Raw genomic sequence first — 121,896 nt, forward strand, 5'->3', positions numbered from 1 at the left:
TCTGGAATTTGAAATAGGCTCTAAAAATAACCACCATTATGGTGCTATGCCAAGAAACAGGAAAAACCCATTTAGCTCATCCAGTAAATGCTGTCTTGTTGCCCGTGAAGCGCTCCCTGCTGAGAGACTGTTGTGTTGTGTCTGCGGTCTGACCGTTGTGTTGGAGGAAGTGCAATCATAGGAACTGATCGATTTTGCAGAACAAAGATGGAAATGAACATGACAAAATCAGGGATTTTTCTCTGATCGTCAGTGGCATGGTACGATTGTTGACATTGTGTAGTCTAATACAAATATTTTTAGTATGTCACAAAAGCAGATGACGTATAAATACCATTTCTCATTCTTTTGTGCAGCCATTGATAACTTTATTCACATACAGTACAACTGTGAATCCTTAAGATGTTATCTTCTTTAACAAAAATCACAATTGCACACGTCAAAAAATCCCAGAATTCACAAACGTTCATTGCGCATGAGGTGGCAATGCAAAATATTAGGAAACAAAGGGTGTGTAAACTTAAAAAAGATCATTTGTGTAAAATATTGTCTTGTGAGATATGTATCATCGCATTGCATGGATTATTATATAAATAGATCTGAGAAGTGTGTATGGAGCATCTTTTTGTTTTAAATGGTGGTCTCAGTGTTTCCTATCCAGCAGGTGGTGGCATTGCCATCCTTTTCCCCTTCAATCTAACATTCACCTTTCCTGCAACATCAGAGGATTGCTCAGAAAAAAGGAAGAGGGATTTGCTTGAAATAATATACACTGATAAATCGGATGCATTAAGTAAATGGGGTCAGTTTTGATTTCACGTCGACTAATGTTGGTTTTCTATTATAATAATCATAATTAATAAAAGAGGTGGTGGACTGTAGCGTAATTGTTACAGACTTATAGATTTGAGCTGCGGTAAATTCAAATCCTGTATGGATTGATGTCCACACTGTAAAAAATATTGTTGTTTTAACTTAAAAAAATAAGTAACCTGGTTGCCTTACAATTTTAAGTTGATTGAAATGGAAAAATTGAGTTAATACAATGAAGGAGAAACTCAAAATAATATGTTATCTGAACTAAATAAATTAAGTTGATTTGACAAAAGAAAAAACGTTGTGATAACAAATCTTGAAAATATTTTTTTTTTTACAGTGCAGGCCTATTTTTCTCCAAGCAGGACACACAGATGTTTTTTTCCCCCACTGTTCATTTCTTACTGCCAATAAACGAATTGGACTTTTGAAAACTAAATAGATGTACATTTCTGTTTGGTTATATTTCTTTGAAAGAAGTCTCTTATGCTCTCCAAGTGTGCATTTATTTGCATTAAATTACATTTGTAAGTACAATCAACTTGGATGTTTAAGTCATTTCAACTTAAATGACATTAGACTGATTTTTTTTTTAAATGTTTAAAAAATGTATAAAAAAATTGCTTGACTTATTTTGAGTGAAAGCAATATAAAAACACGTTTTTAATCATGTATTTTTGAACAGTGTTTTCTATTTTAATATAATTTAAAATGTAATTTATTGTGATCAAGTCTTCTTCAGTGTCAAATGATCCTTCAGAAATACTTCTAATGTGATGATTTGCTGCTCGGGAAACGTCTTATTATTATTTGATGAATAGAAAGTTCAAAAGAACATAATTTATTTGAAATTTATGACAATAAAATATCTTTACTGTTACCTTTGATCAATTTAATGCATCGTTGCTAAATGGAAGAAAAAAAAATCTTACTGACCTCAAACATTTAAATAGGCTACTAGTATACTAGAGGACATAGAATAAAAGATTACGAGGACAAACTTGATGTGATTGTCATTGATTCACACATTAAGAAAATGTTGTAAATGGGTTCAAATTTGATATCATGTTGACTTTAACCACAGCGTGTTCCCTAGAATAATTTGTTTTGTAATAAAATGTCAATTAAGCTGAGGTGGGCTTCTATATCAAGTGAAGTTCACAGTGACTAAGGGACAGCTAAGCAGGTTTGGTTGCCATGAAGTCCCACTCCATGGTAACAGCCAGCAGATCTCTCACCTTCATCACTTAAAAGACAGTAATTACTTCCACACCGATTCGCCAGCTCTGTGAGCATCCTTCACGCACAGAAGTGCGCCCAAGAACATGAACACAATCAAGTGGCTCGTGTTGACACTCAGTGTTTAAAGTAAGACAGATAGTAAACGAACCCCCTGCGTAACAAAACTGCGATGTTTGTTATACGTTGTCGAATTGATATTCAAGCGCATTCACCGGTGTTCTCTCGCGGTGATCCATAATGCAACAGCACACGGGCCTTGAAATGGAAATGACACTCATTGTGCTTATGGGGTGGAGTGGCATCGCCGTGTCGATTTGAATAGACACAAGGTGTCCTCACTAAAGCCATCATCTTTATGATTAGCTTTACAATGGTTAAAAAAACCCGACATGTTGTTTAAACCTGATTGCGTTCTCGTGGGTTAAACCTCACAGCTGTGGATTTTGCATGTCGCGGGTTGTTTTACGCCAGAATTAGTGTTATGTCCTCTTTTTCTTAAGCGATATTCATAACAGTCTGTTTAAAAGCGGAAGCAGCTTTGCAAAATGTTCATGAGGGAGATAATTATCATGAAACCATTCATTGTTTTCCTGTAATGCACCTGGCGTCTGCCCCACATGTGCCAACGTGATCTAGGAAGTGATGGTGGCAGTTTGTGCTCGTGTACGTCTTGAACAAACTCCCAGGGTTAAGCTGATAATTAGTCATTATTTTAAACCGGAGGCTTCGTTGCACCCTGCATTCCCTCCTACCGGCTACCTCCTGCCTATAGTCGATGGCTCTTTCCTACGTGATGTGTGCTGCTGCTTCCCAGTGAGCCGTGTTGTTGTTTGTGGGTGGATGTGTGTTCTCTTCCTGTAGGCTTGAGCTGTGTTGTTCATCTCTGTCTGTGTGCTGTGTTGTGTGTGTGTGTGTGTTGGGGGAGGCTGTCTCACCTGTTCATCTCTTGGACTTTCTCTGTCAGTTCACTGTGAGGAGACGGTCAGAGAAGGAGACAGGAGCAAAACTCTCAGGTCGTATAATATCTTTGTTGTTGTTGTTGTTGTTGTTGGATGTTGACTAATACCTGGAGAGAAATGCAAAGTTAAGCTTGAACTTAGTGTTTAGAGAGGTTTGTACTCTATGTGGACATTTAGCAGTGAGTTTTGGACCAGTTGTTCTTACATAGAGTATGTTTACATAGGCTTTGTGTATTATAAAATCAATATAAATGTAGCAGGTTTAATAACAAATGATATGGGCAGCTTAGTAGTGCAAATTCTTAATTATTTAGAAATATTATCATTTTACAAATTGAATATTTATTTTATTATGTTAAGAAAAAGTAATAGAAAAATAATAATGTAATTTAATAGAATAATGTTAATAAAACAAAAATAGTAATTTTATATTATTTTATAATATTATATTGGGAAATAATATTATATTTGAATTATTATTATTATTATTAAAATGAATTATTATTATTATTATTATGTATAATGACCATGCAATATATACGTGTATATATATATATATATATATATATATATATATAAAGAATGATATAAATTGTGTATAATGACCATACAATATATATATATATATATATATATATATATATATATATATATATATATATAATGTATTCCATTGTGTTAAAGTAATTTAAAATTATTATTAGAAATATTTAAAATAGTCTAAGGCTGTTTTTAATTAAATCTGTCTCGATGTAAACAAAAAATAGTAATTTTATATTATTTTTATATTGGAAAATAATATTATATTTTAAAAATGAATTATTATTATTATTATTATTATTATTAAATGTAATATAATGGCCATACAATATATACATATATATATAAAAGAATGATACAATTATGTATAATGACAATACAATAAGAATATATATATATATTATTCCATTGTGTTAAAGTAATTTAAAATTATTAAAAATTAAATTAAATTATTAGAAATATTTGAAATAGTCTAAGGCTGCTTTTAATTGAATATGTCTTGATGTAAACAAACAGAACCACTTATCATTATGTAATCAGTGACAAACAATCATGATATAATTGTTTCACAAGCTAATCAAACTCAAACTAAAAAAAACCCACTTCATTAATTACACACCATTGCTAGATATGACCCTGACCGTAATTAGTCTTGATTGAGTCTCACTTCCATACTCTGCGTGATGTTTGGTGCAGACACACATTCTTTTTAGGACAATTGTCAGTCATTTTTCAATGCAATGTACAGTCACTCCTACTGTAATGCAATACCACGTTTAGTGTAAATAAGAGTAGCTATACAATACTTAAAAAATCATCAATAAGTATCATTCCTTACACTGAGAGTTTTGTCTAGGTCATGCCCATCACTTAATGAGATGAGACTAGTTACGTTACTATAATTAGTACAGGCAGTCACTACAGAAAGCTCTGATAATCTGTCCCGGACAGCCCCGTGTGACAATCAGGACGTTAGCCCAGCAGAGCTTCATTTCCTTGAGTGCCGTTTACGTCATGATGGCATGATGTCATCACCTGTGGATTCACAATGTGCCTTTGTAGGCAACTGGCTTTGCTAGTATTAACACGATTTGTAAGGCAAATTGTCCTGACGTAACCCCTGGAAAATCTGTGCTAGGACAGGCGGAGTTTGCTTTCTGCATTCATAAGAATGTTAATGACCAGTATGAACTCTCATCTCTAGTTTTTCTTTCTGAAAGTACCAGCATACTGTATGTTGTGTTGTTGAGTCCCCATCAAGCTTACCAAAAGACATTCTTGGTAGACCAGATTCACTAGCTGCCATTCATGCTAGTCAGTTGTTGACGAGGTGTTTTCGTAAAATAATTTCCTAAATTTGATGATGGCTTGTGTTGGGATGATCTAGATTGGAGGTCAGTGTGACAAGCTTTCAGTAGTTTCTGAACGTAGAGCTAAAATGCAAAATACATGCTGACAGGATCAATTTTCAATCAACAGCCTCAGGGGGAACATTAGAAAGGGAACTCTATCCTTCCAGCCATCATGGACACTTTTTTCAGACGACATTTTAAGAGGAAGGAGGCAGGAGAAGCCGTGCTCGACGGCCCTGTACCTGAACCCTGTCGACACAGACGGCCGAGCATTGCGGTGCCAACCAGCCGTGCCCGTCGGCGCTCCAGCGTTGGCCTTCCGTCCACGGCATTGGCCCAGCGACGCCGATCCAGCGTCCAACTACAGGCGTTACCCCGAATCACTGGCAGTCAACCGGTACAGAGAAGCAGTGGAAGACGGCGGTCCAGCACCACCACCCCGAAAGCCAATCCTCGCTTTGCCGTACGCCGGAAGAAGGTAGGCAAGCTCCGCAATATAGACACACACCTCCTGGGCCCTTCCATGCTGCTGGCCAGCCTGATTCAGATGACCGAAGAGGAGGAAGAGGACGAGGAGGGCCGTAGTCCATTGCCAGGGCAGGTGGAACTTAAGGGAAGCTGCCCGAAGTTCAGGAGTCCCACGGATGTGCTGTTTTTAGAGGGCGAGAGTGACAGCGATGAGTCCAGCGGGCACTCGGATGAGAGTAGTCACTTAGGGCTGCGCAAGGAGCACATGGAGGAGGCCAGTGTGTCAGACTGGGAAATCAAAGAGTCCTCTGTCTTATGCCAGCCGGACTGCCTTCCTCTGGCTGTGGTGGCAGAGCGTGTCCAGGCCCACCCGTTGATCAGAGTTCCCCGCTGCCTCAGGAGGAACTCGTCCCATTATGGCCACATGGAGACGGGGACGCACGTCCGCTTCTGCCGCGGGAGCCAGAGGAGGCGCCGTCGCCGGGTATCCACCATCTCAAAAGTGGGAAGCCCCTGGCCAGGAAGAGGCATGCCGCTACCAAACCGAAGAAGCTCCACCTGCAACAGGGCTCAGGCGACTTTCAATCCTCTCCTGGGTGCTTATTACGATCCCAGTCTGGAGTCCTGGACTGGATTCTTGTCGTATGTAAAATCTTTTCTGTTGTTGGGTCTAATTGTCATTATATTATATCATGTTGTGCTCAAAATTCAGAGGATTTCGTAGGATTTCCTAAAATGATCTTGAAAACATCCATAAAACACAAAGGCCTAAAAAGGATGGCCTTGCTGCCCTATCTGTCAAATGACTTTGCAGGCAGGCGTGCTTCACAAAATGGATTTCGGACTGGCTCCGGGCCTCCGCCATAATGGTGCTCTACAACAAAAGCGGCTGAACTGTGAATTTTTAATTACTAAAATACTCATTTCTCACTACACTCTAAATAAAAATCCGGAAAATTTTGACAAAACTCAAAAATAGTTAGGTGATCAATTACATCAAATTTCTTAAGTTAGAAATTCAAAGTTTTAAGTAAGCACAACTGGAACAGATTTTGTATATTGTACTCATACATTTTAATTGCCCTCTTGACCTATTTGAGTAGTTCATACATTTAACTTAAAATTACAATGTAATCTCAATTTAAATATTTTTAGTAGTGGAAATTTGGCTAGCTTTAACTAGCTAATTCAGTAAATGCTGGCTTGCTAGTTGGGAACACAATGCTTTGATAGCATTAGCGTAGTATTGATGAATAAGTACAGAACATTTAACATGTATCCGTTCTCAAACCAAACTCATGCTCCACTTATCACCATGATGATAAACCCCCCAAAACCCAACATAACAGAAACTCTTCTAAATTAGCATAGCAAAACATTAGGCCTACACAATACAAAATCTCCCACTTAAAGGGTTAGTTCACAAATGAAAATTCTGTCAGTATTTACTCACCCTCATGTTGTTCAACCCCGTAAGACCTTCGTTCATCTTCGGAACACAAATTAAGTTATTTTTGATGAAATCTGAGAGCTGGATCACTCCTCCATACTAGTCCATAGGCTTCTTGAGGGATTGAAACTTGCCAGCCCCGAAAAGTTATTAAAGACATCGTTAAAATAATCCAAGTGACTACAGTGGCTCAATCTTAACTTTATCAAGCAACGAGAACACTTTTTGTGCGCAAAAACAAACATAAATAACAACTTTATTTCAACTATTCATTTACTTTTCTCTCTGCCTCTAGTCAGGTTACTAGTTTAATAGCGTAAGCTTGTGTTATTGTACGTCACACGCATCACACACATGACCAGTGTCGGCCAATAGTGAGCCTACGTGTGACGTAGCTCTACGCTATCGTACTACGTTAACTGACTAGAGGCCAAGAGAGAAGGAAGTGAATAGTTGAAATAAAGTCGTTATTTTTGTTTGTTTTTGCGCACAAAAAGTATTCTTGTCGCTTTATAAAGTTAATTTTGAGCCACTGTAGTCACTTGGACTATTTTAACGATGTCTTTAATAACTTTTCGAGGCCGGCAAGTTTCAATCCCTCAAGAAGCCTATGGACTAGTATGGAGGAGTGATCCAGCTCTCAGATTTCATCAAAAATATCTTAATTCGTGTTCCGAAGATGAACGAAAGTCGGGTTGGAGCAACATGAGGGTGAGTAAATACTGACAGAATTTTTGGGTGAACTAACCCTTTAACATTAATCTTACACAAAACAAATATATAACACTTACTCTCCCTTTCAAGTGTCATAGCAAAGCATGCTGGGAAATAGAAATTCTTTGTAGTTTATAGAACTCAAAACAATAATTTCAGATTACTCAAATTGCTTAAGTTTTCTAAACTCAAAAGAAAATAAAGTTCTAATTAAACATTAATTTGAAGTCATTTGTTTAATTTAAGTTTACCCAACTCAAACCAATTAAATATTTTGAGCATTTGCATTGAAGAAATTATACAAAAAGTTGAAAAAGTTGGTCAAAAATATACATTTACACAATCTGCCAAACACAAACTTTATATGCTATCTTTATTTTTTAGCTCAACTTTCATGGAATTGAATGCACTATATAGTGAAATATCATCAGTCAGATGAAGCTATCTCAGTAGACAGGGTGTGACGAGGTCATTGGATTAAAATGTGCCTTTTTGCCTGAACACCTCTACATGCTGCCTGTGGAGGCAGCGTTTTTCAGCTTTTGACCATAGTAACCTAATGTGATCCTAAAGTGATCAAAGTTTAAGCTAAACCCTGCAGGGCAGTGGCCATCCAAGCTGGAACCCAGGTGAATGCTTTGTTAAGGTGCATTATGAGAAGATTTAAAAATCTTTCTGTTAAAAAGGTTAGTTTAGGCTTGTAAAATTAAAGGTGCATTCACAATGACTGTCACTGACTATATCGCTGAAGGTCACGAACTTACTCGACAGTTGCTGCATCATGCAATTGCACTCTCCTCAACTTTCTTTTTGCACTCATAATAGAGATGAAGGACATCAGGCCAGTTTGCCACTGCAAATTGCTGTCAGTGTGAATGCACCTAGTAAATGAGAGAACACCACTTGTTGATTAGATACATTTAAATCTCCACTTACTTTGAAAGCATTCAAACTTTTAGATTGAATGCATGCAAGAACAGGTAGTTCCAATGCTTTCATTGCATTGACCTTTTCATTCTCCGTCCTGTGGATACCAGCTCCATGGTGCTCACTCATTAGCACAGCTACTACCATAGCGAGGTAATGTGACTCATCATCACTACTGATCACCCAGTGGGCTTCTAATCAACAGGTTGCTAAGCTTCACTGAATCGCTCTGTAGGGATTAGGACACAAAGGTCAGGGCAAGCAAGGTTTTGATTACAAAAGGATTACAAAAAACCTTGGAAATGCCCCACCTAAAGCTAATGGTGGATATTTGCCTTAACAAATGCATTTCCTGTTTCCTTTGCATAAACGTTCTTGAAAACTTTCTTAGCCATACTACTTGCATCACAGTTCCTACAAAGAGAGGCAACTGTTTTTCTGCTGTGTCTGTTGTGTTAGCATTTAGCATGTTGATGTTTCTGCTCTTTTCTATTGTGAGCATTTAGCATAAACGTTAATGATAGCATTCTCAGATTCAATGTGTATAAAACAGTCACATTGAGTTTTAATAGTATAAAATTGCATCTTGCAAATTTGGTGAGCTAAATAATGTAGGCTTTGCATTATGTATCCATGGTCGTACACAGATTGGAGGCAGAAAACACCCTATAGCTTTCCTAGCCATGCTCCATAATGCTCTTTGTGGGTGGCTGGTGAAAATAGTCTTATTGATTGATACAGAATTAAACAGATGCAATTTAAAGAGACGCCCAAGGCTTTATGGGTGGAACGCAGCATAAAATAAAATGCCAGCTTTTCAGGGTAAATGCTTCTGGTTTTATTGTTTTTGATCAGTGCTTTAATTGACTTGGTTAAGATGTGATGGACACAGTGTGTTTAGTCTTTAATGTCACTGTCATGGTGTTTTTCTCAGGAAAGCCATCGCCAAGGCTGGTGTGCAGGATAACGCAGCTCAATCTGGCTCCATACCTGCCAAATGTGAACCCAACAAAGAGATCTGCAACACCGTGGATTGGACTGTGAGTTACTCATCTGTATTTTAACGGACAAGGTCCTGTAGAAGGCAATCCGTTTGCATTCTCATTCATCTGTGTGGCAGTAAACTCCCATCTCATATCAGTTATCATTCAATAACTTCTTATTAATTGACTTCCACAGGAAAATGCCCAGTTTGGCCAACATGTGTGGTTTGAAACCAGTCCATCTGGAGATTTCTGTTACGTGGGGGAGACATATTGTTTTGCAAAGTCTCTGGTATGACCTATCTTTTTATAAAACACTTACAGTAGCTTGCCTCTATTTACATTTTTTTTTTTTTTTGCACAAGAGCTCTCTCTACTGGTCAGATGTTGCATGCACACATATTCAGATGCATTACTAATGACTGTTTCACTCGGGTTGCATTAGCGGATGCTAATTGTTTAATTTTCTTTTGTCAGCAAAAATCTCTTCCTCGCCACAAATGTGCATCCTGCAAAATAGCTGTTCACACTGTATGCATGGATCAGCTGGAGAAGGTTAGACATTTAGGTTGAACTGAAAACTGAATAGAAATTAGGATGTCATTCTGAAACAAATGAAATTCTTTTTAACAGATTAACTTCAGGTGTAAGGCTTCTTTTAAAGACCCAGGGATGAAAAATGTCAGAGAGGTAAGACTATTGTCCCTTAAAAACAAGCTTTACTGTATGATTATTTTAAACAACTGAGATTATTTGTGTTTCAGACTCCAAACATGAGACATCACTGGGTCCATAGGAGACGGCAAGAAGGAAAATGCCGGCAATGCGGAAAGGTCAGTGCATCACTCATAAAATATGAAATGTGTAATCACCCAGAAAGCATTTATGGGATAATTTTACTCTCCTTCCTCAGGGTTTCCAGCAGAAATTCTCCTTCCACAGTAAAGATATTGTGGCCATCAGCTGCTCATGGTGTAAGCAGGCAGTAAGTGTTGCACATCTGATCTGAAATCAGTTTTCTACAATGGTTGCTACCGTTGAATAGTTTGGTGTCAGTAAGATTTATTTTAAAGGAATTAAAGGTTCTCAAAGCGATCCTGGGTGTTGACGTTCGAATATTTTCAAACAAATCGGAGCTAGACCCTCCCTCCGCCGCATCTCATCTCCTCCCCCTCCCTTCCGTGCTTCCTGAAATAATTGTGAACGTGCATAGTTCTAGCTAATTATATCCTTGTGTGGGTTTGGCGAACATAAGCGTCAATTTAGAAAAAAAAAAAAAAAAAACAATTTAACGTTACCCACCTGTCAAGGAAAAACAGAGCAACCTGAATGTCGGACTGGAAGCCCTTCTCCCGCCGGAGTTCTCGCCATCGTTCAAAAGCTTTGCTACCGATGTAAATTCGGAACTTCGCACGTTCTTTATCCGCCTCCTCCTTCTTTTTAATTTGTTCTTCAGAACGACGTCTCTTTGGTCGTGTGTCGGTAATTTTTCAAACCTCCCTCTGATGCTTCGCTGCTCTCCTTCACACACACACACACACCCTTCATGTGCACGCGCACTAACCCCCCAGACCCACCCTCAAATACTTCTTGCCAGTGATTGGCTGGAACACTGTTTGTTAGGTTTCGTGGTCCGGGTGAGACATGATTGTTTTTGTTGCCGTTTGCGGAGCCTGTGGTGTCTACAGAGACGCGTTTTTTTTACAGTGTGTTTAGGGGACAGGCAGCTAGCCGATAGTGAGGAGACGTTTGATGTATGTGACAAAAAATGTTTTGGCCCAGCATCGCTTAGAGAACCTTTAATAGTTTAATTCAGCAAGGATGCATTAAATCAAACGTGACAGTAAAAACCTTTCATATTTTTTTTTCAAATTGTTTTAATCAAAAAATTCTGGGAAAATATTAAGCTAACTGTTTTCAACATTGATAATAATAAGAAAATGTTTCTTGAGCACCAAAATCAGCATATTAGAATGATTTTTGATTGGCCATGTGACAATGAAGACTAGAATTGCTCGCAACACAGGAATAAATTACATTTAGAAATTCAAATAGAAAACAGTTATTTTAAATTGTAAAAATATTTCACAATATTACTTTTTCACTATATTTTTCATTGATTGAATGATCAACTCCTTCCATTTACATTTAAGTGTCTTGCTCTGGGACACATTGGTGTCTCACAGTGGATTCGAACCCGGGTCTCTCACACCAAACTCATGTGTCTAATCCACTGCGCCATCACCTTCCGAAACCATTAAAAATCTTACAACCCAAACGTTTGAAACGTGTATTATAGTGTATAATAAAATGTATATGAATGCACTTTGATGTGTGTCTTACAGTATCACAACAAGGTTACCTGCTTCATGCTGCAGAAAATCGATGAGACGTGTTCCCTCGGCGCTCACGCGGCTGTCATCATCCCTCCAACCTGGATCATCAGAGTCCGCAGACAGCAGGTACCATCTGACCCAAAGACAGCTGGCTTTATTTGACCTGTTCACTGGACACATGAAGTTCTGGTTGTTATATGCTGGGACTGTCTACTTTTTTCGATATTTAAAACATTAAGTTTATCGTTCCAGTTTTTTTGCTATGTTAACATATATTGTCTGTAATTTTGTCAGAAGCAATAAAAAGTCCACGTAAACTTCCATTCAAAGGTTTAGTGTGAACGTTAATGGAGTAGTTCACTTTAAAAAAAAAAACTTTTGCTGATAATTTGATAATCAGTCGAAAAGAAATTTTTGATGAAAACATTCCAGGATTTTTCTCAACGAACGAAATGACTTGAAAAAAGATTTGTTAATTTTGATGAACGAGTTTGAACAGGAGAGTGACGAATGCGCATCACAGAACAGAGCAAGGCGACCATTTGAGCTTATAAAACTTAAACTTTTTTATTTATTTTTTAAATGAGCAATCATTTCACTTGATAAGACCCTTATTCATCGTCTGGAATCGTTTAAAGCCCTTTGAACAGTTTGCAGTTTGCACTGAATCTGTCTTTTGGACCTTGAACCATTCGGTACCCAATGAAGTCCATTATATGGAGAAAAATCCTGGAATGTTTTCATCAAAACCTTAATTTCTTTTCGACTGAAGAAAGAATGACATTCACATCTTGGATGACATATGGGGGGGGGGGGAGTAAATTATCAGCAAAAGTTTTTTGAAAAGTGAACTACTCCTTTAAGGGGTGTTTTTCCTGTAAGGTTACATTAGATTGGTCAAAAGTGACAGCAAAGAAACACTCGAAAATGCTGGGTTGTTTTAACCCAATTTTGGGTCAAATATGGACAAACTCAGCCATTGGGTTATGTTTTTAAATTTCATTTGTAACCCAATGTTTGAATTTGTCCATATTTGACCCAAAATTGGGTTAAAACAACACAGTATTTTTTAGAATGAATGCTGTTCATCTTTTAAACTTCCTATTCATCAAAGAATCCTGAAAAGTATTATCACAGTTTTCACAAAAATATTAAGCAGCTTGACTCTCTCAAAATAGATAATCATAAGAAATGTTGCCTAAGCAGCAAATCATCATATTAGAAAGATTTCTAAAGGACCACGTGACACTGAAGACTGGAGTAATGATGCTGAAAATTCAGCTTTGATCATGGGAATAAATTACATTTTAAAACGTATTCATAGAAAACATCATAATAATATTTCACAATATTACTGTTTTTAAAAAAACAGTATAAAAATGACCAACCACAAACTTTTGAACGTTATATATGTATATCCTTCAAATAAAGACCCAAAGCACTAATAGTGATGTAAGATTAAGATGCATCGACTGACAAAGTCTTTCAGACAGTGTTTATAACTAGAAAAAGAGTTCACCTGCATCTCAAATGTAAACCCATAAAATGAATATATGCCTATAAACCTGTATAATCTGTCTCCATCCTCCTGTTTACAGGCATCATTAAAGAGCAGTAAAAGAAAGAAGAAAACCTCTCTGAAGGCCAAACCCAGCAAGAAAGCCACAGAGGTAGCAAACACCTTTGAACTACTTTGAATTAAAGTGACACGTATATGTCATATAAGTAATATTTTAATATTCATCTCTCAGCAGGATGGCAAATGGAAGCACTTTGTCGTGAGACCGATTCCTTCTCAGCTCATGAAGCCTCTGCTGGTGTTTGTCAACCCGAAGAGTGGCGGAAATCAGGTCAGAACCGGCACAGAGTTTTTAGTAGATAGAAATGTTACTTTACAGCCACATAACAGCACTTTATCTGTAGGGAACCAAAATCATCCGCTCTTTCATGTGGTACCTGAACCCACGGCAAGTGTTTGACCTGACTCAGGGAGGTCCGAGAGAGGGGTAAGAGATCATACATCATCCTTTCTTTATTTCTTCGCTCTGAGCTTGTCTTCTTACAGTTTCTCGTCTTCTTTTTAAGGTTAGAAATGTACAGCAAAGTGCCCAACCTGCGAATCCTAGTTTGTGGCGGAGATGGAACGGTTAGTCAAATATCTGTGCTCTTATCTAGAGAAAACTGGACTGTGGGTTAATTATTGCCGCTCACACTGTTTATGTGCACAGAATGCAAATTTTTCAAAAATGCAACGTTATCGACATGGCCTTTACATATCAAATAAATGCTGCCTTGACTCGACTCAAAGTCACATTGCACTAAAGAGTACCTTCAATGTCCAATGTGACTAATGAAGCAGACGTACTATCAGACACGATTCATGAATAGTGCCTTTGTTGAATAATGCCTTTCAATTTAACTTCGCCTGCACTTTATCCAAGACAATCCTTCAAATATTGGCTTGACTGACACTTCTGTTGAATTGAAATGTATTTGATCAGGAAGCTCATGGGGTCCATCACGTGTTGTGTTCTCTATATGCTCTGTTTGGACAGGTTGGCTGGATTCTCTCAGTGCTGGATGAACTCCAGTTGAACCCTCAACCCGCCGTGGCCGTGCTGCCCCTCGGGACGGGAAACGACCTGGCCAGGACTCTCAACTGGGGCGGGGTATGAACCTGAATCCTCTTGGTTGTAATGTTCTCTCATTAATGTATAGTTATTTTGAAGTATTGGAAGCTTAAAGGAGTAGTTCACTTTTAAAAAAACTTTTGCTGATAATTTACTCACCCCCATGTCATCCAAGATGTCCATGTCATTCTTTCTTCAGTCGAAAAGAAATTAAGGTTTTTGATGAAAACATTCCAGGATTTTTCTCCATATAATGGAGTTCAATGGGAACCAAACGGTTCAAGGTCCAAAAGACAGTTTCAGTGCAAACTGTTCAAAGGGCTTTAAATGATTCCAGACGATGAAATAAGGGTGTTATCAAGCGAAATGATTGGCCATTTAATGAATAAATAACAAAGTTTAAGTTTTATTCTCAAATTCTCGCCTTGCTCTGTTCTGTGATGCATGTTCATGACTATCCTGTTCGAACTCGTTCATCTAAATGAACTAATCTTTTTCCGAGTCAATTCGTTCATTTTGTTGGTTGAATGAACCAAATGACTCGAAAAAAGATTCGTTCATTTTGATGAACGAGTTCAAACAGGAGAGTCACACAGAACAGAGCAAGGCGAGCATTTGAGCTTATAAAACTTACATTGTTATTTTTTTTTTAAATGAGCGATCGTTTTGCTTGATAAGACCCTTATTCATCGCCTGGAATCATTTAAAGCCCTTTGAACAGTTGCACTGAAATTGTCTTTTGGACATTGAACTGTTTAGTTACCAGTAAAGTGTATTATATGGAGAAAAATGCTGGAATGTTTTCATCAAAAACCTTAATTTCTTTCCGATTGAAGAAAGAAAGACATGGATATCTTGGATGACAAGATCCAAGTTTATTAAACACATAAACTTGGTAATACTGACAGATTAAAGTGGTAGAACAAGAGAAAATTACCTCACTGTCCATTAAGTTTTTATTGTTTTCTGAAAATGTGTGTACTTGTGGACTTCCAGGGCTACACAGATGAACCGGTGACCAAGATCTTGTCCCATGTGGAAGACGGCAACATCGTCCAGCTGGACCGATGGAACCTGAGCGTGGAGCCCAATTTAGAGGCCAGTGATGAGGAGAGAGATGAACACCAGACCGACAAGGTCAGCTGACACCAGTAGAGGGCGCTAGGCTTCAGCAGAAGAACACCATCCTCCCAGCTTTTCCACTACACATCCAGTTTTGTGTTGAAATGAATGGTAAGGTAGAGCTAATGACTACTCCACGTCTATTTCAGCTTCCCATTGACGTCTTCAACAATTATTTCAGCCTCGGATTTGACGCGCACGTGACATTGGAGTTTCACGAATCCCGAGGTGTGTCCACTCACTCGTGTAATTTGAACATGGTTTATAAAACCAAAGTTTGCATATATAAAATCAGTGGTTTGTGAAAGGATTCAAAGAGACATTGTTTTGTTTTTCTCAGAGGCTAAACCAGAACGGTTCAACAGTCGACTTCGCAATAAAATGTTTTATGCAGGGGTGAGTGTGTGTTCATTAAATCATGTAGATATTTAATTTGATTCTTTGTGTGACACATTTGTTCAAATGCATACTCTCCTCTGCAGACAGCCTTCTCAGACTTCCTAATGGGCAGCTCTAAAGATCTGTCCAAACACATCAGGGTCGTGGTGAGTTGAGTTAATTTATATGTACACTTTAGGGATAATATGTCCGGATGGGCTTGAAACCGACTCAATCTGTTTGGTACCAAGACTATTTGTCAAAACGTTTGTAATATATATGCATACTCAAAATATACAATGTTCCCTCCCTCATAGGCTAATGGTTTGTTTTTCATTTTGTGTCCAGTGTGATGGTACTGACCTAACCAGTAAAGTGCAGGATATGAAACTGCAGTGCCTCCTGTTCCTCAACATCCCCAGGTAAACTGACCTATTATGTAACTATAAGAGAACATATGAACATCCTGGTATTAATTCATGTGCTATTTGATATAGATCCTCTTTATTTTGGCATGTTTGGTCTTGAAATGTAATCTGATGTCAAATTTCAGGGAACTTGGCCTGAAAACCTCATTATAAAAGAGATTCCAAGTTCCAAATTATGTTTATTCCAGGATAAAACATAATCTAGAAATGAGAAACTAGACTAGAGTTCGTTAAAATGAGATCATCCCGACTGAGCTCGGCATTATGTCCTGTAGATATTGTGCTGGTACGATGCCATGGGGGAACCCGAGCGAGCACAATGACTTCGGGCCACAGAAACACGACGACGGGCTTATCGAGGTCATCGGCTTCACCATGACCTCTCTGGTGAGTTTCACTGCATCTGTCCTGCATGAATCCACGAATCCATCCTAAATGTTGCTGCTCTGTCTGTAGGCGACCCTGCAGGTCGGAGGGCACGGCGAGAGGCTTCACCAGTGTCAGGAGGTGATCCTGACCACCTTCAAACCCATTCCGGTGCAGGTGGATGGAGAACCCTGTAGACTGGCTCCATCCGTCATACACATCACTCTCAGGAACCAGGCCAACATGGTGCAGAAGACCAAGAGAAGAATCTCTCTACCACAACTGTATGAGTCAGTACAGTCCAACCACAGATCTATCTATCTATCTATCTATCTATCTATCTATCTATCTATCTATCTATCTATCTATCTATCTATCTATCTATCTATCTATCTATCTATCTATCTATCTATCTATCTATCTATCTATCTATCTATCTATCTGTCTATCTATCTGTCTATCTATCTGTCTATCTATCTGTCTGTCTGTCTGTCTGTCTATCCATCCATCCATCCAATAATTCTAAACTATCCATCCAATATCCATCCATCCATCCATCCATCCATCCATCCAATATCTATCTATCTATCTATCTATCTATCTATCTATCTATCTATCTATCTATCTATCTATCTATCTATCTATCTATCTATCTATCTATCTATCTATCTATCTATCTATCTGTCCGTCCGTCCGTCCGTCTGTTTATCTTTCTATCTGTCTGTCTGCATTTAGTAAATCTGACTGTTGTTTTCTCCTCACAGTCAGCAGCCCATGCCAGAGAAAGTGCAGATCCAGGTGAACCGCATCAGCATGTGTGATTATGAAGCTCTTCATTATGATAAGGAGCAGCTCAGGGAGGCCTGTGAGTATCTCTTCTTGTCATCCTCTCTCTTTTTCACAGCTCTAAAAACAACCTTCTCATGCACTCCTGAAAAAACCCCCTCTGCTTTCAAAATACGACTTAATTTAAATGAGTCCTAACTTATCTTTCCTCTTTTCTTTCACCTTGTCAGCGATTCCTATGGGGATAATTACAGTTCCCGGGAACAGTGATTTGGAGACATGTCGGCAGCATATCGAGAAGCTACATGAGGTGCTTTTCAGCTTGTTGAATGCTGGTTAGAATATGTGCCAACAGGCAGATTTGGCAACAACCTCCTTCCTTATTTGCAAAAGTAAAGGGGAGGATCAGAACTCTCAAAGTTTGGCTTCAAGTCAAAATGAAATCAAAACGGAGTCCATTTACTTTCAAATATAATACTCGCTCCACCTCTAAAAGGACTTTGCTGTTCCACTTTGGCATTCAACAGCCTTTTTTTCTTTCATGATTCAAATCCTGTCCTCCAGTTTTTTTGTTCCTGAAAATACTTCTTCAGTTAGAAAATAAATAAGTCTAAGTATAACAAAGTCAAATAAGAACACGTCTGTGTTGATGCCTCTCCTTGAAAAGAAAATGAATATTTATTTAATTTAGCTTGAAAGCTGTCTCTGAAACACAAACGATGTGTTTTACCTTTAAGAGTCGCTAGTATCCATTTTAATTACAGCCATTCAGGCCATGTGATATTGTGCATGTGAAACCCATGGCACGTTGACTTCCTGTTCGATTACAGTCAGAAAAACACATTGTGACTAATTGAACTCACACAGTGAGGCCGTTTTGGACGGGATCCATTTTTCACTCGCACTTTCTGTGTTTTTTCTCTTTAGGAGGGGGATGGTATAAATACAGACACACTGCACATGCCAAAACTTTCACCAAAATGGTGCTTCCTTGACTGTAAGTAGTGCAATTCGAGCTTTTCGAAAAAGTGTGATTATGACATATAACTTAGGCTTTCTATGTTAAATCATATTTGTGAGAATCACTGATAATCACGTTTTCCCCTCTGGCTTGATTACAGCTACGACTGCAGACCGTTTCTACAGAATAGACCGCGGTCAGGTACCTACGAAAGGAAACTTTGACGTTTTACATGCGTGTTGCATGTCACACTGTGCCTTTTTACCCTACAGCATTGCATTTCTCTGCAGGAGCATCTAAACTATGTGACGGAGATCTCCCAGGATGAGCTTTTCATCCTGGACCCGGAGCTGGTCACCAAGGAGACGGTGGGCACGTCGCCCGGTATGCCGGGAGCGATGGAAACTGTTGGGGGATGTTCCAACAGCTCGGACCAGTTTGCTTTCCCTGCCTGCTCTCCCGGGCCTTCTCCTCTGTGCAGGTAGATTGGGAACGAGACTCTTCGGATGACAAAATGTGTGGTTAAACCTGATCAATTCGTGTCGTTAGGGCTGCAAACAGCTTTTGCACTGCCTCAAGATGCAATTTGATGTCGCTTTTTACTTTGATTGATCGTTTTAACACTGTAGTCTGGCACAGTACATGCGTGGGCGAGTTTTTCTTCGCCTGTGGGCATGACAATTCTGAAAATGGCCCCAGAAGAACAGCAAAAGCTCACTAAACCCCTGGTGAAGACATGCTCGCAAAAGCAAATCTTCATTAAAGAACTAAAAAAAAAGTGTCTTGCTGTGAATTTCTTTTTAATTTTGCCAAAAAAGTCTCACTTACAAAAAAGTACCAGAAAGTATGATGGTATTATTACGTCGTTGTTTTTTGGACTTGTAATATGGAAATGAGAAAAGCATGGTATATGAATATACAGTAATATGACATATAGTGGGATCTAAAGAGACCAATAGAAAAAGAATAATTAATTTGCCATTTATTTATAATTTCATACACTTTTAATGTAATACATTTTAATTATAATTAAATACTTATTTATTAGAAAATGTTTAATATGAGTACTATAAGAATTAATCATTGTAATAACATATATTCAAATATTAAACTATACTTTATTATATATATTTTATATATATATATTAGAAAAAAATGATAAATTATATTTTCAAATATAATAGTTTATTTTTAATTCTTTACATATGAAAATATATTTTGTTATCTATTTTATATGTAAAATATTTTTAGCATAACAATTTGAGTAAACCTTTGATCTGACATTTTACAGAATATACTTGAGTTATAATTGTATATTTGTTATAGTTTGTGTGTATAAATATATATGTTAATATTAATACAGTAAACTATTATAAATATAAAAAAATAATAAATTACCTTAAATTATTTAAACTAACATATATTTTATTATATTGTTTTATATGATATATTTTTTAATATATAATAATATTAGTACAACAATTTAAGTAAACAGTTGAACTGAACTTTTATTGAAATAAAAACCTATGTTCATATTATTACTACTATTAATATTAAAAAAAGTATAATTATAATAAGTCATTTAAACATTAAAATATATTTTATTATATTTTTAGCTTTACAAAATAACATTAGTATAGCAATTTTGAGTAATATGTTTAACTGGCATGATATTCAGAATGTTTTACTCCTTGATACATCCCTAAATACATACATATAGAGAAGCTCGAGTGTTTGTGGTAAATGTGTAACACTAGACTGAACCGAACGCGTTCCTTCCTGTTTGAAAACGAAAAATGACAGTTGCTCTTCAGCTCGAGTCTATTCCCTCAGGGGAAGTATTTTTTTGTCTGCGTATTTGCGTGCGCATCTGATGGCGAGACCGAGAGAGTGAGAGACGGTGACAGTGTTTTTGTGCCAAAGTCTACTGTGAACACTAAAATGAGTCCATCCAAGACAGGACAGCCCCTCATAAAGGCCCCTGCTATTAAACACTCATTTATCCGTGTTTACATTCCCCCTCCCCCTGCCTGACGCACAGCAGATCGCTGAAAAAACACACCCCATCTGTCAGACCTCATTGCAGCGCTTGTTCTGTTACTGTAAATTATACACATCTCACAAACAATGAGTTTTCCCGCCCCCCACGCGGGAGGACGGCATTGTAAACACATCGACCTCTCTGTTGTCTGTCCATCCCATCATGCTCTCGCAGGGTTCATCAGACGCATGCTGAAGGCCAAATGGAAAGTGTGAGCCCGGATAGTGACCCACACATGCAAAGCGATCCAGAGAGCCCCTCAAAGCAAGGCCTGTGCAGGTACAGCTCAAACCCAGGGCTTTGGGCTTTAATTCAGTTTGGATTGTTTCCATGGACACTATGTTTTATATTATGCCATGGTCTTTTTATAGCAAACATTATTACTAGGCTAACCATGTGATTCGTTGAGACTCTCTAATGCCCATCTGCACCAGCCCTTACGGAAAAGCACTGTGGCGGTACAATGATACCATGGTACTTTGATATGTACTATGGCACTGAATGACTACCATATTCATGTCTGCATTGCACCATAATAGTGTCATTTTTTTGTTAGTGAGAGAGCAGAAGATATCCATTTTTAAATGAATATCTTACATAAGCTTGTCTTTGCCCGATGTCTTTCATTTTGAAGGAGAGGAGCAAAAATGATGTATATCAGTCGTTCAAACACATTTGATGAGGACTCAGTGAATGTGCCAAGGAGGTACATACAATATTTGAGCATTATGATCGCTGGTGAGACACACAAATGTAGTCGGTTTTGTTCATTAATCGTGGTATTAATGCTCATTTTTAATTTTACAGGCTAGAATCCGCATGGAATGACAGTGATCAAGGTACACACACACATAGAATATATATATATATATACATACAAAGTATAATCTGTAATTAACTAGACTATATTAACTAGAACTAGAGTATATAGTTAAATGTATTCAATTTTTTTATTAATAATATAATAAAAGTAATTGTTTAATAGTACTGATATTAATATTAATAATATATTTATATATATAATATAATTAACACATACTCATACATTTTCTATAATTAGATTTTCTATAGATATACTATAATTTTAGATTTTTTTATTGGAAAAATACAGTAAAATGCTAAAAATGTGTACATTTTCTATAATTAATTTAGTTAAATTTTCCCCCATTTCTTAACTAGAACTACAGTATATAGTTTTTTTTTTTAAATTTTTATTTATTAAAGGGATAAGTTAGTTCACTTTGAAATACATTTTTTGGTATGTTTTAGCTTACCTCAAGGGCATCCAAGATGTAGGTGTCTGTTTCCACAGCATTTTCAATTTTGATATTTTTTGGTCAAACCGTTGTTGTCTGTCAGTCCTATAATGCAGTTTTAGGGGGTCCACCTCAAAGAGCATGCACAGAGAAGTCAAAATTAAACATGATTTAATGACTCGTAAATAAGTACACACTGTAAGTAAGTAAGTACACACTGATGACTGACTAAGACACGAAACGAGCGGTTTGTGTGAGAAAACGAACAGTATTTATATAATTTTTACCTCTAACAGCCGTCGAACTGATCTGAATCCTCTGAATCAGATGTCCAACTGAACCGAACTGAACCGTCTCCAGACGTTACGCCGGAAGTGATCTCTCGCGACTACGTCACGCATTGTTTACACGGAGATTTCGGAAGTTTTACCTTTCACTAAACATATTTAGATATATCGAAATCGTATTTCATTGCGATTTCCTGTATATCTAAATATGTTTAGTGAAAGGTAAAACTTCCGAAATCTCCGTGTATAAACAACGCGTGACATAGACGCGCGAGAGATCACTTCTGGCGTAACGTCTGGAGACGGTTCAGTTGGACATCTGATTCAGATCAGTTCGACGGCTGTTAACAAGAGGTACATTTTCTATAGATATATTATAATTTTTGTTTTTTATTAATACAGTAAAATGTGATAGATAGATAGAATAATTATAATAGTTTAATAATACTCATACATTTTCTATAATTACATTTTCTATAGATATACTATAATTGTATTTATTAGATTTTTTTATTAATACCGTAAATGCTAAAAAATGTCTACATTTTCAATAATTTTTTTAAAAAAAATTCCCCATTTCTTTCAGAATCAATAAATTTGCTGTTTGATGCCGTGAAGTGTGACGACATTGAAAAGGTAATGAAAATATAAGCGATTCAGGCAATATGATGCATTAGTGCTGTGCATGGCCAGAGCCGATGGACTGTTTCTCTGCTCGGGATGTTCTCAGCTGGTCCAGGTGCATGAAGAAGGGGTCAGTCTCTTGGTCCAGGACCGTTTCGGCTGCACCCTCCTCCATCACGCCGTCGTCTCAGGCAGCAAAAACATTGTGAAGTATCTCACTGATAATGGTGAGTTGGTTGGACTTCATTCTTTGACTTTGACTCTGGTCACGTTTCTAATCGTCTTTGACTGTTTTTGGGGAACAGCTCCAGCCTGCATCCTGGATGTGACGGAGAAATCAACGTGAGTAGTGCTGGAGCGTCTCAGGCTTCTTTTTCTCGATTTCATTTGTGGTTTGAATTTGAAACAGCCAAAGGTCACGATCTGTGTGTGTGTTGTCGTCGTCAGAGGAGAGACGGCTCTACACAAGGCTGCTGCTCTGTGTCAGAGGACGATCTGCTGTTATCTGGTGGAGGCTGGAGCGTCCCTCATGAAGACTGATCTACAGGTGACCTCATGCATACCTCACTAGATTTACTTTCATTTCCTTCGATTATTTTTAAATACTCCAGATACTGCAAAGGGGGAGGCCATTCTCCACTGCAAAACAGTACATATATTATTGGATTTGTTTTTTTATCTATAATTGCAAAATTTTCATTGTGATCCATTCATTTATCTATAAATCCATCCATTCATCTATTTATTTATATCCATCCATCCATTTAACTATATCCATCCATGTATCTATATCATCCATTCATCCATCCATATATCTACATCCATCCTTCCATCTATCTATCCATCCATGCATCTATATTCATCTATCAATATCATCCATCCACCCATCTATCCATTCATGTATCTATATCATCCATCCATCTATCCATCCATGTATCTATATCATCCATCCATCCATCTATCCATCCATGCATCTATATCCATCCATGTATCTACATCCATCCATCCATGCATCTACATCCATCCATCCATGCATCTATATCCATCCATCTATCTATAACATCCATCCATCCATGTATCTATATCCATCCGTTCATCCATCCATGTTTCTATATCTATCCTTCCATTTAACTACATATCCATCCATTTATTTATATCCATCCATCCATCCGTTCATCCATCCATGTATCTATATCCATCCGTTCATCCATCCATGTATCTATGTCCATCCATTCATGTGTCTATGTCCATCCGTTCATCCATCCATGTTTTTCTATATCCATCCGTTCATCCATCCATGTTTCTATATCCATCCTTCCATTTAACTACATATCCATCCATCCATCCATCCATTTACAGTATATATATCCATCCATCCATCCATCCATCTATATCCATATATCCATCCATCCATCCATTCATTTATTTATATCCATCTGTCCATCCATCCATGTATCTATATATCATCCATCCGTTCATCTATATCCATCCATCTATATCCATCCCAGCAAGAATTTAAATAAACAAAAAGTGGGAAAATGTTAGAAAAAATAAACAAATGCAGTATTATTTATATTATAAAAACGGTCTTTCCTTCATCCTGCAGGGTGACACTCCAAAGATGTACGCGGAGAGAGCCCAAGACCTCGAGTTGGCCGAGTACCTGGAAAACCGACAGCACCACCAGATGATCCAGAGGGATGACCATGAAACGGCTGTGTGACCGCCACCAAACAGAGGCGTATCCCGTCTCTCCCGTGGCCGGTTAATCCGGGACGGCCACATGTTAGCGACGCTTTGAGGCAGCATGTGTGCGGAAATTAGTTTGTTCGCTCTCTGTATTGATTGTAATGCCAAAAAGACAGTGTTTCGTGTCATGTTCCAGAATGCATGGGTTTGCTACGTCGCGTCCAGCTTTCAGGCCGTGCAAAGCTGCACCGTTCTGCTCCTTAAGACACAATGTGCAACGTTTTGGGAATTTCAGGGCTGAAGTACCATGTCATGTATAAAAGTGGCTTTCACTGAACTACTTTAAATGAAAACCAGATGAACCTCATGTAAGATTAACTGCAGAGGTTTTTTTTTTGCTGCTTCTGAATTTTAAAATTCTGATCGCATATCTAATAGTTTTACAGAGTTTATGTGACCGTAGTCCACTGGAAACTTCCTTTAGCTTGGCTTCCACTTCACATGTTTGTTCTGATCGGAGATAGACGTTGTTTTCATTGCCTCCTGTGTTTAAGAATGCTTCCTCAGCTGTTGCTTACGGACAGTTTCTCTCTTTGTGGTAAATGCTTTAATTTCCTAAAAACATTCCATTAATTACTACTTTAGATTGCATCAAATCAATTCTGCATTCTCCATATATATTCTAAATTGTAATCATTTGTTAGTCAATAGATTTGCCTTTGGCTATTTTAATGCCATAAATGTGCGCCTAAATGAAAGAAGTTGGGATCATATCTTTTAGCGTGGATTGTTTGCACTGACTGCTATACTTTTGAATTCCATGTGATTTTAGTTCACGCAGCAACTTGAACTTGTTAGTTTTGGTTTCCAGCCAAACGGAGCATGTTAGTTACACAGAAACATAGGTTTAAGGCTTAATCCTGAGATATAAATCACATTTTCAGTGACGAAAGGAGGAAACTAAATACGAGTTGTCATGGGTTTTGCATTGGTGCGTTACAGAGTTCTATATATTTATGTCATCGTCTGCAGTTACAAGGTTTAAACTCCTTTGTATTAAACCGGGTCACTTTATGTCCATGTAAAATTGACTAAAAGCTTGAATAATAAGACAGGAAAGCTGGTCTTTTTTTACAAAGCAGCCATTTGACAACATTACGTTGTCGGCATTGCCAATGTGTGTTTGTGGTGAGATGTCATTATGATAGAATGTGTATTTTGTCAGTGCTTTGTATGAGTTGCTATGCAATTCCAAATAGATGATACATGTATATAATCTGTCAAACATTTTAAAAATGTGTGAACAATCTGTTCCTACATAAAGGTCTTTAATTTGTATGTGATATGAATTTAGATAATGCTTTATTTATAAGAGTAGATAAGAGTTTTGTTTGAGGAATAGTGATCTATTTGTTCTTGGGTCTGGTTTGTTATTGTCAACTTGGGGGAAAAAACGAATAAAGTCTTTAAAAATAAGTTTGTGTATTTACTGAATGTACTTTTAATATGGGGTTTAATTGACTGGGGATATTTACATATGCAGTCTGAATACACATCCGTCATCCTCATTACTCTCTCATTCTCTTATCGCACAGCAATGGCTCTGTTCAGGGTTTGGAGCACCGGGTGGTAAGCAGTGTATAATGTTGAACTGTGCCTCTCCATAGGAGGGTCTTTATGTCTGGATGAGTTACCGGCAATGATGGATGTGTTGACATTTGTGACTCATTTATCATTTCGGTGATAAGGTTATTGTTTTCTCTCTCCTGCTCCAGCTCTATTTCTGGAGTAGGGAAAGGACGTAAATCAGTTTAACCTCAGCTCAAACTGCTTATTCTAAATCTGGGAGAGAGTGTGTTAAGTCAAAGAAACATTCACACAAGCTCATCTGAACAGAGAAACATTGGAGATATATATAGGTTTATATAGCACATTTCATACACAATATAGTAATTCAAAAGGCTTTAAACGACACACAGGGACAGAATAGAAAGATAACTGAATTAAAATAAGGGACAAAAAGGGAAAAAATAATTTGATAAAGGTATTAGATTAAATAGAGGACATTTAAATTTTACGCTCGAAAACGATGAGTATCAAAACTATATATTATCCTTGACAATTAAATTAAAACATTAAAAATAGTAACAATTTAGATTAACTAACAATGAGCAATACATTTGTAATATTTCATCTTTGTAATAACATTAGTTAATAATACAGCTGTTCTTTGTTTGTTCGTGTAAATAATTTTTGAAAAAAATGTTCTGGTACTAATGTGGTTAACGAATGAAACCTTATTGTAAAATGTTATCAATAAAATACTGAGGGGAAAAAATGGTGTGTTTGTTTACCTTGAAACAATAATAAATATTAAAGAAACTGCAGATAGACAGATAGATAGAACAGAGAACGCTCCATTACCACATAATTTTATCTCAAATATTAATAGATCCTTCGTAGACTTACACGTAGAGAGAGAGAGAGAGAGAGAGAGAGAGAGAGAGAGAGAGAGGGGGTGAGTGTAAGTGCACAGCTATGCGAGTGTGACCAGCTCAAACTAGTTCGGAGAAACACAAAGAGCAGCAGAGATCATAGAGAGCTGAACGCAAGACACGCTCACAGCACATCATCATATTCACAGCAATAAGGCAAGTACATCCTCATCATCCTCATTATAACCCAGCAACGGCTATTATTAACCAGCAGTGATGTTTCACGACGCTCCGCGTTTGAATAATAGCTAACGTGTGATAAATAATGCAAATATCTACCTGCGATTGACCCTGATATTTTTCTATAGGATTCTATTATCGTTATTTATTTCGTTTTATTTGTATACGTTTTGCTGCGATACTATTCCGTATTGATATTTTTATTTATGTTTTTGGCGTATTTATGATGTGACATGATAAAAGGGGGCGTATGGTCCGTATCACAATAACAAACGCGTCAATCGCGTTTCCGTTTTTTAGATCATAAAATAGATAATTTGTGTTCTATATGAGAATATTTCCTGAGTTTAGTATTAAAGCGACGATATTAGGTTTAACTTAACACCGTCACCATCGCTGTGTATTCTAGTTGAATTTAATGGCGGATGTCTCTTTAAATAGTTGTTTTCATTCTGTAATAAATAGAGCCGTGGAGTTTTTGTTTTCGTGTGCAAAAAGGCTCTTTAATGCTGTCAGGGAAAATGATGCACTGTGAAGAGCCAAAGAGGTGACCAGCTGCCAGCAAACTGCTGACCCACTTCTCCAAACCAGAACCAAATGGATACGCCAGGCCTCGCACTTTCATTCTGATGGGGGACGAAAAGCTCCAGATGCGGTTGAACTTTGTGCTCCTTGAGGAAGTTCTCAAAATGTCCGGTTCTGCATTTATCAAAGGCAGCATCCCACGTCCCTTCTTTCATCAACAGAGCGGGGTTTGTCCTCCAATGCAAATAGGCTTATATTCAAAGGAGTGAGGGGAGGCCCACCCCCCTCCTCAAGACACAGCATGGGATCTGTGTTCGGCCTCTTTCAGAGAGGGAAGCAAAACGGGCGAGCTCCTGCTTTGTTCGGAGCCAGTGAATCAGGCTCCTCTAAGGCCCAGCTGAAGGTCTTTGAGTGCTTGGCCTCTCTCTCTCCCCTGAGGAGGAGGAGGAAGAGGAGGAGGGGGGGACCCCTGCTGACCGCTCCGCTGTTTCTCCTCACACAAAAGTCCGACCCCGAGGAGCCCTTCACATTTATGACTGACTGAAGAATGGAGCCGTGCCGCTGGGCTGCGCCTTGAAAGGAGCCTGTTTTAATGGAGGCAGGAAAAGAATGAAAAGGAGAAGTGCTGCGTGCTTTTTTTTTCCCTTCAAGAAAAGAGGAAAATATATTGAGGCCGAGGCTCTTTTATGGAGTCGCACTCAGCGAGCTGCTAGGATGGCGTAGTAGGACATTGTGTACACAGTGTCTTTAATTCAGAGTCAGACAGTACAAACGAAAACTCAAGTCACAAGACTATAGCCACGTTCAGGGTTGTCGTTGTTAAATAAAACTAAACTGTTTAAAACGTATCTTTTGTTAATTGAAATGAAGCTAAAATACCATGTAAATATTAGATGGAAAATTTCAACAAAAAAAAACCTCTTGAAAACAGGTTTCAAGGTGCAAGTTTTTGTCCGTGTAAACTACAAAAACTTGAATTTGTTAAAAAGACAGTGACGTCAAGCGTATTATTATGTGTTCAGTCTATAGACCTTATGAAGCCCCGCCCCTTTTCAGCTCTGCGCTCGTTGTCTTTTGACTTCCGGTCTGTATTTTCACAGCGATCTTGCATAGGTATGAATGAACTGCTCGTAAAAAAATTTCCTGGTCGACATTTGTTAAGACATCTACTTTACAATGCTTATGATAAACATTACAATGCTCATGATAACTTTTGTTAACTCTACAATAAGTAAATCCACTTCACCAGCTAATTACTCCTCGACAGCGACGCCATAGAAATATAAAGAGCGACCGAAAAAAAAAAGTTGAAAGACAATATTCTAAAGATGACGGCGCCCACGTTTCTCTGGTGAATAAGGTCTATAGGCGAGTATTGTTTCTTTACAAAATCCAAAATCAAATACTTCCCAACTATGTAGTATGCAAAAAAAAAAAAAAAAACATGTCGTAATACACATATTATTCGAAAAACAGTAGGCGAAACGTTTCTGGATGACCTACTACTTCCAGCGAGATTCTGAAGTGCGTATTCGATGGACACTTTACTATCCCATGATGCCACGGGAGAGGATTTACGAATGGGAGTGAAGCGAAGTAACTGACGCTGGTAGTTTACGTGACAGAAACAACATGGCGGATGTAGTACGTCCAAATTCATACTTCCCACATTTATACTATATAGAACGTCCTTAACAGTTGCAATGTAAATTAAAATTCAATAAGTAGTACATATGGTGCGTTCTATTATAGCCAACGAACCGACTCGGACCTCGGATATGACTTCACGCCCATGCTTCAAGCATTCTATTATGTTTTGCGTGTCGGAGAAAAAAAATGGACGCCACCCGGAAAGCTGTTGTAATGTTAGCACTGGCCGAGTACCAGGCACTTACATTAAAAAAATATATTATGACTTCACCTTATCAAAACGCAAGCCATTTGAACTTGAAAATGTTCACTTTATTTCATGTTTTTCATGTTAATCTTCTGTTAGCAATGCTAGCAACGTTAGCAATTGCACTCACAACAACCGATTCCCATACCTACAGGGGACGCAGTAATACGAGTGATTATACTCGTCATTCAAAATACCAAAGCAGTTCAAAAACAACGAAAACAATTCATACATGTCGCAGGGGGCGCAGTCATCTTGAATTCCGAAATGGAATTCTTGCTCGGTGTCCTCACGGTTGTCCGATGTAGGGGCGAGGAAAGGGGGCGTGTTGCTAGGCAACGTCTGTCGTCCGATTCGGATCTCCGAGACGGATGAATAATAGAACGCACCATTAGTCAGTATGCGATTTTGAACCTAGCGAAAATGACATCGCCATCTACTGGCCTGGATGTATGATACAGTGTTCGCGGATCCGTGTGTATGTGGACTGTTTTGACAACATTGTACGTGAAACTTTTCAAAATCACAATTAAATAGTAAAAGTATATAAATAATACTAAATTAATATTCATAAAAAAGTTTCAAGGTTTCATCTGAACGTAATGTCTGCTGTATTCACAGAATGCGGAGTTTATTCTCTATAGCGCTTGTGCTGCTGGTGGTGTTGATGATCACCGTGGAAGCCAGTATGAAGAAAAAAGGTTCTTATCTTTTACAAAATGATGCAATGCATATTCTTTTTGTGTGATATCATTACTAACGGTTTTCTATTTCGCGACAGAAAAGGGCAAAGAGGCCAAAGCAGATGCTGAGTGCAGCGAATGGCAGTATGGGAAATGTGTTCCCAACAGCGGCGACTGCGGCGCTGGCATTCGGGAGGCGACCTGCAACGAACAGACAAAGAAAACCAAGTGCAAAGTCCCATGCAACTGGAAGAAGGACTTTGGCGGTAAGAAGTTTTACATGTCCAGATATGAATCAAACATAAATGCATTTCTACAGTCTAATTTGCGCTTTGTTTTAAGCTGACTGCAAGTACAAGTTTGGTCGTTGGGCCGAATGCGACACTACCACAGGAACCAGAAGCAGGTCGGGGCAATTGAAGAAGGCACTGTTCAACGCTGAATGCCAGACCACCATTAAAGTGTCCAAACCTTGCACCCCAAAGACCCCCAAACCCAAGGGGGGCGAGAAGAAGAAAGGAAAAGGGAAAGAAAACTAACTTGAAGACCACCCCAACTGCCCCATTGCCCACTCAGTGGTACATTCCTATGTGACACTCCCAAATCCTCCAAAAGTTGAATGCTGAGAGGAAAAAAAACTGTAGCCCTACCTGTTGTTTTTATTTCCACTTTCTTCGTTTTGTAATTAGTACATGTATGTGTCTATGCTGTTGTAATTTGATCACTGTAGCAAATTTTTAATTGTAATTGACTTTGCATGTAAAAAAATAGGCCGCAGCAAATCTGTCGTCTAACAAATTGTCTTTACTAAAAGAGAAAACCCCTAATTACATCCCTAAAAGAAAGTATTTGTAAATTACAACAAATCGAATTGAAGACGATTTCTGTACGTTATAATGCTTAAACGAACAGTTCCGGGAAGTAACGGCCTATATAAAGTATCTATGTTTATAAATGTTTATGGTTTTAGATTTGATGGATGTACAATCAAATTTACAACACTAACTTCTACAGGTTGTGAATAAATGAAAGTGTATTTTCAATAATATTTTCTGGTGCCTTTTTAAAAAGATTTTTTTGTTCAACTTGGGAATTAACATTTAACATGCAATTTTAAATATTGTTACGATTGAGGACATGATTTACACAAATGTGTTTGGTTTTTGTTTCATGAATGAGAACCAAAGTGTTTTTACTCATTTATTGTGCAAACAGTAACAGTCTTACAAACTTAAAAATGTATTTGCGATATATCAGGAAGAAGAACTATGGAAGCTTGTTTCCAACACAGAATAAAAAATATAAAAGGTAATTGCGATACTGACTTTATCTCAGAACTGCATGATATAAACTCACAATTACTCCGACTTTATAACTCAATAAGTGTTTGTTTTTTTTCCCGTCAGAATTGGACTTTATAACTTGAAATTGCGAGTTTATATTTAAAAATTCAGAGAAAAGTCATCAGAATTGTGAGTTACAAAGTCAAAATTGCGATTCTGACTATAAACTAATAACTAATTCTGACTAATAACTGAAGATGAAAACTCGCAAAAAAGTCGCAATTGGAGGAAATAAACTTCCATACAAAACAAATGCAATTTCAGTGACATGATAAATATCAAATAACTGAACCAACATGTTTATTTTCACTTTAGTAAACCACCATCAAAACAAGAATCAGGGTCTTCTCTAATTTGTTGCATTGATTTACATATTTACATAAGAATGCACTTGCGAACAACTTTACGATACAAATCCATGCAATATCAGCAACATGCAAAACAGTGCATACCTCAACTTATTTACACTTTTGGTTCTAGTAAACTAACATTGCACTCATAAAAATAAAAATGCACTCACACACAGCTTAAAAATGACTTTAAGATACTTCATAAAGTTGTACAAGTAATGTTTGCGACATCAGCACGATAAACATCCACAACCTCAACCAACGCATTTATTTTCCCTTTTGGCTCTGGTAAAACTGTTTCACAGTCACGAAGACGATTTTAGCGAATCAGGTTCCTCATTGCTTGGTCAGGAATCGTTGATGAGACACTGAAGATTTGATGAAGTCCAGCTCATTTTAACGTCAGATTACTGAACTTGCACATCAACAGTCGTTTAAAGGTTCTTTTGAAGGTGGCGTTACAGAGCGCGTAGCATACTGGATTAACCGTGCTGTTGACGTAACACAGGAAGTAGCCCACCATCCAAAGAACTTCAGGGACACACCAGCGGCAGAAGGTACCAATCAGAACCATAACACTATAGGGCGTCCAGGTGACGATGAAGGCTAGAAGAACGGCAAGGACTGTCTTGGTCACCTTCCTCTCTCTCAGAGCCTTCCGTCTGGCATTATTGGAGATGGCCTTGGACGTTTGCCGTTGAACCTGAACGGTAGTAGGGTTTGGAAAACAGTGAGGTTGCGTTGTCCCGCTAGTTTCCGTACACCCGGTCAAGCTTTTTGGTCTCACAGTTTCTCCAGCCAGCCCTCGGTCTTCCGCAGAGGCATCATGGCTTGAATCCAAGGAGTAGTCCATTTTGCTGAACTCTACGGAAGGCATGCTGCAGAGTCGTTTGCTTCTCACAAGGTCTGAATCTTGTTTGAATGAACACGTTTCATCTGGTTTGATGTCATTCACTAGGTCAGGGTTTGCGCTAGATGTTCCTTCACTTGTCTTGGATGGTTTAAGCAAGTTTGCAGATTCGGACTTCAACTTACAAACCCGTCTCTGACTGGCTAGGGATATCCGTGAGTACAGAACCGTCATTATTACAACAGGAATGTAGAATGCTGGGATGGTGGTTGCCAGGGTCACAGCAGGGTTAGCGAGTAGCAGGATGTAACATTGTCCCTCCGGGACCTTGCTTTTGTCCCTTCCAGACTGCCAAAGTAGGATAGCAGGAGCCCATAGAAGCAAAGACAGCAACCACGCCGCAGCGATCATCATCCCGGCCCACTTTGCGGTACGTTTGGTTGGGTAACTCAAAGGCCGGGTTACACAGAAGTACCGGTCAAAGCAAATCAGAAGGAGGTTCATCACCGAGGCGTTACTGACCACGTAATCCACAACCAACCACAAGTTGCACATCTGTGGCCCCAAAGGCCAGTATCCCTTTACGGCGTAAACAAGGTAGAGATTCATGGAGAAGGCACCGACGACAAGGTCTGAGCAAGCAAGACTAAAAAGGAAGTAGTTGTTGATGGTTCGGAGATTGCGGTTGACTTTGATTGAAAGCAGAACCAGGACGTTGCCTAGGACTGTTAGAAGGTTGATGCAGCTAGTGATAAGTATGATGACGACCACCCCTACAGTCCCAAGAGCACGACGTGATCTTCCCGACAACAAGTGCGAATCTTCGGGCAAGGGACTGTGCGTGCTGCTGTTGAGCATGCTGGAGGAACTCGTGGAGGAGCCTGCGACAAGAAAACGACCGATAATCATAAACCAAGTGGCACAGAGGCATTTAACTTGACATGAGCAAAACTGAACACTAGTATATACACTACTCTTCAAATGTTAATATACCAAAAACAAATCTAATACATAGAATTTAAGATATAAAAACAAATTTATAACTCTAACATGGTCCCTTCAGCAAACTTACCGTTGAAAGCGAACCATTCCAAGTTCCTTGACCAAACGTCAGATCCAGTCTCCATGATCTCCTGCTCAGTCTGATCGAGAGAACAACTGGGAGGACTTTTAATTCCTCAAACAGTAACACCCATCCTCACCTTCTGAACACATAACCAGGAGGAAGTTATCCAACCTCTTTGAGCTGTATCAATATTACACTGAATTTACGGGAAGATGATCAAAGTGGAACGATAGTATTACAGCCGAATTCCTCCTAGTTTTGTGCTGCCTCTTTAGAGCATGTACGCCTAATACAGTTCCCGTCCTCTGAAGAGGAAGGCAGCACTTGCATAACAGATGGAATCTAATTACCTGACCAGTAATGCAGCTCCACAGCTGTGTCACATATTTTATTAATTATAATTCTATTAGAATATTTTATTACCTTTTCTCATGTTCATATCAAACGTACTACAACAAATCACAGATGTTTCCAAATGTAAAGTTAAGGGCTGTCAAACGATTAATCACATCCAAAATAAAAGTGTGTTTACATAATATACACTACCGGTCAAAAGCTTTAGATCAGTAAGATTTTTTATGTTTTTAAATGAAGTCTCTTCTGCTCACCAAGGCTGCTTTATTTGATGAAAAAAAAATGACAGTAATATTGTGAAATATTATGACAATTTAAAATGACTGTTTTCTATTTTAATATATTTAAAAATGTAATTTGAAAGCTGAATTTTCAACATTATTACTGTTGCTGATTACACATCAGTTTTCAGTGTCACATGATCCTTCAGAAATCATTCTAATATGCTGATTTTATGCTCAAAAAACAAATTATTATTTTCAATGTTGAAAACAGTCGTGTACCATTTTCCTAACATTTTTCTAACATTATAAATGTCTTTACTGTAACTTTTGATCAATTTAACTCATCCTTGATGATTAAAAGTATTTTCTAATTTATTTCCCCCCAAAATAAAAAATAAATTCTTACTGACCCCAAACTTTTGAATGATGGTAGTGATTAATGTTACAAAAGCTTTCCATTTCAGATCAATTCTGTTCTTTTGAACTTTCTATTCATCAAAGAATCCTGAAATAAAAAACTGTTTTCAACATGGATAATAATCATTAATGTTTCTTGAGCATCATATTATATAATAATTTCTGTAGGATCATGTGATACTGAAGACTGGAGTAATGATGCTGTAAATTCAGCTTTGATCACAGGAATAAATTACACATCACTATATAATATTCACATAGAAAACCGCTGTTTTAAATTGTAATAATATTTCACAATATTACTGTTTTTTTGTTGTTGTTTTTTGAATAGAAGAGACTTCTTTTAAAAACATAAAAAATCTTACCGATCTAAAACTTTTGACTGGATATACTATATTATGCAAACACAAACTTTTATTTTGGATGCGATTAATCGCGATTAATCGTTTGATAGCCCTAGTAAAGCTGTAATGAGGATGCTGGGATTTGGGCAGAGGCCCATTGATTCACACCAAGGACAAAAACTATAATGAATGATTATAATAATACTTTTAAATATAAATGAATAGCAGAGCCCACATCACAACTACAACAATATCGTGGATGCTAATTGTTGTTATAGTTATCGTTCTTGGTGTGTGAACAGGCTTTATGTTTCATGTAAACATTGAAACTAGTTTGCATAAAGACAATTAAGCATGAGCATATAGGGTGATTAAAAATTGTGAATAAACAACAATAAATATATAAAATATAGTATTATAAAAATAAGAAATTGTTAATACCAATTACAGTAAAGAGAATTTGGAGGAAATGTGCATAATTGTCATTACTGTAATTGGTCTTTTACTATGAAATTTTTATTGTAATTTCCACTATTTTCGGCGATTATCATTGCTGTCGTAGAGTTTTATTTTATTTTATTACATTACAGTAAAAAAATATGGCGCAAATCATACTTTTATAGATATTTTAGAAAAGTAATATGGATAGGTTCTCAAAAGGTTTCATGAGTTAATAATATCTAATAAATAAATGTCAAAAACAACTGAATTAATTTCCATATCCCCATTTTATTAAAACTCTCATAATCCTCATTACCACAGGATCTTTGGTGTCCCACGAAATTCTTTTACAACACCTCATCCTCATTTTCACTAAATAAAGAACCAACTACACATTTATGTTAAGTCATAACAACACATCCCTCTTGTCTGGGCAAGAGTAGGAAGTCGAATTCTGGTCTTTTCCACTATCATGACTTAAGCTAAGGTACCGATCCAGCAGTGAAAGCATATACACAACCACACATCCAACAAGAACACAGTTACAGTTTTTAAAATGTCACACTTTCGGTCGCCGTCAGCTATTCTCATCCGAACACATGAATTGTCCTAAAAGTCTAAAACAAACCCTGCATAAAGCAACTTCATAAAAATAATGGTGTGCATATGGTCAAAAATGAGGTGTCCTTAAATGATGGTACAAGATATTTAGTATGTTCTCAATGGAGTTTAAAGTAAAAAGGTCCTTCTTTCTTATCATAGGATTGCATTTGTCATTCACACAAAGAGTAAAATAAATAATCGAAATGACAGCCAACACAACCAGACTTTTACCAATTTTTCTACCAATTACTAAAACACTGAACATTCAAAAGGCTTATGAAGAAGGAGCTATTCCTGTATTGTCAGCTTTTTTGTGGTTCAGTAAGGAGAAGACTCCCCAAGGCACTGAACACATTGAAAAACACCAAAGGGTATGTGGTTTCTGAGAGGTTCCTCAGCTGCCATTGCTTGCAATGAGATCACATCCACAAACTTTCAAAAAACAAACCCTTCCTATCGGGGACCGTTTTTTTTTAATACAAAAAAGCTAATTCAAGCCAAGCAGCTAAAAAAAAAAAATCTTTTTGCACAAATAATAATTTTATAAATGCTTGTTAATGAAAGGCCTGTGACAACTGGCAACTCATCGCTAGAGTTGACCAATCGAACACAAGAATCTAAACGAGCACAACAGAACGTACAAGGCAAGTGTCATTTAAAAAAAAAAAAAACATCCCGAAATATGGATTTAAGTTTTTTCTTCTTGATTTATCATCTCTACATTTACAATGCTACATTTATGTATAATAAAACTCTGTAGGTTCAGTGGCAGAAACTCACAGACATAGACATCCACGCATACAAACAGTGTCCGTCCTCAGTGACTCTGCAGTGTGCGCGTATAGGGCCGCCACTGTCCTAAGTGTCCAAAAAAATGCTCTTTTATGGGTTATTCAAGTGTTTATTGCACGTAAGCCAGATCTAAAATAGAGATACGTCTGGTTTATCGTCTGTAACATTATTCTCGGTGAAATGGTGCTTAAGTGCAATCGCTTGCCATTTGCGCAAGTTGCTTGTTGCGTTTGGTAGAGTGGAATGAAACCCTCGGCCAATCGGTTGACTCAAGGAGAATTGACAATCAGTAGCTGAATTGCGCAAGAATTGTAACGTCTTACATTTCGGTTCTGACTCTGAGATATCACATCAGTAGGATTCGTACAAACGCATCAGGGATTTAAATCGCATAAACTGACCCATACACATAGGTTAGCGGTCACAAATGTATAAAAGCCCAATAAAAACTGCTCAGCGTACCAAAATTTCACTTATTGTGCATGTGCGCTGGACAGCCAACATGCTAATTCGCCTAAGCCTCGTCTCCTCGTTTATAAGCTCTGGAACTGGACACACATGCAGATATGAGAGATCTGAACCAGCATGAGGGTTCTTGAACTGATTTTTCCATCCAATGGACAATCACAGACAACATGCTTCCAAAAGTGTATTTTTCAATCGACAGATAAATAAATTCTAATTAAAACCATCATAAAATTCGACATCTGGAAGTTTAGTGGGACACGTTCACGCACAGTCTGAGAACAAAGCAGATGTTGTTCTAGACACTGATCAACCGGATGACTGGAAATCACATTATCGCAAACAAAAAAAAAAACAATCACGTCAAGCATAATCTCTGAATTTGAACACAAAAAAAAAACGTTTTTTTGAGAGTTAGTGTTAAGTCTTTACTGCGTTACAGTTCCTCAGACAACGGACCCCACTGGATCCAAATGAATCGGTAAGGACACGCCCCCAGACACAACTGGCACTTTGATTGGCTGATGATTATTCTCGGAGCTTGAAAGGGTGGTTAACTACGACCGTGTAATTCCGTAAGGATTCAAGTATGATGCCCTTTCTCGCATGGAATGATGTAATGTCAGACTCGACCTTGAAAGGAAGAAAAATTAAAACTTAAGTGCAACACGCAAGTGCAATAATGATGCTTCCCCAAAGCGAGAATCTATCGTTTTGTCGGAAAGGGTGAGGTTGACGCCTCCCAGTTAAGGAGACGGCATTAAAAACTTGGCACTCATTAATTCCCAAATAAGGCCAGAGTGAGAGGAGTCAGAACCGAGGCGGGAAGTTCAGTCGCTCCGCCCCCAAACATTATGTCCCGTCATTGTAACAAAGGCTCCACCACGAAAAGCAGACCAGTTTTGAGACGTTCGTCTCAATGACAACCAGACGCTAGACTATCTGCCATACAGGTCATCAGGATAATCTCGGCTCCGGCTTTCACTGTAGCTGTTATGGTCATTGTTATTGTTGTTGCTATGGTTAGACATATTCAAACCGCTCGGGGATGGGTGATCGCCTTGATGATCGGCAAACAAGTCTGGCTCAACCATAGGAGACACCCTCGCGACCTCAGAGCGAGTTGTAAACTGTGGCGGAAGCGGGGCGCCGCTGGACCCTGATGGTCCAGGAAGTTCTAGAGAGTCTACCATGGGTTCAGTGCGAAAAAGAGATGGGACAGTGAGTCCAGGAGGCGTTTCCGCGGTTGGGTTTCCCACCTGAGTCGTCCTGACCGAGGTCTGCGAGCCACGGTGAATCCGATGGCTGACCACGATGTTGTTTCCGAAGCCACCCATCGAGGCCATAGTAGTGCTGCGTTCCCGCTGGACCACGGCCGTCATCCCTCCTTCAGCCATTAGGCGGCGGATGCGAGACAGCGCGTCTTCTCCCGGACCCGGCTCGGCTGCGGAGTCCGCTAAGATCAACCAGACACAACAGTGAGACGCTCATATCAGATAACGACAAAAACAAACTTAACCAAACTGGATTCATTTCAGAACATGGGAAATTAGAGGGCAGAGCAAACAGAATTAAGATGAGTAATTTATTTATGTTAATTATGTTTTATCTGAATAGCACACACACATATCTTGGTCTTAGTTGACTAAAGTAAAAAAAACAAAAAACAGCCCAGCAACAATTAGGTCTTAGCGAGTTATCCATTATCTCTCCATGTGTGCACACTGGGGCCCATTAAACCGAGAAAACGAGGGTGCAAATGAAATTAGACCAGCTAACAGCAGGTAATAAAGCACTTGAAACAGTAATAACAGTGTAAAGCCCTCGGTAGGACACAACACAGATCTCAGAGAGGTCAGACGACAGAGGAAGAGACAGGATGAGAAAGAGTGAGACAAAGCAGTTACCGTGATATGTGGGGGGCAAGTTTGTCCGGTTCAGCGACCCCTCTGAAACCGAAGCCTGAATCGGTGTGTGTAACAGTGTGTGTGTCGTCTCTGGGTGTGTGTGTCTCTCAGTGCTGGTGCTGGCCACCTGAACCGCTGTAAGAGGAACACATTTGGCAGCTATGAGTGGACAATCAATATTACTGAACTTGGTTACAAAAAAAAATTTAACTGGAGCGTTATAGATATCCGTTACAATCACTATGGCCTTGAGCAAGACACTCAGCGCAGGTCTGTCATTAGTGGCATTACAACTCAGCGACATATACATGTATATATATATATATATATATATATATATATACACACACAAATACTTTTTTCTTCCACTAGTGGCCTTTTAGATACCACTGAATACTTTAGTTTTTATGTATGTATAAAAATATATGTATGTCAAATGATTAAAATATTTAATCGCGATTAATCGCATTAATGTCATAGTTAACTAGCGATTAATAGCATATTTTTATCTATTCTAAATGTCTCTTGATTTCTTTTTGTCCCATTATTTTTTTTTCTCATTTTAATGCTCTTATCAACATGGAAAAGTGGATCGGCTTGCTTTGTGCAAATGTTTTTTTTATTGACAACAACATTATCATATACTGTGTTCAAATTCACAATAAAAAAAATCTCACTTGGAGCAAATAATCTCTCACACAATGTAACACTATCCATCAATAAAAGGGTGAAAGAAATACTGACGAGGTCCTGATATTGACAAGGGGGCGGAGAATTCGCATCAGCATCAAGAGGTATTTCAGACTGAACGTGCTGCGATGATAATAGCTCAGTTCACAACGACAAAACACACAGATCACTTTGGTCTTGTCAATGGAACCATTTTGGCAACTTTTTAGTAAAGTAAAGTTTCCATTCAGAATCTTATTGGCATCCATTTCGGCGTCTCGCACTCGTCATCCACTCAAAACGTAACGTTAGCCTAATATTTAGCCGGCTAGCAAGCCCAAAGGTTTGTGTGCGGCGTGCCTGTTGCTTTGTTTCCGGTCTAGCTAGATCTGCTTGCGCTTTGGTCGGCGAAGCAACAAAACGTCCTCGCGCGGCACAACAAGCCATTGAAATGAATGGGTTTCATAGCGCAGCGCCGCACATGCCGCGTCCTGTTGCAAAAGCAAGTGAAAGAAAACTACAAAGTTTGCTAGGCCAAAAATACCGCTAATCGCAAAATCAAAAAATTAACACCATTAAAATGGGTTTGCGTTAACGCCGTTAATAACGTGTTTAACTGACACCCCTAAAATTAAATAAAATGTTATATCATAACCCCATATTTTTTCACTGTATATTCATTCCTGGATTAGTGGATTAAAAAAAAAGTGGATTTAGTGCAAATTACATTCATGCAAAAGTCTTACTGTGTCTGGATGTGTATGCGTTCTGGAAGGTACTAGCTGGAGGATGTTCTCTCTCCGTCTGGGTCTCGGCATTCTGCAGTCGCACCACTGGTGTCTGTGTGCCCTGTGAGGTCACAGAAGGCGCGGCCTGACGTGGCTGCAGGCCAATAGCGTTCATGAGGCCCATGTCCCGGTCAAATCGCCAGCCGGACCTGCTTGTCCTGTAAGAAATATACAACAAATGATCATTTTCAGGATTTATGAATAATCACTGGATTAAGATATAACAAGCTATGAGTTATGAATTCAGATTCAGTTCGTTTCTGACCCTGGGCGCTCCACTCCACGGGTTCGGCTGCTGCTGTTGACAGTAAACAAAGAATCCGAGTTCAGATCCGACGGACTGTCTCCATCACTGCGGAAATCACTGACAACAAAACAGATATTTTTGACATCGTTATCTTGTTTACACATACTTCACTTCAGGTTATCTATCACCTCGAAGGTATTCTCAGCCTCAGACGTCACACTAGATTGGTTGAATTCTACAGGATTTCCGGCAGACGTGTCTCACATTTTTAATGGTCAGACTGGAAACAAAGCGATCGTGACGCAAAAATCGCCTCAAAGAAGAAGAAATCTGTCGTGTTTACAACTGTGATTAAGCACTTATGATCAACTAAACACTATAAATTTGCACAATGTTCTTGAATTTATTAGATGCACGCCGTTCTGTCAAAGTAAGGGACTTTATATTTCCACAGCCCTAAACGCGACGTGTAACAACACTAACTGTGATTGGTTGCTTTACATGTCGGTCAGATGTCCTCTTGGGCAGTCCTTGGACAAAAGTCACGATAAAGTCCAGACCTTCTGCCATCACTCTGAAGGTCTGGCTACATAAGACTAACGACCCTAAACACGACGATGAGCAAAAACAAACTATGATTGGTTGCTTTACATGCAAGTCAGATGGCCTCTGGGTGGTCCTTGGCCAGTATAAGCAGCTTTGGATTCAAGACGTTCTGCTATCCGTCTGAAGGTCTGGTTACACGAGACTACCCCTAAGGGATTCATTTTGTGATCATGACTGGCTGATCACAGCTAAGCTAATCACCAAATTTTTAAGTGAATAAACGGACATTAAATATATTTTATCATGTGAGTGATACAAGATACACACTACTACGTAGGGTATTGGTTGTTGAAGGTAGAACGGCCAATCAGAAACAAGTATTCCTGCAGATCTCGCAGTATGCTTTTAAAACCAGTAATATACACAAGATTTGACCAAATTACAAAATTTAACAAGCGAACGGCAAAGCACCAATGGAATTATTGTGACATACTCCATCTGTCCGCGTGGGCCGTGATCGGATTATAAACCCATCAGTTTGGGGGAGAATTCCTTGAAAGCGATGAGCTGCAAAAGTCATGGGGCACAGGGGTAATGTGGCCTGTAACCTTGTTAAAAAACAATAATGGCTTTTTTCCATTTGAACACCCGAGTTTCCTGCCACTAATGAAGAAGGTAATCTAATGAAAGGCGGCTTCAGGTAACACTGATTTATTAAAAGTCCTCATATAGTCCACATTTGAAAACTGACACTGATCTGGGATCAGGAACTTGACTATGTAATTGTTAAAGATGAAGATGATTTATAATGAATCAACTCTCTGGGTATTTGGCATTTTTAATCAATATTGACATGTGCTCTGGAACGGGTTTATGAAAATTACTGGTTGTAAAAACGCAGCTTTTATTGCGCTGTTAAACTGGGTTTGGCGTTCTCTGTAATTTCCATGGCTCCTGTGCTTCACAGTGGCACTTGTTTTGTTTTTCTTTGATGGATGGTGGTGTGGCGTACTGGTTAAAGCCAAAAAGTTAACTATCACTATCATTTGCAAAAGCTAGCATTTCTCTACAGAGGAAGTATTTTAAACAGGGCTGTTGACTTAACATGTTAATCTAATTAATTAGTTATTAGGTATAATTTAGGCATTTAATGCACACACCAGACGTACAAAGGTCATCTTGCATTTCATTAGAAAATGCCCCTGTATGAGTTCTCATATTTATATGACATAGTTAAGCAATATCACACAAGTGCCGTTTCTGTCCAGAATAACATAAGCGCAACTGTGATATTAATTTAAATTCATTTTGTTATATTGTAGACTCAATTTTCAAAATTACCTATTAGAATTTGACACTATTAGCTTAACAACATGCTAACTCATGTAAAACTTGTAGACAGTACCCAGCAAGGCATCTCAATAGGTTTTAGATTTATTGTTGCCATAAGCATAACACTTAGTCTTTATAATAATGGATCAAAACATTTGGTAAATTAATTTTACGATTTGATAAGGACATTCAAATTTGCTAAGGACTAAAGATATGCATGTGGAGCAGATGGTGTACTGGGTGATGTGATGGTTGTTTTAGCTGGGTGTTTACTTACACTGGCCTGCAGATAACCAGATCGCCCTTATTGGTTCCGTAAGCCAATCCCATGCCTGGCTCTGGAAGCCACCGGGCTGAGTTAATACTGACGTGTCTCCTTTGGTCTGGAGCCATGGGGTACACCACATTAAACATCATCTGCAGGATGCCAAGAGAAAACGGACCATTAAAAAAAACACGGAAGGCAGATCTTAATCGATCTTTATGGCTTTGTTGGGTCTATGAATAAAAAATCAGCATAAATACCAGTTTAAACCTAATAATAGAGTTTCTTTTATCATTTCCTGTCCAGGTTTGTATTTATTGAAAAATAAGTGGTATTTTCAGGCTCTTACTCTAATGGAGGTCTCTCCTCCGTGTGGCTGCTGCAGACGGAACACTTGCGCCACCATGTGGTCAGTGGTGGGATGGAGCAGGATCCGTCTGGAGGCCAGTCCTACCATTACGTAGCAGCCCATGGGTGAAAGACTCACTGAGATTGCATTTGGACCTGAGATGCAAGTTTAAAAACAAAACAAAAAATCACTATTTTTTTTAAACTAAGCCAGAATTGTCACACGGTTACTGCCAAACCTATGGAAGGCCTGAACCGCAACATAAAATCTTCGCATTTCGAGATTCAAGTCGAACTGTTTCAGGATTAAAGTCATAAAAAAGCCACAGAAGTGTGTGCATTCATGACAGTGCGTTTGTGTAAAGAAATGCACTTGTGAAGTCGAACTGCCATGGATTAACACAAAACAGTAGCATTTTTTGTGAACTGCTCGTCTAGTCAACACTATCTGGGTCGAGAACACAACACCGTCTCTTCACCGTAAATACGTTCTGGATACATCTTAAGTGCATCATTCTGTATCCAATCATTTGGCCGGATCCTGTGATTTCCTAAGATTTAATAACCACTAATGGTTGAGGAGAGATTCCCTGATATGATTGTAAAGCGCTTTGAGTGTAGGCCTAGCAGATATATGAAAGCGCTATATAAATGCCCCATTCATTCATAAAGCTGGATTTCTCCATCCAGTCTGAAAAGTGTTTCCGTGTTGGTTTTTCTATAGGCTAAAGTCTATTCCGGCGCAGTATATTTTATAACGTCCTATGATGGTAACGTGGTAGATTGGCGTCTGTTGAATTTCCTTTGATGAACCAAAACACACACACAGACAGTGTGAAACTCGCTATTGGCCATTATGAATGCCTGTGAGTGTGTGCGGCAATGTGAGACAATGGAGCTTCTACGTAAGACTGTATTCTCGTACTCTCGTCTCTCTCTGAATATTTCGACTATAATCTCGACATTTTTCGACTTTAATCTCGAAATGCTAGATGATTTTTTTGTAGGTCAAACCCAAAAGTTATTGGTTAATTTAAATAGTTTGGTGAACTGTTTCTTAACACCGACCGAATCTCTTGGTGTAGAGCATTTCTCCAAGATTATGGGGAGCAAGGGAGTAGACGGCCAGGATGCCCTCATCTGCAAAACCCCGCTGGCTGCTGGGAATGAACACGGCCAGCAGCTGCCCGTCAGCTGAAATATCACAGCTGGCATCGTTGTAGATCTTACAGTGAGGAACCAACACATTCACAGTGGCTAAAATAAAATAAAAAAATAAAAAAGAGAGACAAATATGATGAAATAAGATAAACAAACGTTAAAAGTAAAACTTTCTAGCTACCACTTCAGAGAATGTCAAGCAAAAATTGATGTATCAGCTCAAAACCAGTAGAATTTGGAAGAACGCACCATTGCTGATCTCCGGAAGGTCAAACTTGGTGAAATCCCACCACTGCAGCCTATAAGTGGTGTTGGCAATGTTACTGGCCACAGCTGACTGGCCGTCACCTATAGATGCTCCTGCAACAGAGCATTATGGGTAGATCTATTTAATTCTCTTTAGCTTGTTCAATACCACTAGTTGTATAGAGTTTCTGACCTTATGGGCTAAAAATGATTCAGAATGCTTCATAAAATAAACAGAATAAGAAAGTCAAAATAAAAAGAAACTTCCTGTTGTACCTGCTAATACTCTGTTGATAGAGGAGTGAGTGGCCAGGCCTGACTGACCCCTTTCATGGAAGAGTCCAGCATAAGGCAAGTACTCCGGTAACAGAAACCTCCTTCAAACAAAAACATGAATCAAATATATTAGCATAAACATATCAAATTGGTACAATACATTACATTTTTTTCAAAGAATTGTATATTTTCACTCAGCAAGGATGCCCTCAATTGATCAAAAGTGACAGTAAAGACATTTAAAAAAAATAAATGCTAATAATTTTTATTTAAATAAATGAACTTTCTATTTATTAAAGTATTAGGCTAAAGAACGGCTTTCAACATTGATGATAAGAACGGTTTCTTGAACAGCAAATCATCAAATTTTAGAATGATATCTGAAGGATCATGTGACCGAAGACTGGAGTAATAATACCAGAAAAATAAAATTTAAAATATATTAAAATAAAAACTTTTTACTCAAATAAAATGCAACATCAGTGAGTAAAAGAGACTTCTTTTTAAAAAAACAAAAACATTTAAATGGCAGTATATGACACTGACCTTGGAACAAAGCGGCCGAGTGAGGGGGCCGACATTCGAGCATTGCGGGGCATTCTGTGTCTTGTCCTGTCTCCAGGATCTCTGTGACAACAGGAGAAAAGAAATATTAACCACTTTCCTTTTTAATACAACATTAAAATAGATTCACATAACGATAAATGTAAAGTAATATATATGCGTTTAATCGTGAGTATTATCTGACTCACTCGATGTCCTCATAATCTCCATCACTGGCTTCCGGTGGCGTGGAGGATGGGTTGTTGGACTGGCTTTCCGCTTGAGAGTTTGAGAGAGTCCGTAGGCGATTCTGCAGTGAACGCTGGCGTATGCTTTCTCTCCGAGACAGATATTGGATCATCCTTTGAGCATAGTAAGCAGCTGGAGACAGCCTGAGGAGATGTGGAAGAGGGAAAGAGGGGGTCAAACTCTGAAATCACAGCCCAACAATCAGCCTTGACTTTGTACATACGGGTTTGTACTGGAGAGTAACTGTTTCCAAACGGGTACCTGGCAGGATCTGGGTATATCGGATGATCTCTGGAGCCAGACATATCATATCGAGAGAATGGAAACAGCGACGATTCCAATAACCTCCTAATGCAAAAGATGAGAAATATATAAGTAACAGCAAAGACACTGTGAAGGTTAGATCACATTTACCGTTGTTTTACGGGCGAAATCCAGTTGTTTTAATAGGAATACACACAACCTGGAATTTTAAGTAAGGGCAAAAGATTTCCCAATTGAATCAAGTTGGTCAAGCAAGTTCCCCATGTTGACCATCAGAAAAGAAAATTTCACTAACGTGATCGCACCTTAAAGCTACACTGTGTGATTTTTACCCCCATCTAGGGGTGAAAAGGTATATGACCATCCAGTGAATATTAGTTTCTGTTCCTCTCAATTCCGATTTCGTTTTAACTCCTACGGTGGCCAAAGTAGTCCAAGATTATCATGGCTTCCAGTTCGACCTCGTCCATGAGCGTTAACTCAAACGTAAACGCGAAAGCCGAAGCTTGAATTAACGGTTATGTCCCTCTTTGGCTAATGTACAATCAAGATGGAGGGGCAACATGGCGACCGACCTTACCTGTATATATTTTCACTGGCATAATATACACTCACGAAGAACGAAGTAAATACACATTAACGAACACATATATTTTTGAAATAACTAAGTGTTTTTAGCAAAGAATAAACTAAAAGAGTTACACAGTGTAGCTTTAATAACCAAATTTGCATGTGTATATATTTTCTTCCTCACCTCCTGAGTGAGTCCTCGTCCGGATTATCAACAGGCACCTCTGGGTTTAAGGCGTCTTGCGCTGCCTCAGAAGAAGCGCTGGCCGTTGGTTGCCGGTACACACTTTCCCACTGTCCTGTCTCCTGATTGTACACCAGACCCATGGGCTGCTGCTCCTGTAGCCCAGATGAGGCCTCGCTCAACTCCATAGGCCTCATCTCAGGGGCTCGGGATTCCACTCGCGCACCCTGACCCGGGTCCTCAAACGGAGGAACCGAAAGCGGCCAGGATGGTCCGTCTTGAGAAGAAGAAGAGGTCTGTCCAGAACGTTCCCATCTCTGGGTGTCATGGTTGAAGGTGAGGAGGTTGTGGCACGAACGGCAGCGATTGGGGTGGTTTTGTGAGGGGCCTGCGACCGTGTCTCCATTTCCAGTGTGGGAAGAGCCGTTATGCGAAGGACCGGGTCGATCCGTGTCCATGCTACTGTTGAGCAGCTCCTGCATGGGTCCTGGTCCACCTGCCACCTCTCGGCTGCCACCAGGTCGCTCTAATTCCTGCATGCGCTCATATTCCATGAAGTAACGGCTCAGGTTGCACTGCAGGACATTGCGTATGGAGGCGGGATTGTTGCGTTGAGTGTTGTCGTAGAAAGGGTGATGGCCGCTACTTGTGCCATCATTGGCTCGTCCCCGGTTGGGATCCATGCCAGGTAGGACTAGCCCCCGCCCTTCCGTAGCAGATGTGTATATGGGTGATGAAGAGGAACCATCGGGGAACCTGCGGAGGGAGAGGAGATCCATTGACGAGGAGCTCGTCCTAGGAGGGGGCACCACACCCCTTCCGCCAATGCTTTCCACCCCAATCGCACCTAACCCATGTTCATGTCCCGTGCTCAGCAGACTACCAGACCAATCAGCCCCAGGGAGAGGCCCGGGCACCTGGGACCCCAAGGGATCAATAGTCCTAAGAGGCAAGAGACCCCGATGGGTAGAGTTCCCTGCAGTCCCGCTGAACACACTGCTAAAAGCAGAAGGTCGATCCGTGGAGGTGCGGGTCTGGCTGGGGGCGGGCGAGAAGGCGGAGAGGCCCGACTGAGTCTGCGTTTGAGGCGAATCCATAGGCTGGAGGCCTGCCGGATTCTGTGTGAATAAGTTCCGCGTGGCGGCGCAGCGATTGCAAAGGCAGCCCAGACCCAAATGCTGAGTGCAGCCCTGTGAGGCCGAGCGGTCACTCGGTTCCGTCCGCACCGGGTACTGGAACCGAGGTATGCTGGGAGGCTCACGGGGCTCCGGGGCGGGACGGGACTGATCGCCGGCCTGTGCCCCAGAAGAGCGAGAGGACAAAATGTGCAGGAAATTGTGCAGGATGGGCGTGCGGCGTACAGGTGGGGAGCGTAGAAGAGACCGTTGGCGGAACAAAGCCATCTCCATACTGTCCATGGGACCTTCAGAGTCATCTTCATTCTACACAAATATAGTAAAAACACTTATGAAATTACATTCATCACTTTCTGTAAAGGGACATGCACCTGTAAAGGGACATTACAGCTATTTTGACAGTCAAAAGTGTCATTTCTAACCTGCTGGTTGGATGGGTTCACAATAGCTGTCAAGAGATTATGACCTAGAGGATCAAATCTCACCAACCTGGCCAAAATAAAAGAAAATTGAGGATGAACAATTTTGAAAAATCATTAATTCATAAAGTCAACATCAGTTGGCATTAACAACCCATTTCACTTGTACAATGTGAAATTTTAAACTAGTAAAGGAGAGAAAAAAAACACATTACACATTAATGATTATGAAAATAAACAGGAAATATGGTCAATTCATGTTAACCACTATGACATAAACAGGATTGCTTCCCCACCGGACACGTTCTGTCTCGCTGGCGGTCTTGACCACAGCAAAAGGTTCGGGTCGGCTCCAGTCCCAGAAGTGAAGTTCGTTGTTAGTGGCGATGAGGAGGAGCTGAGCTGTGGGGTGGAACGCTAGAGAAGCGATGGCAACATTACTCTCTGTGAACCAGCTCTCGCTACCACCCTGGGAATGGGAAAAAACATCCACAACGTTTATTTAAACAGCAATTTCTAAGCCAGGTATACATGTTGATGACTTGCAAATGGATCAGACCAGAAAAACTGCTTTGAGCTGCTACTGAACAGTATGAAAATCAAACACAAATTTACACGCAAGATAAGAATGTTTGCGTAAGAGGAAGGTCCACACATCTTAGGAACAAGTAAACCATTAAACAAAGACTGATTCTCACATGCAGGTCCCAAATGCGGACTTCTCCATCAAGGCACCCAGAGGCAACCAGGCCAGGGATGGTGGGGTGAAAGGTCACACACCAAGGTGTGCGTCGATGGCCCACCAAAGAGTGCAGGCACTTTCCTGTTTTCACATCTGTGATGTAGATGTTGTGGTTGACGTGGGTTGAGGCCACAAGGTTCCTTAAAACAAAAGTAAACACAACATCAGAAAATGAGGCAAATCACAAGTAATTTAACGCAGAAACACCCCAATGCAGAACATGAGATCCACGGGGAGGAGTCGGATCACGATCCAAGGGGTGGGTTTAGGGATCAGGGGGCGGAGTTGCTTAGGTTTAGGTGTATGTAAGGTGGGAGGAGTTGGATCTGGATCCGACTCCTCCCCATGGATTTCATGTTCCGCAGTGAGGACCATCTTATTTAACATCCAGTGTTTTTTTGTTGTAAATTTTGTTACCTATCTGGACTGAAGGCCAGCAGGAAGGTTGAACGTGGATTATCCGGCAACTCTACTTTCTGTAGAAATCAATGAGATAATATTACACACATTACCCTCAGTGAACTCTCAGGGCCAAATAAAGACTATTAAAATAATAAAATAATAGAATTCATAATAAATTAGAATAATAACAAAGAAATATTAAAATTGGTAATTGTATTAATATTATTTATATTCAATCTAACAATTAAAATGCAAAATTTGCTAAAAATGCAGGCATTATTTCTACAGTAAAACAGGAACATGCATATTACTATGATTACCAAATTGTTATCAGATATGGATGCCACCAATCCTAATTTTCTAAATGTTTTGTATATTCATCCTTTTTAAAAAGCAACTACCAGTATACACAATATACACTGGAACCTAAGGATCTAAAATTTCATTAACTACTCTCATTGAAAAACACACACATATATATATATATATATATATATATATATAATGATTTGACCATCATGAATTACCAGAGGAAAGCCTGTATTGAGGAGGAGGGTCTTTTTTCAATATTCTCTGCTGCAAAAATTGAGTCTTCATTCTGATTCTCTAAAATCTTGAACTGGTCTTTATAGTAACATCTGCTGAGTGTAGGTCAGAAAGAACCATTAGAGACATTAAGGTTGATATCCTACCTGGCTCTGCCATTTCATCCAGCGCGTTCGGTCTTCCACCAGCTGCTGCAGGAGCCGCTGGGTGCCCAGCATGCGAGCTCCTCGCTCTCGACCCGACAGGATCAGCACAGAGTTCCTGTTCTGCAAAGCCATTTTTCCTCTCTAGTGCTCCACGGCCCGGGCGGCCTTCCTCGCACACGGGCCGGACACTAACTCAGCAGCACGCCGGCCATGCAGACTGGTGGATGGATACAAAGCTTAAATCAACACACAGCAATCTATTGGTCTGCAAAAATCATAATAATCACCGGAGAGTGACCAAGAGCAAGTTCAGTGTTTATCTCCTGTATTTCAACACACAGAGACATGAAACAATAAATGACAGCTTAACTACAGACAGATATCTGTACAGAACTGACTGATCATCCAACAAAACCCTTTATTTCAAAGTAAATGGCAAAACAATACCTACTGAGTACAGCTGTTTTGCAGATCTGTTGTGGCTCCAAAGGGCCCAACAATCAAACCCATCAAGCATCACTCTACCATCTTTTACATGACATATCAGCAAAAGGAAAACCTTATGGGTTTTTAGCCATGATATTACACAAAAACTTTACTTTTGATGCGGTCATATTACGTATGTACGTTGTGGGGACAATTAAAGCCCTATCAGCTGTGCTGAACCATGTAAACAAACAAGCCATTTAAATCCACACCATGCCTGTGAAATTTTCATTCACATTTGTTCAACAGCAAAACAGACACAACAAAATATGCCCATAAACAGCATAAATAAAGGAATCAAATATGTTTTCTTGTCGTGTGACTAACAATAACTCACTGCCGTGCCCGCCCAAATATGGAAACTGAACAGAAGCTAACTTACAGTGTTAGCCACCGTTTATTCGCTATAAACATTATTTTGTTTTAACATATTTTAATTATAAAAGTACCACATATACACACATAACCGCAAACACGCTCTAGATGTTTTGAAACACAGATTAAACCGTGAATCGATATTTTACATACCTGTTCTGTTGTGTTTGTCAGTGAAATGTCATCGAAGGCGCTGTTAGCCTCTTAGCCTGTTAGCCGAGCTAGATCGTTGTTAACTGACCTGGAATGACAACCGACCGATCCGAAGCGGTGAGCAGATTGCATTCATGTCATTTAGGAGTATCTCAAACAAACCGTTCGGATTGACGTGACATTGAGAGGATGTTTTGGGGTAGCTATAGATGAAATGATGCTAGCTAACTGGTTTGTGTGTAGCTCGGCGTAAGCAGGCATACTAATCAAGAGAAGACTGCATTGAGCTACTTTAGGTCGGTTAATCGATTGCAGAGAGGATTGCACCTCCATGACAGGTGAATTCGGATTGTGCTATTATAAGTTATAACTTATTATGGTAATTGGTTTAAATTTATTTAATATATATTAATTTACATGTATTCATATATTAAAAAGAAGTGTATTATAAGGTTCTAAAAAATAAGTAACGTTAGCCTACATAAAGGAACAAATTAAAAGTCCTGACAAAAATAGTAGCTACTGTGGCATTACTATGTGCAGTTAATGTGTCTGATTATAACACCATGGCAGTTTGTTACAGTAAGTAATGATGACCATATTGAGGTTTTATACAGGGTCCAAGGTACTTCATAGAACACCGCAGTGTTACTATATGTGCCTCTTTCTTGGTAGCAATGATTTCTCACAAAAACATTTAGATTTAAAATAGCACATTTATTTAAGCTTTAAATAATTACATACTTAAAAACAATTCAAAGTGTGCACTGTGCAACTGTATCAAATCTTGATGACCTATGATAGGATTGTGCTTTAAAATACAAAGAGCAAATAATTCTAAAACATTTCTAATGTATTTTACTATAACTTTTCTATTCATAGATGAATTAACACACAATCCTTAGTGCAACTACTCACATTTACCAACTGTATGCATTGATTAAGATAAAGTCATTTTTAAAGCAAATCTTCTGTGCTTCCTTCAAAGGTGAGTAAATAACTGTGCATTGCTTCTTACATTCAAATATACTATGATATTTTGGAAATAAATATTCTCAAAGCCCATACAACAACTCAAGCGCTTCAGCATGACACTTTAAAGCAATCAAGTCGGATACAATATGCACCCTTTTCTGTGAAAAGTAAAAACGCTTGTTCTCAGTTTACTACATTCTCAAACAATAGCTCAGATCTTTATATAAAACTGCCCTCTGAGCATGTCTAGTTGTGCTTGGCCCGGCCTCCTTTCAGGTAAGTCTTCCAGCGTTTCACATATTCCCTGAAAATGGGGGCGCTGTCGATTGATGTGAGCAGTTGCAACTGGTTGATGTGAGTAGTGTGGTAGTCCCAGCGTGCTAAATTAGGGGCAACGCCAAGGGTAAAGTGTCTCAGGTCATAAACCGTTCCAGAGCCTGTGTCAAACAATGGCAACATGGACTTGAGTGACTCCAGTCCTTGACTGAAGAGTATGCCCGCTTCTCGACCAAGCTTGTTGCCTGCCGTCTCCGCCACATCGTACAGCCCGATCAGAGAGTAGATAAAGCCGTTAAGAACAAACGAACTGGGCGTTGTGGGGTATTCCTCATACCAGTCGTACTTGTTCATGAATGTAGCCTTGACGCCACGTTGTTCTGAAGTCCTCTTGAAGGGGGATGTCGCTCGGATTGCGGCGCCGAGGTATGCAGGGTTATGAGTTGCCAGGTACGCCCTCACTAACGTCGACATGGCTTGGCCTTGGGCCATGGCGGAGTACCATCCGGGCTCTAAGCTCTTGAAGCCCTCTCCGAGCTTACGGGTCACCTTGATCGGCCACCCTCCGTGCTCATCCTGGTTATAAAGAAGCCAATCACTGGCAGCAAAGAAGGCAGCCATGTGTGCGGTGGAAGACACGGTGATATTGCTGATGAATCCAGACCCTCGAAGAACCAGCTGGACCACACGGCGAGGCATGATTTTGGTCGCCTTCACCACTTTAGTGTTGGACAAACCAACGCCTTTACGCAAATCCGTCACTAAGTCACGACTGACGGAGCTCCAGGTGGCTCTGGGGCCGATGCCATATGTGACCTCTCGGGCTTTAAAGGAAAGAAGGAGTGGGCTAGTTATGTAATGGATAATGTAAGGAGGTCCCTTTTCCGTGGTCTCCAGAACAACAGAGACACTACCGTTGGAGATAAACTTCACATCAAAGGTCAGGACGAAATCTTTCGCGTTGTCCAAGACCAAAGACACACCATCGGAGTTCTCTATGGAAATACCACAAAGTAATCATCCATCTATGATAATTAACAGCCAATACAACAACTACAACTTCAAACGTAAGAAAATTCACAAGGAGTTCATACCCGCTGTGACAAAATGGTGCGCAAGCCCAGAGCGACCTTGATCCTGGAGCTTGGAGAGCGTGCAACCCTTAGGGACGACCCACGGACTTGAGCCCTCTTTTTCCTCTGACGTGCCATAGATCTTTACGTCAGGTGGCTTCTCTGTGAGGTTCTTGCTGTAGTGGCTCAGCCCATACTGGGCTATTTGGATGGGGTAGAAGTACCCCTGAGGACCCCACTGGGTAGATATTGGTACACCTGTGAACATAACACAAAAGTTTGATTCCAGGAATAGGATAATGAAACCATTTATGCAAGTCTTGCTCAAGAAGAGCTACCTTTCTTCAGACTTCAGCTCCAACCCTGCTTCAACACACCTGCCTGTAATATTCAAGTAACCTTATGGCGCTTTTCCATTACCAGTACCGACTCGACTCGACTTGACTCTGCTCGACTCAGCTCACTTTTCATTCTGTTTTCCATTGCAGACTGTACCGCCACAAATAGTACCCGGTCGTCACGCCTTTCGTTCCTCGTTGCCCTATTAATATCTCGCAAGATCCTCCCTTCGGCAACCAAACAAAGGAATGTCTGCACCTCCTCGTTTGACCACGGCGTATTCTTCCGAGTTGCCCTAATAAAAGTTAGGTAACTATCTCTGGCCAAACTATTTAAAAATAGCGGGGTTATTCTGGATACTCCATCTGGCGCTTGTAATGATGACCCAGAGAATGGTGACGATTCTCTCTGCCCAATCAGCAGTCGGCATTGTTTTCATGTGACATTTTAGGTGGTACAAAAAAAGTACCCGAAAGCAGGTACAGGTACAACTTTTACACAGTGGAAAACCGAGCCGAGTTGAGTCGAGTCAAGTCGAGCTGGTACTGTGTAGTGGAAAAGCGCCACACAATGGCTTGATCAGCTTTCTAGTTTGGGATTGGAACCAGAAGGATTACTGGGGCACAAGCGCTCTATCAAATGTGTTCCCAAATTGTGATTTTTATATACAGTATATACTGTTATGGAAATAGTCTATAAATTGTCTTTATCCCCAATAAAGTCGTTCACAAGGTGCATGAGCAATAGATCTGCTTTATCGCTGACAAACTATAAAGCATTTCCAAATTTTGTTTCCTAAAATGGATTGAATGTCATCCAGAATTCTTTTTGTTTTCTGTTTTATAAAGTATCCTGTTACTATTTCGATGAGAGAAACCAGTGCAACGATTTAGTGCAACTGTCCGAAAAAATCAAACTGAACCTCAAACAATTTCAGAAAAGATACTCATTAGCTATTCAGGAATTGTAGTATATTTTATAATCATTTAATATTATACTGGGGCACAGCAGTATTTTGGTTGGGCTTGTGTCCCAGTAAACTTTGCAGGACGATAGCTCTCCGCAAGCAGGGTTGGCTTCCTCTGATTTAAGGAAACTACCTTCCACACCACTGATGCATTTCACCCGATCCCGCACCTCCACGTTGTAGCCTTCAAAAGACATGAAGACACCATCTGGGTGGTAAGGCTCCCTCTGGGCGTACACCCGGGAGTAACTGTGGGAGAACTCAAACCGTTCCGTCCCATCATACTGCACGAGACGTCCATAGACGTCAAAGTACCGTTCCACCCAGCTGAAGGGTAGATACACCTCGCCCCCTTCCCTACGGCCTTTTATGATCACATCTTCATTGATGAGGCAGTCGATCTGCTCATAAATGACTTCTCTGGATCCAGGTGGGGCTTCGGGGGCCTGCCCGTTGTCCTCCTCTTCATCCTCCTCCTTTTCCGGGGTGGGCGCAAACTCCAGCTGAGGTCTGATCTGTGTGGTCAGTTCCTTGTCACTCGAGCACTTGTTCCACAGCAGTATAGTGATGAGGGCAAATACAGCACAGATGACTATCAGAGTCTTGTGATTGATTCGAGACACCAGACAGCGCATTGTCACATTACAGCCATGCGGTGTTAGTGGAACTGACACCAGAACACATCAGGAAATCTTTATGATTCAGGTGCTGCATCTGCAGACAAAGGTAAAGATGGTGAATATGGGTCCACCATTTTGTCATATTCTAAGTATGACCACACAAAACAAATGACAATGTCAAATATTACAAATCACTGGCATGATGAATGTTATGGTGAAGCTTGTCAGTCATATTACCAGGACATTTAATGCAACGTTAATGTACAGTTACATAGTAGCCTATCTGGATTCAACTTGCATGGTCAAATTATGAATGAGAAATCTTTCCCGTTACTGAGCAGTGAGCACTAATCCTTCAGCACATACACGGACGGACAGGCGATGATTAAAATCTAATCGCATCACTCTAAGTCTAAATTGAAACTGCGAGGGCTCATGTGATTTTGCATGCGAATGAAGGCGCTGAACAACATGCAGAGCTGAAAAACGGAATGAAACCATACTTACGATCACCTGAAAACCGCACGACGTCTGCGCGAGGGTCTATGAACGCATAACATAGTCAGACAAAGAAAAATAAATGCGAAAGATTCCTCTCGCCTCAAATCTGCAATATAGTAGATGCTTCCACTGTACTGAAATGCTGCACTGACCAATCAGAGGCGAGTGTCCTCCGTGCCAGCCAATCACCAATCTAATGTCAGATAGGTGTGACATAAGGTGAATTTTTATTAATCATTTTACGAGTAGCCTATGTATTTATTCGATAATGATTATTACATATTACATATTTTTAGAATAATATTGAGGTTAAAGGGAATAAGTAAACGTCTATAGGCTTAATATTCTGTGCAGAATCGTTTTAGTTCTGCTTGTGTTCTTGCTGCACATAATCGCAAGATGTCTCTATAAACCAAGCGAATGCATGTCTGGGTTTGACTTTTATTTAGGAAATCCGAGAATTTCCACAATCTGTAAAGAAAAGAAAGGGGAACAAGTTGCTACAGGTATGAGAAATACGTTTGTACGTATCGGTTACAATATCTAACGATTTAAACACTGAGAAGCATGTCCATATACAATATATTCATCAAAAGCTGATCGTACATGCTTTGAATATAGTTCAAACTTCATACTTAGACACGAACCCTCCCACACACACTCATATAAATCATCAAAATTTTGAATATTGAACATCTTTCTTTTACAAGTAACTGTTTTTCATTATTTATATGTGTCAGTAATATTTCCTATTTTATATTATACGGTAAATTACTTCATACTACGTTTAAGACAATTTACATGACATGTAGTGTCTATTTTTTATACTGGGGCTAAAACAAAATCGAACAATTTACATGATGCATAATGAATAAAAACATACATAAGTTGATTAAAAGAGTTACTTACAAAACAACATGAGCTTTACAGAATGTACAACATCAGACATTAGCAAAAGCAGATTATCAGACGATTAGCCAAAGTAAGATTTCTGAAATTATTGTAAATTGCTCAAAAATTTTCTTTGTAGAACTTGAAGCCAAAATGCTCACACTGGGCCTTGATGACTTTGGCCAGAGCATGAGCACCGCAGTAAAACACATGAACCCTTCCTTTCTTTTCCTCGGACAGTTTCTGGAAAACCTGAAAATGCACAAACATCTTAGAGACACAAAGATAGAAGAACAGAACAAATAGAATAGAATACAATAAAATAGAATAGAATAGAATAGAATAAAATAGAATAGAATAGAATAGGCTTTTCATACCTTGGCCCAATCTGGCCTGCCTGGCTGGGTACGTGTGCGGAGCCCCGTGATGGAATCTTTTTTTTCTTTCTTGGCTAGCAGATCCAGAGCCATCTGCAGACCTATGGCCTTCATATCATTCTTACTGAGGGCTGATGTCATGTACATGTGCATCTCCAAAAAACGTCCTGAAAGCATAAAAACTAACATGATTGGCCATATCTGTGCCAAGCTCATCTCTCTCTCTCTCTCTCTCTCTTCTGTTCTCTCTTACCCTCTGGCTCTTCATCTGCCTGGTCCATCTCCAGTTTGGTCAAGAGACTCACAAACCATTCAAAGGATTTCTGATCTCGGTTGATCCAAATAAAGTCCACCTGCAGGAAATAAGATATTTTAACCCTCATCAAATCAAAATGATTTATGTCTATTAGCTTTGAATCTATCTATATGCTAGTGGATTGCTAAATGTTTAAAGGGTAACTAAACCCCTGGTTAGAGTCTGACTCCACCCACTGGCAATATTTGAAAAATGCTGAAAAAGTGGACAGACCCCCACGGAGATAGAGGGGACGAATTAGATGCTGATACACTATCCTGATCGTTTTTAATACTCGCAATTCCAATTCCTGACTCCCTACAGTGGTTTTGACGAAACAAGCTGGTTTTTATACTGCCAAGGGCGTAGCTCGTGCCAAGAGCGTGGTGAGCTGAAACCTGCGTACGTCACGAAGAACTGCTAACATCCAATAGGAAAATTCAACTGCAGTAGCCATCGCTCAACCTGAAGAGGGCAGCACTGAGACGTTTTTACACATATATTGTAGAAATAAAACACTTTATACTCAAATGTCAAAAAAGTTGAACTCGAAACAATGACTGATATTAATAAAGATCCATTCTTACAGAACATTAACTAAAAAAAGTTGGTTTAGGGTTTAGTTACTCTTTAAAAAAATGTTTTGTTTTTTTGTTTTGTTTGAAAGCGTTTAAAGATTGTCTGAAAACATGTCTCAGATTTGTTGAAAACAAATCTTACAAAGCTTTTTGTGTAAATGTTTTGATTGTGTAAATCAGCTGTTTTGGTAAGACAAATAAACGTAAGACAGATTGTCTGAAAACATGTCTCAATGAGTTGAAAACAAATCTTTCAAAGCTTTTTTTAAGATTTGAAAACAAATCTTATCGTGTTAAAAAATATTTGCTTTTTTTGTGTAAATTTCTCTTTTCCTCCCCAAACTTTCTAAATGTAAAAGATGTTTACCATATATATGCATTTAAACATTATACCCTCTTTCAGGAAAATAAGAGTGTAAAACAAAAAATGTCAATGATTCATATTGTTTGAAAGAGCTCTTTACCATTTTTTTTGCACAATCAAAATGCTCTTTAGGATCAAAATGTAACAAACCATGATTTTGCTAGAAGGTGACATAAACCTGGCCAATTTAAGAAAAAAGGGTTTAAATGGTTTTTGCCCCTAATGTTCATTTTCTCCTAAATCTATTCCAGTTTTCATTTGTCTGATTGCCCCTTTTACCTTCCTCAGCTTCATTTCGTTGTCTTTGATGGTTTCACACCAGGAGTAGTTGCAACTAGGGCAGTTCTGCTTTCTCATGCGATAACTAAAAAAAAAAGGCGAAATTTTTTTTTTTTTTACTTAAAAGTTTCTAAAGGGTTTGCATGTGCTATTGTTATGGAAAAAAATCTGTAATTTTGTGAATGGAGATGTTGCATGTGTCTTACCGGCATATGATGCTCTGCAAAATGGACGCGAAGGGAGTGATGCCGATTCCAGCGCCGATAAGCACCGCATGCTCAGATGTAAAGATCTGTCGGGTCGGGGTGCCAAAAGGTCCATCCACATAGCACTAAAACACACACAAAAAAAAGGCATAGCCAAATGTGTACAGTTTCCTTAGAAGACAATCACTTTAAATGAATTAAATCAGTGGTGCGTGATTAAAGATCTAGTTCCAGGGCAAAAGAGACTGTAACAAATTATGGTTGGTAACACTTTATTTTACAGTGACCTTGTTACACGTTACATATTTACTACAAACTAATCCACACCCTATTCCTAACTATATAGAATGTACATGTACTTAATTATTATTACTCAGTACTGAAATGTATTATTATAATGCACCCAAATTACTTACCTTAATGTTGCAGTATCTGTGATTTTCACTTAATTTTGCTGTCAGCTGGAAGACAACAGAAAATAAGTCTTCCAGTTGTGTATCTCACATACAATAGAATATATATTGTGCTTTGTTCAGACAGAAACTCACTTCTCTGGGGACCGTAGGGGCTTCTCCCGGGTCTACCTGTGCTTCTGGGTCACTGACGGGCTTCTGGGAAGAGCTTGTGCGGGTTACGCTTGACCGGTACAGGGTCAGTTTAACAGCATCATCCTTATTAGACGCCACAGTCCCGTTGTAGCTTGCAGACTTGAAAATGTCATCCTACATGGAGAAGAAGTGCAAATGTCTATTGTGTTAAACTTGTTTGGAATTGATAGTTCGGTAAAACTTTACACTATGTGACTGCATTAGTTAACATGAACTAACAATGTAAAATACTTAAACTTTTTTGTTAATATTAATTTCAACTTGCATTACTTACATTTCAATACATTATTAAAATCAAAAGTTGTACACCAACAATGAACCATTGTATTTTTATTAACTAACATTAAAAAATAAAATAAAAACTGTCGCTTATTGTAGTTGATGTTAGTTAACTTGCGTTAATTAATGGGATTGTAAAGTGTTATTGATGGTTCTAATGTCAACGATGTGATTACAAAATGACCCCACCTTCATAGAATTGCATCAATAAAACAGCCTAATGAACTTCTATTGCTATGTGTTTAGATTCTGACACTGATCCGAGACCTGTGCTCTGCTCTGGTGCCGTCTGTTCCTCAGGCTGGCGGTGAGCCTCTTGCTGCTGATGGTTTGACTCTCCGGCTGTCTAAAATACTCATACAGGCGGTTTGTCCACTGGCCCATCGAACGAATATGGAGCCACAGCACATCTGTTTGAAGAAATGTGATTGAGCAGGGAACCTTTCATCACTTCAAACAGTCATAAACAGTTTTTTTTGTTTGTTTATTTAAAATAGTTGATTGTTTGAAGAATTTGTTTGTCTGAAAACAACTCTAAGATTCGTTCGAAAACAAATCTTATTGTGTTAAACATTGCTTTTTTGTGTAAATATTGTAAATTAGATTTTGTTAGAACATTTTTATTTTGTTTTGGTACGAAAAATAAACTTAAAGTGCCTCTATTATGGAATTTAAATGTTCCTAATTTTGTTTTGGAGTCTCCAAGTAAAAAAAAATGTTTTTAGAAGACACTTTAATGTTATCATTTCCAGATTGGCCAAAAGTTTAGTTTGAAAAGTTTAGGCGTGAAATTACATTTCTTTTAGCTCAAAGCTTATTCATTTCACATTTGGTGTGAAAAGGCTTTTACATATGCTATTAAAAAGCAGACAAACAAGCAAGCCCAGACCAGGTGCGAAAAAGTAGTAATGCAAAACAATAACTTTACTCTATACTAATTAAAGTTTATTACTTTCCATAAACAGTAACTGAGTAATGCAATATTGTAACGCGTTACTGTGTATTCAACACACTACTTGAAAGGTAATATTGGAAAAAACATATAGGGGAATTTCAAGTCAAGACACTTTGTGTTAAAACAAGATTGTAAGCAACTAATCTTATTGTTTAAAACATATTTGCTTTTTGTCTAAATTCATTTTTTCCCTAATTTTGTAAATGTATTTTTTTTTCAAAATATTGACAAAACATGAGTATGATTTTTCTACTACTGAAATATAAACTACTAAAATATAAACAAATCAAGGCAATACATAACAATAGCGAAAGACTAACATAATTTAATATTTCTATTTGCTTTACCTTGCTGCTCAGGAGCGCTGCTGATAGTAAACGGATGCCATTCATACTTGGCGATAGCAGGGATGTTGATAAACACATAATCTCCAGGTTTGAAGTGAAAGAATGGAGGCCTCTTGATTACCAAATGTGTTACCTTCAAACACACACACACACACACACACACACACACACACACACAAACAAAAAACAGAGGAGGTGAGGCTTAGCTCATGGATGACTAACTTAAATGTTCCATGGATGGCTAACTAAATGTTCCAGAAAACAAAATACACCAAAATATGTACATTGGCTTAGACTGTACCTTTGAGGGCAATAAGTTGACTTCAACTATGTACAGCCCACCCATACGGGACACTGCCATTCCAACTATTTTCTCAATTAGGAACATGACCCCTGGCACCACGAACCATTTCCAAAAGTTTGCACAGTGAACGACCAGCAAGGCCCAAACCCAGATGTAGGAAAGATGAGACCAGTAGAACACCTACACAAAAACAATACATATTATGCTGAATCACAGCTCTATTGACAAAAGTGTTACTTCTCATGAATTCAATATGAAAGGCATCACCTCAAAATGACCACTGCGTCTGACGAATGTGCTGGAACACACCGCCATCAAGCAGATGAGAACTTGCAGAACAACACCCGTAATGGAGGCGGTGCCATTGACCCAGCCAATACCAGGACGGGTGGTGAAAAGATACTCCCACAGCTGGTACGTGCCATCATTCTGAGACATTCGGACTATGAACAGAGAGAACTTATAAATTCATCTGATATTTGGGATTTTGTTTTTGAATATATTGCTTTTGTTATGTTATTAGCCCTGGTTATGTTACAATGTCATATACTTTATATACTCAATTTAAAGAGATAGTAGATCCCAAAAATGAAAATTCTATCATTATTGACTTTTTTGTTCATACAACGAACGTTAATGTTTTCAGGACCCCATTGACTTTCAAAATATTATCTTTTGTCAATGTGACTTAAGTAAATGATGACAGATTGTGGAGTGAACTATCCCTTCAACCCTCATCCTTCCCTCGGGTCATTTTGACCCAGAAATCTTTTTTTTTTTTTTGGTCATCTGAGAGGTCCAAGACTTTTTGTTGCACTTGAACCACGAATACACAAAGAAATTTGAATTATTCGAGAAGTTTAGTGGTTGAAATAAAAAAAGTAACAAATCCTTCCCTCGCGGGTCAATTTGACCCCCATAGGAATGAATGGAATGCCAGGACACATAGAAAAACCTAAAAATGCTCAAAATTCAAACTAAAAATGCTAAAAGTTATTTTTATTAATTAATTTATAATGTCTACATGTGTATCTGAATGCATACTAAACAAAAATGGACTTTAGGGCCCAGTGGAACAACTTATTTTCTCCAAATAGAGCTATAAAGTCATCTAGTGGCAAGGTCATGAAATATCATGTAGTATTTTTTTTTTCCACAAGAGGTCAGCAAACACACCCAATTTAAGATATTTTTATGCATGCAACTGTTATTTTGAATTTAAGTTGAAAGTAACTACTTAAAATACTAATGATTTATAATTTATTGATCAAATCTAGAAATTTAAAAGGAAATAAAATATAAAACAACAAAAAAATCTCACAAAAAGTTAATAAAAAAACCCCAAAGTTTTCTGGAAAAAAAAAATCACATATTGACCACGAGGAAGAATTTGTTCCAGAACGCGAGGGAAGGTTAAATTTCATCATGTTTATAAAAAAAATGTATTACAGGTTACCAAGTTCATATTTACTTCATGTTTAGTTTAGGTTAACTTTCTTATCCGTAGAATGAATGCCAGGGGAGTCCATTGTTGTTTAGATCCTCTGACTTTCAAAATATTCCTAAAAAAAATGAATTATTATTTTTAACATGTTACCAAAGTTCCCGACGTGAGCGGCAGTGTGCACAACGGAGAAGATTAGGATGGCGTAACCCACGAGCTGATGCAGTAAAATGTTCTGATCCAAAGGTAAGATCCTCACCACCCAGGTGGCACGTAGCCACGTCAGACTACGCCTTAACATCAGCACCTGTAGTTTTGGGCAAGACAAAACCTACTGTCACTTCAGGAAACGATGTATTAGATGAATCCACAAGCCCAACTCACCATAACAAACGTGCAGTTGAGGTTGAGACACTGTCCGCAGCCCCTAGCCACCATGAACCAGGGGCCTCCGTGCGCATTCTTCTGCATCGCCACGATGAAGAGGAGCACGTTCAGGAGGGCGTACAGACACAGAAAGAAGAGTTTGCGGCTGTTGTTGTGCCAGTATGCCCGCGTCAGGTATCGGGGAGTCTTACGTTTCTTCTGCTCCAGATTAGGAGGTTTCAGCCAGTTGGCAGCACTGGGCGGAAACACAAAAAGTGGAAATTTCAGCAAATAATTACTTAAATGTTGGTCTGCTCACTCCTCGTTACACCAAAGGCTAAGAATATAATGTACAAGTCATGGTGAATAACATGTTTTTTGGTCATTTTTCTGTTCTGGTCCCCATGTGTGATTGACTGATCGTTACTTAAGCGCTTTAACAGATTGCAACAATTCTAACTTTTAACAGTTTCAACAAAAGCATATACCATCAATTAACAACCTTGTACCTCATGATAAGTGTATCTTCTCAAAAATGTTTCCAAGTCATTGTTATTGTGTACAGTAATTTTTACACCCAGAACCAGACTGTTGCACTCATAGATGCCAGTGACTTTGAAGTCTTTGAATCGCTTATTCAACCGATTTGTTCAACTGATTCATTTTGAAACCAAAAAAGCTCATGCTAACAACAATAGATTAAAATACTATTACGAACCATTAGCAGTTTAACCTTTGAAACCGTTACAAATTATGAGATCTTCTATTGTGTTTCTTTTGAGCATGGGTTGTCTTTATGAGCGAGTCATTGATTCATTCACTAAATTGATTCGTTGATTCATTGAGGAACTAAACAGGTGACGAATCAACTGATTCGAAAATAATTAAGGAATATGACTTAAATATTTAACTTCTTCAGTACTACTACTTCGTCTTTATGTAAAGAAAAATACTTAAAGTGACTGGTCATATTGTGTCTAAAATAACGCGATAATACTTCTTTATCTTGCTTACTGAACTGTTGTATAAAAACTTCACAGTCACGGTTGAATATCAGCACTCTACTGATTAGCATAATTATGTCCCACCTGATGGTGAGGTTCTCCATAACCTCAGGAAAGTTCTCGAGCTCTGCCTTCAGCTCTTCAAACGTGATGGAGCCGCTGTTGTCTTTATCCGCAGATTCGAACAGCGCCAGCGTCAGGTCATCCAGCTTTTCCTCAGGGAGTGAGATCGCACTTTCACGCAGACAGGACTTCAGAACCGTACGTAACTCATCTGGGTCTATGGAACCACTGCCTACATGATTATATTCAATTAATGATTAAATTAACGCATCATATCATGTTTTGCATATTTCTGGATTTACAACATTCTTTGTTGTTCCTGGCACAACATTTCAGTCAGTCATTTTTGGTCATGATGATGACAATGGTCCGTGTACATCTTACCATCCACATCGTAGACCTGGAATAGGAAGCGTAGTTTGTCAGTCTCATTGCCATGGATCAGAAGATCTAAAGCCTTGAGAAGTTCATCCAGACTGATGGAGCTGCTCCCATCAGAGTCAAACAGGGCGAAAAACCTCTCCGCAAAAAATGACTACAACAACATAAGAGAGAGAAAAAAAGTAATGTTCTCTAGTGGACCAATATTCATCTATCATCTCAGGGGGGACAATAAAAGGTTTTGATGATCAGTAAACTTACCTCCTTTACTTTCAGAGCCGTTTTAAACTCATCCAGGTCGATCTCTTTGTCGTCTCCTGCAATGCTCTCGAACTGCTTGGTGACCCATTCCAGCCAGCGCGCGTCTTCATCTAGACTCATGTCTCCGCTTCACACACACATGTAGGAGCAGTTTCATTAATGTGTCACATTCTCCTGTCAGCATTTTGCTGGAAACTAATGCAGACAGTTGCAATGTAAAGCATCATGGCTGTGGCTGAACAAAAAAAGTATTTTTAAAAAATAAATCCGTTACCAATCAACTAATATTTGTTCTTACAGTATGTGCCCAGATTTTAAATCAATTAGCCTATTAAATAGTGGAAAGCAATATTTATCTAGATCAAATTCGTTTTTAGCAACAGATTCTGAATCTTGATTTGTAGCACTGTAACTTGCATTACTCACATAATTAGTCATTATTTAAACACGCTATATATTTTAAAATATATAATGCATTAAAATAGAAAGTATACTTAAATAAACATAATTAATACACACATATATAATTGTTGACTATTTTTAATATTGAAATATTATACATTTTAAAATACATAAACCATTGAAGTAGAATCCATATATTACCATATCTTAGATAGTAATTACATTTTTATACTTTAAAATTCACAATTCATTTCATGCAATTTTGTTTAGATTTTAACATGCATACATATGTGTGCTCAAATACATTAACAATAACGGTTTCCTGGGTGTAAATATAAAGTTTACACAATTTTGCATTTAAAATAAGAGAAAATATTTTGATATTATGTGTTTTATATTATATATAATTCATATTTGTATATAACCTCATATACATAATTAATACACACGCACACAATATGGTAATGCTGCTGCATTACCATAAATATAATTATCTTACCATATCTCACATCTCACCAGTCATAAAGTATTATATTTTTTCCAGTATACATACAGTATTATGTGTTCAGAGACATTAACAATAACTGTTTCCAGGCTGTAACTACACTATTTACACAATTTTGCATTCAAACCAAGAGAAAACGTTACCTTTAGGTAAAAAATCCTCTCAGTCAATTCCCTTTTGGCTTTTCATGAAAATGTTCTCAGACAAAAATGAAAATATAGGGAGAGATGTTATTGCAGTAAGATGTTGCTCTGTTGCAGTTTATCTAGTTGAATCACCTTTCAGAGGAAAAGAGAGAGCGAGATGGAGGCTGGCCGGTATTGTAATGGACATTGAATATCTCACACACACAGCAGCAGCTGCCTCTGACATCCCTACATCCCATAAACACGAATATTAAGCTTCAATCTGTCTATTATCTAATACACAACTACTCATTTCGATGGTAAAGCACTATATAAGTGGTCCATGAGACTTTTTGCTGTCAAATCGATTAATTGTGATTCATCGCATCTAACATAAAAATTATATATATATATATATATATATATGCGATGAATCATGACAGCACTTTTATATAAGTCATACCTTATGATAGCTCTATGAGGAACAGAAGGAAATTTAGAATTTTATTTACTAAAAACTTCTCAAAACTGACAAATGTGTAAAAAAAAAATCACAAAAGCATTATTTATAACCTATTTTTTCCTCAAAATGAACCAACACGGCAAAAAATTATTTCTTTACTCAGTATTTTGTCTTGTTTTCCAGTATAAATATCTAAATATTCTTACCTAAATCAAGAAGCAAAACGACAGTCATTTAATAAAAATCATCAAAATCAAGCAAGTTTATGGTTAAAACAAGAAAAATATATCTGTCCATGCGGTAAAAAAAAAATACAAATAATTTTTTTTAATAAAATTTAATTAGTCCTGTTTTAAGAATTTTTCTTACCACATAAGTGTCATGGACAGATATTTTTATTTTTTACTTATTTCAAGCATAAACTCACTTGATTCTGATGATTTAAAAAAATATGAAGTCATATTACTTCTCAAGTAAATGTATTTAAGAATTTTTGGATATTTTTAATGAAAAACAAAGCAAAAATACGAAGCAAAAAACAATTTTTGTAGTGAATGAACTTGCTAGCAACACTCATGTCATCTGTTTCCTATTGAAAACACAATGACTAATAAAATGAACATTACAAATTACAAAGGGAATTCGCTATAATACACTAAAAGCAGTGTCTGAGAATTGAAAAGTCTAGATATATTTCACATGGCGATGAGCCACAGAACAAAGACCAAGATCCCTCCATCTGTCAAAATACCTCTGTGTCATGAGGTCAAAGACACTTCCTTTAAGACCAATGAAATCATTTAATAGACATTTCAATACGTCTATTGTTTCCGAATGAAAACCTGGCACAGAGACCCATCCTGCTGTCAATGTGTGCTGCCTTCTGGAAAGTTGAAGAAAAACAAAAGAAAACAAATACTCATATCACAAGACATTTATTCACCAACACACTCAGAAACTGAAGAACTGCATAAGGACCAACAGATGGCAAGATACAGCAGAACCAGAACATTTCACATCTTATAATGAACTCACATGCTGAAATATGGACACATTTTAAATGCTTGGTAATGCGAGACAGCAGGATGCCATCCCTGTCACTCCAGCCTGACCCGTTTCCGTGGTGATGGGGGCGGGTCCAAAGCAAAGGCTGTGGGGGAAGAGGGGCGGGATTCTGGGATGTATTCCATACAATATTTCTCAATGTATGGCCCAGCAATGTCCCACACCTGAATGCAACAGGCAAGAAACAACATGGCGTGAGAATGTCATCAGTGCAAAATTCGTCATTACAATGCTAGAAATTTGTGGGTGTCGCTTAAGGTTAGTTAGGGTTTTCTCTGATGTTTTATGTGTTTTTAATGTCTATATGATGTTTTGGTCTGGATTTCTTCAGTAATTGTAATTGTAAGTCTGATTGTTTAGAAAAAAAATAGCATAACTCTTCCCAGAAAGACTCAACTTGTGAGCTACCATTCATGTCTGTTAGCATTACACACCAAAGGTTAATAACTCTGAGGTTTCAATAGTGATGCCAAGAATAAGAAGCAGTGAGTCTTACCTTCTGGTCCACGAGAAGCCGATGTACAGCTTCAATGTCTGGAGCCATGAACCTGTCTTTAAACCAAGGCCTGAGAACAAGAGAGAAAAAAAGACAAACATAAGTAGGAAGAGACCGATGAAAGAAGGTTTGCCAATTATTAACCTGAATGTTCAATATTTTGGAGGTTTTGGGGTTAGTGTATCATTGTTCAACCTACTTTACTGTAGAACGCACAAGGTCGTACACTTTCTCCAATGGGGTCGTTGTACGTAGGGGGCGTAGAAACTCAATACCCTGACAGGCAGCTAACAACTCAATGGCTAGCACTGTAAGGAAACATAAAACGGACATAACCAGGTTTAATTTCTCCCAAAAATACATATTCTGCTCTGTATTTGCAGATCAGTGGTCAATAAACAAAATGTAAAAAGGTTTTGCGTCCATGGATAAAAGATTTAAGATGGTGCAAATTTACCAGTGAACAACCGAAAGCTGCTTTGTACATAAATTATACGTAACTCTTTCCCAGCCACTGACGTCATTGACATCGTTCTGAATCCGATCCAAACATAGTCTTTGACAAAAATAGGATTTTCCCAGCGTTTTGCTGAAAATTTGAGCAACATTTGAACTCAAAAAAGTGTTTTGCTTTTTTATGAAACGTGCTCACATAATATAAAAAAGTAAATGTATTAAATAATTTTTTTTTTTATTATTTCAAAAATATATTTTAATCTGCAATGTATGAACTGCAATGAGATTGTGTAAGTATTATTACAATTTGTGCTGTTGTGCTTTCGTGCTCCAGTAGGGGGCGCTATTATAGTAACAATTTTATCTAAATTGATTAGTGGATGATGTCAGTGGGTATAAGGGAGGTTAATATCCGGTTTTGGACCTTGCTCGACGTGCTCGACCACTCTGAGGGCTTTGCGTGCGGCCCAGCCACCCATGGACACATGGTCCTCCGTGGCCGCGCTGGTGGATAGGGAGTCGATAGAGGAGGGGTGGCAAAGCACTTTGTTCTCTGAAACTGCAGAAGGAAATGTATCTGTTTTAGTTAATGGTCAACATGACTTATGTTGTACAGCAGTCAAAATTAAACTTTCCACTGTTTGGTTAAGTAGAGTTATAGGCTGTGTCTGAAATCTCCCACTCCTCACTATATAGTGGACTATATAGTGAGCTCGCCATTTGTATAGTGATGATTATTATACCCTATAGTCCACCAAATGTATCCCAGAATGCATTTTGAAAAGTAGTCTACAACCGATGGTCACTAACCCAAGCCCTACATACCATCATGCATTGCGCTGATCGTAAAAATGGCGGACGAACGACAAGAGGAGCAGCGCGACAATACAAATTTGTCATACAAATATAAGTTATGTTCTGTCTCGTTTAACTTATGATATGTAGTAGTTTTACAATCCTGTCAGACATGTATAAATTGTTAGTAAGCACGCACGTGTTTAAATAGCGCGACAGCAATGGCGTAATAGAGTGCCGAAGTTACGACGTCACTCAGTAGGCCAAAACGCGGAAGTGAGTTAGCATTTTAGCACTACCGGTTCCCTCGCTCTAAAGTCAATGGGATTTTTGAATGGGTTTTTGCTAAATCGCCTGAAATAAGGTCTGTGGTGAACAAAGCCTCTAAATATTTTCACGTTTTGATCTATGACAACGAACACACAGTTATAACCTGCTTGTGTTTTTTTAAACTTTATTGTGTCTGCTTGTGTTTTTTTAAACTTTATTGTGTCTGCTTGTGTTTTTTAAAAACTTTATATAGGCTTCAAAATGTATACATTTTGGATTAACTTTTTTAAAGATTATCTTGATAGACAAAACGTGTAAGGGTCACAAGATTTGCGATTTTCCAAAAGTCTATGGAGAAAATGCATAGCTTTTCGATCGAGGGAACCCATGCGCCGCTAGCTTATGAGTTGTCCTACAAAGTGACGTCATCACTTCGGCACTCTATTTACGGCGCCAAGAGACGATAGAGTAGTGTCCGAAAGTGGTGTTTTTATTATGCTGGTGAGCTCACTATATAGTGCTCTACTTCCTACCCCCTACATAGGGGGGTAGTGGTTTGAGTGGAGATTTCGGACACAGCCGTAGTCTTCTGAACTTTGTGATGCTAACCGAGAGACGCGGCAGTGCAGTGCGCGATCATAAACCCAGAGTTTAGGCCTCCCTCATTGACCAGGAAGGCCGGCAGCTCGCTGAGAGAGGGATTGCAGAGACGTTCAATGCGCCTCTCGCTGATGGAGGCCAACTCGTGCACTCCGATCGCCAAATAGTCAAGAGCCTAAGAATGAAAGAAGAGAATGTGCAGAAACGTCGTCGAAACACTTTGCTAAATAAACGCTACTGTGGTGAGATGAAATACCTTTGCTGGATATTCTCCATGGAAGTTTCCTCCGGATATTGTCTCACCTCTCTCTGCAAACACCATCTAACTCACAGTCAAGGGCAAATGTACATATCTGAGGAAGAGGCTGGTGTAGTTAGGGCACTGACCAGCTAACCAGACAAACCTTAACAGAAGAAGTGTCCGGAAAACATTTTCAGTTGGCGATTTGAAGAGACATAAGCAACACTGAAAGACAAGTGTCAGTGTTCAGGTTTCTAATTTATATATACAGATTAAAAAAGGATACAGGATTATCTGTGGCACTGTTGATTTCTGTATTGATGATTTTCTTGACAAACTCAATTGTGTCATTGACGATTCCATGGACCTGCAAAATGTAAGGAAAACTGAATAATATCGTTCAAGTGTGTGAACCAGTGTTATTTTATGGGATGTTAACACGATAGTGTTAACTAAAATGTGAAAATGCGTTTTGGCCGTTCATTTACACATCAATATCGCTTTGGTGGCCTCAAAATGTAAAAATCGAGTCAAGTCAAAGTCTTTTATATGTCCATTTTATATTTTTGTATGTGAGTTTGTCTTTTTTATTATTATTTAGGAGTATTTTGTTTTTTAGTTTTAATTTTTATTTATTTCCAGTTCATCATTTTAGTGGTTCAACTTAAACTTGTTTGAATTAGTTGCCATTTCTATTTGTCCTTTAAAGTTTTTCATGTAATATTTATGTCATTTTAGCTTTATTTCAAAATATTTTAATAGTTTCAGTTAAAAATATACCCCTTAAAATGTATTTAGGGTGACCCAGAATGGGCTCTGTATGTTACCTGTGGACAACAGCGCATAGTGTAGGCATCTTGAACTCTGTCGCAAAACCGATGGCTCTCTGCAATTAGAAAAAAGCAAGACAGGTTACCACCAAATGGCTAAATATGAGCTTTAAAGGAGTAGCTCACTTTAAAAGAAAAACTCACTGGTAATTTACTCACCACCATGTCATCCAAGATGTCCATGTCTTTCTTTCTTCAGTCGAAAAGAAATTAAGGTTTTTGATGAAAGCATTCCAGGATTTTCTCCATATAATGGACTTCATTGGGAACCAAACGGTTCAAGGTCCAAATGAGAGTTTCAGTGCAGCTTCAAAGGGCTTTAAACGACACCAGACGATGAATAAGGGTCTTATCTAGCGAAATGATCGGTAATTTAAAAAATGACTAGAAAAAAGATTTGCTCATTTGATGAACAAGTTCGAACAGGAGAGTCACGAACGCGCATCACAGAATAGAGCAAGGTGAGCATTTGTGCTTATAAAAACTTTTTCATTTATTTATTAAATGACCGATCATTTCGCTTGATAAGACCCTTATTCATTGTCTGGTGTCGTTTAAAGCCCTTTGAAGCTGCAATAAAACTGTCATGTGGACCTTGAACCATTCGGTACCCAATGAAGTCCATTATATGGAGAAAAATGCTGGAATGTTTTCATCAAAAACCTTAATTTCTTTTCGACTGAAGAAAGAAAGACATGGACATCTTGGATGACATGGGGGTGAGTAAATTATCAGCAAAAGTTTTTTTTTTTAAAGTGAACTACTCCTTTAATGGAGCATATTAAACGGCGGCATTCACCTGCAATTTCAGACGGGTGGTGATCAGAGTCCAACAGAGAACGGAAGCGCAGGGCCACTTCCTTCTGTCCCGGATGAGGTCGCAGTTCATGAATATCTGTAAGGAAATTGGTTTGCATTGCATTATTCAGAAAAAGTCAGGGGCGTGACTTTATATGTAAGGCAGTGATTATGATCCACAAATATGTTTTGTCTCCCTTGTAATGTTTTGTCTGAGAAGTCTTGCAGTGTTTACAGTTTCTGTCTGCAGAACTGAGAATCAGTGTGTAAATATGTCTGCTTACACAACCCTTGTTTTTGTCCTCACCACTATCAAAGGCTTTGGTGGTCCCCTTGAGGACTTCCAGGGTCAGGGCAGCGATGATGTCAGCCTGCCGGGCGATGGCCTCAGCTCTCTCCACGGCCTCTGCTCCCAAAGAAGTGATCATTTGTGTACCATTGATCAGAGCCAGCCCCTGTGGACAGAGATAAACATAACACACACTCTTATCACAGAATAAAACTAGCACCTAGAAAACACTTCCAAACATCCTAGGACCTGCTGAGCAACCACACAGAATACTCTAGAAGCCACATAACAATTGCCCTAACTTCCCAGGATACTACAGAGTCCAACAGTGCCCGCCCACTTTTTCAGCAGCATCAGTTCCGGAAGTATTTTTTCACTTAAAGGTACAATATGCAGGATTATTGCAGTAAAATATCCAAAAACCACAAGGCCAACGTTATATATTTTGTTTAGTTGATTACTTACAATATCCCACATGTCTCCAACTATTTGTAAATCGTGAGCAAATTGCGATTTTAACCAAGGAAACGGGACGTGTGAGCAGCGGTCGCCAGTCAATGGCGTCATATCCGTGTTACCCGCCAGGTTTGACCTTGTACTGCAATAGTAACCATGGCGATTGTCGTTGACAAGTGGGTTATGCCAGTTATTCCTAGAAGGACGATGTTGTTGTTTTGTTCAAACATTATGGACCATGGCAAGCAGACTTTGAGACAAAAAGAGGACTAGAACGAAGATCAACATCTTTCGAGATGCTGAGAGCTCCACGTCCGCGACTAACTTTGACTAGACAGAGGCGCAAGTGTTGCGTGTACTTTATTAGACAGGTGAGCAAATGTACATAAAACTAATCAATGTTATGTAGTTCAACATGATGAAAAGAAAGAATATGATCTGTATGTTATTCTCTATACAGCCAACAAACAACCTAAGTAAAAACATTCAACACACTCAAATCCCGTTTAGTGTGATAGTATAACTGTTACCTCGAGTTTAATTAGTCTAATAAACTGACCTGTGCGAGTATTAATCCAGCACTTGCGTGTAGTTCGGTAGAATGAATGTGGCAAGGCAGAATGGGAAAACCCAGACTAACTAACGGCTTCAATAGAAGCTAATATCCTCGACTAACACCCCTGTTGCTCACAGTTTGGCTGTCTTTAAATGTTTAGAAGTTATCATTAAAAAAAAAATCAATTTCCTTATGGAGAAAATTAATTGAGTGTTTACCATAGATATACGTATTCAGCCTATCTAGACAGTTGGCGCATCCGCCATCTTGGAACAGGTGACATGACACTGTTCATCACTCAATGAAGTTTCATTGAAAATGTTAATTATCACATTAATGATAAACTAAATGCTGTAAATGAAAATCATCTGCTAATGTCTATTGCACATCTGCAGTCAACTTGCTCTTAAATGGTAATGGACTTGATTTGACTGTTCCAATATGGCGGATGGAGAACAGACACTAATGAGGAATCTACATATATATCTATGGTTTTCACTCCATCCATACTGTTGCACTCTATAGGAAAAACATAGCAATGCCCTAGAAACCACTCAGAACACGTTAGTAACCACATAGCTATCAATCAAAACATGCTTGACGTAGCATAAACAGGAGGCCAAGAGGAAAATCAGCTTTAATAAAAACTTCTGGGGGAGAAACTTTTATAAAAGTTTTCATAAAAGTATTCTTTGGAATGGCACTCCATGTTTCATATGCTGTGCCAAAGAAGCAAAAATACCCAACAATACTCAACAATACCCAAAAAAAACTTTTTTCCAGACTTGTTTTGTTGGGTTTCCACTGTTATAAGTCACAAACCAGGGAGGTAAAGGACACACATTTCTGCCCCAGAAAATAGCTCTAAGTCAACATAGATAAACATGTTGACTGCACAATGGGGGGATTAACCGTACCTCCTTTGGCTTCAGAGATATGGGCTTCAGACCATGTGCTTCCAATACCTGCAGGCAATACAAAGGTCAAATGTGACTTTAAAGGCTAAAAGAAAAGTAAATATGTTTATATTTCATTATCATATAGGACAAATATTTGCAACCACATCCTCTCTAAAGAAAATACGCTCACGTATTTGGCATCTGCCCAGCCGCTCTTGGGTGACCACATCTTGCCTTCCCCCATCAGGCCGAGGGCGAGGTGAGAAAGAGGGGCGAGATCCCCGCTCGCACCTACCGTACCCTTCTCCGGGACGTAGGATAAACAGGAGGCTGAGACGAGAGAAGAAAGGAAATGGTAAAAATATCAGTTTGAGTACAAACTCCTGAGGGAGAAGTTCAAAGAAACTTTTTCAAAGACGCAGCAACTACCATAAAAGTATTCTTTGAAACGGCACACCGTGTTTCATATGCTGTGCCAAAGAAACAAAAATCCCCAACAATACTCTCTTCATGCAGCTAAAATAACGAGGAATCCATTATGTACCATTGAAGGCCTGTATCATGCGGTGCAACGTCTCCGGTGAAACCCCGCTGTACCCTTTGGCCAAAACATTGATCCTCAGTGCCAGCAGCATTCGAGTTCTTTCAGGACTTAAAGGACTTCCCAGACCTATAATCAAAAATAATATAATCATATGGTAGACAGAATTAAAGTTTCAATTCATGACAGATATTTCAATGTATTTCTATGAATATTTGTATGACTTGTCATACAAAAACATATGCAGACTTATATTTATTTCAACTAAAATATGTCACCTGATGAGTGTGAGCGTAGAAGGTTTTCCTGAAGCTCTCTGAAAGAGAGAAATATGTGAGATGCTGTTAACACTTCACAATAAGCTTTCATTTGTTAATATACCATTAACTAACTAAATAAATAATAGTTATCAGTATAACAACAGTATATCAATAAACAATAATAGTTTTAAAATGTACTAATACTTTGTAAAAATATAAATTTATATCTGTTAACATCAGTGAACTAACATGAACAAACAATGAACTATTGTTTTATTAATTATTTTATTAACAGACTAATACATGCTGTAAAATATATTGCTCATTGCTAAATATTTCACTTTAGCTATTAGTCTTTTTTAAATAAACTTAGTTAAACACGAAAGGTTTCAAGAGTAAGAAAACATTTGGTTACACGTTATTTTGTTGTCCATGTCACAGAATAATTATACATTAAAGTACCGAGTAATATACTAAATGTTGGGGTTAGGAATAGGGGGCAGTTTAGGGTTGGTTGCATATGCATCATTTATATTTATTACTACAGTAACTACATGTAACGTGTAACAAGAACACTGCAAAATAATGTGTTACCAAACATTATATTTAAAAAAAAAAGAAGGAAAAAAAATAAAAATACTTGAGCTTGCTGACTGGGATGACAGTCCGAGCAAATTTCCCAAACCCTGTAGTGATGCCATACACAACTAGAAAAGGAAAAAAGAAATTAAGAATCATCAGTCGAGCTATACATATAACCCCCCCGCTATTTTATATCAATGAGGATATTCGTGCTATTGAAAATACCAGGAGAAAATACCATAGATACCAGTTTTACAGGATGTCTGTATAATTTACAACTTAAAATTGTATATTTTATTGAGTATTTTAATGTTAATATACCTACTTTAACTACCAAAATCTCCCTTTTTAGCCAAATGGTGAAACGGAGTTCATCGTAAGCGGCCCGTTCATAAAACATAGTTAATACTTGTATATACTCTGTAACGCAGAGAATTCTGGGAATGGCTTTTTACATTTTTTTTTTAAGTATGGTAATTCATAGATTTTACTTTTAATAGAACAATACATGAGATAGTATTTTATAGTAAAATTACATATAATGTGATATTAAGCCATTTACAGGTTTTCACAATATATGCCAAACTAACTTATTTTTAAACAATTAACATGTTTTTACTGTAGTACTTTTACAATATTTTTCAAAATAAAAATATCATTTTTTACAGAGTACTAGTCCAACTCAAAATAACCAACAAAAGGATCTATGATATTCTGAATGTGGTCTCTAGATATCTCTCAGGATTCAATGTATGTCTAAAAATGTTGTTCTTAAAAAAACAAGTTGATTCCATATGAAGAGTTCAGATGCAAACGCCTCTAAGTGACATTTGAAATTCTCTTCTAGAATAATCATTTTTATCAAGCTTGTATATTTAAATTCAGTAATTTCACTTAAATGGCAATGATGATTACCTATAAATTGCCATTTAAGTGAAATTACTAAACTTAAATATACAAGCTTGATAAAAATTAACATTCTTGAAGAAAATTTCAAATGCATTTAGAGGCTTTTGCATCTGAACTTCATATAGAGAATGTTTCCACTGCATTAAATAAACTGCTATTAAACTGGTTCTTTTAATACATGTTCACAGAATGGTTCTTCAGGGAACCCAAAATGCAAAAACACCTAAATAAAAATTAGTCCTGTACATATTTTCTATAGATCAGATGTAATTCTCACCTTTGTTTTCTTTCACAATGGTGTCCAGGAGCTCTCTCGATTGCACAACTTTTTGCTCGGCCTCTGGGGACAGCTAGGGTCAGATAAAAGTTGCAATGCATTTTCCATTGAGAAATATTGTTTGAAAATGTTCATTCTTAAATTACAAACAACAATTGTAGACACCCAGGAAATCCCACTCACCTTAATCTTATATCGGCCTTTGCCTAAATTCACCAGATCAGTTGAGGTCAGGCTGTTCCCATCCAGAGAAATGTACTGAAAACAGACAGCCGTTAATAGTACTAAATGATGATGGTGATAGTGCTGGATTTGTTGTACTGATATTTCATACTTACTTGCTCTGGTTCTCTATATGGTCTTATTCTGTTTTTAACATCCATATTAAGGACAATTTCAGAGTTGTTCAAGTTTACCGAGTAGCTTTCGAGAGATTTTCCCGAAAGACAATCATTTACATGCAAGTCTGTATTTTGTGCAAAAGTAAATGAATTCCAAATGTGGACCAGGTGAAACATTACAGAAGTTATACCAACAAGCATTGTCAATTGAATGCATTCTTTTAGTGCTGTTACTTAAAAAAAAAAATGCTATAAAACTGATCAAAGTTAAGAATGCATTTAAAATGTCCTAAAATATATGACATAAAACTCTGTAATGAGAGATTTTCTTCCCTTTACGGCAATTTAAGATTTAAGCAAAACTTAAAATATGCATTTAATGTCTTTTGAATGTTGTTTTCTCAGTAAACATTGGTGTATATGATTAATTGCGATTCATTTGATTAAGTGATCAGCGTATCATATCATTTATTTGATTAAAATTTGTAATTGAATGACAATATAAAGATACAGGTGTGACGTCCCGTCAGGCTGACTTGGAATGAAATCTTGTGGCATGGTGTCTCCTTCAATGGCTGGAGATAACAGTAAAAGAACATGTTATTGACTCATCTTGCAAAACAGGATTCAGTATTTGTGGTAAACAGCTTTAAAAAAAGTCAGTCAAGAACTTAATGCTTGAAGTTCAAACTTTCGACAAACACAAATAAGCCATATTTGTAACATTACCAAGTTCAACAAAGTCGTTGTCCTCAAGCACGTCTTCTATGGAATCGTCATCGTCCAGCAACCCCAATCCCTGACATCTTCTGACCACAAAACGCACATCTTTGATGTGCTGGATTCCTCCATTGTCGGGTTTGTTCTTGATGTAGCGCTTGAGAGTTTCGAAACCCAACCATTTGATGCTGCAGGTGGGATCTTTGCATGGAACTGTGAGCCACTCGTCCCGAACGTGGACCGTGAAGCGAGGCATCTCCAATGACTGAACAAAAGCCCAGACTGGCTGATACCTGAGGAGTGTGATCAGCAATGCAAATCACTTCACTGGGTGGTGGACACAAATTGTAATGGGCCAATCAAAGGCTGTTCTGTGGACCCCTCCTTTAATCAGAGAAGACAGAGTACATAGTAGTGTTTGACTATGTTATCTCTGCAGCAAACGTTCTGTTACGATACGCTGATCAAAAAGATGATGATCAATCAGTCAACAAACTCTTAGTGATTTTCCTTTGAGTTTGTGGCTTGTAAAATTTTGCCACCATCAGCAGAAATGCACACATTTTGATTTTAAAAAGGTTAAGACCACCCTGAGACTACTAATTGTGCAGTTTTCAAATTTTATATTCTTCTTACAATTTACATTTATAAAAAGTGGAGTTCATAAAAAAAAGAACGTTTGGACTCGACTTTCTGTAATTGTACTGATAATAATATAACTTGGAAAATATTTATATTGAATTAGAAGAATCTAGATCAAATAAACAAATGCAATAGATCAATAGAAAGATAGAATTATATAATGATGGATTGATTAAAACGATAGATAGATAGAGAGATATTATAGATAGATAGATAGATAGATAGATAGATAGATAGATAGATAGATAGATAGATAGATAGATAGATAGATAGATAGATAGATGCCGTTTTAGACATACGTAGAACAGGATGGATGGATAGATCAAACGTTAGACAGACAGAGAACGATATAGATAGATAGACAGACCGACAGAACAATATGGATCGATAGATCGATAGATAGATGGATGGATAGACAGACAGAGCGATTGATAAACAGATAGACAGAGAACGATATAGATCTAGACAGACCGACAGAACAATATGGATGGATAGATAGATAGATAGATAGATAGATAGATAGATAGATAGATAGATTGTTTGATGATGTTTCAATCCTTTTTGAAACGGCTTTAAAGGAATTATCGGATGCAAAATTCACTATAGTGAATTTTTTATATTTAAAAAATTATATAGTGTTAAAAAATCCATTCACTCCTTTCAATCAAGCCGTTTGGATTTTCTTAGCAATATAATGTCATATTGCTCATGCTCCGGTCACGACCACTGACAGACTGTCCCTTATTACCATATCTCAGCCCCCATCCATTTGTATACTTTATGTGTCTTGTGTCGACACGCCCCATGGAACAGAGAGGGGGGGAGCAGTTGCTCATTATCATTTAGAGACATGCACTGAAACAGGTCACTGTGAACAGAGCTGTTTTTGAGGAGGTTTTTACACAACCATGTTACAAACTTTACATGAAGACCCTAAAGAATCATACCAACTTGTGAAAAAATGGGCATCTGATGACCCTTTAAAAAAAGCATCAGGTAAATCTAGTCAGTTAGCGCTCCCAGACAGTGAATGACTGTGTCAGTTGGTAACATTAGTCCTAAACAAATGTTATTTGCATTTGTCATAAACTTATGACATCTTTAAAGCTTATCCAGCCAAAAATTTTGAAGGACGGAAAAAGTCAGCAATTCTGACATGTTTACGACTAACCAGAGGAATATGTTAAGCAGACATGTGCAATCTATTCTGGCAGCGGCTTCAAAACTTTTCTCTCTGTCATCCAGTCAACCACATAAGTCTTTCCTTTACATATTCTCACACCTCAGTTTCTCTGGGCCCCATACTCACAGAAAGAGGCCCTTACAATTTCATCATTCACTGCGTCCTGCCATCGGCTAGACTCCAGCAAGAAAAAAAACCCTAAGTAAACACAGAACCGCAAACGCTCCTCTCGCCCGGGGCCTGAGGCATGAGAGGAGCCCCTTGTGTCGATCACACCCCTCAGGTGCAAAACACTCTCCATATTTTGGCACTGTCAGGGCCAGAAACATGTCCTGAAATCATGTTGTTGTAAAGGTCATATTTTCACGAGGGGCATTATTGTTTTTTAGGGTTGGATGTGAATACAAAAGCAAGAAATACAAAGTGTAAAATAAGGTAGCTGGGCACAATGAAGACTATGTATCAGAAAGCATAAAAAGACAGTGCCTGAGAACATGAAATATGGGTCTTGTATAATAAAGGTCGGTTTGAAATCGCTGGTGTTTCTGACGTCGCAAACTACCTTGTAGCCAATGAGGTCAACGTGTGATCGTCAACAAGTGGATCTCTGAGCTGCTGTGAGTGAGTGGACGCGGGGCTCATTTGCATATTCATAGAACCATGTATACTAAATGAGGCAAGGCTGTCGAGTTACATTCAAGTTATTTTGAGGCATGAAGATTTTTTTTTTCAATTTAAATGTCATTTTGGTGATCAAAGATGAGTTTTAAGGGATAAAATTATTGACTACAGGGGGATTTTAAAACAAACCAGCTGATAGTCAGGCATTCAATGGAAGTGAATGAGGCCGATTCTTGTTTCAATACCTCAGCCACAAAACCAAACAATATTCATTAACATGATTTTAGTGTGAAAAATCCCATACGAACCTTTTCTGTTAAATATTTTGTTAAAATGGTCTTGATATGGATTTTTTTCTCTAAATATTAACACTTCCAATGTTAATAAAGTTTTGTGTGCAAAAAATATTATTTTCATTTTTTAAGGGCAGCTCCTTAAAGGAGTAGTTCACTTTTAAAAAACTTTTGCTGAAAATTTACTCACCCCCATGTCATCCAAGATGTCCATGTCTTTCTTTCTTCAGTCGAAAAGAAATTAAGATTTTTGATGAAAACATTCCAGCATTTTTCTCCATATAATGGACTTCATTGGGAACCAAACGGTTCAAGGTACAAAAGAGAGTTTCAGTACAAACTGCAAGCTGTTCAAAGGGCTTTAAACAATTCCAGACGATGAATAAGGGTCTTATCAAGCAAAACGATCACTCATTTAAAAAAAAAGTATAACAAAGTTTAAGTTTTATAAGCTCAAATGGTCGCCTTGCTCTGTTTTGTGATGCGCGTTTGGGACTCTCCTGTTCGAACTCGTTCATCAAAATGAACGAATCTTTTTTCGTGTCATTTGGTTAATTCAACGAACGGAATGAACGAGTCGACTCACCCACTCGCTAAGTGTTTAGAAAACATTATCCATCGTAATCCACCTTATGCCACAAATGCTGTTGATTAAGCGTAACTTGTATCAAATCTGGAATATTCCTTTACAATGCAGTGTTATTAATAAATTCCCAATGCAGAAATGCCTTGCTAAAAAAAACACTGCATCATTCCCATGTCATTTGATCACTTCAAGCAAGATCCCACAGAGCTTAATCCCTGGGATGGTGGCCCTTTCCGGTGCCCAAAATCAACACATTCCCAAAGCTCCACCCCTCTTTCACCCTCCTGGTCAAATTCCATTCCCAGCTCCCCCGACCACAAATCCAACCTCAGGCAAGACGTCCCTGAGAACATCAGCAGCGTTTACTTTGTTCTTGCTCAGCTAAACTTCAAAATGTCCTGGACGCAACCTGCTCTTCTCACCTGTCTCGTTGTTCTGTCCGCCATCACCTGTGAGTAACCGGACTGTGGTTGACCAAGGGAAGTGTTGATTTACTAATGTGGGGAACCACAGGTTCAACAGTACCTGGAAAGGGTGGAAAATCTGTTGGACTTACCTCAATCATTTTCCCTTTGTTACAGTGTTTCATGGAACCGACAGCGCCGCTGTGTCAGATAGGAGCGATGCAAAGGCAGCCAATCCTCAAGGTGACCAAAAAACCCCCACAATGTTTCTATAGCTCTTTCCAACGAGTTCTTCCCCCTCATCATTGATCTTCTTCACTGAAGGTGCACTGAGGAAGATCTTCATGCCAGAGTCAGATGCCTCCAGCTTCTTCAAACGGCGAGGCAGGAGGTCTGTGAAAACTCAGGATGAGATAAACGGTGAGGCTAGTGCTTTTTTGAAAAATCTAGCAACCCTGATGCTGACAATTCAGCTTTGATCACAGGAATAAATTATATTTTAAAACATAGTGAAAAAGAAAATGTTTTTTTTGCGAAATATTCCTGTTTTTACTGAATATATTGTAAATATTACTGACCGCAAACCTTTAAACAGTAGTGTATAAAAAGTCACAATCTGAAGTCGTGCGAAGTAAATGAGCATCAATCACATCACTGTTGTGGCTTCTAGAACTTTTTAGTCAGGCTTGCTATTGTAAAACCGTAATAAAGAGCCCTTTTAGTAGTGGCTTGCACTGGCCACACAGGTGCTGCATTTTGAGCCAGCTAAGGAATGCAAGGACGACAGAAAACCACAGCACAGAGCAGGAACCACAGGGCAGGCTGGAGAAACCAGCATTCAGTCTTCAGCTCCTGCCAACGAAGGAGGGGCTCTGCTGCTTTTTCATGCTTTTATTTGGCTTTAACCTGGTCTGTGTTTGTTTATGGTTATTGGGCTCACCAAAAATGGTTTGACTCACTTGTGGGAATTCATTACTGTGTATTTAGAAAGTGAGAGAACATCTCAAGTGGAATCAACATGTTATATTTTTTGGAGTTAAAATAAAACTAAATTAAATTGAACGTGGTGGTTATGGTGCTTTATAACTCAGTGGTGCTGCCTGCCACACTAAATCAGATGATACTATTGTGCAAGTCAATGAAATCCAAACAAGCATTTGCATAATTGTAGTTAAAATATGTTATAATAATAGAAAACGCCAACGGATCCGTCTATGGAAGCCCATTTCCATCACATAAGAAAATAAATCAAGCTTTAGGATATCATATGACATAGCCTAAATCAGAATTATGGGATAAAGTCGAAATTATGACACACTAAAGTCATATGGGTATGAAAAGTCGAAACTGACATAGGCCTAAGTAGAAATGATGGGATAAAAAGTCAAAATCATGACTACAATTGTGATTTACTAACTCATGATATACTTTTTCATGTGATGAATGGCTGAAATGGGTTTCTGTATTAGATCATTTGTGAGCATATACCTTCTTGATGTCGGAGCATATTTCTGTTTTTATTTCCTTCTCTTTCTTCCTCTCGCATGTTGTCTCATTAGCTGAACAGAGACAGAGACTGGCCGCAGATAAGAGAAGGAGGGAGTATCATGAAGAACAAAGAAATCAGTTTGAGAATTACGCCGAGGAAGAGAGTGATGGTGAGTAAAATATATATTTTTTTATTTACTTACCTGGCGGCCATATTGGATTAGACAGCAGTTGTCACGCAAACAACATGAACTTTAACCTTGTGTTTAACAAAACAGATTTACCAAATCTTTTTTATATAGGCCTATATAATATATTTTAAAACTCTCAAATCATATCTAATACGATATCTAAAAAGACGTGTATTTACAACGTTGACCCGGGAAGTTCGAATCTGTGACTTTATTGCCAACTTTACTCAACTATAACAATGATACCTTCACGTGCTTATAGATACTTTACCGTGAAAGTTAACATTCCTCCATTTTTTTCTGTCGTCCAGAGCAAGACGAGCGCACCAGAGAGAAGACCGAGCAGTGGAGAGAGTTCCACCACGACGGCCTCGACCCATCTTACGAATATAACCGACACACGAATTGAAACAGTGGATAGATAACTACAGGGATGCGGGTGGAGAGCTTTAAGGCCTTTACAGAAACGTAACTACTTTATATCATATTTCTGTAAAGGTTTTTTTTTTTTGGCACAAAGTGTGTCATAAACATGCAAGTTAGGCTACAAACCAGCGCGAAAGAACGTGACGTTATATACGTCATGTATGTGCTCATGTATCATAGTTATATTTACAAAGATGTACATTTATTCATATGCAGGCTATTCATAACCCTAATGTAGGTCTCAACTCGCCAGTTTTTGTTTTATTTTTATGGTTAGTGTAAATGGTAACTTACATTTTCCCTGCATGACAAAATGATTTGCATAAGTTATATATATTAAATAATTTCTCAAGAAGCTTAATTTCTGAATTTAAAAGTAACCTGATTTTATATTTGTACTGGGATAATGTAAAGTGCATAATTACATTCATTAAATGTTTGCAGTGTAAGCAATATGTTTGTAACATTCATTTTGGGTAAAATAAAAGCTATCCAAATAAATCTGAACAACAATAAAACTGGTTTATCTTTGCATTTAATGGAAAATTTACTCACCATACACTCATAGACCAAAAGCACTCATCACAGAACAAATCTACTGAAGAGAAAACACTGCTTACATCATTTCTGTGACCTGAATGAAAGAACCATCATGTAGCTGCTAAATTCAGAGGGCTGGTATGAAGACCATGATGACATGCAAGATTCAAGAGCAGAGACTGTTTTTTTTATCTCTCACGGTCATATATCAGTGGGCACGTCATATCAAAACACTTTGGACGGTGTGTGAAATTTTAGGCATTTTCGCTCCACTGAAACACAAGATCAGCAAATACAAATGTCAGTCACTGAAGCTGGTAGTTTTCATATAGATTTGTGACAAAAACACATTATGAGTCAAGCGTTCTTCAATTTCCTCTGGCTTAGTCACAATTAAAAGAATAAAATGATGACCAGTTTACATTACAGAGGCTATATTACAATTAATAATCATTTAAGTGTTAGTGACAACAAATACTTCCATTTACACAAAATATTACTACGTAACAATCACTGCAATATAAAGTGTGAACAAAATTATACTGTAAATGCCAAAAAGTCATTTAAAAAAAGCAAAGCTTACAAAATAAATCCAAAACATACACAAAAAACTCTTTAAAAGGTGCTTTACCACCATTTCATACCTTGTTGACAGACACACACATCACTCCAGAATCTTCTCGATATTAACAAAGTGTTGATAAAACCATTAAAACTGCACATTTCCATTTTGTATACAATATTAACATCCTTCATTCACTTGCACCATTCATGCATCCAGAACCAAAGTTTATACATACTGGATGACAATAATTCTATCTATTGGTTTAAAGCCTCTATTAACTACATCAGCTTCTCTAGACTCTGTAAATCTCACATCCTTTATCGTTTGGTCCTTCAAAAGAGCAGCAGGTTGAAACACAGCAGCAAAAAGTTACAACAACGGTTTAATGAATGAAAACTGTTTTATCTGCACAACTTCTAAGAACTATTACGACCCAAAGCATATGTGCTTCAACTCGAGGTTCGTAATCTCCACTCAACAGCCACATTAACGTTCAAGTCGTGAGCTTTACTCGTTAAAACAGTCACCTTAAATACATAGGCCGCTCTTTTTGAGACAGTCTCAAGGTGTAGCGCGCCATTGGCTTTCCAGAGAGGAAAACGTGTTCGACTGTGGACAATGGAAGTTACCGTTAAATAGAAGAAAACACGATTTTCCACAAAGTGCAATAGTCAAGTCAGCGGTCTCACATGAAGTGATGTCATTTTGAGCCGGTGATGATGGTGGTGACCGTGGATGCCCGCGCTTTTCGCTCAGGCGTTCCCGTCTTCGAGGAAGAGTTTGCCGCCTGCACGGACGAACCTAGACAAAGATAACACCCTCTTCAAGGGCTGTTCGACAACACGACATAATACAACACAAAACACATCACTGGTGATGAGCAACATGACACGGTCAACAAAAGTCGAGTCAAAAACATCTATTGTGAGTTTCGGCTCAAGAAATATAAAGGTCCAGATATACTTCAAGCAAAATCGAAGAACGAACAGGTGTGAAGTCCAGTGTTGCCAACAATTTTCAATGGAAAGTAGCTAAAGCATAAACATGTCGCTAGATGGCGTCATGCGCTAATTGTCATCTGTTTTCTCTCCTAATCTGTGCTCACATTCTGTATTTTAATATATACTGCCCACCCAAAAAGACGCTGTTTGGATTTGAATAGGCAAATCCTTAAAGGAGAATAAGTAGAATCTTCTTATTAAATGGTCTGTACACTTACAAAGTTCTCAATGCTTCGTTTTGCATGTTAGTGTGGGGCTAATTTGAGCCTTGTTAGTGGTATTAACTAGCGATTTCTCTTTACTTATTATATGCCCCCATATACTAGCGTTATACGCTAAACAGTTTTAGAGATAAAACTCTTTACATTGGATTATCATGAAAACAAATCTCAGAGAATGGGCGTCTGTGAGCGACTCGTTTTGGAGCGGCCCCTTTAAATAAAAAGGAGATGCGTCATACTCCGCCCACTCTCCAAGTTGCTGAGTTCACACTCGGTTCAACTCCACCCCGTTCGGCCATTTTTGTAGTTTGATTAGAGATTTACGATTATAGACGAATCCGACGAGCGTTCTGTGTAGGCTGCCATCTTGTGGCGACGCCATTACTGAGCTGTTACACCGGCATAGACATATGCACCGGTATGTAAACAAACCTCGGTGATAACGCACCCTCGATGACAGCTACAGCCAGGCAGAATGACTTGTTGGGTTGATGATGTTAGACAGTAGCCACCAGTCACAGATGAAGGTACAAACGATCTTACAGATTATTTATGAAAATAGATTGGCAAGCTAGCTAGGCTAACGTTTGCTAACGAGGAAACTATAAAAAGATCTGTCCATTTGGTAACAATAATTAAATAAATAAATGAATGAAATCAAATAAACAAATTCATGTTTTTCATTTGTGTCCATTATTTATCTCATTTTCACATTGCAACAGGCAAGGGTAAGGTAACGTTACAGCTAGAAAGTATACAATATCGACCAGTTAGTGTTTTTAAACCATGGAAAGAGGTCAATATAACAGCAGGAGAACAATTATGTCACATAACGTTACATTTAGCTCAGGAAAGCCATTTAATGACCATAGCATGTTAATTGAATAGAAAAAATAGCAAGAGAGGAGATTTTACTGATCACTATATCACATATTTATTATATTTTTTTACTTATGTCATTAAATAATTGCTATTATACGCGAATGTCCGCGTCTTGTACTCACCCAGGAAATCTGTGTAAACCGTACGGCACCAGACAGGGGCAGTCGACCCGGGGTATTCACAATGTTTTCTCTTCAAAATTGAAATTTTACTGCCACCATTGAAACAATTTATAACGGAAACTGTTTACCCACTCGACATTATACAAGGGGTAACGTTGTAACGTTAGTGACAGTCGTAAATCGCGGGCTGTTTATTCCAGTGGATGCAAGTTGCAACTAAAACAATAGGAGGCAATGGCGCAACGCTACCCAGCAACAGCTCAGTAATGGCGCCCGCTTACTTCCGGTAGTTTCGCCGGATTCGTCTATATAGTGATTATATGAATCTTGACATTGTCGTCCTGAAATATGGCCATGATGTGTCTTCCTACATGGTTGTTTATGAAATGAAAAGCTACACACTCCATCAATTAGGGTTAGAAGAACTGTTGCCAAACATATAACATGCTAGAAACATAATCACTGCAACAATAATCCAATCACAGACTCTTCAGCATTTGCCAAATCCGAACAGTGACTTTTTTTTTTCCGTCCTGCCAGTGTAATATATAGCTGGGTGTCAAATAAAGCTGTTCTCATTTACATATTTCCTGTCAGACAAAGTATGATATAGTGTCAAACTACACGTTAACCAGATTAGTCGCTAAAGGGGCCTGAAAAGGCGCTAATTTTGAAAAAAGGCCAAATTTTTAGGCCAAAACAAAGTTAGTTTTGAGTTCAAAACAGCTTGTCAAAGCGAATATCTAAATAAAGTTTACTCCGATTGGTGAACCCCTTCAAACTACCATTGGTCCGTGACGATTAAGTAATAGGTAGGTGTGGCTTCTCTGGCGTGGATCTTCTCAGGTTCATTTCGTCTGTTCAGTCTGTCGAGGCCAGACACACATAAAAACATGAACACACCGGAGAGCTGCTTTATAGTAATAGAAATTTAAAATGTGATTCTAATTAAAGAGTGACTTACACTGTTTGCTTTCATGCAGTCTATTGTATAAATTGCTATTTAAATAATCGTGACTTGATCGGAGTGCCAAATTGCAGAGCTCTTGCAAACATATCCAATTCGATATGATGCTGTTTTCGCACCACTGGCATTTTTGTTATGTGATTATCTTGTTATTGAGAGGAAAGCGCTAATCTAAATGTGTGGGCGGCGTCAGATGTTCGCTAACAGTGTATCGCTGTAAGGCTATTTCGGTCTTCTTTTTACCCCTAGGCAAATAATGAAAAGAACTTCACTGTGAGTATATCAGGACCTTATAGGATTGTGGTAACAACTTACAGTCGTTGCGGTGGACTGAAGAAACATCAACCGACTGACTCTTCCCTGGCATGGATGTTGGATTCTGCTTCCTGTGTTGAGAGGAATCCATACTGCTGCCAAGCTGAAGACGCCTCATATGTCTGATCACTGCAGTGGCATTAAACGCTTGCTGCGAGGAGAGAAGAGTTTAGAGAACACTGACATGTGGTAAATAAAATACTGGTCAATCAATACGGGTGTTTCAATTAATGAATCCAAAGGGCGAAAGGACGTGGTCACTTACTCGCCATTTTGCTTTCGCAAAGTTTTTCTTCATCTGCCGGCTGACTGATTCGTGGATGTTCTTACAGAGCGCAGTATCACCAGCTATCCTGAAATCAGAGGAGAGTTGGACTTGCAGTATCATCTGGCATCCATGAGGAGGCAGAGTCTTATTATATGTGACCATATGTGTTTATAAACATGACTACGGTATATAATGTCAAAACATAAGATGCACAGTAACATCTTAAGGTGAATGTAGTTATGGTCACAATTACTGCAAGCAAGGTAGCGTTGTGTTGATATTAATCAAAGACTTAATTTAAACTTTGTATAATATAACATAATATAATATAATATAATATAATATAATATAATATAATATAATATGATATAATATAATATAATATAATATACACTGCAATTCAAAAGTTTGGGGTTTGTAATATTTTGTAATGTTTTTGAAAGAAGTCTCTCATGTTCACCAAGGCAAACTTTGGAACTGAACTATATATATATATATATGAAGAGTTCAGATGCAAAAGCCTCTAAGTGCCATTTGAAATTTTCTTCTAAAATGATAATTTTTTATCAAGCTTGTATATTTAAGTTCAGTAATTTCACTTAAATGGCAATGATAATTACCTATTAATTGTCATTTAAGTGAAATTACTTAACTTAAATATACAAGCTTGATAAAAATGGTCATTTTAGAAGAAAATTTCAAATGGCATTTAGAGGCTTTTGCATCTGAACTCTTCATATATATATATATATATATATATATATATAAAGGCTATACTATTATTAAATGTTTTTGCATTGTGACATTATTTTCATGACAATTAAGCAGTTCTCATTACTGTAATGCATATAATTATATTATATTATATTATTTTTACATCATTGTGTAAACGTGTACATTTTATTGTGATTGAATTGAGAACAATGAGAATTGTAACACATTAATGGGCATTATGAAGGCTGGGGCATATGCTTAATTTCCACAAAAATGTCAATAGATAGACTGTGTGAGATTCACTCTTAAACCTACAGCAACTAAAATAACATCAGAACGGCAGTGAACACAATCCTGGTCGCTCACCATGGATGCAAAAGAGCCTCATCACAAGTTAACCTCTTTTCCGGATCTTTCTGCATCAGGTTACTAATGAAGTCTTTAGCTATAAAACAACAGAAATGTGACAAAGAAAAAAAAACTGAATCAGTTACACAAGGGCGCAGTTCTAATTGTGAAAAAATGACACCCTCCTACACTTCCCCAGACATCAGGGAACAGCTTGTGATGTGGGTGTCGAGTTGTTATTTTCTAACGAAGCTGAATCGCCTTAGCGCCAGATAATGCTTTTCAACTGCTGATTTATATCTGGCTGCAATACTTCAGTGTTACTTTCAAAAAACCTATATTAAAGTGTTGCTCATAGGAAAAAAAACGAATCGTGACTGACAAGTAAACACAAGTAACTCAAGTCTTACTCAATGATAGCGTTTAAGTGGGTGGAAGAGATAAAAGGAGTTGAAGAAGGGTGTCATTTTCTCCCATACTAAGAACATAAATTTATATATTAGGGCTGTCAAATGATTAATCGCATCCAAAATAAAAGTTTGTGTTTACATAATATATGTGGGGGCACTGTGTACATTAATTTTATAAATATAAATACACACAAATGCTTGTATTTATTTAAGAAATATTTTCATGTATATACTGTATAGATTTCTATATAATTTATATGATATGTAAATACAAATATTTTATTTTTTTCATTAAATATACATGCATTTGAGTGTATTTATATATATATACAAAATAATTATACACAGTGCACCCACATATATTATGTAAAAATGAACTTTTATTTTGGATGCGATTAATCGCGATTAATCGTTTGACAGCCCTAATATATATATATATATAAAGAGTTTATGTCAATAACTATAATATGTGATTTACGTTACACTTACCCGAATCAGAAATGTCGTCCCAGTACGGGGAATCAAATTCGTATTCTGCCCTCAGTATTTGCTCGAACAGTTTGGAGTCATTCTCGTCGTAAAATGGAGGGTATCCACACAACCTGAGGAAGCAGAGGATTCAAGAGTGGTCAGTGTTTTAACCTAAAGACCTCTTTATTAAATAATTAATGTAGCAATGGTTGGGAAAGCAGCAGTACATTTCATATGGCGGGAAAAAACTACTCACAAGATGTAAGCAATAACTCCGATAGACCAGCAGTCCACGGCTTTGCTGTAAGGCTTCTGTGCTAACACCTCTGGAGCTATTAAACATATTAAACGACAGATAAAGTGAATGAAATGATATATTTACTAAAAAATTTGTGCTGTCAAATCGATTAATCGCGATTAATCACATCTAACATAAGTTTCTGTTTATATAATGTATATGTGTGTGTATATATGTATACACACACATATATAGTATATATAATATACAGTATATATATAATAACATATATATTATATAAACAACAACTTTTGTTATATGTGATTAATCACGATTAATCGATATGACAGCACTAATAAAAAATGTTTTTAAAGGATAGTTCACCCAAAAACAAATTTGATCATCATTTACTCACTGTCATGTCATTCCAAAACTCTATGTTTTCTAATTTGCTGTTTTTTTAACCACTTTTATTGTGATTTTTTTGTTGTCTTTTTTTTGGATTCGATAGGCATGATCGCTACAACTTGCATAGATATTGTTAAAAATGTCTTCTTTGTATTTCACGAGAAAAAGTGGATATGAAAAGTACGAATATGAAAATAAAACAGCATATGGATTTTATTTTATTTTTGGAATTAAATCAGTGAGATTTAAGGTACCAAAAATGGCAGCTGTGGTTGTCAGAACTGTGCTACTGTAAAATGTATGGTAGTAACATTTTAAGTTTTATAGATTGATACTTAAATTTACAGTAAAAATAATTCATTAAAACTGTAATGATGTTAATACACTAAATTACTAAAGTCATTGTCATAACACACCGACAACCACCTTAAAAACATAAGAGGTAAAGAGAAAAATCACACGATGAATCAAAATTCATCCAAAGAGCTTTTCCACACACTGGGATATATATTAATTGATGGTGTCATATACAAAACACCTTCATGGTAACATATGACACTATAATACTGCAATAAACATTCATTAAACAACAAGACATATAACAAAAACCCTAATGTACATAACTAAGAAAAAAAACGTATTTAAAAAAACATCAAGTGAGAAGTGTCATGCATGAGGAAATTATAAGACTCTTTACACTTCCAAAAACTCTAAAATTAAATGAAAATCCCATTAGATTGACTACAGTTTACAATATTCAGATTCAGTGGACTGACAGCCCTACCCACATATCCCGGCGTCCCGCAGGCTGTGGACATGATGTCATTGGTTGCGTCCTCCATCTTGGACAGCCCAAAATCACTTATCATAATCTTGGATTCTTCATTCGGGTTAAAATAGAGCAGATTCTCCGGCTGTCAGGAGATAAGAGAGAGAGAAAGGGTGATTAGGGTAAAAAGTCACAGAGAGTTATTTACGCTGTACGTCTTGTTTCCACTGAAGTGCGGTGACCTTTCAAGTCTTATGTTCCAGCTTCCTATGTGCTATAATGAAACTGTACGTCTATGCATATCGATTTGTTTTGGTGTGAAGGAAATCAGTCAAGGGAAATCATCACCTTCAGGTCTCGGTGGACTATCCCCAGTGAATGCAGGTAGTTAACTGCATCCAGAACCTGTTTGATTAATGCGCTGGCGTCCTGCTCCGTGTAGAAACCCCTCTCCACAATACGATCAAACAACTCCCCACCCGACACACTGAAAAACACAAGAAATCTGCTTTTTAATGTTTATAGTTATTCAGAACTGTCAAACAGGTATATACAATAAACAATATATAGGGATGCATGATATGTCGGCCACCATATCGGTATCGAGCGATATGTGGTTATTTTTAATGTTATAGATAAGAAAATCCGGGCGAAAAATAATGGATTATTTGCTTCAGTTAAGACACTGTCAGTTAGATGTGCACTGCACTGAATTGCTTGAAATATGATTAGAATCACTTACTGGAAAATAGTTCACTTTAAAAAAAAACTTTTGCTGATAATTTACTCACCCCCATGTCATCCAAGATATCCATGTCTTTCTTTCTTCAGTCGAAAAGAAATTAAGGTTTTTGATGACAACATTTCGGGATTTTTCTCCATATCATGGACTTTACTGGTAACCAAACGGTTTAAGATCCAAAAGACAGTGTCTGTGTAAACTGCTAACTGTTCAAAGGGCTTTAAACGATTCCAGATGATGAATAAGGGTCTTATCAAGCGAAAAGATCGCTCATTTTAAAAATAAATAACAAAGTTTAAGTTTTATAAGCTCAAATGTTCGCATGTTCGAACTCGTTCATCAAAATGAACAAATCTTTTTCGTGTTGTTTGGTTCATTCAACGAACGAAATGAACGAATTGACTCAGGAAAAGAGTTCGAACAGGAGAGTCACGAACTGCATCACAGAACTTATAAAACTTAAACTTTGTTATTTTTTTATTAAATGAGCAATCGTTTCACTTGATAAGACCCTCATTCATCGTCTGGTGTCGTTTAAAGCCTTTTGAACAGTTTGCAGTTTGTCCTGAAACTGTCTTTTGGACTTTGAACCGTTTGGTTCCCATTGAAGTCCATTATATGGAGAAAAATGCTGGAATGTTTTCATCAAAAACCTTAATTTCTTTTCGACTGAAGAAAGAAAGACATGGACATCTTGGATGACATGGGGGTGAGTAAATTATCAGCAAAAGTTTTTTTAAAAGCGAACTACTCCTTTAAGTCATATAGTCTGCATATAATTATAATAAGAACGTTGTAATAGTGTGCTTGGGACATGGCTTTTAATTATATAAAAATTTGGATTTATTTAAATTTTTCGGTTATCGGCTTTCAAATATAAAGAATTGTCGGTTTTCGGTTTCACCAAAAAATGTCATATTGGTACATCCCTACAATATACACACTGATGTTTAAAGGTTTGGGGTTGGTAAGAGTTTTTAATGTTTTTGAAAGCCTCACCAAGGCTGCATTTATTTGATCAAAAATACAGTAAAAGCTGATTTCTGAATTTTCAGTATCATTACTCTAGTCTTCAGTGTCACATGATCCTTCAGAAATCATTAAAATATGATGATTTGCTGCTCAAGAAACATTTCTGATTATTATCAATGTTGAAAGCAGTTGTGCTGCTTAATATTGTTTGTGGAAACCATGATAAAGTCTTTTCAGGATTTATTTTTTATTTATCAAGTTTTCAGCATCACTATAAATGTCTTTACTGTCACTTTTAATGCATCCTTGTTGAATAAAAGTATTAATTTCTTTCAACAACAACTTACTGACCCCAAACATTTGAAAGGTAGTGTATGTTTAAAAATACAATAAATCAAATATGGGTTTAACATGTTTCACATTAAGCTATATAGATGATTCATTATTGTTGAAATGATCTCAAGCAGCAGCAGGAGGCTTGGACACAATTCAGAATAAGAATTGGCTCCTTTTCAAGTCATGAGTTTAAAGCGCCACAGGATGTTGAATTGGAATGACAGAAAGATAAATTTTTTGGATTGCAATTAAAAGGAATGTATCAGTCAGTCACACATCAGATACAGGCAAGAACAGATTAGTACTTAGGTTTTTTTAAGTTTTCCACATTGCAAACTTGCTTCACATTGTTTGGCTCCATTTCAAAGACTTTGGAGACTTAGAGCATTAATTAAGCACAAATTGAAGTAGCAAACATATTTTACTCACAGTTGCATAATAAGATATAAATGACTGGGGCTCTCGTAAATGTCCTCTAGAGCCACAATGTTCTCATGCTTGACCCTGAAAAGAACAGACAAAATATTTGATCAGTTACAATGAACCAAAGGCGCACTTGAGTGGATTATGAAGGCTTTGTTTTGGATGGCTGATGTTCGTTCCTATTACATATGAGTCGGGCTGATAGATTGAGCTTAGAAGTTGCTATAAGTTGCCAAACAGCTCAAGGGCGATGCATTCATAATTTGTTTCTGTGATGGCAAAGCTGAATTCACTGTCACAAAATAAAATAAAATCAATACATTTGTAGTGCTTTTGACAAAGGGATGCACAAAGGTACAATAAAATAAAATTAAATATGTAGTGCTTTTGACAAAGGGACACACAAAGGGACAATAAAATAAAATAAAATAAATTAAAATGAATTATTTAGTACGTTTGACTAAGGGACACACAAAGGGACAATAAAATAATAAACTTAAAAATAAAAAATAAAATATGTAGTGCTTTTGACAAAGTGACACACAAAGGGACAATAAAATAATAAAATAAAAAATAAAATATGTAGCCCTTTTGAAAAAGGACAATAAAATAATAAACTAAAAAATAAAAATAAAATATGTAGTGCTTTTGACAAAGGGACAATAAAATAATAAAAATTAAAAATTAAAATAAAATATTAAGTGCTTTTGACAAAGGGACACACAAAGGGACAATAAAATAATAAAATAAAAAATAAAATATGTAGCCCTTTTGACACAGGGACAATAAAATAATAAACTAAAAAATAAATAAAATATGTAGTGCTTTTGACAAAGGGACACACAAAGGGACAATAAAATAATAAAAATTAAAAAATAAAATATTTAGTGCTTTTTACAAAGGAACACACAAAGGGACAATAAAATAATAAACTAAAAAAATAAAATAAAACATGTAGTGCTTTTGACAAAGGGACACACAAAGGCACAGTAATGTTTTTTTTAAAATAATAATTAAATTAAAAAAAGACTTAAAAAATGTGTGCTTTTCACAAAAGGGAAGACAAAGGGACAAAAGCAAAAAATCCTTTATAAATCATCCTAAAAATTTAGGATTTTGCTGCTCAAGAAACATTGCTTATTATAATTATTAAGTGCTTCTTGCTTTTTTTGTGGAAACTGTGATCTTTTTTTTCAGGATTCCGAAAGTTGAAAAGAACAGCATTTAGGAATCTTATAGGAATCTTTTGTAACATGTTAAAAATGTCTTTATCTTTTGATCAACTGAATACATCTTTGCTGATTAGTTGCATTCCAGTCACTAGAATCATTCTGACCTCAGCATCTCCAATCCAGCTGCAGCGGAGTTTTTTTTTTTTGCCTACCCTCCTTTTCCAGAACGCCTTTTTACCATGACAACCGCGGACCTGCGCTCGGCCTCAACGTGCGGTGAATAGCGAGGTCTGCGGTGGAGGCCACATGAATCATTTCTTGCGATGCTTTTGAAAGGGACAGGTAGGAGTCAGCAAAGGTGGGAGGCTGTGAGGGGCGTGTCATAAAGCCTGAGTCATCTCCCGCTCAAACTCACACGAACAGCTTCCTTTCAACTTTAGCCTTTTTCCTCAGTACTGTAGCAAGAGGAACTTGTGTGAAGCGTGTAATGGGTGTTGGGTTTGTTATTGTAAGCCTCTTCTGTTGGCTTTTAGGAATACTTACTTCCTAAGCACTGCAATCTCGTTTTCTATTCCGCTCTCTTTTCCTCTTAGTGCTTTTTTCGGGATGCATTTCACGGCGTACATGTCTCCTGTGGCCTTCTCTTGGGCCAGGACCACTTCAGAAAACGCCCCACTGGAGAAACAGAAAAGAGAGGGGAAGTATTAAAAAGTGGCTGTACATGTTTGGGAGACAGAAAGTGGACAGAGAAAAAAATATGTTGCTTGAAAGCTTGGCAGTGAGGTCCCATAGTTTGAAAATAAAATAAAATAAAATAAATAAAATGAATATAAATATAATATGAATATAAAATAGTAGTACTAGATAGCCTACAAAGGGACAGAAGAATAAAAATGAATTAAAATAAAATAAAATGATAAAAATAGCACTGCTTAAGACAGCCTAGGGCCAGACGAATAAAATAATAAAATAAATGAATATACAATAATAAAAATAACACTGCTTTAGACAGCCTACAAAGGGACAAAATAATAAAATAAATTAATATAAAACAAAATAAAAATAGTTGTGCTTTAGACAACCTACAAAGGGACATAATAATCAAATAAAATTAAATAATAAAATAAAAATAGTAGTGCTTTAGTACTGCAAAGGGACAGAAGAATTAATTAAAATAATAAAATAAAATAAATTAAATTAAAATAATAAATATAGCACTGCTTTAGATAGCCTAAGCCTACAAAGGGACAGAATAATAAAATAAATTAATATAAAATAAAATAAAAATAGTCATGCTTTAGTACTCCAAAAGGAACAGAAGAATAAAATAAAATAATAAAATAAAATACAATAATAAATATAGCACTGCTTTAGACAGCCTACAAAGGGACAAAATAATAAAATAAATAATATAAAACAAAATAAAAATAGTCGTGCTTTAGACAACCTACAAAGGGACCTACCTAATAATCAAATCAAATCAAATAATAAAATAAAAATAGTTGTGCTTTAGTACTGCAAAGGGACAGAAGAATAAAATAAAATAATAAAATAAATAAAATAAAAATAGTAGTGCTTTAGTACTGCAAATGGACAGAAGAATAAAATAATAAAATAAATAAAATTAATTAATATTAATTAATAGTAGTGCATTAGACAACCTACAAAAGGGACAGAACACAGAAGAATAAAATGTAATACAATTTAATAAGATCATATAAATAAGATAAAATAAAAAAACTAAAATAAAAGAGTGGCAGTGCTTGAGACACCCTTTAAAAGGCCAAAGTATAATATAAAATGAATAAAAACAACAACAACATAATAGTACTTTTGACAGCCAACAGGGACAAACGCATCAAATAAAATAATAAAATATTGAAGAAAAACTTGTTGTCAAATAGTAAGGACTGCTTTCAAATATTTCACTATATTTGTACATTTTCAAAAATGTAATGCTCAAAAGCATAGCCATATTCACGTCTCCTCTGATTCTTCAGGGATGTTGTATCATATGCACTGTGTAATCAGTTGGCCATTGTGGCTTGTAGCTAAGCCTTTATTGGTCACTGAAAATCTGCTCTAATCCTTCAGCACACACACACACGCACAGTAATTTACAAATACCGGCACGAGCGCTCGCGGCAATTCGGAAAGCTTGGAACAAAAGGCTGTTCCTGAATCATTTTATCAAAATATAGGGTTTGGTGGTTTGCCAAAACAAAGCATTTGTCATATGTTTCTTAAACTGTCAAATTCAACTCTCATTTGCGATTGAAACGCAAGCCCTTTAGGAGGCTAGAAATGGAGTGACTCATTGGCCGAGCGCCCAGCAGGTTGAGTACTTTGTAAGCTATGTGTTCATATGAGCGTGTGAGATTGCAGTGGGCGCAGCATTCATCTCTTCAAAGGATTAAACTAAGAAAAACAACAGTGTGTGCTTGGATAGAGTGCATTAAACAGATCAGATTTATCACGTGTAATTCAGACACATTTTAAACATTACTGGTGCTTTGCAGTGCAAAGATCACTGACATGGTGCTCGAGTTTTATGGATGGTTGTCAGAACGTTGAGAAACGGTTGTAAAGATGGTCGAGTGCTCGTAACTAAGGAGAAATAAGTGGTTGCTAGGTGCTTGCTTACTGGGGCAAGTCAGAACACTGCAAATTTGACTTCGGGAAAGTAATCAACACTGAACACCTCAACTCAAACAACAAAAACAAAAAACGACTAAACTAGAACAAGTTAATAAAACAAAATAGTAGTGCTTATTAGTAGACAAAGGGGAAAAGCATTAAATAAAAAAATAGTTGTTTAGATAGTACGGAAGAGGATTAGGGCAAAGCAATAATAAAAAATAAAACCATCTCGAGATTAAAGTAATTATAATGCGAGATTAAAATCATTCAATTTCGAGAAAAAAAAAAGTCGTAATACCATCTTCGAGTTTTTTCTCGAAACACAACGACTTTATTCTCGATATTTAATGAGTTTATTCTCAAGATTGTATTTCGACTTTTTTCTCGAAATTTAACGAGGTTTTTCTCGTAACACAACAACTATATTCTCGATATTTAATGAGTTTATTCTCAAGATTGTATTTCGACTTTTTTCCTCAAAATTTAATGAGGTTTTTCTCGAAACACAATGACTTTATTCTCGATATTTAATAAGTTTATTCTCAAGATTGTATTTCGACTTTTTTCCTCGAAATTTAACACGTTTCTCAAAACACAACGACTTTATACTCAATATTTAATGAGTTTATTCTCAAGATTGTATTTCGACTTTTTTTCTCGAAATTTAACGAGGTTTTTCTCAAAACACAATGACTTTATTCTCTATATTTAATGAGTTTATTCTCAAGATTGTATTTCGACTTTTTTCCTCGAAATTTAACGAGTTTTTTCTCAAAACACAACGACTTTATTCTCAATATTTAATGAGTTCATTCTCAAGATTGTATTTAGACTTTTTTTCTCAAATTTTAACGAGTTTTTTCTCGAAACACAACGACTTTATTCTCGATATTTAATGATTTTATTCTCAAGATTGTATTTCAACTTTTTCTCGAAATTTTACGAGTTTAATCTCGCATTATAATGACTTTAATCTCGAGATGGTTTTATTTTTTTATTATAGCTGGGCCCTAATCCTCTTCCGTAGCATACAAAGGGGAAATAAAAAAAACATAAAATAAAATAAATAACAATAGTAGTGGTTTAGACAGTGGATAAACTATTGAAGAAAAATTTGACTTGGCCATTTTATCAGCATTTCAAATAGTAAGAACCACTTCAGATGTTTTTTTTACCTCATAATAATTCAGGTGATTCAATTCTAAAATAGCACAAAAAAATGATAAAATATAATAAATTAAACTAAATCACAACCCATAATTCAGGAGATTCAATTCAACAAGCAGAATGTAAAATATATATAAATATAAATACACGATACAACCATTATTCAGGTGATGAATATCCATCTGATGAAGAGTGTATGAATCTACAGAGAAGCAGGTGTCAGTTCACCATCCGCCAGAGGAAATCATCAGTTACAGGAGGTGTCAGCGTGAGGTAAGGTAAAGAGAAAGACTCATGACCGTTAACCCACATCGACTGACCATTATTGGCTTTTAGTTCCTTGTTGTGCACCTGTAAACACTTTTAGCAACAAAGCTTGCCAGAGTCAAAGCTCACTTATGCAGTTATACTCTAAAGCATGTATTTGTGTACCCGTTACACAACTAATTTGCATAACATGAGGTCAACAAGGAACTAGTGATCCTATATCATGATTATGTGGTCCATGACCTCAATGCTTTACAGTAAAGCTGAATTTCTCATGCAAATGTCAGAGTTTCATAAGCCTATGCATTGTATGGAAAGTGGGTGCAGTCACATATTATAAGATGTGTGGGAACATAGAGTCAGAGTCTGAAAAGGGTGCTCTACCACACTTTTTCAGATATTACCGTTCACGTAGTGTGTAATACAGCTTTTTCTGAATGTGAAATGTCTGGAAAGTTTCAAAGATCAAAGTGCAGATAAATGGAGTTACTCTCTACGCTTCCATCCAAAGATAAGAATTTAACTAATGCACAACATTGGGATATTGCATAAAAGGCTAATGAATTTTCCGTAAAGCTGCGTTGAAACGACATGTATTGAGAAATGCGCTTATTAAATGTGAATTAAATCGAATTGTAACAGACATACTGAACCACCTCAGGTGAATTCAGGAAAACTGACACCTCCACTCGGAAAGTAACAGGATTAAAATGGGATTAATCTAAAATTAACGGATTAATTAACACTGATTGTATTTTCTCATTTAGAAATGGTAACAGTGGTACAGATGGAGTTAGACGATATAGAGTGCAGTATTTTCGGAGGATGGGGTGGAGATTGTGCAGGTTGAGTCATTATGTGTAGGAATGAGCTATTTCTGACAATGCTTCATTGTGCATCCATGCTTAATTCTGTGATTTCTAGAACTGATTGCTTTTGAATCGTTTGTGTGTGTGTGCTGTTTTCAGTTTGGTCCCTCTGAAAGTCTTGTGTAAGGAGTGTTATGGAATCTGTTATGTCATCTTCAGGATGGGAAATCCTAGAAAGATTATCCTTCCTGGATTAAACGTGTTCTAGATTTATGCCTGTTCTTCATCTCAACCGCTTTAAACATCCACTTACAAGTTGAATTATTTTTATAGATAATAAATATACACTAGTGTTTGAAAAGTTTGGGGTTGGTATCTGTATAAGATATCTTAATGTTCCAGAACAAATTTTATTATGCTCACCAACGCTGCATTTATTTGATCTAGTAAAAACTATAATATTGTGATTTATTATTACAATTTAAAATAACTATTCTGTTATTTTTCAAAATGTGATTTATTCCTGTGATCAAAACTGAATTTTCAGCATCATTACTCCAGTCTTCAGTGTCACATGATCCTTCAGAAATTATTCTAATATGATGATTTGATGTTTTTCAGAATTCTTTGATCAATAGGCGGTTTAAAAAAAAACAGCATTGATCAATTTAATGTGTCCTTGCTGAATAAAAATAATTTTAAAAATAATTAAAAATAATAAATCTAACTAATTTTAGTTAAAGTAATTATACAATGACACAAGACTTATTTTATGCCTTGATGCATAAACTTTACATCCAAATATTTTTAAGGTTGTGAGAAACAAATTTACTAAAGTGTGTCCAAATTTTTGGTAGCATAATTCAGGGATCTTCAACCGTACTACTGGAGACCCACTGCCCTGCAACAATGTAATAAAAACTGAAAAGATTTTCATTTGCATTTTTGAATTTGCGCATTTGTCAAAATGATCCAGTTCAAAACAACTAAGAATCCTCTATTAAGCTGCCTGGCCAGTAGTTGGCGATGTCACTTTGTAAAGAAACACAAATCACACATGCGCATGACGTCACCGTCTACACAAATCTGCCCTCTTGTAATTTACACTGACATGATAACGCTATTGTTTTCAATATGTGCACTTTGAAACCAGTTTTCAAAAAGTAGCATTGTCAGCCCCTTGTTGTGTGAAAATAATGCCAAAATGCATAAAACGTTTTCAGTTTTTAGTTGAACCTAGTTTTTAGGTTACAAAATATCTGCTTCAAATTTTAAAGTGAACCTGAATACGGTGATTTTCACAACACCGTACTAAAAAAAGAAACGTTTTTTTCTTGTGTTTTTCATGTACAGATGACAATGTGGTCAAAACGATCAAAGGCAAGTAGATGGCAATGTCAATTAGAAATACTACGTGTCTATAAACTGTAATACGTCGTCACCGTGTTCACAAATGTGCAATTTTGTAGTTTACATGTAGACGATAACTCTATCGTTTTCAAAAACCCAATTTCAAAAGCTTGCGTCACGAGATCCAGGGGGCGGAGTTGGATCCGGATCTAAGTGGTGTAGAGATGGGTAGGATTAGGGGTGGGGTTAGAGATCAGGGGGTGGAGATGGGTAGGATTAGGGGTGGGGTTAGAGATCAGGGGGTGGAGATGGGTAGGATTAGGGGTGGGGTTAGAGATCAGGGGGTGGAGATGGGTAGGATTAGGGGTGAGGTTAGGGATCAAGGGGTGGAGATGGGTAGGATTAGGGGTGGGGTTAGAGATCAGGGGGCGGAGATGGGTAGGATTAGGGGTGGGGTTAGGGATCAGGGGGTGGAGATGGGTAGGATTAGGGGTGGGGTTAGGGATCAGGGGGTGGAGATGGGTAGGATTAGGGGTGGGGTTAGGGATCAGGGGGTGGAGATGGGTAGGATTAGGGTGGGGTTAGGGATCAGGAGGCGGAGATGGGTAGGATTAGGGGTGGGGTTAGGGATCAGGGGGCGGAGATGGGTAGGATTAGGGGTGGGGTTAGGGATCAGGGGGTGGAGATGGGTAGGATTAGGGTGGGGTTAGGGATCAGGAGGCGGAGATGGGTAGGATTAGGGGTGGGGTTAGGGGTCAGGAGGCAGAGATGGGTAGGATTAAGGGTGGGGTTAGGGATCAGGGGGTGGAGATGGGTAGGATTAGGGGTGGGGTTAGGGATCAGGGGGTGGAGATGGGTAGGATTAGGGGTGGGGTTAGGGATCAGGGGGTGGAGATGGGTAGGATTAGGGTGGGGTTAGGGATCAGGAGGCGGAGATGGGTAGGATTAGGGGTGGGGTTAGAGATCAGGGCGTGGAGATGGGTAGGATTAGGGGTGGGGTTAGAGATCAGGGGGTGGAGATGGGTAGGATTAGGGGTGGGGTTAGGGATCAAGGGGTGGAGATGGGTAGGATTAGGGGTGGGGTTAGGGATCAGGGGGTGGAGATGGGTAGGATTAGGGGTGGGGTTAGGGATCAGGGGGTGGAGATGGGTAGGATTAGGGGTGGGGTTAGGGATCAGGGGGTGGAGATGGGTAGGATTAGGGTGGGGTTAGGGATCAGGAGGCGGAGATGGGTAGGATTAGGGGTGGGGTTAGAGATCAGGGCGTGGAGATGGGTAGGATTAGGGGTGGGGTTAGAGATCAGGGCGTGGAGATGGGTAGGATTAGGGGTGGGGTTAGAGATCAGGGGGTGGAGATGGGTAGGATTAGGGGTGGGGTTAGGGATCAAGGGGTGGAGATGGGTAGGATTAGGGGTGGGGTTAGAGATCAGGGGGCGGAGATGGGTAGGATTAGGGGTGGAGTTAGGGATCAGGGGGCAGAGATGGGTAGGATTAGGGGTGGGGTTAGGGATCAGGGGGTGGAGATGGGTAGGATTAGGGGTGGGGTTAGGGATCAGGGGGTGGAGATGGGTAGCTGTTGATGATTAATTATGGTCATTACATCTTCATCATCACCATCATCTTGAAAATGAGAAGAACACAAAGCACTGCAACAATGAAAAAAATTACATCATCCAGAACGACTTCAAAGCTCTTCTGCCATGGTGTGTGAACAACACAATAAAAACAATCATAATCTGGACACGCAAAGCACGAGAGAAAGAGTGAGAGAGAGAGAGAGAGACTTGAGAAACAGAAAAAGAGGAAAGGATAATGAGGATAATCTGAGTCTTTCCCTTCTTCTGCAGTCATATAATCCACAGTCTACAGTTTAAAGCGTTGGGGGTGGAGTGCTGAACCTCAAATGACAAGCAGTCCAACAGTCAGATTAAAACAATCATCACACATGTGCAGACACCAATGTGACACCTGCTGACGGACCGCTGAGATCTAACAGAGTTTCACAGCCTGGGACATGGAGGCTTCGCTGTAAACCTATCGCAACTGGCATGAATATTAGAGATCCTATATGAAACATTTACAGGTCGGGATCGGCCTGTTAAATAAAGCCTCTCTGGTCTAGTTAATCCTTTTGTAAGAGTCTTTTGATGAGCTATGGTTAAAATCTTACATATCTCTCCCCCGTTAATGACCTAACCGACCTCAGCTCACTTATACACACATGTACTAAATATAACACACATACACTTCAGAGCCTGACCAAGCTCATCTGCCTATTCCATCTTCTGATTTTAAGATCTACATTGTTCCAACTCAAAACTCATTTTGCTAAACAAAACGCACGCATGGCAAAATACAGCACAACTGCAATCGATTTCTGAAAAAGTGTTTCAGAAATTAAGCATAGTTTTACAATGGTGGTGATCGCCTGTCACAGATTACAGGACAAATTAAAATAACAAATAAAACCCCCACAAATGGTCGAAATCTCTCTAAGGGGACATAAAAATACCTGCCCTGTTTTTGGTCCATGCGCACCATATAAATATAGACTTATAGACATCATGGTCTATTTCAAGGCATTACTGGGGAAAACCCATGAAGCTGTACTTCAATGCTCCTACAACAGAAGAGGAATTTGGAAAGAATTGTTAAAGCCATGTTGTCGGGTGTGAGATATTAAAACTGCATGACAGAAGAAGGTCTGCACATTATAACCTGCTATTCCAAGTGGGTTAAGCAAGGATTTAAAGTGCATATTATGCATTGACACAGACCACATTGCACAGACCAAAGCATCTTTTTCTAAATCTGATTGAATGTGCAACTGTGAGGAAATATTGGCATTCACGTATATCTTAGTGACAGTTTCATAGTTCATTTAGTCTTGCTTTCAAGGTCATTGTAAAGTTCTTATTAGAAAAAGAATGAATGCTGATGTTTCTGATAAATCATGGTGACACAGTGCTGACTGAAAAACCCTACAAAATACAAGACCGTGATAAAATAGTTTCATGACTTTGTTTATTTATTGAATTACATTTCATTTTAATAATGATTTACAATGTTAACATGGTATAATGACAATAAAGGCTTTCTATTCTAATTTTATAAAACCTACAGTAGCCTATAGCCATAGGAAATGTTTGTGAGTGAGCCAGCCAGAAGACCAAGCTTTCACTTTTTAACCATTTATGAAAAAACAGTAAATATGTCTAATGGAAATTTGGTAAAGTAAATGCCCTGTCTGTAAGTGTAACATTTCTTACAGATCAAACTTTGAAGACCAAAACTGACTCATATGCAGATTTCAAAACCCGCCATTCACAATGTCAAATCATCATTCATACTCACGTCCCGAGGATTTCCTTCAACTCGAATATCTTCCTGATGTCATCCACTTGCTTTTTCCACGATCCATTCCCAGATTCCTCGCTTCCCCTGGCCATGGTGCTTCCAGGGTGAGCGCTGCCTCCGAATAACCTTCTTAACGCGTCAATCTTTCCAGCCTTACAGGAAACACAAAACACAGGTAAAGACGCGGACGCGGATATCGGTCTCTGTGACTGTCTGACAGAATTTAATCGGCTCTTGCATTCCGTTCCATGCCGCCCGGTACCGTCAACAGAACGAGGACTGACTGACGCACAGCGCGCGAGCTCACCGCGGATCCTCCTGACTGACTCACCGCGACGCGCGACGAGCTCAACCACGCGCAAATCCGTTAGTAGAGTTGTGACGTTCGTGAACGAACCGATTCTTTTGAACGGCTCATAAATATGAACGATGGGAGCCAAGTCGCGGCTGGAGGGGAGCCGTTCTTTCTGTCGTTCTTTTTTTCCTATGCGTGTTTTACACAGATGCTCACAAATTAGCTCCTCAGTTAGCGCAGGGGCGATAGTTGTGCACGCGCGTGCATCTTTTACGTTATCTTTTATAACCCTTCGTGCCTATGTCATTGGGTAGGAGTGGAGCCAAAACTTGTGCACGCTGCCATCACATGGTTACTCCAGTTAAAAAAAGCCATAAAGTAAGGAACTGCTTGTATTTATTTACATTGCATTTTGTGTTCATGTATCTACAGTATACATTTACAACTTTAAATATATATATATATATATATATATATATATTTGATCAAAATGTTCTTGTGGTATTGAATGAATAACTTAAGTCAACAGCTTTACACATACACACACTTTGTACTAGAGGTAAATCCAAAATAGTGATGTCACTTTCTAAGCAGAGGGATGTTGTGCAACCATATGGAATATAGTCCACACATGACAAATGAGGTAATAATCAACATTTCAGAATTCAAACTCAGATATTGATGTGTGATATCTGAGTTTGAATTATTTGACTACAAATCTCACCTCATCATTCCTCCCAGTGATTATACTAAATATTTAAAAAGAGTCAAAAGAGCCATTCTTTTGAACGGCTCTTTGAAAGGAACGGCTCGCCAAGATCCGGATCCCCTCAAAGAGCCATAAATCCCATCACTATCCGTTAGTCCCTATTCTTGAGGTATTGCAAAGTAAGGCTGTTGTAACGCACCGGTTGATAAATGATGCAACTGTTGCCCGGTAAATAACCGGTGAGCGTGTCAGGGACGGCAACAGACTGCGTCAGAAACAGTACACCTTCTGCATGAAGAGCAAACACTGCATTCATTAGCCATCCAAACTCAGCGTAGTGAGAGGAAGACACTTTACTCACTAAAAACGCCCTATTGACACAAATACTGGTCAAATACAGGCAATTAAGGTGATTTTAATTTTGTTACATTGAAAAAACAAAGGTTCCAATTAGGGTTTTTCGTAGTAATGCCAAATGAGGGAAAAAAACACATTGTAATAATCGAATATTACCACTATAAAATTAACACATTATGTAAAAAATATATACTCATTTGCTTACATTTTCTGCAAAGATTGAAACCTGAACATTGGTTAAAGCCAGGTTCAAAATTGTTTTGCTTGTAGTGTCTCGCTTTAATTAATATTTGTATGTTCAAATTTAAAGGGATAGTTCACTTTGAAATTAATTTTTGATATGTTTTAGCTTACCTCAAGGGCATCCAAGATGTAGGTGTCTTTGTTTCCGCAGTAGTTTCAATTTTGATATTTTTTGGTCAAATCGTTTCTGTCAGTCATATAATGGAGGTATATGGTCACCACCTCAAAGAGCATGCACAGAGAAGTCCAAATTAAACATGATTCAATGGGGCCTATGACACAAAATGATCGGTTTGTGTGAGAAAACGAACAGTATTTATATTGTTTTTACCTCATGTAACCACAGCCACAAAGAGCCCGTGCCCTGATCACTTGCTGTGGTAACAAGAGGTAAAAACGATATAAATACTGTTAGTTTTTTCACACAAACCGCTCGTTTTGTGTCATAGGCCATCAATGTGTACTTACATTTACGAGTCATTAAATCGTGTTTAATCTGGACTTCTCTGTGCATGCTCTTTGAGGTGGTGACCATAGACCTCCATTATATGACTGATAGACACGAACGGTTTGACCTAATAACATCAAAATTGAAACTAAGAAACCTACATCTTGGATGCCCTTGAGGTAAGCTAAAACATACCAAAAAATAATTTCAAAGTGAACTATCCCTTTAATGCATGTATACATATAGGCTAGTATAAAAAAGACGTGGAAGCAAAAAAAATGAAATGTTAATATTTAATATATATACTGTATGTCTAAATTTCTCTCTCATATATATTAATAAGGGTGAATGTGAATCCTAAAGACAGACAAACAGGTTTAATTATTAATATCTTTACCTTATGAAAATATATGAAGACATGTTAATGGTCAATAATTACATTTTTTCTTTTATTTTTTTATCTCCAGATTAAGCATTTCAGTACAAATTCAGTTTCATCCACAAGAACAATATCATTATTGAAAACAACTTTATAATTTATCATTATAAACAGTGTTTGGATGGGTATGTTAAAAAAACAACGATAGCAACGTAAATAGACAGAGGTATCGTTTTAAGATTAATACTTTCATGTAAACATACACCAATAGATTCTGTTATTCTGCACAGGTTCTACATTCATCTGGTAATAATCAATTGCCCTTAATTCAGACGCACACAACATTGAATGAGCCAATGTTTTGATCGTGACAATTTACATTTCAATGCTACATTAAATGCTACAGTCTTCTGACTCCGGTTAGAATATTAAATCTAATTTAAAAGTGCTTTGAAAAACTGTACACAACAACACTAATGTATACAGAACTTAGTCAATTTTCGACATTTCATTGATAAAATTACAAACTTCCTGTGCCAACAGAGAGGAAATATCACTGATACTTTTAAAAGGTGTAGAAATGATCAACTGATTGGGAAGCCGACAAGAACAGATGTTCCCTTATACCCAAGTTATAACCAAGGGATAAATTAGTCCAGGGGTTTTCAAACTTTTTGTGTGTGTGGACCACTATTTGTAATCAATAATTTTCACGGACCACCTCATAATACACATATTATGATATAACATTATATTATATATTACATATCATAATCAGGTTCATTTGAACAACAGGCTTATTTCCACAGCAATGGAGTATGAAATCTATATAGTAATAAGAACACTTGGATATAGTCAGCATTTCAAAACCTTTAGCGATTTTAGGGGATTATTAATGTTAATCTTCAGAGCACATCCGCAAAACATTTCAGAAAAACAAGATCAAGAGACTAATGTTAACTGGAAATTAAAATAATAACAGGCCTTATTCATTCCATTTATAAACATTTCGTTTCATATAGGCCTAAATTGCCTATAAAGGCTATCCATGTGATTTGATATTGAGAACATATTTGCCTCTGCCCTATAACGTTACACATTTAAAAGAAAACACAGTAGGCCTAACATTATTCCAGGTTAAAAATAAAGTTGTCAAAAGGAAAAGCCATTGGAGTCTATTTGCCAGTCTGATATGAACGTAATATCCTCCTTTGTCACCCTCCACATCTTTCCCTTCCTCTTTGTATCGTCCGTCTAATATAGACCTATATTAAAAACAAACAACTAAATAAATGCTCACCTAACCTGTTGCTATCCACCGATCCGGTGTTGTGGTTCACGGTCGAGTGCCACTAGCCTGTTTTAGTAATCACACAATAGCTTGACAATTTAATTGACATTTTATATAAATATAGGCCTACATATTCTTTTGACTTTTTTAATGGGAATTTCTTGGTTAAATATTTTATATTTTATTTTGCCTTTTCACGGACCACCTGCAGTACCCTCACGGACCACAGTTTGGGAATCGCTGAATTAGTCAACCTGCAATATGCCCGTTTAGCGCTCAGGCTACAAACGGAGCTTGGCTTTTGTTGTCAGTGCACCAGTCACAGCTTGTTCGCTGTAATAACAGATGCTCAGCATGTTTATAGTTCTGTGGTTTCAGGAGAAAGACGAGGTCAGGATGGCTTCTTGCTGCTGATGGTGGAGAGTACCAATGCCCACAGCGGGAGCGGGTAATGCAGGCCTGCCCACAAACCTCAACTGAGGGAACAATGGGATCAACATTAATCATCTTGCAATAAATCGGTGTAAATCTGATGAACTTAAGCTATATGCAGCCTAAGAGGCGATCAAGGGATTAGCTAAGAGGCCATCTATTAGCGTGAAGTGGTGAATCTGACCTTGCAGGCTAACTGTTTCTCAAATCTTGGTGATACAAATGACCAGCATCCCATGTTCTGCGGCTCCTCTTGACTCCAGACGAACTCTGTAACGGAAGAGGACATAATATGAAAGAAGCTTGCCATGTTTTGTGTAGAAATACATTGGGTTCCAATAGAGTTTGATGTTTTATGCATTAAGTACACACTACTGCTCAAGGTTTGGGGGTCAGCAAGATTAAAAAATACTTTATTTAGCAATTAAATGCATTAAATTGATCAAGAGTGACAGTAAAGACATTTATGATGTTACACAAGATTATTTCAAATAAATGCTAATATTAAATTAACTTTCAAAAGAAAACAATGTATCAGTTTCCACAAAAAATTTAAAGCAGCACAACTGTTTTCGACATGACAGTGATATTAAGAAATGGTTTCTTGAGCAGCAAATCAGCATATTAGCATGTGACACTGAAAACTGAAAATTCAGCTGTGCATAACAGGAATATATTACATTTTGAAATAGATTAAAATAGAAAACCATTGTTTTAAATTGTAAAAATATTTCACAATATTACTATATTTTTACAGCATTTGTGATCAAATAATGTAAGCCTCGGTGAGCATAAGTACGGAAGCATATTGCATTCACTTCATGTTTTTTCTGAATGAATGAGTTAATTATCTCAGAATTACGAGATAATTTTTCATGGAATTTTTTTTGCTGTTTTTCTGAATTAACTAGTTATCTCAGAATTACGAGATCATTTTCATGTAAAAAAGTTTTTGCTCTGTTTTCTTAATTAACGAGTTAATTATCTCAGAATTACGAGATCATTTTTCATGTAAAAAAGTTTTTGCTCTGTTTTTCTTAATTAACGAGATAATTATCTCAGAATTACAAGATCATTTTTCATGGAAAAAAGTTTTTGCTTTGTTTTTCTGAATTAACGAGTTAATTATCTCCGAAATACAAGATCATTTTTCATGGAAAAAAGTTTTTGCTCTGTTTTTCTGAATTAACGAGTTAATTATCTCAGAATTACGAGATACTTTTTCATGGACATTTTTTTGCTCTGTTTTTCTGAATTAATGACTAAAACTTTTTTTCATGAAAAATTATCTCGTAATTCTGAGATAAATAACTCGTTAATTTGGAAAAACAGTAGATTTTGTTTCCTCAAGTGAATGCAATACATTTCCGTACATAAGAGAATTTTCCAAAAAGAAATAAAATAAACCAATTATCTTACCAATTATATATATATATATATATATATATATGCGTGTCATTCAGAAACAAAAAGCAAGTATAATTTTGTATTTATTTTTTCTTGGAGCTTAAATTTGTATAGTGCATTCTGGGAATGCCAAAATGAGGCTTCTTAGGAACATCAACATTTTGTGATGGGGACATCTATGATTCCTTAAGAAAGCCAGTCCCAGAGCGATTGCCCCAACACACAAAAAAGAAAAGAAAAAAAAAGTAATAATTAACTATGTGATTCCTATGAATAAAAGATGCATATATGAGCAACCTCACCTTTGGCGTTTTTGTATTTATTTAGTTCCTGTTGTAGGGCTTCCGTGGGGAAAGGACACAGTTCCTCGATCCGGATCAGCGCTGTGTTTTTTACTGCCTCTGGTAACGTCTCTCTCTGTTTCAGCAGGGCGTAGTAATGTTTACCTGAGCAAAACAGAACACGCTGCACACTGCAGGAAAGGAGCAGAAGATGCATTTTTAATGTTTATGAATGTCCATTTTGTATATGAAGTCAGAAGTTTGAGCTCAGAAGAAAACAAATACTTTTATTCAGCAAGGATGCATTAAATAAATTGACAACATAAATGGTTTTTACTTTCTAATCACCAAAGAATCATGAAATAAATGTAAGACTGGAGTAATGATGCTGAAAATTCACCTATGGTCGCAGGAATAAATGACATTGTAAACCATTTTACAATTTTTACTGTAGTTTTAAATCAAATAAATGCAAACTTGCCGAGCAAAAGAGACTTCCTTCATAAACATTTAAAAATCGAACCGACCCCAAACTTTTTTAATGGTAGTAAATGTAATGATCTATTAAAAAAGCGAATGAAGATACCTTGCAGGGTTTACAGAAGCATCACCGATGACAGTTTTAAAGGAAGTTCCTGGTCCCATATCAGCCAAGCTTGACACTGCCCCCTAGTGCCAAATAGAGGTGAATATTGTTTAGTAAACAATAACAACAACACAGAAAGCAATTCAAATCTCTAACGCACCGAAAAGCGCAGCAGAGTTTTAGGTGAAGCCACGATCAATGGTTTCCGGAAGTTTCTAATCATTTGTCTCCTCAAAAGGTGGAAGTACTGAGCTGGTAGGGTTGGATTCACCACTCCCATGTTCACCGTGTCCCCGTCCACACCTTCCTCTTTACTGTCACAGAGCTGCCGGAGGAAGAAAGAGCGGATATTTAAATTATGCTGGAACATTTAGTCCGTACTACTCCTGTAATTGAGCATGCTTACACTTTACCTGTAAGAAACGCTCGATTCGGCATGATGAATGCTCCGGTCCGGCTCCATCGTACCCGTGTGGCAGTAAGATGACCAATCCACTCTGCAGGAGCCATTTAGCCTCACCTTAAAAAAATCAGAAATGTCTCAAAACAGGATTTAGGCTCTAAAGATACATATTCAGGGTGTTTGCACAATTTTATTATCAAATTTAAATCAGAAATGCCACAAACCAGGATTTAAAGGAGTAGTTCACTTTAAAAAAAAAAAAAACTTTTGCTGATAATTTACTCACCCCCATGTCATCCAAGATGTCCATGTCTTTCTTTCTTCAGTCGAAAAGAAATTAAGGTATTTGATAAAAACATTCCTGGATTTTTCTCCATATAATGGACTTCAATGGGAACCAAACGGTTCAAGGTCCAAAAGACAGTTTCGGTGCAAACTGTTCAAAGGGCTTTAAACGATTCCAGACGATGAATGAGGGTCTTATCAAGCGAAACGATCGCTCATTTAAAAAAAATAACAAAGTTTAAGTTTTATAAGCTCAAATGCTCGCCTTGCTCTGTTCTGTGATGCGCGTTTGTGAGTGACTCTCCTATTCGAACTCGTTCATCAAAATCTTTTTCCGTGTCATTCACTCAACGAACGAATTGAACGAGTTGACTCTGGAAAAGATTTGTTCATTTTGATGCTTTTTTAATGAGCGTTCGTTTCGCCCTTATTCATCGTCTGAAATCGTTTAAAGCCCTTTGAACAGTTTGCACTGAAACTGTCTTTTGGACCTTGAACCGTTTGGTTCCCATTGAAGTCCATTGTATGGAGAAAAATCCTGGAATGTTTTCATCAAAAACCTTAATTTCTTTTCGACTGAAGAAAGAATGACATGGATAACTTGGATGACATGGGGGTGAGTAAATTATCAGCACAAGTTTTTTTTTTTTTAAAGTGATCTACTCCTTTAAGCTCTAAAGATACATATTCAGGGTGTCTGCACAGGTTTATTATCAAATTTAAGGCTTTAAGACATTAAAGACCTGCACAAATAAAATGAAATCCACGTGGACGGGCTACAGCAGTAACCTCCAAACCATAACATGACTGTAAAGACGACAATTTAAACAACTTTACAGTTTTTGACAAAAAAGGTTTTATTAAACCTCACATTTTAAGTGCTTAATTTTCACATTTAGCCATATTGTTTCTAGCCTCATATTTAAGACCTTGCGAAAGGATAGTTATGTTCTTTTTTCAACATGTCCAACTTGCTTTAGTGTGTAACGTTGCTGTTTGAGCATGGAAAAAATGTCTGCAAAGTCACTCTAAAGGAAGTTATTCTCTATAGAGTATCAGCAAGCACTGTTTGTGAACTCCCTGAAGCTTTTCGGTTGAATTTTTTTTTTTTTTACCTCCAGAGAGGAAAGTGTCAAATATAATCTGGGCGCCGTTGAAAAAATCTCCAAACTGAGCCTCCCAGATGGGCAGCAGTCTAGGTTGAGCAATACTCATTCCATATTCAAAACCCAGAACAGCTTCTTCAGAAAGAGCACTGTTACACACCTGCGAGAACACACACACACGTCAAACATAATTATGCTTGATTGTTGTGGATTATTCAAAGTGCAAACCAAACCCAACTCAGGAATGAAGAGAAGTTGGCATATCGAGTTACAAGTACAAAACTAATCCTGTACACGTCTTTAAGTATAATGATAAGAACAAATAATATTAAAAGCGATAAATGATTGCAGTAGGCTTTGTAATTTAGAAATAAATACATTTCATTTACTTGTTGTTCAACTGGTTACCTCTATGTTGGCTTTCTGTTCGGAGCTGATGTGATTGAGGGGGATATACATGTCGTTGGTCTGCTGACAAACAACCATAGCGTGACGCTGACTGAACGTACCACGGCCAACATCTTGACCACTGATACGGATATGGAATCCTGCGTTAAATAGATAAATATATACAAATGAGTATATTTTGATGCTAATGTACACAGCTAATATAAACAGCTCAGGGGTCAATAATATAAAATTTTTTTTTTTTTTTTTTTACAAATTGCGGAAAAGAATCCTGGAAAAAATGTCACGGTTTCCACAAAAATATTAAGCAGCATGACTTAATCAATATTAGGGCTGTCAAACGATTAGTCGCGATTAATCGCATCCAAAATAAAAGTTTGTGTTTACATAATATATGTGGGTGCACTGTGTATAATTATTTTTTATATATATATATAAATACACACACATGCATGTATATTTAAGAAAAAAAAATATATATATAAAATATTTATATTTGTAATTAATATAAATTATATATAAATCTATATACAGTATATACATGAAAATATTTCTTAAATACATAAAAGCATGTGTGTGTATTTTTATATATAAATTAATTATACACAGTGCAACCACATATATTATGTAAACACAAACTTTTATTTTGGATGCGATTAATCGTTTGACAGCCCTAATCAATATTGATCAAATTAGCATATTTGAAGGATCATGTGACACTGAAGACTGGACTAATGACACTGAAAATTCAGCTTTAAACACAGGAATATATTACACTTTAAATTACATGAAAGGTATCTTAAATTGTCATAATTTTCATTTTTAATAATTTTTACTGCATTTTTTTAAATCAAACGGTCTTAGCGGGCGGTAGAGTGTTTTTTCAAAAACATAAAAAATGATGAGTGTATAAAAACTAATTTCAACTGTGAACAAATGTATTAGCTTTTATATTATCATTTAATCAGTTCACCCAAAAATAAAAATTAAGTCATTAATTACTCACCCCCATGCTGTACCAACCCCGTAAGACCTTCGTTCATCTCCGGAACACAAATAAAGATATTTTTGATTGAATCTGAGAGCTAGAACTGCCTAAGCCTAAGGGACTGGCTCTTGACGGCCCATAAAGTCATTAAAGAAAAGGTTTAAATATTCCATGTGCCTACAGCGGCTCAATTATAAGTTTATCAAGCGACGAGACGACTTTTTGTGCGAAAAAAACATAAATAACGACTTAATTCCACTATTCCATTACTTCCTTATGGGCGCATGCGCGAGAACTGAGGACGTTCTCATTCGTCTACTTCTTGTTACCGGCTGTGCTCACCGCTTAGGAGTTTTTATCGCCCCCTACCGTATAAGATGATGTGCTGATATAGCTGGGAGCGCAAAACTTTCTGTTTACAAGCAGAGGAAGATGCGCGCTGTACAAACGCTTTTCAATTTGCGTATTTTCCGCAATATAAGGTGCACTTAAAAGCCTTTAATCTTCTCAAAAAACGACAGTGTTCCTTATAATCCAGAGCGCCTTATAAATGGATCATCATTTTATACGGTAGGTGGCGTAACGTGAAGGTGAAAACGTAACGAGGTGAAACGTCCTCGTCTCAGTTCTCGCGCATGCGCCCATAAGGAAGTAATAGAATAGTGGAATAAAGTCGTTATTTATGTTTTTTCACACAAAAAGTAGTCTCGTCGCTTGATAAACTTATAATTGAGCCGCTGTAGGCACATGGAATATTTAAACCTTTTCTTCATTGACTTTCTGGGCCGTCAAGAGCCAGTCCCTTAGGCAGTCTATGTAGGACTGATCTAGCTCTCAGATTCAATCAAAAATATCTTTATTTGTGTTCCGAAGATGAACGAAGGTCTTACGGGGTTGGTACAGCATGGGGGTGAGTAATTAATGACTTAATTTTCATTTTTGGGTGAACTAACCCTTTAATATGGAGAATATAAATTCAAAATATATTACTTTTCAGTGAATATTGTCGAAAATTGTCTTACAAACTAGGTAACAACCTAAAGGCAACATCAATTAGGAGAAAATCCATATAAAGATACAAACAAAAGCAGAAATTATTTTTAAAAAACTTTTACAGCGCAAGAAAGGAGAAATGAACACATCACCCTGGCAGAGCATTGTGCCAAACGCTAAAGCTTCTGCGGTGGACCAGTCCAATTTTAAGCCCTCTTCCAGTTTCTGCAGTCGAGCCTGCGACAGATCAAGGCGTTCGCTCAGACAAAGTTTACGAGTTCTTTACTGACTCTAAAGAGCCATTCACACAGACTGCAGTTTTATCACTGGAGCTCATCAAAATGGCTATATAGATCATTGAAGTAGACGTTCCTACTGTTGTAAAATGTACAAGTTAAACTTCTCAACTTTATTATGTAGCGTATTTACAAAAAGAGTTCAAAGATCAAGCTTTACCTGCACATGTGTCTTTCTCAGGTGACTGTGCACTTGAATCTCCTCAGGTATGTCCACTGATTTGGCGCCTACGAACTGCAGCAGAGGCAGCGCTACACCAGTGTCCCACATCGAGACTCTGTTCTGGGGCTCCACCAGGTCTCCCCAGCGCCCCTGGAGGTTAGTGGGCGGGGGGCTGTAGAGGGTCATGTTGTTCAGCCGGTCGTTGAGCATAGCATAGCAGGTGGTCTTGATCTGACCGCGCTCTTCCTCTGTCATCAGGCCCTCCGAGACTAGCTGGTCGGCATATGAATCGGGGATACTTTTTCTCGCCCTAAAATGGCAGTGAAAAGGAAAATTAAACCAGTAACCTAACATTGTAGCAATAGGCTATCAAAAAAGAATACCCACCGAATAATTGTATACATTGCAGGGTTTGTGAAAAAGGGCTCGTCCAGCTCATTGTGCCCCCACTGACGGTAACAAAGAAGGTCCACGATAACGTCTTTTCTGAAGCGTCGCTGGTACTCCACGGCCAGCCGGGTCGCTCTGAGGACATCCTCGGCATCGTCGCCATTCACATGGATTATAGCACAATTCACCATTTTACCTAAACAGCACCAAGTGGAATTACAAAAGTATTGTTAGATAATGAAAGGTTTAATAGCATCTAAAAAAAAAAAAAAAAAAAATTTTTTTGTTATTTAAAAAATAAAATAAATGTTAAAGGGTTAGTTCACCCAAAAATGGGATAATGACTGTGTATATGACTTTCTTCTTTCAGCCAAATACAATTAGAGTTATATTAAATAATACATTGGCTTACAAGCTTTATAATGGGAGTGAGCTTTATAATGGTAACTTCAGGCCCAAAAAAGTGGATCCTAAACGTAATCCATACAACTCAAGGGGGTTATAAAGGCCTTCTGAAGCGTATTGATACACATATATTTAAAAAAATATCCATATTTTTAAAGGGAAATTTCATTTTTGGTACATTTTAGCTTACCTCAAGGGCATCCAAGGTGTAGGTGTCTTTGTTTCCATAGTATCAATTTTGATATTTTTAGGTCAAATCGTTCTTGTCGGTCAGTCATATAATGGATGTCTATGGTCACCACCTCAAAGAGCATCCAGATTAAACATGATTTAATGACTCATAAATGTAAGCACACATTGATGGCCTAAGACACGAAACGAGCAGTTTGTGTGAGAAAACTAACATTATTCATATCGTTTTTACCTCTTGTAATCACAGTCACGTTCAAGTACTCTGATCTCTCGCGCGTGTACGTCACTCATTGTTTACACAGAGATTTCAGAAGTGTTATCCTTCACTGTGAAGATCTAAACATATTTAGATACACAGGAAATCGCAATGGAAGACGATTTCGATATATCAACAGACAACGTTGATTTTTTTTCCCGCAACCGTGCAAGAGATCACTTCCGGCGCTTTCCGGCACTTGCGCCCGTGCCTTCAGATCACTTGGACGTGGCTGTGGTTACAAGAGGTAAAAACAATATAAATACTGTTCGTTTTCTCACACAAACCGCTCGTTTCGTGTCTTAGGCCATCAATGTGTACTTACAATTACGAGTCATTGAATCATGTTTAATTTGGACTTCTCTGTGCATGCTCTTTGAGGTGGTGACCATAGACCTCCATTATATGACTGACAGAGAAGAACGGTTTGACCTAAAAATATCAAAATTGAAACTACTGCGGAAACAAAGACACCTACATCTTGGATGCCCTTGAGGTAAGCTAAAATATATCAAAAATTAATTTCAAAGTGAACTATCCCTTTAATATTTATAAACTAGAACTGGCATCCAGTAATGGCTGTACACTAATTCCTTCAATATCCCCAGGGTAAACTCTGACGCAATCTATTTACTATTTAATGTAATGTTGATAAAGAATTGTATTTTCTTTCTTCTTGAATTTTTCTATCAATGTGGTACAATATTCTCCTATTCAAATGAAAGTAATCAAAAAGTAGTCAGATTATATTATTTTAAACTCCACATCTTGTCATGTAATTTGGAATCAGTAATGATCTACACTTTGCAAGTAATCCACCCAGCGCTGGTCATACGTGTCAGTTTGGAAAATATAGAAATCCTTATAAATACAGAGCAAAACAAATTTACATTTACAACTACATACCAACATCACTGCAGTACAGAGATGATCGCCCCCTCTCAGAGGGAGTGGTGTAGCCCACTTGATTGTTCACGATGAGGTGGATGCTTCCACCTACTCTAAAATGGGGGAGATTTGACAGGGTGAAGGTCTCCGGTACTATGCCTTGGCCTGAAAACGAAGCATCTCCATGAACCTGTTAAGAACAGATAAAGAGCTATTAGATTATAACATACACAACTACCATGTTTTAGTATGTTATATGTTTTAGATAGTGAACTTGAAATCTTTTCTCAGGACCTGCAGGCAGATGACTTTGTCTCCTGGCCGAGAATGAGGGTCGGTGGAGTAATCGCCGTCCTGTTTGACTTGCTGACGGCCACGAGTCTTTCCTTGCGCCACGGGGTTGATGGCCTCCAGGTGAGAGGGGTTGGGCAGCATAGTGACATGGAGAGGTTGTCCCGCCCCAAAGTCCAGCTCCACTGAGGAGGTTAAATGGGACAGGACATCTCCAATAGACGGAGAGTTCTCCGGAAACTCGCTAAGACCCCTCATCTTACGGAACATGAGCTGAGAGCGAGAAAGAATGACGTGTTTGGTTAATCAAAGCTTGCAAATGTATAATATCTGATTTTTTTTTATATCAGAATTATCTTAGTATTTGATATGTGCTAAAATAAGTGATTATACATTGCAGAATCCTGTCTAGACGTATATAAACTATACATATATAACTATATGAATTAAACTGAACATACATAACTATATGAATTATAAATTAACCTCTGGGGGGAACTGCAGTAGTCCGGTGAGCAGGTTGAGACGTCCACGGTGAGGCATTCCCATGACCACGTCTGTCACTCCGCTGTACGCCGCAGAGCGGAATAGCTCGTAGAAAAAGCCCATCATGCTCTCTGCTCCCTCACCTCCATATCGTTTCACAGTGGCAAACTTAGTGGCTAAAAAGTGGTCAAATTCCTTTGAAAAGAGAACAGAGGAGATGTAGAATTGCTGATGCCACTGAAATCAAGTAGGCTAGGAAGATGTAACCGATGTCATGGGGCATGCAAAGTACAATAAACGTGAGTAAATGTAAATGGTTGTCTTACCTGTGATTCAAGCATTAGTTTAGCCAGCTGTCTCTTCTCCTCTGGCGAAAACACCTCTTTCTTGAGCTCTTCAAATCGGTCAGCGAACCATTCTCTTTCCTGTAAGGTCTGGAGCTGAGCGGTTTCCACTGAGATTCCCCCACAGTACGTTCTCTCCAGGTAGGCCATGACCTCTTCAGCCGTCGCCTCGGCTTTCCCAAAATGCCGCAATCCTGGAATTTTTATAAGAAATAAAAAAATACAGCAACAACAAATAATTAAAAATTATTTTAATATTTTAAAGGAGTAGTTCACTTTTAAAACATTTTTTGCTGATAATTTACTCACCCCCATGTCATTCTCGTTCATCAAAATGAACAAATCTTTTTCCGAGTCAATTCGTTTATTTCGTTCGTTGAATGAACCAAATGACTCGAAAAAAGATTTGTTCATTTTGATGAACGTGTTTGAACAGGAGAGTCACGAATGTGCATCACAGAACAGAGCAAGGCAAACATTTGAGCTTATAAAACTTAAACTTTGTTATTTTTTTTTTTTAAATGAGTGATCGTTTCGCTTGATAAGACCCTTATGGACCCGTCTGGAATCATTTAAAGCCCTTTGAAGCTGCAATGAAATTGTGTTTTGGACCTTGAACCGTTTGGTTACCAGTAAAGTCCATTATATGGAGAAAAATCCTGGAATGTTTTCATCAAAAACTTTAATTTCTTTTCGACTGAAGAAAGAAAGACATGGACATCTTGGATGGCATGGGGGTGAGTAAATTATCAGCAAAGTTTTTTTTAAAAAGTGAACTACTCCTTGAAGTAAAAAATACTGTAATCCCATTTTTTTTATTAAAGGAAATGCGGAAATTATTTCTTTTGAATATAGGCCATATATGATGTACAAAAACCTTTCACGCACAAATGAAAATTTGGACTTTTAACCGCTCAATTTGTATGGATAGTTTTACATCTCTTTGTTAACTTTTTGAAGCGTCAAAGTGATAGTTGCATAGCTGTCAATGGAGGGACAGAAGTGAAATCTTTCATATGACAACCAAAAATATATATATATATTTTTTTTTTCTCCACGAAGATGAACTAAATTACGGTTTTGTAACGACCTGAGGGTGATGACAGAATTTTCATTTCTGGGTGAACTATCCCTTTAACGAGGATTGAACCCGGAACAATCCTAAAATAAAAACCTAAGTAGATTAAGATCCATTTCAAAATAGGAAACAACCAGAAACTAACCAGTAGTGTTGAGGACTCCATGAACAGCTCCATTCAGCAGACTGATCTCCGGCACACTGTCCAGCACAGGAGTTTGGGGAAGTAAAGGGTTAATTTTAGCTACTTTATGCCCATGTGCTCGATAGGCCTCCACCAATCTCGCCAGTCCGTGATCTGTTGACATAAGACAGCCAGCGAATATATCAACATGCTCCACACATTATATTATAAAAGATCTTGCTATAACGTTACATCTCTAATCTTACTATAGGTTTACGTATGCAACGTCAAGAAGAAGTAAGCTGCTACCAAATCTGAAAGCATAACCATATACAGACATCAACTACAGTTTACACTCTGTAAACACCTTGGTTAAGCGCTGAGATCTGCGGAAACCCATCGTTTCTCTCCGGAGTCTCCCTCGGTCTGAAACCGTACACTCCCCGCTGTGTGTGGTATAAACTCGCTAGAAACGGCCGCCTGGCACCGAAAGACCGGTGCAAAAGTCGATGGAGGTGTATAAGCATTATACCCGCTGAAATGGTAGAAATAAATAAAATAGACTCCGTTAACGGACTACACAAAGTTCCCCCAATGAACCACGCATCCTAGAGCGCGGCCATAATAACCGATAGCGCCAGCGGTGTCGAATTCGTGAATGAATCATTTTTGAGAGTCGAATCTTCGCAATGAATCAGTCTAGTCTGAACGACTCGTTCAAGAAACGGATTGAATCTGTCAGAGCGGTTCTCGAGTCAGTAAATACAAGGGTAGCGTTTACACGCACTCTATTGGGCTACGTTTTGATAACGTAAAGTCTGAATGTAAGTAAAAGGCCCAAATTGTTATTTTATTGGGGAAAGCTCACGGTTAATGCAAAAGTGGTGCCTCCGTGTCTATGTCTTTGTTATTCCAAACTCTGTCTTTAAATGTAAATCGAAGAGAACGATACAAGTGTTAGAGTGTGATACGGTCAAATGTTTAAGGTGATAATATCTCTCAGAAGCTACCTAATCAAGATGGTTCTTGGATACCTGCTGACGTGACTGTGA

At 37.8% G+C, this 121,896-nt stretch overlaps 10 protein-coding genes across 14 annotated transcripts; 3 read left to right on the plus strand and 7 right to left on the minus strand.

Annotated features, from left to right (window-relative positions):
- Positions 1–2,883: 2,883 nt before the first annotated feature.
- dgkzb (diacylglycerol kinase, zeta b) lies at positions 2,884–25,831 on the plus strand. 2 transcript variants are annotated; one of them, XM_039666029.2, is made up of 34 exons: positions 2,884–3,071; positions 5,037–6,019; positions 9,403–9,508; positions 9,648–9,743; positions 9,929–10,006; positions 10,085–10,141; positions 10,216–10,284; positions 10,365–10,436; positions 11,797–11,913; positions 13,386–13,457; positions 13,542–13,637; positions 13,711–13,793; positions 13,873–13,933; positions 14,343–14,456; positions 15,414–15,554; positions 15,689–15,767; positions 15,880–15,935; positions 16,022–16,084; positions 16,266–16,339; positions 16,621–16,732; positions 16,802–17,001; positions 17,476–17,576; positions 17,728–17,807; positions 18,425–18,494; positions 18,619–18,659; positions 18,749–18,939; positions 20,674–20,778; positions 21,134–21,205; positions 21,307–21,338; positions 22,629–22,678; positions 22,773–22,893; positions 22,972–23,008; positions 23,114–23,213; positions 24,273–25,831. In XM_039666029.2, exons 2-34 carry the CDS (start codon positions 5,082–5,084, stop codon positions 24,387–24,389), a joined length of 3,801 nt encoding a protein of 1,266 aa, XP_039521963.2. In that variant the 5' UTR covers positions 2,884–3,071; positions 5,037–5,081; the 3' UTR covers positions 24,390–25,831. The 2 variants fall into 2 exon arrangements, with proteins under 2 accessions (XP_039521963.2, XP_039521962.2); XM_039666028.2 differs by having other exon boundaries at positions 2,885–3,071; positions 13,539–13,637.
- A 1,052-nt stretch (positions 25,832–26,883) lies between these two features.
- mdkb (midkine b) lies at positions 26,884–31,181 on the plus strand. The gene is made up of 4 exons (XM_039666027.2): positions 26,884–27,006; positions 30,074–30,153; positions 30,234–30,401; positions 30,478–31,181. Exons 2-4 carry the CDS (start codon positions 30,075–30,077, stop codon positions 30,672–30,674), a joined length of 444 nt encoding a protein of 147 aa, XP_039521961.1. The 5' UTR covers positions 26,884–27,006; position 30,074; the 3' UTR covers positions 30,675–31,181.
- chrm4b (cholinergic receptor, muscarinic 4b) lies at positions 30,789–34,562 on the minus strand. The gene is made up of 2 exons (XM_039666026.2): positions 33,751–34,562; positions 30,789–33,559 (listed from the first exon to the last, which is right to left on the minus strand). Exons 1-2 carry the CDS (start codon positions 33,803–33,805, stop codon positions 32,220–32,222), a joined length of 1,395 nt encoding a protein of 464 aa, XP_039521960.2. The 5' UTR covers positions 33,806–34,562; the 3' UTR covers positions 30,789–32,219.
- A 1,230-nt stretch (positions 34,563–35,792) lies between these two features.
- Positions 35,793–51,659, minus strand: ambra1b (autophagy and beclin 1 regulator 1b). Its single transcript, XM_039666025.2, has 19 exons — positions 51,385–51,659; positions 50,371–50,587; positions 49,694–49,752; positions 49,233–49,416; positions 48,831–49,003; positions 48,538–48,604; positions 46,980–48,421; positions 46,223–46,309; positions 45,922–46,104; positions 45,716–45,796; positions 45,170–45,270; positions 44,897–45,007; positions 44,555–44,743; positions 43,488–43,642; positions 43,151–43,290; positions 41,014–41,112; positions 40,707–40,906; positions 39,292–39,426; positions 35,793–38,840 (listed from the first exon to the last, which is right to left on the minus strand). Exons 2-19 carry the CDS (start codon positions 50,500–50,502, stop codon positions 38,323–38,325), a joined length of 4,056 nt encoding a protein of 1,351 aa, XP_039521959.2. The 5' UTR covers positions 50,503–50,587; positions 51,385–51,659; the 3' UTR covers positions 35,793–38,322.
- Positions 51,660–52,080: 421 nt separating this feature from the next.
- glcea (glucuronic acid epimerase a) lies at positions 52,081–56,321 on the minus strand. 2 transcript variants are annotated; one of them, XM_089127439.1, is made up of 5 exons: positions 56,142–56,321; positions 55,148–55,728; positions 53,730–53,966; positions 53,550–53,630; positions 52,081–53,459 (listed from the first exon to the last, which is right to left on the minus strand). In XM_089127439.1, the coding sequence occupies exons 2-5, from the start codon at positions 55,647–55,649 to the stop codon at positions 52,606–52,608; spliced, it is 1,674 nt and encodes a 557-aa protein (XP_088983565.1). In that variant the 5' UTR covers positions 55,650–55,728; positions 56,142–56,321; the 3' UTR covers positions 52,081–52,605. The 2 variants fall into 2 exon arrangements, with proteins under 2 accessions (XP_088983565.1, XP_039521958.1); XM_039666024.2 differs by having other exon boundaries at positions 52,081–53,630; positions 56,142–56,319.
- Positions 56,322–56,562: 241 nt separating this feature from the next.
- nox5 (NADPH oxidase, EF-hand calcium binding domain 5) lies at positions 56,563–65,257 on the minus strand. The gene is made up of 16 exons (XM_039666023.2): positions 65,138–65,257; positions 64,880–65,030; positions 64,517–64,727; positions 63,447–63,684; positions 63,216–63,369; positions 61,886–62,061; positions 61,616–61,798; positions 61,315–61,447; positions 60,280–60,422; positions 59,674–59,847; positions 59,542–59,586; positions 59,126–59,250; positions 58,920–59,004; positions 57,657–57,756; positions 57,404–57,570; positions 56,563–57,278 (listed from the first exon to the last, which is right to left on the minus strand). Exons 1-16 carry the CDS (start codon positions 65,255–65,257, stop codon positions 57,147–57,149), a joined length of 2,337 nt encoding a protein of 778 aa, XP_039521957.2. The 3' UTR covers positions 56,563–57,146.
- Positions 65,258–67,024: 1,767 nt separating this feature from the next.
- Positions 67,025–78,327, minus strand: hal (histidine ammonia-lyase). Of its 2 annotated transcripts, XR_005621941.2 has the most exons (21): positions 78,023–78,327; positions 77,805–77,868; positions 77,291–77,318; positions 77,136–77,210; positions 76,953–77,025; positions 75,825–75,891; positions 75,203–75,240; positions 74,928–75,053; positions 74,574–74,713; positions 74,402–74,449; positions 72,491–72,638; positions 72,185–72,280; positions 71,383–71,441; positions 70,842–70,922; positions 70,571–70,636; positions 70,324–70,489; positions 69,074–69,208; positions 68,393–68,501; positions 68,194–68,263; positions 67,668–67,861; positions 67,025–67,515 (listed from the first exon to the last, which is right to left on the minus strand). XR_005621941.2 is itself a non-coding variant. In XM_039666019.2 (20 exons), the coding sequence occupies exons 1-20, from the start codon at positions 78,267–78,269 to the stop codon at positions 67,730–67,732; spliced, it is 1,968 nt and encodes a 655-aa protein (XP_039521953.2). In that variant the 5' UTR covers positions 78,270–78,327; the 3' UTR covers positions 67,552–67,729. The 2 variants fall into 2 exon arrangements, 1 of the variants encoding a protein (XP_039521953.2); XM_039666019.2 differs by lacking the exon at positions 67,025–67,515 and having other exon boundaries at positions 67,552–67,861.
- A 3,326-nt stretch (positions 78,328–81,653) lies between these two features.
- ucmab (upper zone of growth plate and cartilage matrix associated b) lies at positions 81,654–84,720 on the plus strand. The gene is made up of 5 exons (XM_039666022.2): positions 81,654–81,789; positions 81,920–81,985; positions 82,067–82,162; positions 83,302–83,400; positions 83,733–84,720. The coding sequence occupies exons 1-5, from the start codon at positions 81,732–81,734 to the stop codon at positions 83,828–83,830; spliced, it is 417 nt and encodes a 138-aa protein (XP_039521956.1). The 5' UTR covers positions 81,654–81,731; the 3' UTR covers positions 83,831–84,720.
- On the minus strand, positions 84,365–105,587 carry camk1db (calcium/calmodulin dependent protein kinase IDb). 2 transcript variants are annotated; one of them, XM_039666020.2, is made up of 11 exons: positions 105,318–105,587; positions 96,275–96,406; positions 94,566–94,640; positions 92,435–92,573; positions 92,102–92,231; positions 90,928–91,003; positions 90,690–90,802; positions 89,809–89,887; positions 88,726–88,813; positions 88,461–88,611; positions 84,365–85,753 (listed from the first exon to the last, which is right to left on the minus strand). In XM_039666020.2, the coding sequence occupies exons 1-11, from the start codon at positions 105,410–105,412 to the stop codon at positions 85,653–85,655; spliced, it is 1,179 nt and encodes a 392-aa protein (XP_039521954.1). In that variant the 5' UTR covers positions 105,413–105,587; the 3' UTR covers positions 84,365–85,652. The 2 variants fall into 2 exon arrangements, with proteins under 2 accessions (XP_039521954.1, XP_039521955.1); XM_039666021.2 differs by having other exon boundaries at positions 84,365–85,782.
- Positions 105,588–107,793: 2,206 nt separating this feature from the next.
- Positions 107,794–121,495, minus strand: dhtkd1 (dehydrogenase E1 and transketolase domain containing 1). The gene is made up of 17 exons (XM_039666004.2): positions 121,212–121,495; positions 120,866–121,018; positions 119,625–119,836; positions 119,299–119,493; positions 118,816–119,085; positions 118,540–118,711; positions 116,778–116,976; positions 116,388–116,700; positions 116,084–116,168; positions 113,951–114,090; positions 113,552–113,702; positions 112,162–112,268; positions 111,909–112,073; positions 111,749–111,831; positions 111,184–111,353; positions 109,659–109,744; positions 107,794–109,518 (listed from the first exon to the last, which is right to left on the minus strand). The coding sequence occupies exons 1-17, from the start codon at positions 121,369–121,371 to the stop codon at positions 109,417–109,419; spliced, it is 2,763 nt and encodes a 920-aa protein (XP_039521938.2). The 5' UTR covers positions 121,372–121,495; the 3' UTR covers positions 107,794–109,416.
- Between the last annotated feature and the right edge of the window lie 401 nt (positions 121,496–121,896).

The sequence above is a fragment of the Pimephales promelas genome, chromosome 25 (genome assembly GCF_988280905.1).
Source record: "Pimephales promelas chromosome 25, fPimPro1.hap1.1, whole genome shotgun sequence".
NCBI lineage: Eukaryota > Metazoa > Chordata > Actinopteri > Cypriniformes > Leuciscidae > Pimephales > Pimephales promelas.

Excerpts from the sequence above, each read along its gene's own strand:
- chrm4b (XM_039666026.2), bottom strand. The coding sequence starts at position 33,805 with ATGGAGACTGGATCTGACGTTTGGTCAAGGAACTTGGAATGGTTCGCT. Across the intron at positions 33,560-33,750 it reads GGAATGGTTCGCTTTCAACG|GCTCCTCCACGAGTTCCTCC; the intron begins GTAAGTTTGCTG and ends TTCTTGTCGCAG.
- camk1db (XM_039666020.2), bottom strand. The coding sequence starts at position 105,412 with ATGGCCAGGGGAAGCGAGGAATCTGGGAATGGATCGTGGAAAAAGCAA. Across the intron at positions 92,574-94,565 it reads TTATATCTTATTATGCAACT|TGTGTCGGGTGGGGAGTTGT; the intron begins GTGAGTAAAATA and ends TGTGTTTTTCAG. Across the intron at positions 89,888-90,689 it reads GGACGACATTTCTGATTCGG|CTAAAGACTTCATTAGTAAC; the intron begins GTAAGTGTAACG and ends GTTGTTTTATAG.
- nox5 (XM_039666023.2), bottom strand. The coding sequence starts at position 65,257 with ATGAGTCTAGATGAAGACGCGCGCTGGCTGGAATGGGTCACCAAGCAG. Across the intron at positions 61,799-61,885 it reads GACGCAGTGGTCATTTTGAG|GTGTTCTACTGGTCTCATCT; the intron begins GTGATGCCTTTC and ends GTTTTTGTGTAG. Across the intron at positions 57,571-57,656 it reads GGCAGATGAAGAGCCAGAGG|GACGTTTTTTGGAGATGCAC; the intron begins GTAAGAGAGAAC and ends TTATGCTTTCAG.
- glcea (XM_039666024.2), bottom strand. The coding sequence starts at position 55,649 with ATGCGCTGTCTGGTGTCTCGAATCAATCACAAGACTCTGATAGTCATC. Across the intron at positions 53,967-55,147 it reads ATGCATCAGTGGTGTGGAAG|GTGTACCAATATCTACCCAG; the intron begins GTAGTTTCCTTA and ends TTATGTTCACAG. Across the intron at positions 53,631-53,729 it reads GCACCATTTTGTCACAGCGG|AGAACTCCGATGGTGTGTCT; the intron begins GTATGAACTCCT and ends GTATTTCCATAG.
- mdkb (XM_039666027.2), top strand. The coding sequence starts at position 30,075 with ATGCGGAGTTTATTCTCTATAGCGCTTGTGCTGCTGGTGGTGTTGATG. Across the intron at positions 30,154-30,233 it reads AGCCAGTATGAAGAAAAAAG|AAAAGGGCAAAGAGGCCAAA; the intron begins GTTCTTATCTTT and ends ATTTCGCGACAG. Across the intron at positions 30,402-30,477 it reads CTGGAAGAAGGACTTTGGCG|CTGACTGCAAGTACAAGTTT; the intron begins GTAAGAAGTTTT and ends CTTTGTTTTAAG.
- dgkzb (XM_039666028.2), top strand. The coding sequence starts at position 5,082 with ATGGACACTTTTTTCAGACGACATTTTAAGAGGAAGGAGGCAGGAGAA. Across the intron at positions 16,340-16,620 it reads CTGTTCCTCAACATCCCCAG|ATATTGTGCTGGTACGATGC; the intron begins GTAAACTGACCT and ends TATGTCCTGTAG. Across the intron at positions 18,660-18,748 it reads ACAGAATAGACCGCGGTCAG|GAGCATCTAAACTATGTGAC; the intron begins GTACCTACGAAA and ends ATTTCTCTGCAG.
- ucmab (XM_039666022.2), top strand. The coding sequence starts at position 81,732 with ATGTCCTGGACGCAACCTGCTCTTCTCACCTGTCTCGTTGTTCTGTCC. Across the intron at positions 81,790-81,919 it reads TGTTCTGTCCGCCATCACCT|TGTTTCATGGAACCGACAGC; the intron begins GTGAGTAACCGG and ends CCTTTGTTACAG. Across the intron at positions 81,986-82,066 it reads AAAGGCAGCCAATCCTCAAG|GTGCACTGAGGAAGATCTTC; the intron begins GTGACCAAAAAA and ends TCTTCACTGAAG.
- ambra1b (XM_039666025.2), bottom strand. The coding sequence starts at position 50,502 with ATGGCTTTGCAGAACAGGAACTCTGTGCTGATCCTGTCGGGTCGAGAG. Across the intron at positions 49,417-49,693 it reads CTGGCCTTCAGTCCAGATAG|GAACCTTGTGGCCTCAACCC; the intron begins GTAACAAAATTT and ends TTTTGTTTTAAG. Across the intron at positions 45,271-45,715 it reads CTCGGCCGCTTTGTTCCAAG|GAGGTTTCTGTTACCGGAGT; the intron begins GTCAGTGTCATA and ends TTTTGTTTGAAG.
- dhtkd1 (XM_039666004.2), bottom strand. The coding sequence starts at position 121,371 with ATGCTTATACACCTCCATCGACTTTTGCACCGGTCTTTCGGTGCCAGG. Across the intron at positions 111,832-111,908 it reads AAACTCTGCTGCGCTTTTCG|GGGGCAGTGTCAAGCTTGGC; the intron begins GTGCGTTAGAGA and ends ATTTGGCACTAG. Across the intron at positions 109,519-109,658 it reads AGAAACAGTTAGCCTGCAAG|TTGAGGTTTGTGGGCAGGCC; the intron begins GTCAGATTCACC and ends TTGTTCCCTCAG.
- hal (XM_039666019.2), bottom strand. The coding sequence starts at position 78,269 with ATGCCTCGCTTCACGGTCCACGTTCGGGACGAGTGGCTCACAGTTCCA. Across the intron at positions 75,241-75,824 it reads ATCCCAGTCAGCAAGCTCAA|AGAGCTTCAGGAAAACCTTC; the intron begins GTATTTTTATTT and ends TCTCTCTTTCAG. Across the intron at positions 69,209-70,323 it reads CTGCACTGCCGCGTCTCTCG|TTTCAGAGAACAAAGTGCTT; the intron begins GTTAGCATCACA and ends TTCCTTCTGCAG.